The sequence below is a fragment of the Meriones unguiculatus genome, chromosome 3 (genome assembly GCF_030254825.1).
Source record: "Meriones unguiculatus strain TT.TT164.6M chromosome 3, Bangor_MerUng_6.1, whole genome shotgun sequence".
NCBI lineage: Eukaryota > Metazoa > Chordata > Mammalia > Rodentia > Muridae > Meriones > Meriones unguiculatus.
Genome location: NC_083351.1, coordinates 207,169 through 328,646, shown reverse-complemented (window position 1 = coordinate 328,646; position 121,478 = coordinate 207,169). Strand labels below are relative to the sequence as shown.

The 121,478-nt window shown below is 48.1% G+C and overlaps 7 protein-coding genes and 1 non-coding gene across 28 annotated transcripts; 5 read left to right on the top strand and 3 right to left on the bottom strand.

The window, feature by feature from the left end:
- Positions 1–19,234: 19,234 nt before the first annotated feature.
- On the top strand, positions 19,235–32,580 carry Ube2j2 (ubiquitin conjugating enzyme E2 J2). Of its 6 annotated transcripts, none has more exons than XM_021656050.2 (8): positions 19,249–19,433; positions 21,539–21,701; positions 24,323–24,453; positions 26,664–26,704; positions 29,959–30,061; positions 30,147–30,285; positions 31,133–31,213; positions 31,943–32,580. In XM_021656050.2, exons 3-8 carry the CDS (start codon positions 24,323–24,325, stop codon positions 32,225–32,227), a joined length of 780 nt encoding a protein of 259 aa, XP_021511725.1. In that variant the 5' UTR covers positions 19,249–19,433; positions 21,539–21,701; the 3' UTR covers positions 32,228–32,580. The 6 variants fall into 6 exon arrangements, with proteins under 6 accessions (XP_021511704.1, XP_021511748.1, XP_021511725.1 ...); XM_021656058.2 differs by having other exon boundaries at positions 19,249–19,592; XM_021656029.2 differs by lacking the exon at positions 21,539–21,701 and having other exon boundaries at positions 19,235–19,433.
- A 115-nt stretch (positions 32,581–32,695) lies between these two features.
- Positions 32,696–46,178, top strand: C1qtnf12 (C1q and TNF related 12). Of its 9 annotated transcripts, none has more exons than XR_009590394.1 (8): positions 32,696–36,911; positions 38,731–38,847; positions 38,962–39,082; positions 39,165–39,316; positions 39,753–39,861; positions 40,031–40,125; positions 40,257–40,335; positions 40,598–40,657. XR_009590394.1 is itself a non-coding variant. In XM_021655993.2 (8 exons), exons 1-8 carry the CDS (start codon positions 36,753–36,755, stop codon positions 40,694–40,696), a joined length of 927 nt encoding a protein of 308 aa, XP_021511668.1. In that variant the 5' UTR covers positions 32,696–36,752; the 3' UTR covers positions 40,697–40,809. The 9 variants fall into 9 exon arrangements, 7 of the variants coding, with proteins under 7 accessions (XP_021511668.1, XP_021511660.1, XP_060234871.1 ...); XR_009590393.1 differs by having other exon boundaries at positions 39,753–39,873; XM_021655993.2 differs by having other exon boundaries at positions 40,031–40,121; positions 40,598–40,809.
- Positions 46,179–57,584: 11,406 nt separating this feature from the next.
- On the bottom strand, positions 57,585–60,370 carry B3galt6 (beta-1,3-galactosyltransferase 6). Its single transcript, XM_021656083.2, has one exon. The coding sequence runs from the start codon at positions 60,225–60,227 to the stop codon at positions 59,250–59,252; it is 978 nt and encodes a 325-aa protein (XP_021511758.1). The 5' UTR covers positions 60,228–60,370; the 3' UTR covers positions 57,585–59,249.
- A 128-nt stretch (positions 60,371–60,498) lies between these two features.
- Sdf4 (stromal cell derived factor 4) lies at positions 60,499–76,230 on the top strand. Of its 3 annotated transcripts, none has more exons than XM_021656100.2 (7): positions 60,499–60,648; positions 64,559–64,888; positions 66,963–67,099; positions 68,430–68,543; positions 74,798–74,956; positions 75,157–75,332; positions 75,796–76,230. In XM_021656100.2, the coding sequence occupies exons 2-7, from the start codon at positions 64,566–64,568 to the stop codon at positions 75,970–75,972; spliced, it is 1,086 nt and encodes a 361-aa protein (XP_021511775.1). In that variant the 5' UTR covers positions 60,499–60,648; positions 64,559–64,565; the 3' UTR covers positions 75,973–76,230. The 3 variants fall into 3 exon arrangements, with proteins under 3 accessions (XP_021511775.1, XP_021511770.1, XP_060234864.1); XM_021656095.2 differs by lacking the exon at positions 60,499–60,648 and adding an exon at positions 60,699–60,902; XM_060378881.1 differs by lacking the exon at positions 60,499–60,648 and adding an exon at positions 60,775–60,909.
- Positions 76,231–76,376: 146 nt separating this feature from the next.
- Tnfrsf4 (TNF receptor superfamily member 4) lies at positions 76,377–82,569 on the top strand. 5 transcript variants are annotated; one of them, XM_021656627.2, is made up of 7 exons: positions 76,377–79,763; positions 80,005–80,127; positions 80,692–80,799; positions 81,208–81,274; positions 81,857–82,053; positions 82,134–82,253; positions 82,344–82,569. In XM_021656627.2, exons 1-7 carry the CDS (start codon positions 79,634–79,636, stop codon positions 82,412–82,414), a joined length of 816 nt encoding a protein of 271 aa, XP_021512302.1. In that variant the 5' UTR covers positions 76,377–79,633; the 3' UTR covers positions 82,415–82,569. The 5 variants fall into 5 exon arrangements, with proteins under 5 accessions (XP_021512302.1, XP_060234865.1, XP_060234867.1 ...); XM_060378882.1 differs by having other exon boundaries at positions 80,692–80,832; XM_060378884.1 differs by lacking the exon at positions 80,005–80,127.
- A 3,030-nt stretch (positions 82,570–85,599) lies between these two features.
- On the bottom strand, positions 85,600–85,703 carry LOC132653270 (U6 spliceosomal RNA). The gene has a single exon (XR_009591050.1). It is a non-coding gene; the product is annotated as a U6 spliceosomal RNA (small nuclear RNA).
- Positions 85,704–86,822: 1,119 nt separating this feature from the next.
- On the top strand, positions 86,823–89,496 carry Tnfrsf18 (TNF receptor superfamily member 18). Of its 2 annotated transcripts, none has more exons than XM_060378879.1 (5): positions 86,823–87,034; positions 87,840–87,962; positions 88,486–88,573; positions 88,746–88,952; positions 89,016–89,496. In XM_060378879.1, the coding sequence occupies exons 1-5, from the start codon at positions 86,881–86,883 to the stop codon at positions 89,053–89,055; spliced, it is 612 nt and encodes a 203-aa protein (XP_060234862.1). In that variant the 5' UTR covers positions 86,823–86,880; the 3' UTR covers positions 89,056–89,496. The 2 variants fall into 2 exon arrangements, with proteins under 2 accessions (XP_060234862.1, XP_021512287.1); XM_021656612.2 differs by having other exon boundaries at positions 86,824–87,034; positions 88,746–88,948.
- Positions 89,497–89,574: 78 nt separating this feature from the next.
- Ttll10 (tubulin tyrosine ligase like 10) lies at positions 89,575–103,294 on the bottom strand. Its single transcript, XM_021656104.2, is given in 11 exon segments — positions 89,575–94,912; positions 95,221–95,314; positions 95,623–95,739; positions 98,912–99,052; positions 99,484–99,655; positions 100,585–100,756; positions 101,249–101,334; positions 102,528–102,654; positions 102,733–102,851; positions 102,996–103,196; positions 103,198–103,294. Coding segments are annotated over 11 exon segments (1,749 nt in total). The 5' UTR covers positions 103,275–103,294; the 3' UTR covers positions 89,575–94,469.
- Between the last annotated feature and the right edge of the window lie 18,184 nt (positions 103,295–121,478).

The following is a 121,478-nucleotide window of genomic DNA, read 5'->3' as shown; positions in this document are numbered from 1 at the left end:
AGGTAGGTAAAAAGAGTCCCTGGTGTGGGGGAAATACTTGGTTTCTGAATGCTTTCTGGGCCCTCAAATTGCTCGTCTGGCCCACTCTGGGCAACTAAGGAGCCGAAAATAGGCTGAGGGGTTGGATGGCTCTGCTCCGGTTAGTTCAGTTGCCCAGCGTTTCTCTCCATCTGTCTGCTCCAAACTGCAACACCAACTCTGGTCTCTGGTCTCTCCAAGCTGCCTACACACCACACTCCCACTGAATGCCACCCTTTCTCTTTGTCAGCTCTCATATTTATATTCTCTGAGTCCTGGACCATGCCCCTCTCCATGCAGCATGTAGAAGGCCGTTACCAGCTGGCAAAGATCATGCCCTGCAGCATGTGACAATTAACAGGTGTGACAAACTATAGCCCAACTAAAATCCCACACTTGGAATTAAAACAAAAACATATTTATATAACATACAAAGAAACCAAAACTTCCATTACAAGAAGGGGATCATCCCACTGGTTCTGCCCTTTTTACACACCTTGGCAATCCGGTCATAGTGACAGGACAAAACAGAGTAGTCAGCATGACTCTGGTGACTTATCTTCCTAGCCAAAATGTTGAAGTGGTAAAAGCAATACCCTGCAGCTGGCAGGCCTGAGGAGCAGGCCCAGGAGAGGCAGTTGCCACCGATGCTATTACACATGGTTAGGTCAGCTACAGCCCATTGTCCCTGCCAGAAACGCCTTCGTAGGGGCAGCAGCACACCAGCTCCTCACCTCTCTGAGTCTCAGAACTGACCAGTCTGAAGCCCACTTTTTACTGGCTGCCCAGATGACTCAGCTGCTGCAGACAAATTCCATGGTCCAACTGGAAGTGGAGTTTATGGTTAGGGACTTCAGCAAAGAGGGTGTCCCAGCTTCCTCTAAAGTTGAATGTGTGGAGAGCATAGAAGTTCTCCCAGGCAAAGGCATCAAGTACTTCCACATGTTGGCAAATGAGGGTTGGCCTGGAGACATGGTCAATATTCCTGTGGAGAGTTTTGTGGAGTTTCCCATGGCACAGAACAGGGCAATCCAGCACTGTGTGTGTCCCTATGTGTTCAATGAGAACAGCAGCCCATCCCCCTTCTCAACTTGAGAGAGTTGTTTTGAATTAGGATCTGAGCCTATGCACTCTCATGACTTCAGAGTTGAGGTCAGGCCCCCAGCCTGGTCATTTCCAGGGCCACCTGCCCTTATGGCAGCCTCATATCCACTCCTAACCTGGAATTTTACTTGGTCCTTCCTCCTGAGGTGCTCTACTGTTGTTTTAAAGAAACGAAAATTCCAAATCATTTGATATTACCAAAGAAGACTCAGAAACCAGACGCTGAGGTGAAAACTTGCTAGCTCAGAGAGGCAGAGAAAGCACCCAGCTGACCTCAGCTCATGTTCCAAAGAAAAAACCCCAAAAGCCAAAGAGCTCCTTCTTCTTCATGCCATCGTAAATACCCTTTTCTCATGTCCCTACTTTCTGTTAATTCCTGTCAGTTGGTTACTTGCTCCATCTCTTGACCTATGGTTAGCTTTATGAAATCCTGTGTATAGAAAGTTCTTGGATTAAAGGTGTGTGTTAAGGCTGAGCCACACCATAATCACCTGTTTACAATAAAAATAAAGTTATTGGATTAAAGATATGTGCTAGGGCTAAGCCACACCAAACAAGAAACAGGTATGTTTATCTATTTGTTTTTGTTTTTGTTTTGTTTTGTTTTGAGACAGGTTTCTCTGTGTAGCATTGACTGTCCTGGACTCACTTTTTAGACCAGGCTAGCCTTGAACTCACAGAGATCCTCCTGCCTCTGCCTCTCAGAGTGCTGGGATTACAGGAGTGCACCACCGAGCCCAGGTAATAAACATGTTTTTACAGTTCACAATCTTGAGGTTCACAATGGGATCAAATATCCTGCAACACCCTACAGTTGCAACCCAGCTCAGACTGACCTATAAAGTTCCCTTTCCCTTCATAACGCTGGCCCCCCAGTATTGTCTGGTTGTTCCTTCAGGAGTGAAGCTGAGAGCTCTGAGAAGTCCTGACTAGGTAGTGGTGTTGGGAGAAATGGGATCATAAGGTATCATCTGAGGCCGCACCCAGTGAGATATTCCAGGCTGATAGAAATGTTGGGGAGCCCATACCTAAGGTTGACAACTCCCAGACTCTCACTGACCTGGGTTCATGTCACATAGAGTGACAGATGGGAAGAATTTGTACTAATGGACACTGCCATGATGACTGGGAAGCTCCAACACTGCTCTAACAAGCTGCCAGCCAAGGCCAGAGGCCCCCGAAGCAGCCTCCCACAGATGCTGCTGCCAATGGTGGCATCAACACAGAAGAAAATGAAATTTACAGATCTTGAGAGATTGTGGGGCAGACCTGAATACAGGTGTGCTGTGCTCTTTCTTGCCTGGTTCCGTGTATTTATGGTGAGGTCAATATGCATAGTTTACGCTTGGGCATCCTACACAGCATGTGTGGCACCTGGACATACAGTGGTGCTAGCCCACCACACACATTGTCTGGTGTCTTATTTTTAGTATTTTATTATTTTTTACCTGTACATGTGTGTATGTCTATATCTGTGCCTGAGGTTAGGGACATCCCTTGAAGCTGGAGTATACAAGCAGTTGTAAGCTGCCTGTTGTGGGTGCTGGGAGTTGAACCCAGGTCCTCTGCGAGAACAACACATGTTCTTAACCACTGAGCCAATGCTATAGCCCATCTGAAATGTTTTTTGAGGTTCAATCCAACATGTATTATACCCCATCAGGGGAGACATGCTAATTGCCACCTCAGACCAGCAGATCTAAAAAAACCCAGACTATCATGAAGAGATCCCCATTCAAACCCAGGAGCCAGCTCCTAAAGAAGAGCTCAAGCACGTCTTAGTACCTTGAAGGTGGGCTCTTGCTCAGATGCCTCCATTCTTCTGCTGAGAGTGTGGTGGGCAATGGAGATGGTGACAGCTCTAGCGGGTCATAAACCAGGAGGTGCCCTGAGGCTGACTGGAAAGCCTTCTCTTTATAACAGGCCACTGGGAGTCATCGGGTGAGAGGGAAGGGGCCCAGCTGGGGTGGCAGTAGCCTCACCTGCTCTGGCCATATAAGGTGAATTCTTGGGGAGGCAGAGATACAGGATCCTTCCAGTTGAGCCTTTTCACCCTGAGCCTAGCAGAAGAAACTTTCCCTAGTTTTGGTGATAAGGTAGCAGGTTTTGGAGGGGAAAGAGACCTGTTTTTGACTAGGACCCACTTGGGAGCCCCTGAAGCTCAGAGCTTCCACCAAGCTAGAACAGACTTCTGCCTTATCTCCATCTGCTTGGCTCTTGGAGCAGCACTAACCGCAGGTGTTTGTAGTTGAGAGTCACTGGGTGGGCCCGCCTCTCCCAGAACACAGGTGTTCCTTGAGATCAGCCACACAGCTGCTGGGATGGGGGCTAATTGTAGGGACAACCTGGGGCCTGGGTGTGCAGATGGTACCAGGTGCCCTGAGTGGGCGGGGAGTCACCCTCTCTAGTGCATCAGTCATACTATCCACTGGGGTACCCTAAAGCACACGTGAAAGCCACACTCACACCAAGATCCCACTCCACATTCAGAGGCCAAATCAGGTAGTTGATGTGTGAAACCAAAAACAGACTAGTCAGATGCCAGAACCCCTATTTTTGTCTCTTCTGAGGAGCCTTACATGCCTTAGAATGACCAACTATTCTTACCACACCTTCTAGCTCGGTTTGAGAGGTGAGCACAAGCCTTACCACCCCTTTCCTAGGACAGATTCTGCATTCCTGACTAATCAGTTCTAAGGACCTGGGTTAGACTGAATGAGAAAGTGCCCACTCGCATTACATCCAGCTGAACTCTGACTGCCTAAATGGATGAGGTCACCAGCCTCCTGGAAGCAGGCAGCAGCCACTGATGACAGCCCAGAAGGAAGTTAGGCTGAAGTAGAATAGCCAATCAGTTTGGGAATCACAGCTTGTCACTCACCAGCTTTGCAGTCTTCCCAAAATGATTCAACCTTTCTGAGCCCGTTTCCTTAAGTGTAAAACATGACTAAGGCACTCTTCAAGCCTGAGGTATGGCTGGTGAGGGACTCCCAGACACAGCACAGGCTCTGTGGAGTCTCTCCACTTCTGAGCACTGTTCCTTTGGAGGAATGGGAACGGGCTTGTTGCTACGTTACATCTAGCGGCAGAAGAGGAAGAGCCTGGGCTGAGTTGTCTGAACTAAAACAACTCTAATCTCCAAGTGTTGCTGGGGCTGGAAAAAGGAAGGAAAGAAGGAAAGAAGGAAGGAAAGAATATAAGAAGAAAGAAAGAAAACCACGAAGAGTTGAAAGAACAAAAGAGTGAAAGAAAAGAATGAAGGAACACTGTCCTCTCTTTAGCCCTCCTCACTTCCTCCTGGGAAACCCTCATGGGACACTGGAGTACAGAGAAGGCACAAAGAGGGTCAGCTTTATGTTTCACCCTGATCCAGGCCCCAGAGTAAGCGGTTCATCCTTCTTCCTGGCCTGTTTCACACTTGCTTCCCCAGGTGCTCCTGGTTCTGTGAAGGAGAGCTGGGGGTAGGGTAAGGGTGTCTCCAGTTACTGATACACCGGCCCTGTGGTCACTACTCACTACATGCTGAAAAATATGGAAAGGGGCTGGAGAGATGACTCGGTGGTTAAGAGCCCTGGCTAAGCTTTCAGAGGACCCAGCACCTATATAGTCGCTTACAACCAATTTTAGCTCCAGTTCTAGGGGATCCACTGTGTTTCTGGATTCCACAGGCATAAGGCATGCACATGGTGCACAGACATTCAAATATATGGTGTTTCAGGGAAAATACACATACACATACCCTGGTGGCGGTGGTGCAGGCCTTTAATCCAGCACTCAGGAAGGCAGAGGCAGGAGAATCGCTGTTAGTTTGAGGCCAGCCTGGTCTACAAAGTGAGTCCAGGACAGCCAAGGCTACACAGAAAAACCCTGTCTTGGAAAAAAAAAATGTGGTGAATGGGAGAGAGAGGGAGGGAGGGAGAAAGGACAAATACATGTTCCTGGACCCTCTTAGTACAGGCCCTCTGCCGTCTCAGAAAAGACACTCTATTTACTTCCACCCCAGGCCTTATAGGTATCCAGCCACAAAGGTAATCAGGAACTAGGAACGGGCAGTGTCCACTCAGTCCAAGGACAGGGATGCCTTGGGGCTACAGGTACCCAGCATTTCATAGGACTCCAGGCTCGGTTCTTCCCCCGGGATTCTTCAAACCTGGGTACAATCCAAGGTGCACCCTGGGAAAGTCTTAGGCAGCTTATGTAAGTTACACAAGATTCCTGGTAGGGAGAGACAGGGCTGGTTTATCTGAGGTTCCTGGGCCTAGACTGGAGTGGGATCTTCTTGGTATTTCTGCAGAGACCATGCATTGACTGCAGAGTAAGTTTTAGGACAGCCAGAACTGTTACACAGAGAAACCCTGTCTCAAACAAACAAACAAACAAACAAACAAACACAAAAGAGAGAAAAGTTTTAGGGAGTCAAATGAAAACCAAAAGATTATGAGATTAGTGGTGATAGAATAGTCCTTTACTTTTTGTTTTCCTCTATCCCATACCTCTTTTGATATGAGACAGAGATTTTGGGTTTTTCTTTAACAAGTTTAGAAAAGGAGAGCCATGTTCCAACCCTGAAACCAGTTTTAATTTTTAATTGAATTGGGACCACGAAAAAGACCTTTTGCCACTTAGGTTTGTAGAGGGCAGCAGAGACAAGCATTGGGGAATCTTATTCCCCAATCCAAGCAGGGATTGTGCAAACGGGGAAGCCAGCATGGAGCTAGAGCGAGGTGGAGACTCTCTAAACCCCAGAAATCTCAGTCTTGAGATCAGCTTGGGTAAGGCTCCCTCCCTCCCTATTCTGTGCCAGGACGCCCCAGCGCTCGTAGTCTCGATCACCTACCTCGGAAATTCTCGGAATAGACGTGAGGCACGGGGCGCCTGGAATTCCATTCCATGTAAATAAAGCACTGTCAGCATCCCAGCCCTAACCAATGATATGAGTTCACCCTAGGTTCACATAGCCCCTGATCACCCCAAAACTGACACAACTGCTTTACCAGAGTTGCTGTTTCTCTGTGAGAGCTCCGAGCTAAAAGGCTGTATGTAATACTTGAAGAGCTGCTCTGGAAAAGGCTTTCCTCTCTTTGGACTTACACTGCCAGACTGGGGACCCCAGCCTGCCCTGCTTGGCTGGACTCCTACACTTGTCTGGTGCCTACACTCTCCAGTGCCTGGACGCTCCAAGAGAAAGCTCCCCCCCCTCCCAACACACACACACACACACACACACACACACACACACACACACACTCCCTTCTGGACCAGGATCCAGTGGACTCACTCATTCTGGCTCCACTCTATCCTTCCCAGCCTGGTGTGCAGCGGTGCCCGTAAGCACAGGAATCCGTTGTGGGCCGGCCAGCTTCATGTCTAGCTGGTTGTCTAGTGTGGCGTGGGTGCTGGCACTAGTCTGGGCCTCCGAGCTGGGATTTCAGGCTAGTCACCTGGAGATAATCGATACCACTTCGCTAATTTACTCTTTTGGGAGGATATTTTCTCTTGATGCTCTATTTTTTTTTTCTTCAGATGTTTCACTGGTCCAGTGATGTCTGGGTTCCTTAATTGGATGCTTTTATTCTCCTGGAAAGATAAAAACAAAACCTTGCCCCAACCCTGACTCTGTGGGATTCCTTTTTTGGCAGGTTATATCTTCCCTTGGGCAAAATGTCTTTTGTCATCTTTCAATTGAAATTAAATATTTTTTTCGAAAATTTGAAACTAAATATATCTTAGTATGTGTGGATAAATGTACCTATAGTCTGCATTCTCCTTATTTGTAAATTCAAGGTTTAAGTGTGTTTATTTTTAGGTCACAAAGGATACTCACTTTGAATTTCAGCCTTTTGCAAGGGGCTTTTAAATTTAAAACGAATGTAATTCTTATGTGCCTGCCTCTGCCAGTTGTTAGGGTTAACTGTGTGTGCTTCCCAGGTGCCGGGATTAAAGGTGTGAACCGCTGCCCAGCTGAGGATTCCTTATAGTAGTTATTCTCATAGAGTCGTCCTGGTTTAATTTGGTTCTCCATTCCCTCCTCCCCCACCCCCTTTTTTTTAGAGTTAGGGGTAAATGTTCATGTTTTTAGAGTGTATAATCTATCATTTTTCTGATTTATTCTGAATTTGTTCCCTGGAAAAATTTAATATTCTAGTCTTAATTAAACATGATGTCAATTTGTCCATGATTTCATTATTTCAGACGCTTTGTCTGTCTTGCCTGTCTGAGCTACATAGCTTGTGTCTTTGCTAAATTTTACTAGGTGTTGCCATTTCCATTCATGCCTCCCATGGTATCTTTGCCATTTTCCTGCCAGTTGGTGGTTTTCCATTTTGATGACCATTTAGCTATACCATTGCACACGCACCATGAATTGGAGAAGAGACTTTCCTTTTGCTTTCCTAGTTGTTTGTCTCAGGGCCAACAGTGCTGTGCTGATTTTGTGGTTCCTTCCTCAGTCCTGGCCAGTCCATCCCCTGGACTATAGGCTGCTGTTTTCCGTTAGTTTTGGTTCCATCAGTAAACCACGTTAGCCAAATGTTGTGACCATTCTGTCCATCCCCACACTTCATTAGGTGCCTCTCTTAGGGGAGAGTTGAGCATTTTAGGCAACTGAGCAGGAAGGCACAAACCCCTTTGCTACCACATCCTGGTCACAAAGGAATTCAAATAGGTGCCAGATCCACTATAATACCTTTCCTTCCATGGCTAAGTTTGCAAAGGACTCTGCCTTCCAGTGGATCCAATCCACCATTGTAAGGGCACCCTTATGACCACAGGGTGGTTGACAATGACAGAGTATAAGGTTCCCCATGCCTGGTAAAATATCTAGAGTTTTTTTTTTTTTTTTTCAAAGACAGAATATTTATTCTCCACATATAGAAAGCGTTTGCAATAGAAGTCAACAGGCAAATGTTGGTGGACTCCTTTTTTGCTTTATGAAGAGTCCCCAGTTGCCAATTCAACAATAAATTCAATATCCATAATTAGGATGTGTTAGGAAACGTGCGGCTATGAGGGTTACACGACGGGTTCACAAATCACACCATGAGACCGTTCCACGTGGGAGGTTTATTAGGGGAAGGGAGAGGGGGTCACAGAGAGACGGAAGAGAAAGAGAGAGAGGGAAAGGGCTCCAGGAGTTCTTGTATGAGGTGACCAGGGCATGCGCAGGTGTTTCCAGGGGATCAGCAGGTGGTCTTTTTGGTGGCTTCACAAATGCCTGATAACCGGTTTGTCAGGTCCCTTGGAGCTGGCGGTAGAGATGCCTGCTTACTGATCCCAACATTCCTCCCTTTTTGTTTCATTAAAAAGTGAGAAGCCAGGAAGGGGTGATGGTGGGGGAAGGGCACAGGGATGACTTTTGCTCTTCAAGCTACTTCCTGCTGATTAGAGGCATTATCCTTGGGGTACAGCTGGTCCCCACCATCGGGGTCATAGTCATCTGGCTCTGTGGGCCGAGGCTGATAATCTTGTAGGAGTAACTAATTAATGGTTTGGTTAGAGATTTTTTGCATTTGTTGTTGGAAGAATGTAGAGAGGAAGTTAATTAAGAAGGGTACAAAAAGCAAAAGCAGAAAGACTACCACGAGAGATGAGACAAGGGGCAGAATCCATTTCCATATAGGATTCTGAAAGGCCCAAGAGCTAGAGGCCTCAAGCTCTTCCTTTCGTCTTTGTAAATCTGTCTGGAGTTGTTGGATTTTGTCCTTTACTATACGAGACTGGTTGACATAAAAACAGCATTCCTTCTGGAGGAAGAGGCAAAGGCCACCTTCTTTAGCTGTGAGGAGATCCAATCCGAGTCGGTTTTGAAGTACTACTGCTGCCAGGGAGTCAGTCTGTCCTTGGAGGGTTAGTATTGTCTGAGCCACTTTCTAAAGGTCCTGGATGAACTGGGAAGAAAGCTGATGATGCAAAGTTAGTGAGGTGGCTAGTCTGCTGTTCCGGTCCCTAAAGCTGCTGTGATTCCTGTGACAGGGGCAGGATTTGAATTGCTCTCTTCTCCTGCTGGGCAGCTTTTGAGGACATGACCGGGATTGGTTGGGGCTCTCTTTCGTTTATCACCTCCAGCTCAGGGAAGAGGAGTAATAGAACACAAACTCCTGACCAACGAGCAGGCAGACGATGGTAGACCTGAGTGCCACAAAGAATCGAGATATTATTAGCAGTAGGGCATTAGGGTTGAGATGAGGTATCAAGGATTATAGTTTTATTACAGTCTAAGGAACTTAGCATTCCTACAGAGTGTGTCCCAGATGCCTTGAAACAGCTTGCCACACCAAAGAGGGTGATATGAGAAAGGTAGGGGGTTGTGGCAACATCAGAGTCAGGGCAGTTAGTAAATGGTGAAGTGAGGTTATTTGAGAGTCACTGCAGAAGCTGTCAGCGGTACCTCTGACTTGGTCCCCTGTGGAACACACAGCCAGCAAGCTTTAAAATGGCCCAGTTGGGTCACATTAAGGAGCTTGTAGGCTGAGGTCAGAGTCTGAAGTAGGAGATGAAATGACAGGTTTGTGTTATTCATAAGAGGGGATGTTAGAGAGGTAATGACCTTAGAGGAGTGTTTAATTATCTTTTCTACTTCTCCCATTCCCAGATTTTGGGTAATTGGGACATATTTTCTCTGGATATGGATAGTACTTATGGGTAGATCGGGTGTGTGGTGGCGGTAGAATTTTCCAACGATGCCTGCTTTCCATCTGGCATCCCACGGGTCTTGGATGTATAAGTAGAGGATCTTTTTATACAGGTGAAGGAGCTTCTTCTGTGCTGGTGAGTGGATTTGGCAAGACCAGTATGGGCAGCCTCCATACCTGTCCGGCCATTTTTTGCAATAATCTTTTGTTTGATCAAAGAGAAAACAAACAAAAATTCTATCAAATAAGGGGGGAGGGATAGAAGTGGGGGTGATAGCTATTTCAATTGCTCCCAACAGCCTCCCATAGAACAATTTGTTGACCCTATTTGGAGAGATTGTTTATTATCAATGATGGTTTCTTGAACCTCAAATCTCCATACGTAGGGATTACCTTTAACAGAAATAGGCAAGAAGGAGAGGAGGAAAAATACATATCCAACCCAGTAGGGTCGAACACCACTCCTGTGGTGAGGCCTCATTCTTCTGGAACTGGAGACAGGGTGGTTGATCTTGGTGTCTTTTGGAGCTTGAGGGAGCAAGGTCCTGTTGGAGTTGATATGTAGGAAGGGGCATTATCTTGAGGAGAGGGGGGTGAAAGGCTTATGCTGGGATAGATGAATCCAGTGAGGGAAGCCCTCAAGTGTTGGGATCAGCAAGCAGGCACTTCTACAGGCAGCCCCTGGGGCCTGACAGACCGGGTATCTGTGGTTATTTGAGAGTCACTGCAGAAGCTGTCAGCGGTACCTCTGACTTGGTCCCCTGTGGAACACACAGCCAGGCATTTGGAAAGACACCCAGACCACCTGCTGACCACCTGGAACCACCCGCGCATGCTCTGGATCACCCTATAAGAGAACTGGGGCCCCTCCCCTTTCTCTCTCTCCTTCCTTTTCTCTTCTTCTCTTTCTCTCTGGCTCTGTCTCTCTCTCTCTGTCTGACTCTCTGTCCCTTTCTCTCTCTTTCTCTCTTCCTCTAGCTCCCTCTTCTCTGCCCCGTCTCCCTGCGATCCCTTATCCCCTTCCCTAACAAACCTCCCACGTGGAACGATCTCGTGGTGTGATCTGTGGACCCGCGTGTAACCTCCTTTTCTACATTTTCTAACATCAAGTTTAGCAGCTGTGGGGGTCACAAGAATCACCTTGAAAGGGCCCTGCCATTTAGGAGAAAGAGTTGGGGAACTTTGGTTTGGAGGGGAGAGAAGGACCTGGTCCCCAGTGTTAATAAGAGATGGATAGGGGTTAGTGTGTGGCCGTGGTAAATAGTGGTCAGTAAAGACCCATAGAAGGAAATAAAGATGGCAGAGTAAGGGAGTAAGTAGGTGGTCAGGGAGAGGACAGGATTTAGCTGAAAGACCAAGAGTTAGGACTGGTCTCCCATACATGAGCTCAAAGGGTGAAATAGACAGAGGTTTTTGGGGGAGAGCTCGCAGCCTGAAAAGAGCCAGGGGGAGGAGTTTTCCCCAATCAAGGTGAAGCTCTTGTGATAGTTTTAACAAGAATGTTTTTTAGGGATCGATTAGTTTGTTCTATCTTTCCTGAAGACTGGGGACAGTATGGGATATGAAAATACCAAGGAATGTTAAGGGCTTTAGATAAGGTTTGGGAAATCTGAGAAGTGAACTCAGGGCCATTATCTGACTGAAGGGAGGTAGGAATTCCAAAACGTGGGATAATCTCAAAGAGAAGGAGATCAGAAACTGTCTGAGCTCTTTTGTTAGTAGTAGGGAAAGTCTCCACCCATCCTGAAAATGTGTCCACCAAGACCAGGAGGTACCAGACACATTTGACTTCTGGCATGTGGATAAAATCAAGTTTCCAGTCAGTCCCAGGGAGAGAGCCTCTAGCCTGGTGGGTAGGGAAAGGGGGGCTATGATATCCTGAGTTAGGATCTGAGGTCTGGCAGATCTTACAAGAAACAATAATGCTCTTTAGGAAGTGCAAGTCCTCAGAGGTAGGCTGCAGATGAACTCTGACGAAGTTAGGCAAAGCTTGACTGAAAGAGCTGGTGTAGATAAGACAGGATCTGATGAGTGTCAGGAGAGGGCGGGGGAGATGTGGGTTGTAGTGTAAGGATATTTTGTGGTGGGAGGGAGGAATCTGGGCCTTTTAGGGCCGCAGCCTTAGCTGCCTGTCAGCCCGGCTATTTCCTTTGGAAACTATGGAATGTCCGTCTGGTGGGACCGGCAGTGGACTACTCCAATGGCTGTGGAAAGGTGGGAGGCTTCTAGCATGGCCATAATTTGGCCTGCATTGGTTACTGATCCTCCCTTTGCTGTAAGCAACCCACGCTCTCTCCAGATGGCAGCATGGGAGAGAAGAATATGAAAAGCATATTTAGAGTCTGTATAAATATTAAGGGATTGTCCTGGGCTAATTGGAAAGCTCGGGTAAGAGCTATTAGTTTGGCCTGTTGATTAGTGGTGTGGGAAGGGGGGGCTTGTGCCTCAACCACTTCAGTATCCGACATTATGGTATAACCTGCTTTTCGAGCTCTCTCATGTACAAAGGAGCTGCCATCTGTGTACCAGGTATAGGTAGCATGAGGCAATGTGCCCTCCAGTATGTGTGAGGGGTGGGGCAATAGTTCCTCTAAAGTTTCAGTGCAAGAGTGAGATGGGGAATAGTCAGAGTTAGGTGGAGGAAGAAGGCTTGAAATATTAAGAGGTGGGCACGGTTGGAAAGTGAGGGTAGAGTCTTCTATTAGCGCCACCTGGAGCTAATAGAAAGGACCCTGGAAGGAGGTAAAGTTTGTAAGCCTTCATATGTTAAAAGGTGAGACAGATTGTGAGAAGAGAAGACAGTAATAGGTGACCCGAAAGTTAGTTTTTTTTGACTCTCAAATAAGGAGCTCTGCAGCCGCTAGGGCACGAATACAGGGGCCCATCCCTGGATTGTCAGGTCTAATTTTTTTGATAGATATGCTATGGGTGCAAAGGAGGGTCCCAATTGGTGGCCTAGGGCTCCAAGGTCATATCCCTCTTTTTCTGTTACATAAAGGGAGAAGGGACAGGTTAGGTCTGGAAGATGTAAGGCTGGGGCCTCAAGAAGAGCCTGTTGGAGCCTCCGAAAGGGCTTAGTAACAGGTTTAAGAAGGGTTTCATGCAAAGGGCCTAAGGCTGCCTCATATAAGGGGTGGGCAAGAAGGAAAAAGGAGGGGACCCAGGACCGTAAGAAACTGGCTGTTCCCAGAAACAATAAGATTTCTTCTTTATTAGAGGGAACTTCCAGAGACTGTATTAGGTCTTTTCTGTCTAGGGTGATGCTCTTGTGGGTTGGGGTTATTGTTAGGCCCAGGTAAGTGACCTCAGAAGTGGATAACTGGACCTTGGAGGGTGAGACCCGATAGCCCCTGTGTTAGGCCCAGCAAGAGCCTAAATATAAGAAGAAATGAAGAGAACTCAGGAAACTAATCATCCATCGATGCAAAAAAAAAAAAAAAAAACCACAAGAGTTTACTCTTGACCATTGCTCAATGGGGTCACCCCTGCTGGTCAGCTAGGAGTAGCACTGGGAGACAAAGACCTTAGGTTTTTAAAAGACACAAGGTGGGAATCTCCTGGGGTTGCCTTCTTGGCGATTTAGGATTGGAGGAGGTGTTTAACTTTTAAAATAATTGGTTAGTTCTGGTCACCCTTAGGTCCAGTCAGCCCTGTGGTAAATATCTGATCTTCAAGTCAGTTTGGAATTTCCTGCCATCCACAGTTAAATGTGGGTGGGTGAGTAACTCATCCCATGTCTGTTCTGAGGAGTGGGGGTTACAGGCTTTGGATCAAAGGTCAGGGGGCCATTTGGTTCAGTTTCCAAACAAAGACCCTCACCGGCACCAGCCGGTGATTTTTTCTCCATTTAGTAGAGATCTCTGCTTGTTCTCTTCCTTATCTCTGCCCTCACAGATGGCTAATGTCAGGAACTTTTACATTCCTCGGCTCTCTGGAGAAGCATTAAGAGGCTTTAATTAACATGGGCCTAAAACTTGCAAATATAAGTTATAAGGCAATTAAAAGAAACATAGGTTACAAAGTTAGTCTGATTCTTTCACCTGCTGGATAGGAAATTTAGAAGAGCAGAAGTGTTAGTTTGGCTAACTTGTAGGGATGGGCTGCAGGGGAGAAGGTCATCTACATTCTGTGTAAATTTAGATTTAGGGAGAGATAAGGAGAGCCGTTCAGAGGCTAGGGCCTGGCCAAAAAGGTGTGGGCTGTCCTGGAATCCCTGGAGTAAAACAGACCATGTAAGCTGAGTAGAGACCAGGGTGTCAGGATCAGTCCAGGTGAAGGCAAAGATATTTTGTGACTGGGTGTCTAAAGGAATAGAGAAAAATGCATCCTTGAGATCCAGAACTGAGAAATGGGAAGTGCCTGAGGGGATAGTGGAGAGGAGGATATAAGGGTTAGCTACAACTGGGTGGAGAGGGATGACTGCAGAATTTAGTAGCTGGAGATCTTGAACCAGGCAATAGGTTCCATTGGGGCAAGGATGGGGGTGTTAAAAGGAGAGGAAGTGGGGCAGAGGAGTTTTTTTCTTAGAAGGTCAGAGATAATAGGCTTAAGTCCTCTAAGACTCTTAATAGGCAGAGGGTATTGAGCCTGAACAATATACCGGGTGGGGTCCTGTAGTTGAACGGCTACAGGGGAATGGTGCCTAGCCTCGGAGGGGTTTTGGATATCCCAGACTTGGGGGTCCACTTGAGAGGCTGGTAAGGGAAGTGACGTGTTAGAACTGGTAGGTAAGGTGGCTAGGAGGAGGAGGAGAGAGGATGCTGGCGAGCTTGGGGTCAAGCGGATGGGTGGAGTAAAGGAAATAGAGGCTCTTACTTTGGCTAAAAAGTCACTTCCCATTAGGGGACTGGACAGGCTGGCATTACTAAAAAGGAATGAGTCAAAGGAACTCCCCTAAAAATACAATTAAGTGGTGGAGTCCGGCAAGGCTGGCAAGGCTGTCCCCCTACCCAGACAATAGAGGAACTACAAGGAGAGGTTGGTCCCCGGTACTCTGTTAGGACTGAGTAAGTGGCTCTGGTGTCCACAAGGAAGGAGATGGCCCGCCCTGATACCATGATAATTACCCGTGGCTCCCTGTTAGTGATGACAGTGGTCTGGTCAAGGGAACAGAGGCACCCTCAGTCGTCCGTAGCCAGGCCTAGGATATTGGCCGGAGGGAGGTGATCTGGGAGTGATGCCCCCATATCATGGGAGAAAGGGTGGCAATCAACACCTCAATGTCCCTCTTGGTGGCATTTTGAACATGGCCCCGGTGGCTTTCAGGGGTTAGGGCAAGCTCTGGTCCAGTGATCCTTCTGACCACATTTGGGGGCAGGGGCGTGGTGGTCTCTGCGTGGGACAATCCCAGGCCCAATGACTCATTTGACCACATGTGAAACAGGGACCCAGTCGTCCTCGAGCCTTAGAAGGCAAGGGAGCCTGGGTAGTGGCCGAGGCTGGTTGGATGGCCTCCGCCAGCATTTGGTATTTTTGTCTGCGGGCTTTTTCATTTCTCCCGTGGAACACCTTAAAGGCCAGCACTAAGACTTCTGTCTGTGGAGTCAGAGGTCCCTTCTCCAAGGATTTAAGCTTAGCCCTGAGTTGGAGTAACTTTGGGAGAAGAAATAGGTCATCAGGAGTTGTCTGCCCTCTGTACTTTCGGGGTCTAGATTAGTGTGTTGTAAGAGAGCCTTTGTAAGGTGCTCTAGGAATTGAGAAGGGTTTTCATTTTTGTCCTGAATGACCTCCTGGAGCTTTTCATAGTTTTCATTTTTGTCCTGAATGACCTCCTGGAGCTTTTCATAATTAACTGGCTTAAGGGCAGCCTTGCAGAGACTAGCCAGAAGGCAGGTTGCGAATTGATCTCTGGCTAAAATGCCTCCTGGAGTATTGTAATTCCACTGTGGATCCTGGTCAGGTACCGCCTCAGTTCCGACAGGGTGTAAAGTACTTGTTTGGTGAACCTCATCTGCATGCATTGTAGCCTGTTTCCAAACTCGCCCGCATTCCTCGGGTAATAGGTTATTGGTAAGGAGCACATAAATATCATGGAAGGTAAGACTATAAGATTGAGTGAGATATTGAAATTCTTTAATGAAGGTAGAAGGATTAGAGGTATAGGATCCTAATCTCTTTTTTACTTGAGAAAGTTCAGCTAATGAGAAGGGAATGTGCACCCTAATTAAGCCGTCTATACCTGCTACTTCCCGCAAAGGAAGGATAGAGGCTGGCTTATGCTGAGTAGAGGGATTGATCTTTGCTATAGAATGTGAACGGGTTGTGGGCTGATAGTTGGTGGGGTGAAAGTGGGTGCTAGAGTGAGGCGACTAGAATAGTCTACTGCTGGAGAAGGGAGAGAGGGTTTTGGAGAAACTGAAGGAGAAGAGGAGGGAGTAGAAGGGGAGGGGGAAGATGCCAGAGGTTGTGAGGATTCCAGAGGAGCAGGAGGGGGAGAGGCTGGGGTAGGAGAGGAAGGAGAAGGCATCGGAAGTTGTGAGGATTCCGGAGAAACTGGAGGTTGAGGGCGGCAGGGTGGAGCTTCATAGGCTGGGTCAAAGGTAGAGAACTCCTCAGGTTGAGATTTTATGGTCAGAAGTTGAATAGGAGAACAGGAAGAGCAGGGAGGAAGTTTAGAGTGAAGAGAGAAAGCTTGAATGTAGGGTACCTACTTCCATTTACCAGATTGCTGACAGTAATTAAGAAGATCCCGTAAAATATTGGTATTTAACATGCTATTAATAGGCCAATTTGGACCCTTACCTAAAGAGTATGTAGGCCAAGTCTTATTACAGAGGCGTATGAGTTTAGAAGCTTTTAACTGTGGTTCCAAACGTAAAGTCTTAAAATTCTCCAGAAGACATCCCAGTGGGGACACTGGAGGGACAGACATTTGGGTGTTCCCCATCGGGAGGCAAGGGAGCTGGTGTGCAAGAGTTGTTACCTGATCCAATAGTTCATCAGCTTTTGGCCAGGGTCCGGCGCGCAGATGCCAGAAGGCACGGCCTAAAGCACACGGCTGCCTAGCTAGGTCTTCCCACGAGCGAGAGGGAGAAGAGACTGTGTGCGACTGGGAAAACTCCAGGGGAAACTGAGGCCCTAGTAGAGATGGAGGTCTAGCAATAGGGATCAACCATAGCCAGTAAAGACCGTGGTTGGGGGTTCCCCTGCTGCAAAGAGCAGTGAGAAGGTACTGGACTCTCAACAGTCACTCTTCTCTTGGTTTATGCTGACCAACAGGGAAATTCACCAATCCAGCTGGTGTTGCATGCCTTGGTAGCGATCTGATAGCCAGAAAGTGGAGATCTCAGGTGGATTTGGAGCAAAATAGGTCTCCAGCAGCCCCGGCGGGGTGCCGGCACTTCCCACTCGGTATGCCCGCTGGAGGGAGCCTATTCCAGGAAAGATGCACCAATGTTAGGAAACACGTGGCTGTGAAGGTTACACAACGATTCACAAATCACACCACGAGACCGGTTCCACATGGGAGGTTTATTGGGGGAAGGGAAAGAGGGTCGCAGAGAGATGAGGCGGAAGAGAAAGAAGAGAGGAGGAGCTCCAGGAGTTCTCTTATAAGGTGACCCAGGGCATTAGCAGGTGGTTCCAGGTGATCAGCGGGTGGTCTTCTTGGCGGCTTCACAAATGCCTGATAACCGGTTTGTCAGGTCCCTTGGAGCTGGCCGTAGAGATGCCTGCTTACTGATCCCAACAGGGTGTCATCTGGTTCAATACTGGTCAGGGTTGCACGCACGGGGATGAGCTTACCAGCAGTCACAAAAGCTGTTCCCTTTGGAAATTAGCTGTCTTTCTAGTAACTCTATAGAAGCTTTTTATAATAATCTGTAAATATGGTATGTGATTTCTCTAGTGTGCAGACAGTGCCCTTAACCACTAAGCCATCTCTCTAGCCCATGAATTAGCATTTCAAAGGCTAACAATTCAATTAATATTTGTCTGACTTCTGAATTTGATACTATTCTATTTACAGCTAAAGTTAGTCTTTGCAAGAACCAAACAAACCAGTGAAGGCTTCTTTTGGGCCATGTATAATTTTGTATTGGACTGTGAATAATGACGCATACCTCTTCCCTGGAGTAGCCTGGGACACTCTAAGCACCTCTTGGTTCAGTCTCCAGCTGCTTCTAAAGTGACCATAGAGGATGTGAGACTGTCTAGGTCTTCTCTTGTCCAGATCCCAGTCCTATTTGCCATGCAAGGTGGAGCCCCAACACTTGCCTGTGGCAAGTTTAGTAGAGCCATTGTATCTGGCATGAATTCCAGAGTGATGGTGCCAAGGCTTTGAAGAAGCCTATTGTAAATAGTGAATGGTTGCTATCTGAGGTTTCTGGGGTTGCTCTTCAGAAGGATTTAGCCCTGAGATTGACCTGGCAAACCAAGTAATTTCTTATGACTGAGAACTGCTTAGGTAATGGTTCCTTCAGACAACTCCTAGATCAGATAAGAGGTTTTGGTAAGTACAAATCGACTTGCCAAAAGTGCCTTTTGTGTAACAATAAACAGGCTCTGCAAAATAGATTCGGGGTTCAGTCCTGCAGAGGCTGATCCCCCTGATGCTGAGAAGCCTAAATTCATTCGCAGTGTCTCCCTTTCTTCCATCATCCAATGTAACCCAGAACACTGACACTTGCCACATGGAGCTTCCAGGAGCCTATAAACACTGGGCGCAAATGAAAAGGGAAGGCGATGGGTCAAGGGCATGGGCGCATGCGCACGCGTTTGTGTGTGTGTGTGTGTGTGTGTGTGTGTGTGTGTGTGTGTCTGACAGAGAGAGAGACAGGAGTGTGAGTATGGAATCAGCCTCCTCAGCCAGCTTCTCCAGCTGTCAGGATCCAAATTAGTACCCAGAGCATCCCCACTGGCAGTCTCCTGTCTCAGCCTCGGCCAGATGGTCTGGCCAAGTGACCAAGCGGTGATGCCTCCCCTCCCCTCCCCGGGGCCAGAAAGGAAGCCGTGCGAGAGGAAAACCCTTCTTAGAGCATAATGATGGTATTCATGAACTGGGTGGAAAACTTGGTCCGGAAACACAGAAACTACTTTTATAAAAAGAACGGCTGTCCCCAGGGTCTGGGGGCTGTCGCGGGGTTGGAGAGCGGCATATGCCCATGCGCATCACTTGTGCTATACTCGGGGTCTTCACGGCTAGAGGGGCAGCGAGGGCGGGCTTAATGACCCCCCTCCTCCAGGTCCGGAACCCTCGCGTTAAGAGCAGAGCAGACAAGAGTGGATCCTGGGCCAGAAGGTGATCGGCGATGGTCCTAAATCGTGGAGAAATCAGTCACTCGGCCTGACTATTCAGTCTCGGAGCGTCCTAGAAAGGTCAGACAGGAGGCACGACGCCCTCGGAGCTATTCTCCAGCGCGCACGCGCCAGCTACCATTTGCGCAGTAGCGGGACGCAACTACACCCACACAGACCAGACACCTTGGAACCGAAAGTAGAGACAAGCTTCCTGGAGAAGTGCTTCCACCCGCAAGCAGCGCACCGGAAGCGGAAGTGCCGCGTAGGCCAGCCCCTGAGCGGCCATCTTGGAAGCTGAACGGCGGTAGCAGTGGAGACGCTGCGGCGGGTGCGGTGGGCTCTGTCCCAGCGCGGGTGCGGCTCACGGCGCGGGCCCCACTCTTCCGCACCCTGCTCCGGCCTCGACCACGGCGAGCCTGAACGCGGCGGCGGCCTCAGGGAGAGGTGAGCGCTCGCGGGCTGCGCGGGGCCTTGGGCCGCTCGTTCGCCCCGCCGGAGCCGGCCTCAGCGGCGGGCGGGGACTCCGGGACTCCGCACGTCCGGACCCCGTTCGTTACGTCGCCGGCTGTGCCCCGACCCGGAGCGTCCCTGCGCGGACCCGAGGTCGGTTACTGCGGGCGCTTGGGGTTCCTGGCTGGGGTTGGTCCTTTGGGCAGGGTAAAGATTTGGTTTGCTAAGCGGCAGAATCTCCCGCGAGGAGGCCTGTTGGTTGGTGCGCTTGAAATACTTCCAGAAGGAGCCAGGGTTGATCTTTAAAACCGTATCGGGTGAGTTTGTGTTGTGGGGTAGCAGCCGTTGACCGCCCCCTCTCATCCTGAACAGTTAGAAACTTAGGCTACTTAATAAACCGCAACAGACACGAGCGTGTCCACAGTTATGCCCTTGGGGGTAATAGAACACTTGACAGGAAGAGTGGGCCCCGAACAAGACCCTGCCCTTTTTTGGGGAGCGCAGTGAGGACGGCACTTTATTCACCTTTGCTAACTGCAGGCTCCCAACCAATGACCTCACTTCCTTTTCAGTGTACATCGCTTAGTAGGTATATGTTTAACCCAAGTCAAGTTTCCAACATTTTGTCGGATCCAGTTAGAGGACTAGGCCATAGTCCATTGTCAGCTAACAAGTGCATAAAAATATGCCTTTTTGTAAGTAGTGGTACAAAGCTTTATTCATTCCAGCTCTGTGTAATGGTAATTTAGCTTCAGGAAAAAAAGAATTTTACGATTGTATTTAATTGGACAGTCCTGTGTATGAACTTCAGGCAGAGCTAGGTCTAAGAACATGGAATCATTAGTCTGCACATCATGGTGTTCCTGAACTCAGTGTCAGCTCCATTCTCAGGTGTGTGTGAGAAAGTCGTGTTGTGGCTGCCCTTATGAGCCTCTGGCTTCCTCCAACTGTGAAGTAATCCTGGAGAAGGTAAAACTCCTGAAAATCCTGGCCTTGGATGTGTCAAGGACTCTTATCAGTCAGGCTAAGGTCTTACCCACACTGTCACCTGACCTGTCTAAACTGGTGTGGGAGAGTGATGTCCAAAAGAAGAGGAACTACCACCTTGGCACAGTGATGAAAGATTCTGCTAGTGATGGGCTACTTCCTTTCACTTGCAATTCATGAAAAAAAATTGCTGTTCTGAGTGAGGTAAAGGAAGGGCAGTTAGAGCAACTGGGTAGTTGAATTAGAAATATGATTTTTAATATATTTAACAGCGAATTTGAGGCTGGAGATGCGGCTTAGTGATAGAACACCTACCATGTGTGAGGCGCTAGGTTTAATTTCTAGTGCTGAAAGGAAAAAAAGTTAAAGCAAAGCTTGTCATAGTGTTGGATGCCTTTAATATCAGCATTTGGGAGGCAGAGGCAGGAGAATCTGAGTTTGAGGCCAGTCTAAATTTGAATTCCAGGACAGCCAGGGCTGTGCAGTGATACCTTTTCTCAAAAAAAAAAATATTAAAAGCAACTATGAGAGGGGCTTTTGCCCTGTGACTGACTAGGCGAGATTGTTATTTTGTTTGTTTTTTGAGACAGGGTTTCTCTGTGTAGCCCTGTCTTGGACCTTAGCCTTGAAGTCACAGAGATTTGCCTCTCTCTCTCTCTCTCAAGTGCCAGGATTAAAGGCTGCCACAAAACTGGACTTTTTTTTTTTAAGACAGAAAGATGTATTCCAGGTTATCAGGCTCTTAGCTTAGGATGACTTTGAACTATGATCTTCTGTCTCTACCTACTAGAGTTACAAATATGCACCACCATGCTCTGCTTCTGTGGTACCAGGGATCAAACCCAGAGCTTCATTCATGCTAGGCAAGCACTTAACCAACTGTGTTACAGCTAACTGCTGGTTTTCTCTCTCTGTGTGTGTGTGTGTGTGTGTGTAACTTTGATTATATATCCCAGCTGGTCACTTAGCTAAACCCAAATACAGTTGTGTTGGAGTTACAATTTTTTTTTTTTGCATGTTGGAATATTTAACTTCAGGGGTGAACGTAAGAGAAAGAACAAGTTTTGTGGTTTTGCTTGTGGATCATTGGATATTGCTTTGTTTCTTACTAGGTGCTGGGCAAGTTGAGCTCTCTGGCTCACATGGCTTCTGAAGCCAAGAACTTGGGGACAATGCTTTCTGGAAGCATTTCTTGGCCATGCTGGACTGTAACCTTGTTCCTGGTGTGAGCATTCTTGGAAGCATCAGGCAAAAGCCCTTGATTCTGCCAGAAAGGTTCTTGTGCGCTCTACTCTTAGACCATGGGGTTGGGTTGGCGTGGCTGTGAAGGACAGAAAAGGAGGCGCTGGGCTAGGAAAATCAGGGAAGCCCCTGATAGATGGAGCTCAGAGTAGGAAGGGAGGGATGTCAGTGTATTCTCCACCAGTCCAAATTGGGCTAGGAAGGGATTGACAGATAAAAAAGCTGTTGTCATTTATCTGCTGTCTTTGGTGGGGAATTGTCTTTTAAACTGCATTGACTTTAGTACATAAGATGAATTGAAGTGTGAAGAGATTGGAGGTTCTTGTGTTATGGTTATTGGGATTGGAAGAAAGTGAATAAGTAATGCATGGATTGTGGCTCACTCATCCCCTCCAATTGAGAAGCCACATGGGCACGTTTTTTGAGACTGCACATGAGAGGATTGTGGTAGATACCCTGGCTGAGCCATTTCCACTGTAGGCCCTGAGAGTGCAGAGGAAGCACATACCAAGTCCTGGTTGACCTGAGGTATCAGTACTGGTAGAGGAGGCAGATAGGCAGTCTGTGGTGATGGTGTCTACCAAGAAATTACTCAGGCCAAAGGGTTAAAAGTTGTTAATTCTCAAACAGTATATATAAGCAAATATTGAAGAGAGTGAAAGAACTTGTGGCTGTCTGCTGGAAATAATTCATATAAAGGCTGGGATAGGGCAGGTTTATCTAGTCTGGAAGATTAGTGATATTTGCTGATGTCTAGAATCATGGTTAAAGGGACCAGACAGCACTGTGTGAGACAGGTTAGTAGGGATAGAATAGCTAAGTGATAGTGGGAAGAGGCTGCAGTGGGCAGATCTGGGCTTTCAGTGTCACAAGGTATGGCCGTTTGTGACTGCCCATGTCTAAACTACTCTGTCATAGATTTAAATATATATATGTGTGTGTGTGTGTGTGTGTGTGTGTGTATGTACATTTAAATTTAAATGTATTTATTTTTAGCAATGGAGAGATATGTGCCAGTGCATGGGCATAGAGGTCAGAGAACAGCTTGCGATATTCAGTTCTCTCTCCTTCTGTCATATGGATCTTGGGACTTGAATTCAGGTTACCACACTTGGTAACAAGTATCTTTACCCACTAAACCATCCCACCAGCCTGTCCTCTCCTGTCTAATTTGTATATTCCTAAATAGCCCCTCAGTCGTATTTTAGATTCACTAGTCTGGTTGTAGAATTTTTTTGTGTGTGTTTGTTTCTGTTTTAAATTATGAGAAAAAAACAGGTAGGAGCCCTTCTGGCATCAGTGGTAGTGGGAGCCCTGTTCCCTGCATCACTGCCTTTTTCTCATTTTCTAGAGTATAGCTGAGAGATCTGAGTCCCTGGTTAATCTCTCTCTCTCTTTGAGACAGTCTCGTTGTGTAGACTGGGCTGGCCTCAAACTCAGATCTGCCTGCCTTTGTCTCCCAAATGCTGTGATTAAAGATGTGCACCACCACATCCAGTTGGTCTCTTCTCTTGAAAAGTTTTAAAGTTATATTTAGTGTTTATGGATACATGTGTGTTTGTGCATGAGTGTGCATGTCTGTGGGCATGTGTGTGAAGGTCAGAGGACAACTTGCAACAATTAATTCTTTTCCTTCCTCCGTGTGGGTTGTGAGGCTCAAACTCTTCATTAGTCTTGTCTGGCAAGCACTTTAAACCTGCTTACTGAAAAAGCCCTAGTCCCTTCTCTTCAGCATTGTCATGTTTTCATTCCACGTATGTATCTTTCACAGTTACCCTGTATTGAGGCCCCACAGTGGCTGTCCTAATAGAGGTCCTGAGTACCTTAAGGCTAGGGCCTAAAACTCTTGGGAATTTGGAAGTTTGGCCTTGCCTCTCAGGCTGCTCTTCTTTCTTTCTTTCTTTCTTTCTTTCTTTCTTTCTTTCTTTCTTTCTTCCTTTCTTCCTTTCTTCCTTTCTTTCCTTTCTTTCCTTTCTTTCCTTTCTTTCCTTTCTTTCCTTTCTTTCCTTTCTTTCCTTTCTTTCTTTCTTTTCTTTCTTTCTGCTCCTGCCTGACATGGTGGCCAATGTGGCCCCCTAAACATGTTTTATCCTCTGCCTAGTACATGTATCTAGATCTCTGAAAGTTCTCATTTCTTTAACCTCACATTGTCTCCACCTCTGCTGCTATTCTTGTGACCGATGATAAATGTATAACAGGCTTCCTGGGCTGGGAGAAGTGCTGTGGTACTCACTAATTTTCTGTTGTAAAACATCCATCATTGAGGTGTTGCTGAACAGAGTTAGAAATTGTGTATAGTTGCTCTTTGGAGCTGGTACAAGCTGACTTCAGCATGCCTGCTCAGGTCCCACTTGAATGAAGTGTCCCATGTAAACTATTTGAGCACAGCAGTGGAGCTGCATGGTTCTTTTTACCTTTTGTCTGTGTTAGGCCCTTGGTGTCGTGTTGCATAAATGAAGGTGGTGGTGGTGGTGGTGGTGGTAGGGACACATAGAAGAAGAAAGCTGAGGGACTGACTTGATGGTTGGGAGGCTGCAGTAAGGAAAGCAGAGGTATTTATCTGCTGAAGTTGTTTATAGTAAGAAAAGCATGTGTCTCTTCTGTTCTCTGAAAAATAGAGATGCTTTTCTTTTTTTTTTTTTTTTTTTAAATAGATGAGCAATAACAGCAATAAGAGAGCTCCAACAACAGCAACACAAAGGTTGAAACAGGACTACCTTCGAATTAAGAAAGACCCGGTGCCTTACATCTGTGCGGAGCCCCTGCCTTCAAATATTCTTGAGTGGTAAGATTCTGCATTCCTGCTCACACTACATCATAGTCACTCTCTTGCAGATTTGGTAGTGGTCTAGCTGGTGGGGCCTGGTCATGGCAGAGGCAGTCTGGTAACTAGAGTGCTGCTTGGCTTGGTTTAGGGCTAAAAGGAGAAATCTTCTGGGGTAGCTCTCATTGTAAGCTTCTCAGGTGTTCTTGTGTGCATTAGGGTTAGACTGCAGGTTGCTTCCTAACACTGGGAGTTTAGCTGTCTAGGGAACATTGGTGGCAAAGTCTTGACATTAATTCCTGACTTTGCCCTAGGCCAGGTGCTCCTAACTTTTGAGCTGACAGTGATAGAGCCTGTGGAAAACATTTATTTCATGGAAGCTCTTTTGCTGTGTTAAGAGTGTGGAGTCGCTGAGTATGGTAGCACACATCTGTAATCCTAGCACTTGGGGAGGCAGAGGCAGGCTGATCTTTGAATCTCTTGAGTTCAAGGCCAGCCTGGTCTACAGTCCACAACAGCCAAAACTACACTGCACATAGAATAGAGAAACCCTGTCTCGAAAAACAAAACAGAAAGGGCTGGTGGGTTTCTTGTGTTCCAGGTCAGCTAGAACTGTGTTGTGAGGCTCTATTTTTTTTGTTTTGTTTTGTTTTTGTTTTTTAAGACATTTCACTTGCTCTGATGGATTTGATCTTAAAAACAAAACAAAACAAAAAAACTTCAATACTTTTAGAATTTTCCAAATACAGAGAAAATTTGTTTTCTGAGTTAAGTATTTTGCAGATTGGATATTGTTGATAAAAGAAATGTGTGAGGGTCCTCTTCGGTGGCACTAGAACCAACCCTGTTCCAGGAGTAAAAATCAGATGTGGTCCCTAGGAGAGAGTTGGCTGATAGGGGAACAGGTTTCACTGACGGCTCGCTTCTTCACTGGTCTGTGGGACTATCTTTGTTGTGTGTGGAACTCCTCTTCACGGGCTGGGTAGAGGTCTCTAAGTTTACTCTGACGTGCTTCTGTGCTAGAGGATTTGCTTGAGATTTAAATTAAAGCAGTTTGTTTTATTGCATTTATTGTGTTTGTGGTATGGGTACACATGGGCCACTCTGTATATATGTGGAGGTCAGAGGACAGTTTTGGGAGTCAGTTCTCTTCTTTTACCGTATGGAATCCTGGCACTTGAACTCAGGTCATCAGATTGGCAGTATGTTCCTTTACCCACTATTCCATCTTATCAGCTCTTACTTAAGGTTTGTTAGAGCAAAAAACTAAAAGAACAAGGAAGGGAAGAGGTATATGAGGTAAAGTCCTTCGGAATGTAGACAGAAGCATCTGGATTCCTGGCTCCGGGCATTTGCTCAAAGTACACTTAGCTCTGTAACAGTGAACTTAGACAGCACATGTGACAAGTCACTAAAGAAGCTCAACAGACACTTGGTGGCCATTAGTGCCTACTACTCACTAAAACACCAAAGTCCTAGGAAAGAAGGATTCAGCATGAACCGTGATGTGTGTTTGTCCTCTTCTTGCTTAGGGTGGTGGGTATTGCGCTCAAACAGCAGTGTCAGGCTGAGAGTATCAATGTGAGAGTTTTGATGGAGAGAATTCATGGTACACAGATCTGTGGCTAGTGTTAGCTACTTTGTGGGTTCTTCTTTCTTCCTCCCTCCACTACCCTTTTTCTTCCATTCTTTCAACCCCCTGACACTAGATAAGAGAGAAAAAATAGGAAAGAAAAGAGATCCCTGAATACAGTGAGGGATCCAAAAGGGGGCTACGTTATTGTGAGACTGCTTCTTGCTGATTAGGGGCTTTGAGTTTCTCGGGGCAAGTTTGATCTTTCCCATCAGGATATCTAAGTTCTTGTTTCTTTTTGCATGACTCCTTAAGCAAATTTCAACCAACAGCAACCAACAACCTATCTTTTGGGGACTCTAGCATTTATATATCCTCTCAAAAGTCCCCAGAATTCCAAACATCACATAATTGCAAAAACTATTGGCAGCTGGCAAAATCATGCCTCTGCTAGAACACAAGGCAAATCATAGTTGCTACAAAGCAGCCGCATAATCCCTACACTTGGGATTAAAATGAAAACATAATTATAATATCTTTGTTTTTTCTTTTTTAAAAGAAACCAAAATTCTCACTACACAGATCAAATAATCTCTCTTTTCTCCCCCTCCCTCTCTCTCTCCCCCTCCCCCTCCTCCTCTCCCTCTTTCTCTCTCAGGCATTATGTTGTCCGAGGCCCTGAGATGACTCCTTATGAAGGTTAGTAGAAAAAAAAATCTAAATCATTCCTATCAATCTAAATAATAGTCTTTCTAGTTTGATTATGTAGTAGTTAAATAATAGTTACTTGAATTTCATCCTAATATTTCTCTTAAGTCCTAGAAATGTTTACTCATTTTGGTTTTGTTGGATTGTTTGTAACCATCTGCATTTCCTCAGCCTCATGTTGGTTGCAGGTGGAAAGAGTGTGTGTGTGTGTTTAATGTGTATGGGTGTTTGCTTGTATGTATGTCTGTGTACCACCTTTGTGCCTGGTGCCCACAGAAGAGGAGGTCAGAGCCTGGAGTTCTAGATGATTGTGATCTACCCTGTAATTTCTGGGAATTAAATCTGGGTCCTCTTGGAAGATCAGGAAGTGCTTTTAACTGCTGAGCCATCTCTCCAGCCTTGGGGGAAAACTAATTGAAATGAATTGTAAAGCATTCTTTTTGTTTGTTTTTCTGTGTAGCCCTGGCTGTCCTGGAGCTCACTCTGTAGACCAGGCTGGCCTCAAACTCATAGAGATCCACCTGGCTGTGCCTCCCAAATGCTGGGATTAAAGGATAGTGCTGACACCAGAACTTGCCTGAGGCCGATAGCAGCAGGCTGTGGGTGAAATGAGGGAGGTATATAGGCCATGTGTCTTGAGGAATCCTTGAAATTTCTTTTGTTCAGTTCCTAACAGATATGACAGATAGGCTTCTGAACAGTATACACACACACACACACACACACATATATGAACACTTGATGTGTTTGACATGCTTGAAGAATATATAGAAATGAGTCATGTTATTTCTAGTGGGATACTATGGGTATCACTTTGAATTTTGAAGTTATTTTAGTTTTGCTATTTGTTTTTAATTTTTAAATATTTGTGTATATTTGTATGCACACATAGGTAAGTATATGTATGTGGCACCATGTGTATGCAGGAGCTTGTAGAGGTCAGTACAGGTGTTAGATCCCCTGTAACTAGAGTTACCAGCAGCCTTATGGGTGCTTGGAACCAAACCCCAGATCCTCTGCAAAAAGAGCAGGTACTTTTAACTGCTGAACTATCTCTCCAGCCTGCTTTTAAATTTTAAAGTAAATAGCACTTAAGCATTCTATGACAAGACCTCTCCTAGCACCAGTCCAACCAAGGTTTGTTGATGTGGGTATGGGCTGGTCACAGGGAGAAAAGAGGGTAGCCCTGAAGGATGTATGAGCAGAGTCTTGGAGATTACTGGATCTTGCCAACTCAACTCTGGCCTTGCCACTGCTTCTACCTAGGCAGTTTTCTAACCCTTAACTCTTATGTGTTAACTGTCAATGCTGGTACCCCCTATTCTTCCATCTCCTTACCCTTTTTTATGTAGTTCTCTGTGGGTACTGTCTGTTAGGCTGCCAGTTTACTGAACTCTTGTCATCTCTTTACTGCCTCTCCTCAGCAGTCCCTACTCAATGGGCTAACCTTTGGTAGCTACAGACAGCATTCTCCCAGGGTGTAAAAGGGACCCTTGTCTTGGCCAAGAGCTTTTCTCAGTCCTCAGTTTCTTGTCCTCTGGTATATGTTGCTGTTGATGACGAACTCTTTCTTCTTTGTGTTTGAGGTATTCTGGCCCTTCTTCCTCACCTTTCTGGTGGCTCCTCTGCTACTCCACATCTTTGTCCTGAGCTCTTTACTATTTGCAGTGCTCTTGGCCATATCACATCCCAAGAGTTCAAAATTGACTTCCTATGGAAAATTTGCTAAAAATTTACATTGTGAATTTAATGTGATCCTATTTGTGTTTTAGGAATGTTAAGGCTTACTCTAAAATTTACATGAAAGGAGAATTATGTGGAAGAGCCATACATTGTGTGACTGTAACAGTGAGGACCAAGCAGTGGTGCAGGAAGCTAGATTATGAAGCATAATGTGGAACAGAAACAGTGCCATGTCGCCAGGCCAGTTTATGTTCACAAAGCACAAGCCATCAGTAAGGAAGCATAACCTGACAAGATTGTCTAGAAGTGTCTGGGCATCTATGATTCTGCTGTGTTCTCTGAGTTTCTCTTCCTAGACTTTATGCTTGTGGCCCATCCCTCTGTGCTCTTAGTGGGTGGGCTTGTAGAGGAACTTTTGTTAACTGTGTCCCATGGCAAGTGCTGTACTTTGATTTCAGGGGAGTTGGGTCATCTTGCTGTGATCTTTTTGGTAAAAGTATTCCTCAGGTACATCCTCATGCTTTGAGGGTGAGACCTTTGGTTACCCATAAACATTGAGTATTTAAGTTAGGGGTGAAGCTCAGTGGTACAGTGCTTGCTTAGCATGTGCAAGGCCTTAGGTCTAATCCACAGAATAACCAATCAACAAATAGTGTCTATTTATACACAAAGAATCACATTTTAGTGTGTGTGGATATACATATGTATGCTAGTATGCACTTATGTGAGGAAGTGAGAGGAGGGTGTTGGGTCTTCTGTTCCATTGAGGCAGTGTCTCCCTGAACCTGGAGCTCTTATTTTTCTGCTAGACTAGCAGCTAGCAGGTTCTAGCGATCCATCTGTCTCCATCACCTGCAGCTGGAGCTGCAGGCATGCGTGGAACCATAGCTGTCTTGTTATGTGGGTTCTAGATTACAAACTGACTTGTGTTGCAGAGCTAGCTCTTAATTGCTGATCCATCTCCAGCCCTCATTTATGTGTTTGTTCTTTAGTGCAAGTAGTTAACTGACATCCAGTAGCTTGTTTTCTTATCTAATTTGCATGTTAGGTTTCCTATAGATTCCTCTTTAACCAAGCTCATGCCTGACATCCATTCTCTGACCCTTTTCTTTGAAATACAAGTGGATGCTTCCTATTTTTCATTCCTGCAGACAAATGCTAGTGCCAGGAATATATTTTCTAGGAACCAAATAAAGTAGTGGAAGAGGCAGGGATCATAGCAACTTGTCTTCTGACCACTCATTTCTCAGTAAGGGAGGAACAAGAATTGTTGGGAGAGAGAAGGGATGTTTTGTAGCCGTAGTGGAGCAAATGATAGTTATAGATTCCTGTGTGCATAGGTGTAATAGATGGGGAGTCAGAAACTGGTCTTGGAGTAGCGTGAGCCCTGGAGAATAACATTAGTAGTGTGTTAAGCCTGTAAGCCAGCACGGGGAGAGGGCAGTGGGACAGCACGGGTTTGGGAAGCCAGCTAAAAATTAGGCGAGTTTGGTGGGAGTTGAGAAGTTGGTAAGTTGCAATGGATGTAGACAAGGCTAATAAGACTTTTCCTTTTAATGTAGGTGGCTATTATCATGGAAAACTAATTTTTCCCAGAGAATTTCCATTTAAGCCTCCTAGTATTTACATGATAACCCCCAATGGAAGATTTAAATGCAACACAAGGTAAGCTTCCAGATGATGTAATGCTTTGAGCTATCTGTGGTCATGAGAAATGTGCATTCTTGCTCATAAAGTCACTTTCTTTCAGGCTGTGTCTCTCCATCACAGATTTCCACCCAGACACATGGAATCCAGCATGGTCTGTCTCCACCATTCTAACAGGGCTCCTCAGCTTCATGGTGGAGAAGGGTCCCACCCTGGGCAGCATAGAGACATCGGACTTCACGGTGAGGTGTGGCAGCGCCTCGCCCAGGGCCTTGTGGCGCCGTGGCCTCCAACCTTTCATCCTGGGCTGATTCTGTCCTGAGACATGAGACGGCTTTTCTGTTGAGCAGGTGGAGGCTGTGTGGGTCTCCCACCAACCAGTTCCCTGTTCCTGGCCGCATTATAGAATCTGTCTGCTTTGGCTGCCTCAGAATACTGCTCTTGACCTCACTGTCCATCCTGTCTCCAACTCTGCTTTTGTCTTTGCTAAGCATCACTGACACTCCTGTACTCCTCAGGAGACTTTGTAAGGCTTGAAGAGGGGGCACACAACATCTGTTCCCTGCATGTTTTATTTCGCTAGTGTTTATGTAGGAATCATGTTTAATATTAATTGATAACAAAAACATAAGCCCTCATAAGACTAATTTGAGAAGAGGAAGCATTTTAGGTACTTTCTATAATCATTGACTTTACAGGAGTCTGTTTTGAGATTTTTGTCTTGTTTTGCTATTAGGATTTCACTATTAGGGTGGTCTGGAATTCATTGTGTAGGGCAGGCTGGCATTGAATCTCTTACTTCAGCCTCCTGTATGCTGGGATTACAGGTGTGTACCACCATACCTACCTGTTTTGTCTTTTTAGAATTAAAAAATAAAATAAAATTAGCTGGCCAGTGGTGGCACATTCCTTTAATCTCAACACTCAGGAGGCAGAGGCAGGGGGATCTCTGAATTTGAGGACAGCCTAGTCTACAGAGTGAGTTCCAGGGCAGCCAGGACTACATAGAGAAGCCCTGTCTCAAAAAAACAAAAACAAAAAAACAAAAATTAGCTTTCTGGCTGATATTTCCCTTCTCTTTCTTCCTAGAAAAGACAGCTGGCAGCACAGAGTTTAGTGTTTAATTTAAAAGATAAAGTCTTTTGTGAATTATTTCCTGAAGTTGTGGAGGTAAGAAAGCAAAAGTTGGAACTTAGTTTTGTCTTCCCTTATGTTAAAAACACTTTGAGATTTGATTATTTCCAAGGAGAAACTGTGTTTGTGTGCCTATCCATGTGTTCCTGAAGATGCTGTAGAGGGATTGCAGGCCCTCCTGGTTGCTGCAAGACATAGAGGGCTCTGTACTGGGCATGCCTCTAGATGGACACACACTATTGGTTGACAGAGATGGCTCTTCTCCAGGACTCTACGGTGCAAGACAGAGTCCAGGGCTGGGGGAGGCTCTGAGGAACCTGTCCAGGTGTTAGGGACAGAGTCTGTCCTTGCAGAGGCATGAAGCTTGCCAATCAGTGGCCATCCCTCAAGGGTTCCACCAGCAGTGGCCAGGAGATAGGTCAGTTGCCTCCTACAGATAGGGCTGGGCATGTACTATGCCACTAGCCACAAGTGTTCCCTGCTCTGAGCTGGAGTTGAGACCATGACAGTGGACAGAAGCACCAGGCTGGAAAGTAGTGTAGTCCTTGACGGCTCATTGATGCCGCTTGGCTCGGGCACAGATTAGTAATTTTGACATCTTGCTTGGTTTCTTCACCTGTCAAGTGGGATGAAGAGCTATCCTCTCGGATTAGGATCTGATGCAGGGGAATGGAGAACTGTGTTCTGGGTGGTAGCTCTGGGCGTTCTGTTCCCAAAGGAACAGGTTTGTTAAGACAACTGAGGGTTTTTGTGTTTTTCTCTCAGGAAATTAAACAGAAACAGAAAGCACAAGATGAACTAAGTAACAGGCCCCAGAATCTTCCCTTGCCAGACGTGGTTCCTGATGGGGAGATGCACCGTGGCCAGAACGGGATCCAGCTCCTCAATGGGCATGCACCTGCTGCCGGCCCAAACCTTGCTGGGCTCCCTCAGGCCAACAGGCATCATGGACTCCTGGGCGGCGCTCTGGCGAACTTGTTTGTTATAGTTGGGTTTGCAGCCTTTGCCTACACGGTCAAGTACGTGCTGAGAAGCATAGCACAGGAATGAGGCTCGAGGGCCACAACCTACAGTTGCTGCTGAGGGACGCAGGGGCCAGAGCTTGATGCAGGCACGATGGACATGCTGCTGAGCACGGGTTGGCCTGCTGGACTCCTAGGCTTCACTTTTTAAAAACCTTAAAAAGAAAGCAAAAACCAAAATTGTGATTTGGAGGAGATTGGAGGTTCTTACCTTCCTCTTGAGGCTGACGTGGACAAGGCCACTCACGCTTTGGTTTTATTGCTTATCTCCTGTGTTGTCTTTCGGACCTGTTTAGTAAAGCTGTTTTTTTGTTTTTGTTCTTGTTTTTCATTTTATTAGATTTGGTCACTTAAAAATATAAAACTTTAATGCCTATCAAATATTCTGTGTGTGTTCTTAGTGGAGGAGCTGAAGTCCTCGTGGTGGGGCCAGTGCTGCAAACCTCCAGTGGGCCGAGTGGGCTAGCTGCTAACCCTGTAGGTGGGGTTCTAGAAGAGGACTGATCTGGCCTCACTGTAAAACTGTGCTGATGAATGAGAGAAAACACTTCTAGGAGGTGCTTATTCCAGTTTTTGTTAAGGTGGAAGAGTGAACTTGCTCTCTGGCCTCACAGTATTACACTTAGAACAGTGGGTGAAGACTTCAGTGAAAGCTTTGCGGGGGAGGGGGGGGAGATGGCCCTGGAATTGCTGTCAGCCTAATCCCTCTTCCCTTTTCCACCTCCTTTGAGTGATGGAGAAGCAGGATCCCTGGGTGCCTAGTGAAGTCCTTCCTTATGTCTAGTTGGCCAGAAACCTGCATTCCTTCTGTGTTGGTGGACAGCAGAGACCTCAAGTCCCAGTGGACTGGGTCTTTGTATTTTGAGGCTTCTCCAAGGTCTTTTATTTGTCTTAAGTTAGGCCTATACCATCCTTTCCAGGTGACCTGTGTGAGATGGTGATTGCTACCAGATATGGGAAGGGAAATTGCCCAGAACACACATGAGGTTTAATTATCTAATCTGACAAGTTCTCAAGTTTTTCGATGTTTTACTCCCTTACAGCCATCACCATTTTAGTGTTTGTGTTTAATGTATCTGCAGTAGTTGTTTGGGAAAGCTGACATCTGTAAAGCACCAGGGGGAGGCAGTGATATCGTCTGTGTTGGCAAGAGACTTCTAAAGTAGCCTTGTTTCAGAAAACAGTGTTAAGGCTGAAGTGCAGTGTGTGATCATCTTCAGTTTAGCTCTGTAATTTACAACTAGTATAAACCGTGTAGCCCTCTTCTGAAAAATCTTTAGTTATGAATACCTTTGTTTTTAAACACCATGCTGTCTATGTTAATATCCTTTCCTGGTAGGCTGTGAGCAAGGGGTCATGCCTAGGGGAGGGTATGTTGCTGCTGCCAAAAGGTGGCTTGACAACCCATGGCTGGGCCTGTTCCACTATGGACCTAGAGGTGTCTGTGCATGGCATGATCAGCACTTCACACTCATGCCTTCTGGCACCAGACATTAGTTCTTCCCTGGTCCAGGAGTGGTCTGTTGCATTTAGGTAACTGTTTAGTGTTAGTTCCAAATTCTTGTTTCCTGAAGTTCTCTTAAGACAGAATGTTACCAGGTTTAGAGTGTTCTCTGTGAAATCTCAACTCTTCCATGCTGCCCCCTTTGGGGAGGTAGGGGGTTTCAAGACAGGGTTTCCCTGTGTATCCCTGGCTGTCCTGGAACTCTTTGTAGACCAGGCTGTCCTCAACTCAGAGATCCCCCTGCCTCTGCCTCCCAAGGGCCGGGATTCAAGGTGTATGTCACCACTTCCCACCGGAAATCTCAACTCTTAAGAGCTCAGAAAGAAAGAAAATCTTACGAAGTGCTTGTTCTTAAGGTACAAGTAAAAAGCCAGCCTGCTGTCTGACCACACGGTGTCGCACTTAGTTTAGCAGCTGAGATGGCTTGCCAGGTTAGCCCCAGTACTCCTCCCCTCTTCCAGCTCCTTTGAGTGCTGCAGGACCCTGTAGAACTCACAGTACTTGTATTAACCCCAAAGAAAAGGTAACTTTGTTTTTTGACTGGATCAAGCATGCTTGACTTTGTGTGTTGCCCTTCTTGGGAGAAGTCGCTGATAGGGCAGTTGGGATGCTAGACTGCCCTTCATTAGATCTTCCTTCCCAAAGCTCATATTCTGTTGTTGTTTGTTTTTCAAGACAGGGTTTCTCTGTGTAGCCTTGGCTGTTCTGGAACTTGATCTATAGACCAGGCTGGCCTCAAACTCAGAGATACATCTGCCTCTCCTCTGGAGTGCTGGGATTAAAGACACCACCATCTCCTGGCTTTTATTGTTATTTAAAGAAAGGAACACCTTGGAAGGAAATTTCTCCATCTCTGCCACTTCTTGTTCCTCTCCTGAGACAAAACAGCTCCCAGGTAGCCTTTGCCTTTGGGATTTTTTTTTTTTTTTTTTTTTTTAACAGGGCCTCATGTGGCTCAGGCTAGCCTGAACTTACTGTTTAGCTGGGGCTGGCCTTGAATTCTCCTCTGTCTGCCTCCTAGGTGCTGGGATTTTGGCCTTGTGAATTTCATTATAGAGTAAGTGAGAGGGAGGAGTCTCCTTGCATAGTAAGCCAGTAGGGTCCTGTGAAACTGTTTTCTCCAGGGCTTAGAGAATGGACCCAGATGTTGGACCTGATTTTCCTAGGGGCTGCCTTGGTCAGCGTGGTCAGGGTTCTTGTGATACCCTTGGTTATTTTTCAAGTTGTTTGTGGCAGAGAGATGGTGAAGCTGGAAAACTGGTAACTTGAGTCCCTCCCCAGTCACAAAATTAGGTATCCCTGTGACAGGCCAAGTCTAGCCTCCTAGCCTGCCTGCTTATGAAGTGCAAGACAGAGCTGGGAAAACCCATTATCAGACACCTAAGAGGGTTAGACCACCAGGATATAGGTAGACAGAAGAACACATGCTGCATCTGTGTAAAGGTGGGCTCTGGGTTGATGCAACCCTGCGTCTTGAACTTGGGGCACAGAGGTTGTCTTTTGACACACAGTATATATAATATACATATTATATATTAGTTGAGTACAGGTCACCATCAGGGTCAAATGCTGGTGCAGAGTGTTCTCACCAGTAAACAAGGACATGAGCACTTGAGGCCTTAACAACTGTGTGAAACACTCCCAAGAGTCAGTTCTGCTGGAGATGACAGTTTGCTTGGGTGGGAGCCAGGAACAAGAGGAATGGGCACTTCCCTTACATTTTCCCCCATTCCAGCTTTGTTAGGCTTCTCTGACTGGATGTGGCCTGAAGCTGGGATGGCTTGCTTGGCCACCTTTCACTCTTCTGGTGTGGGAGTTGATGGGGCTTGATTCTAGAATATTCTGTTTTGTTTACCAAGGACCCATATCCACTGGATCCAGGGTGTGTTGGGGATGCAGCTCCTGAACATTTATAGAACAGTTGGAACCACGGGCTGGCTGTTCTTAGCCACAGCGTTTACTAGTTGGAGATCATCTGGCTATTGGGAGCCCTGGCCTAGTCTCAGAAGGGCCACTACCTCATTCATAGTCACTGAGCCCAGGGTATTCATTGGCTTGGCCTCAGCTAACCAACTTGCAGCCTGAAGGTGTTTCGGGACCTTTCTCTGGGGGAAAGGTCTTGCCACTGTATCCGGGGTACTGGATGGAGGAAGTTATATTGGTTAGCAAACTCCTCGCTGTGTAGCTCGGGCCTGTTGTAAACTCATAGGAGGCAGGCCTAGGAGACTGACAGTGGAGGAGGGTAGAATGTAGAAGTTGGCCCTGTGCCTGTTGAAGAGTAGATAGCCTCTCCATGCTCTCCTGGTTTCAAAGAGGTTAGCTTGGCAGACTTCACGTAAGCAGAGGAGGGTCGCTGGTGTGGGGGGGGGAGGGGGTTCCAGCGACCAAGTGATGGTGGAGATGTTCTACTTTCCCAGTGCCCTGTGCTGGGGGCTGAGGTTGGGACCTGCTTCGGGGCCGGAATGAGGTGTGTGGGAAGGTCTGAGAGATTTGTACACAGCTTCCTAACGGGAATGAATCACTTGGGATTCACTGCCCTGAAGGTGTAGGTATGAAAGATACCACAGAGAGTTGGTGTTAACAGCCTCCACCCCCTACTTCCAGCTTAACTAACAGGAATTCTGCTGAGACCAGGGGCTGTTGGGGCAGGGAAGATGCATCCCAGCTCCTCCCTACTCCTTAGGAAGCCGTGATGGAATCCAAGGTCATAGGGGTCCCGCCCCACCCCACCCCGCCCCGCCTTACCTTCCAGGAGGTGGAAGGGCTCCTGGTGAGACCTCCCCTTGGAGCCTGAGAGGCCTAGGAGGGAGGGAGGGCTCATTTAGTGGCGGGAGGAGGGGGTTTCCTGCAAGGGCACTGAGCAGGAGGGGAGGCCGGCGAAGACAGCAGCTCTTTGCTGCACTCTGGCTCGTCCTGTAGACTTGGCGCCAGCGGCGGCTGGGCTCATCCCTGGGCCTCGCCCCCGCGCAGGGGCTCTGAATGCCGCCGCCCCCATGAGAACACTGGCCAGAGCTCCTGTCCCTAAGCCTCTGCTTGCGGAGACTGAGCCATGTGGGTCTGGACCTGGGCCGCTGCAGCCCTTTTCTGGCTGCCGACTACTGGAGTCGGGGCACGGCAGGAACACAAGAAGCCTCGGCAGCTGGCTGCGCGTGTGGAGTCCTCCAATATTACAACATCCAACCACGAGGGATTGCTAGGCTCCTTCAAGGTAGGCGCCGGCCGGGGAGCATGTGCGAGGAAAATGTGCGAGCGCAGTGCTAGGCACAGCTTCCAAGCTCAGAGTGTCTCCCTCCCCCGATGGCTCTGTTCCCCTTTTCCCGGGTCGCACTGCCTGAGACCTTAATTACTTTTTTTTTGCGGAGTTTGCTGCCGCCAGGACAGGGCCTGACCTGTTGGGAGAGTTTCCCTCTGCCATGCCTGCTGGGTCTGAGAAGAAGCAGTACTCCTGGTAGGGCAACAGCTATCGTTTGAAGCCTCAGTGTGCTTTTCAGCAGTCTGATGCCATTGGGTATACTTGCTATTTTAGGTGGGGAAGGACTTCGGGCAGACTGGCGAATGACTGTGTCATTCCGTGTGCGACAACTCCTGAAGTAGGCAATCGTCTGACTAGCCTGACTCCTGTGCTTTCCAGGGACCTGTGGTGGTCTCATCTACTGTGGCATCCTGCATGTCGAGTACCCTGTTAGAGTCCTCCAGAGACAGAAATCTCTCCCGATCACTTGTCTTAAAGCCATTCTAGGGGTCCCCAGAACAGGAAGGGAAGCAACTGTTTTCCAAACAGCCCCCCCACCCCCCGTGGCTCTGAACCTTTGACCTTTGCATCTCTCCTTTGTAGCCTGTCACTGCATCTGCCAGCTTAGTTGCCTCTCAGCCCAAATCAATCCACCTCAAGCGGTGTGAGGTCCCATTTTCCTGATAGACAGAATGAGCGGAGCTGAGGGAATGTAAGCTGTGGGCTGGTTCCTGGGCAGGCAGAAGGGAGATCATGACCACTCATAGTGGGAGATCCTGCAAGTGTTTGATCCTGAGTAATCCTCCTTAGGTACTAGGGAAGGTCAGTGGTGCCCACCCAGCTGAATGGTGCCCTGCCTAGGTTGTCTTTTCAGACAGTTTGGGAAGACGTTAGCAGGGTAGGGCTTCTGTGAACTCACTCTCCAGGTGCTCCTGCTCTTTTTGCTGGGGTAGTCTTGCTCTACATTTCCCTGCAGCCTTTGTCCTTGGCCCAGCTGTGTCTGGTGCCCTCAGTGCTAAGGATTCAAACAGATAGATACTGGGTGGAGAATTTTGGTACATTCAGATGTACCAAAATTGTGTCTGTCTCTGGGTAGGACCCAGGCGGGAAGCAGTTTTGCCAGTTCTTCCTAGCTCAATGACCTGTCTGGAGGAGAGCATCCTTATTTCCGATTAGGAGCTCCAGTATCCATTCAGGACTGACCTTGTGCCGGGACCCTTGGCTTACTCTGGTCAGTGAAGGCAGGAGCGAGCATCTTGAAACAACCAGACGGTCATAGCTAGGCTAGTGGCTGCTATACTCCTATCCATTCCACAAACTGCCAACCTGATACCTCCCATCACCCCATCCTAATTGTCCCCAGAGACAGGCTTGGCCCTTACCAGGCATACTCTACCAGCCATTTCCATGTATCTACAGCCAACTTTGGCTCATTTAAGGCTAAATCAGGTTTGCCCCATGAGTCCATTATACTTTCATGAGGGCAGGATCAGAGGAATAAGGTCATTTTCACAAAGGTCCAAGGTACTTTAGTATCAGGTTCTTGCTTTCACAGAGGCCCCAGACCTCACCTTGCCTGTTCCCTCCCCAATCCCCAGCACATACACACATGGGGACATAATAGGTTCTGATCACCGGGGATTGTCCCTTTGGGCCATGAGCTATCCCTGTGACATTTTACTGTGTACCTGAATTTCCCACTAACCAGAAGTTCACATGTATCTGTGGGGTATATTAGGACAGAGGCCAGGGGCCTGGTGGTCAGTATATTAGCCTTGCTTCTCTGGCTTTCCAGCCAGCAGAGGCCTCTGGACCTGAGCTCTCAGATGCCCACATGACATGGCTGAACTTTGTCCGCCGGCCAGATGATGGGCCCTCAAGAAAACGGTGTCGTGGCCGAGACAAGAAGTCGGTGAGGCCCTGAGCTGTGTGGGACCAGCTCTTAGGGGTTGTTTTCAGCTTCTGAGCCCAGGGAAGAGGGTGACTAGAGTTCCTACTCAGATTCACTTTCTTTTACCTCTTCCAGCGAGGCCTCTCAGGTCTCCCAGGGCCCCCAGGCCCTCCTGGCCCTCCCGGCCCCCCTGGTTCCCCTGGTGTGGACGTCACCCCAGAGGCCTTGTTGCAGGAATTTCAGGAGATGCTGAAAGGTAAGATTGTACCCTGCACCCAGCCTCTTTCAGAAGCCCAGAAAGCTCTCAGGGGCCTAACTCCAAGTGGCTTTCCCCACAGAGGCGACAGAACTTCGATTCTCTGGGCCACCGGACATATTGTCACCCCAGGAACGCAGCCATCGGCTGGTGGTTGAGGCCTTCCACTGCCGTTTGAAAGGCCCTGTGCTAGTGGACAAGAAGACACTGGTGGAACTGAAAGGATTCCAGGCTGTGAGTGAGGACACAAGCTAAAATAATCTATCCTTTGTGCTTATATACCAAGGGGACAGCATAAAGGGGTGGTTCCTTATTGGCAAGACAGTTGCAAGACACATGCCTCCATTGGGCCCTAGAGATACTATTTGTAGAGGGTAAGGGCCAGCCTTTGTTAGGAGCTCTGGTGTGTCTCACCTTATACTAAGACAAAAATGGGGCCTAGAATTGCCATTCCCTATGGTAGCTTTTAGGGTCCTGTCCACCCATGGGAACCTGGCATCTTTGCCCTAGGTCATCCTTGGGTGCAGGTAAGCCCTGTCCTTTCCAAAAAAAAAAAAAGAGGCCCATGAAAAACCTGTTTGGGGTTGGTCTATGGATACCTCTCTTGGCTAGAGTGTACATGGTGAGGGTCCAGGCCCGAATCCAGCCAGTCACCTCCTAATCTTCACAGCCTACTGCCCAGGGTGCCTTCCTGCGGGGGTCTGGCCTGAGCCTGGCCTTGGGCCGATTCACAGCCCCAGTCTCTGCCATCTTCCAGTTTTCTGCCAGCCTGCACGTGGGTGAGCCAGCATGTATGTGCCATATGGGTGGTGGGTAGGTTCTCCCTTGAGGTTGTACCTCAGAGATGCCATCTACTCTGCTTGGGGCTAATACCCTCAGCCCTGGCAGACACTTGAGCCTGTTCTGGGCAGTGTCCTAAAGCCCACGTACCTGCTGCTTTCTCCATAGACCATAGTGAACTACAGGGCAGAGGCCGGTTGCGTACCCGGGACACAGTCCGTGTCCTCATCTGTATTGAGTCCCTGTGTCATCGCCACACGTGAGTGAGTCCTGCTGCCTGCCACAGTCCTCTGGGGTTTGTCCTTGGACTGAGATCATAAGTAGCCACCTGAGGGGTGTCTGGGCACCGTGGGCCAGCGGCCTCAACACTGTTGTCCTGTGGTGCTGTGCCCAGGTCCCTGGAGGCTGTCTCAGGCCTGGAGAGCAACAGCAGGGTCTTCACAGTGCAGGTTCAGGGGCTGCTGCAGCTACAGGTAAGGGTATTACAGGCTCAGGCAACAGGTGGGTGGGTTTCTCTAGCATGGGAGGGCCTCACAGCCTAGTGTAAGTAGTTGCTCGGGACCTCTGAACCCTTGTACCTAGGAGGGTGCTGCCTGGTCAGGATGTTTTTAGATCTGTGTGGACAGTGTATCAACTGTTGGGGCGTATTGGCTGCAAATGCTATCCCTGTGGGTGGGTAGGCTTCTACATTGGGGCCACCCACTAACGATGATGCTCACTGTGTGATGCCTTTAGTCTGGACAGTATGTCTCCGTGTTTGTGGACAACAGTTCTGGGACAGTCCTCACCATCCAGACCAGCTCCAGCTTCTCTGGACTGCTTTTGGGTACGTAGAGGAGCTGAAGAAATGATTGAGGAACCAACACCATGCTTCTTAGAGGAGCTGGGAAGGACTGCTCTCCAGTTAATAGTTTTCATGGCAATAAAGAGCTCTAGACTTCTCCATCTCTCTGGAGTGCTATGTGGTTATTGTGTTGGTAGAAGTGGCAACTGAGTGGCCAAGATTTGAACAAAGATGCACAGCAAGCAGAAGACTATCCACATGATCCCAGAGCAGAGTGAAGTCCTCTCACAAGGTCTCCAGATAGACTTCCAGCCAGTAAGGGAAGGAGCAGGGAACCAGCAAAATGGTTTCTCTACCTGCTGGGGACTGAGTCAACCCTGAGGCAGAGGCAGGCAGATCTCTGAGTTTGAGGCCAGCTTGGTCTCTACAGTGAGTTCCAGGACAGCAAACAGAAACCCTGTCTCAAAAAACAAAACAAAAATCCAAAGTCTCTTTTAAAGTTCAAAAGTTCTCTAAAATAGCCAAGACCTCATACCTGTGGGTTTCTGTAAAATAAAAAAACCAAGTTAAATAATTATTATTTCAAGAGAAAAGAACCAGGGTACAGTCACAATCAAAGCAAAACTAAAGTCCGAGAGTATAAAAAGTTGAGTGCTTTGTGTCTGGGGTCAGTTCCACATGCAGGATGGCTTCCACACGTGTTGCTGTCCTTGGTGATTATCCTATGGTACAGGCATCTCCAAAATGCTGGGCTCTCTTTGGTCCTCAACTTCTCTCCACAGCCCTATTAGTTAGTTGTGCAGCTTTTACCACACCTGAGTCTGTACCATCATCAATGGCCTTTACTGGTCTCAGAGTGTCAGATCTTGTTGCTTTCCGTGACTCTTCATGCCTCCAAAATCAGTATCACCTGGGGAAACCTCCTACATATTACCAAGTTCAGCTGCTAGGGTGAGGTTCAGCCTTGGCTGTTTTCTAGATCACAGATTCTAGGTGCTGACCCTGAGAAAATGCTTTCCAGAAGATTTTCCCTCAATAATGTTTGTCTCTTCCTCCCCTTTCTTTTTTTTCTTCCTCTTTTGTATTTATTTATTTATTTATTTGTTTGTTTGTTTTAATCGCTTTACAGCCTGATCCCAGCCCCTTCCCTCTCTTCTCCCTTCTTCTCCCAGTCTTGCCCTCCTGCCACTCTCCCCTCTTCTCAGAGAAGGGGCCACTAAGGGATACTAACCCACCCTGGCCCTTCTTGTCACAGCAGGACTAAGCACATCCTCTCCCACTGAGGCCAGAAAAGGCAGCCCAGCTGGGGGGAAGGAATCCAAAGACAGGCAACAGAGTCAGAGCTAGCCCTTAGTCCCATTGTTAAGGGACCCACATGCTGACCATGCACATCTGTTACACATGTGTAGGGGTCTAGATCTGGCCCATCCAAGCTCTTTGGTTGGCTCAGTCTTTCTAAGACCCAATGGTGTTGGTCTCATCATCACCATGATTCTTCATCTGACTCTTCATCCCCAGCCAAGATTTCAATGTAGTGGTTCTACTCTCTTGTCAGTAACAGCCAATTCTTCAGCCCTAGCTGACCAGAACCACAGATTCTTAATTCAAAATAACAAATAGCCCTGATAATAGGATTTAAGGGACACTCAAACATCCCCCTGAAACTTCACAAACAAGGCCTTCATCTTCTCTTCTGCTCTCTGCATTATTTTATAAGTTATCATGATAGCTCATTAAGTTCTGAGCACTCAATGGCTTTTCTAGCCCCACGCTCCAAAGTCCTTTCACAGTCCTCCCCAAAGCACATGGTCAGGTCTGTCACAGTAATATTCTACTCCTGGTACCAATTTCTGTCTCGGGGCTTCTATTGCTGTCATAAAACATAATCAAAAACTTGGGGAGGAAATGGTTTATTTCAGCTTACAATTCTCAGATCACATTCCATCACCAAGGGAAGTTGGGGCAGGAACTCAAGGCAGAAAGTGAAACAGGCCACGGAGAAATGCCGCTGATTGCCTTGCTCCTTGTGGCTTGCCCAGCCTGCATCTCTCTCTCTCCCTACCCTCCTTTCTTTTTTCCTTTGGGCAGGATCTTTCTATAGTCCTGACTGTCCTGTCCTAGAACTCTTTGTGCAGCCCAAGCTGGCCTTGAACTCAGTGAGATCTGACCCCTGAGTGTTGGAATTAAAAGATGTATGCCACTATGCTCAGCTCAGCCCACTTTTTTGGGGGAGGGGAAGGGGTTGCAGGTTTCAATACTGGGTTTCTCTGTGTCCTGGACCAACTTTATAGATGAGGTTGGCCCCAAACTCACAGTGATCTGCCTGCCTCTGCCTCCCAGAGTGCTGGGATCATAGGCATGCACCATCTCATCTGGCTGTCAATCCACTCTTATGCAGCCCAGAACCACTTTCCCAGGGATGACACTGCCCACAGTGAGCTGGGCCTTCTCACATCAATCATTAATCAGGAGAATATGCCACAGATTACAGGCCTTTTTGTTGGTTTGGTTTGGTTTGGTTTTGTGTTGGGTTGTTTGAAACAGTATCTCACTCTGTAGCTCTTGAGTGTCGTGGGACTCATTGTGTGGACCAAACAGGGTCTCAGACTCAGAGATCCACCTACCTCTGCCTCCTAAGTGTTGAGATTGAAGGCGTGTGCCAGCACACATGGCCGGGCCAGTCTTATGGAGGCGTTTTCTCAGTTGAGGTTCTCACCTTCCAGATAACTCTAGCTGTGTCAAGTTGACAAAACAAACAAACAAAACTGGTCAGCACAGGGCCCCTGTGGGGCCTGTCCCCTATGAGTAGGGGTCCCAGAAGGGGGCTCAAGTGTATATAAGCAATAAACAAGACTGCCCACTTCCTAGGCAGCTGTGCCAAGCTGAAGAACACCTTCAGGCCAAGGTGTGAGATAAGATTTGGGTTAGGGAAGCCTGCCCAGGCTGAGGCAGGAGTTCCCCTTCTTGCTACCTTCCTCAGTAATGGCCACCACTCCCCAAAGATCAGAGGATGGGTGGAGTATCCCTGTTGGCCCATCTGCTGCAGTCCTCAAGGTAGGAACAGTGGCTAATGTGAGACCCCTCTAACCCTACACTATTTGGCAAACTTGGATCAAAGATTGTAAATTAGCGTAAGGATGTCCTAGCCGGCTGAGCTAAGATTCCATCTCTAGATGGTACCTGGGCCATCAAAAGGTGTTGGTAAGCTTTCTCAACACCTCTGACTTCTTTCACCACAACAGGCCTTCAGAATTTTGTTTTCAAGATTGAGCAGGGGTCTCCCTTGCCCTGGAATGATCTCCCAAAGGGAAATATACAGCAGAGAGGTGAGGAGTCTGCTCATAGGCCTGTGGGCAGTGTGTAAGCTGAGGCAGTAGAAACTGGAAGAGGCCAAAGTATGTGGGCTGTTAACTCACCCAAAACCTTGACCCTCCTTGAGGTGCCATAGGAGGGCTCCTCGCTAGGGTCTTGCTGGGCAATGAGGCAGGTCAACCAAGCTAGTTGCTGAGCTAGTGTGAGTGGCGCCAGTCTATGTAGTAGTAAGCTTGGCCACTGACCCATCTCCACCTTTCTTCTGGACACCCCCGCAGCCCCCATTGTGGCGTCAGGGGCTGGGGCTGTCTGGAGAGGTCTGTATTTCACTTGGCTGCAGCTTTAATGTCAACTACTTTAAATGGGGGATGGTGAAAAGCCTACTAGGGTCCATATGGAGTATACCATGGTCCCTACTGAGTAAATAAAAGGGAGCCCAAAGAAGGAGTAACTGGCCTCCCACTTGCCAATTACTGAGGTCTTGACAGGGAGTCCAGGCCAGATTTTAAAATCCACACTTAGGGATGCCGCTTCCCTTTCTGCCCTCACACCCTTGTTGGGCAGCCTACCTACTGGACTGGGTCTGCAGCTCTCAGGTCCTTCTAGCACTCGGGCCCCTTGGGCTGTGGCATCAATGGACTCTTACCCCAGGGGGACTAGGGCCTCCACCCGCTATAGCAGGGAAAGTAGTTTACATATGGGGTAACTTTTCAGGACCTATCAGTGGAAATATTAAGGCCAAGCTTCCATGAGAAGGCAGAGCAGGGTCTAGGAAGGGGGTGGCACGGAAGTATGGCTTGAATATCTACACCTGCAGATCCATAAACAACCCTCACTAGGATTTTCGGGGCTCTCTTCACGGCCCTGTGATTCCTCTGCTCTACTAGTGACAGCATTACCCTGTGCAGATTGGGCTAAGGCTGGAAGCCAGCCACCCAGTATGGTGGGCAGTACCACCAGACTCCAGAGCCACATATAGGGCCTCCTTGCCCATTGTAAGGGTCTCTCAGCTTTGTTCTTTGGTCTCAGTCTTATTGGCTGCTGTAGGGGCTATAATCCCCAAGATGGAGACTCAGAGAATGGGACTTAGGGCCCCACAAAGAGACAGATGGAGATGAGGAGATGAGAGATGAGGAGACACCATGGTCAGGGGCAGAGCAATGCCTGGGCAGATAGCCAAGATCAGGGTGGGCCTTGTCTGGGTGCCTGACTCTACCTGCATCTGTCTGTCTGCTCTTCCTCCCCGTCCTGCCCCTAATCGGAGGTCATTAGCCACTTAGATGTAATTTCCTTGGAATGTGCTGTCTCTAGATGAGCCCTAGAGGCTGGGGGCCCAAGAGCAAGGGAGTGGGCGTCTAGGGTGGAGTGGAAGGTTCCAACTGAGGGTCCAGGTCACAGATACAGAAAAACCCATGCAACCTGCCCAAAAGAAAAGCAGCCAGGCTTTTCGCTTGTTCTCAGCTGTACCATGTGGTTTTCTCAAGTCTCACATGGTCATAGGCTCTGATGTCCCATATGTTCATGAAGGACACCTGGCATGGCTAACCTAGCCTAAGCATGGCATGCTACGGAAGGCAGACAGGCTGGAGTTGCTAGTATTCAGGTAGCAGCTAGCTTGAGGATTCCAAGAGTGGGGAGAGCTCAGGGGAAGGCGAGTTTCTTCTACACCATCCCATTTTGAAGCTGGTTTATGAAGTGGTCTAGATACTTGCTGTTCTTGGCTGGAGACAGAGAAAGCACTGGCAGTGCTGGACAGCCTTGGTTTGGCTCCTGATCCCAAGCCCTTGTTTTACGGCAGCTGAAGGTGCTGGCTGGCTTTGCTAACCCTTTTGCTAGGTTGACTTCCTAGCAGGGTCAGTCTGACCCTTCTGCCTGCCAGGCTAGGGCTTGGAAGTAGGGTATAACCATGGCCAAGACCTCCTGACTGTCCTGGAAGGCCATATCCAAGATGGAAATACTTGATCCAAAATCCTTCCTGAGTTTGGTTTTAGGCCCTCACCTGGTTAGAGCTGGTCAGCCCCTCCTAGAAGCAATGTCCCCTTTGGTGTTGGGAGTGTGCTGTAGTATTCAGTCAGAGATTGATCCATTGGAATCCTTGGCACCCTGTCCTGGGATTGAGCACTAACAAGGATGTGGTTTTCATGCCCAGAATGGCTGGAGAGACCTTTTAGGGTACATCTCAAGCTAGGAGATGGAAGGAATAGGCAGGGACAGGGGCCAAGCCTCTAAGACCTCCATTTTCGGTGCTGTGTAGCTTTGCCAGCGCTAGTCCCACATGTACCCACCCTGTGTTCCCCTTTGGGAGTTCAACATATAGAAGCTTGTTCATGCTGGCCTATACATGGGGCCTTAGACTATAGTCTTGACTTTTGGGTGGGTCTGCTCTAAGGGTTTCCTGTCCCCTTCTAGGGCCCCTGAGTTCTCAAGCAGTATATCATAAACCCAGACTACACATTTTGCAGAAAACCAGGAGTGCCTGGCTAGTGTGTAGAGGCTGTTTTTGGAGATGCTTCTCTCCATCTGAGTTTACTTGAGTTCCAGTATGGGCAACTTAATGTCTATATAGCTGACGTCAAGAGCCTGTGGGTGTGCCCTGCTATGTTCCCGCGGAGGCACCCTGAATGTGCACGTTTGTTTGTAGCGGAGGGGAAGGGTATCTGTCTCCATGGATCTCTGCATCCAGAAAGAGGCATGGGCTAAGTGTCCAGCTGACTGGAGCTCTCCATAAGTAAGTGACCAAACTCAGGAGTGGACATAGTTCTTGTACTTGGTGCTGGAAAGACCCGGTGGCATTAGTGCTGCTGCAGTGAGCAAGTAACTCCAGGGTGGGATATATGGTTTCTCATGGCCTGGCACGAGCTTACTGTGAGTACATCCCTGGCAGCTGAGGCTCCCTGGGTAGAAAAAGTGGGTAAAGAGGTCAAGGGAAAGGGGCTTCTCAGCCCCAAAGGGGTTCCTCTCTTCCTGGGAAGAGAGCCCTGTGTTGCAGTGAAGCCTAGTGTGCACTCTGTCTTGCCCCCATGGCACTGGCTTCAGACAAGCTGAAGAATCCACGGCTGTCTGTAGCTTAGAGCAGAACACAAGGGTCTGTGTCCTGGAACCACTGCTCACTGACTGGGCTTGGCCAGTGTGCCCCTAGGCAACCAAGTGAGGCCACTCTGGGCTCTAAGACCTCATGGCTCTACTCCTTCCAAGGACCTTACTGCTGGGGCCTCCTGCAGCCAGCCCAGATCTCTCATAGCCTAGTTCTGAGAACTGAGGCAGGTGGGCTGAGAAACACTCAGGTATGAAAAATAGCCTTGATTTTTACCTGTGCTGGCTGCCTCCATTGGCACGTCTCTCTGCCTATGTGTCTGGTGGTGTGCCTGGACGGGAACAAAGGGTCTTTGTTTGAAAGGATTTGGGGCACAGCCCCATGCTCTGGGGCAGTGACTCACAAGTTATTCCAGGAGATAACATCAGTTTTGCAACAGCCAGCATGCATACATGGAGCCCAGCCCTGGCAAAACTCTGGCTTCTCCTGCACCCACATCCCTACAGCAACCCTGCTGAGACTCGGTGATAGGAGGTGGCAGCCAGAACTGGAGTAAACAGGAAGCAAACTCCATTTCTGCCACTGAAGTATCCCAAACAACCATTCAATCCCAGGCAAGCCCTGGCCATCCCTTGGCCTTTCCAGATAGTCCCTAGTGGCCAAGAGGTAATGGAATTTGCTGCCATAGGCCTGTCTCTGCCACTGCCACAGGATGTACAGATGCCTGACTTTCCAAAGCATTTATAGGGCATAATTCAGGGTTCTTTCTCTAGTGCAGGGCTGACAGGGCTGGAGTACAGCCCATTCAGTATGCTGGGGGTCCAGACTGACCTGCCACCACCACAGAGACCACAAGGGTGGTCACTGACCACCATTTCCTCCCAGGATAGTAAGTGGGAGGCTGCGAATGGTCCATAGTAAAGGCTGGATCAGCCCAGTACTCCCAGACAGCACAGGAGGGGAGTAGCTGGGTCTCAGGTTTCCTTCTCTTTGGGTCACTGAGCTTGGTCACGGCCTGGCGTAGTGGAGAGGCAGAGCTTGATTCAGGCTCATATGGCCTGCTATCACACCAGGCCTGGCCTCAGAGAGGCAGTTGCTACCCATGGCATTTACAGTATGAAGCTGATGTGGCCACACACTACAACTCCCCAACCTGGAGCAGCATTGAGTGCCCAAGGCAGTGTGGCTGAGATGAGCTACAGTGTTGTTGGAGAGCCCCCAAACAGTATTCTTCCTGGGTGCTGCAGTCCATGGGAATACTGTTGAGGCACACTGCAGGGCTTGTTGGTAGTCACACATCGTGCAGGGACCTGAGTTTGGCAAGAGAGAAGCCCATTCATCCATTTCAGGATCATTCTGAAACCTTTGAGTTATTTACATCCTGAGCTTCCCAGATTGTGGGACGAAGTGTTTGCTTTCCCTTAGAACATCCCCCGTCCTCCTTTCTAAATATCCCTTGTCTTATCAGCTTCCCTACAAAGATGAATACCTTTCTCTGCTCCTGGGACTGGACCTAACTAGAAATGGAGAGGGAAGGAAGAAAAGAGATACAATACACAGACATGCTGCTGTTGGGTGAACTGGGCTCTCAGCTGGAGAAGCCACAGCACCCTGGAAGTGTAGTGTGTTTATTATATAGAATTGAACAGGAGGTGGAGTTATTACGTACACATGAACAAGGAGGCGGTGTTTAGCTACACAGCATTTAGCTAATCTCAGTAGGAGTAGTCTCCATGGTAGAGCAACCTTCGGGCCATAAGCACTCAGGGGAAATGCTGTGGTGGACATTGTCTGTACACACTATCAACATACACACATGAGTAAGTCTGCCATGCCTCTGGGCTTCACCCTTGGGATGGGAGTTCAGGGCGAGGCTTATTTTCCCATGGGTCTGGAGCCTTGGGGTTTTTGACATGTCTAAGCCATGTCAAACAGTACATAGGGACTTTCTTTACTCCTCCTGAAAAACTGCTCAATAATATCTGGGGCCACAGGCAGGCAGTTATAGCTTCAAGACACATCACCTGATGCCTTACTTCATGGGATAGCGATGGTGGCCCACTGGATAGTGTGTTAGAGGAAGTTAGGGAGATAGAGTTGAGCCCCTTCCAAACCCATTAGTTTAGCAGGAAAATTGCTTTTGCTGGACTGTGTTCGTGGGATTCCCTTTGTTCCTATGGGGAACCTGGAAAATAGAAAAATGGCAAAGCCCCTAATTCTGTGTAGCTCCACCCTGGGCACTGTTAGCAAGTTTGTACCTGAGACCTGTGGTCTGAGGTAGGATGACTAGAGCCAGAAATTTCTGCCTACATATCTCTAGCTGGGCTCAGTGGCACACGCCTGTAATCCCAGCACTCAGGGAGACAGAATCAGGCAGATCTCTGTGAGTTTGAGGCCAACCTGGTCTATAAAGTGAGTCCAGGACAGCCAGGGCTACACAGAAAAACCCTATCTCATCTCAAAAAAACAAAAACAAAAACCAAAACAACAACAAAACAAAACCCCAAAACTGTTTCTAGAGCTACTACTAAAACAACTTGCATTTACAAAATAGTTGACTAGTAGTTGTTCTGGATTGCACAAGAAGGGAGGCAGGGACCACTGACAGACATGATGAATGGTTTGTGGGATTTTTCTTCTTTCTCTTCCACTTCAGGGGCTGGCCTCTGATTTTCTGTCTCTTCATTTTCTTCAGGCAGATTTGTAGTTTGCTGTCAGCCACTTCAACCTGCTTGCCCTTTGCTCCCCTCTTCCCTTTTTTGCCTTTTTTTTTTTTTTTTTTGTCTGAAGATTACGTTTTTCCTCAGCCTTTTTTTCAGCTTTGTGTCCACCTTGGCAGAGATGGGCTTGGCTGACAGCCTCATGGGGCTGTGCCTGTGTTCCACCTTCACCAGCCCATCCGTGCTAACCTTCCTCTTGGGCACCATGATATGGCACTTGGAGTGGGAGGCACTTGGGATACTTAACCTGCCACAGAGCTGCACTGCACAGCCTACATGAACTGCTGAGACCCACTCAAGGGCTGTGGGAGAACTGGATCTTGGTGGGTTTTCAAAATCTGAAGTGAGCTTGGACTTTTTACACTAAGCACTGGCATGTCGGTAGAGTCCTGCAACATGATGGTTTGGGCCCAGTTACCACAGATGAGTGATACTAGATCTAGGAGAAAAGTGCTACCCATAGTTGGGGGCATCCATCTAGAATTTTGAAATCCAAAGGAAGTCTGTCTTAGTCACTGTTCTATTGCTCTGGAAAGACACCATGACCAAGTCAACTCTTATAAAAGAAAGCATTTAATGGGACTGGTTTACAGCATCAGAGGCTCATCCATTATCATCATGGTTGGGAGCATGGTGACATGTAGGTGAATGTGTGCTGAAGAGGTAGGTGAGAACTGCACATCCTGATCTGTAGGCTGGGGAGAGACTTTTGGCCTTGTATGAGCTTTTGAAACCTCAAAGCCCATCCTCTGGTGACTAAGCATTTAAATATGAGCATCCTTCCTTCCTTCCTTCCTTCCTTCCTTCCTTCCTTCCTTCCTTCCTCCCTCCCTCCCTCCCTTTCCTTCCTCCCTTCCTCCTTTTCTCCCTTCCTCCCTTTCCTTCCTCCCTTCCTCCTTTTCTCCCTTCCTCCCTTTCCTTCCTCCCTTCCTCCTTTTCTCCCTTCCTCCCTTTCCTTCCTCCCTTTCCTTCCTCCCTTCCCTCCCCTCCCTCCCTTCTTCCTTTCCTTCCTCCCTTCCCCCCTCCCTCCTTTCCTCCCTTCCCCCCTTCCTCCCTTCCTCCCTTCCTCCCTTCCTCCCTTCCTCCCTTCCTCCCTTCCTCCCTCCCTCCCTCCCTCCCTCCCTCCCTCCCTCCCTCCCTCCCTCCCTTCCTTCCTTCCTTCCTTCCTTCCTTCCTTCCTTCCTTCCTTCCTTCCTTCCGTGGTTTTGCTGTGTAGCCCTGGCTATCCTGGCCACTCTGTAGACCAGACTGTCCTCAAACACAGAGATCCATCTGCCTCTGCCTCCTCAGTGCTGGGATCACCACCACCTGGCCAAATACAAGGTTTTTTAGGGAGGAGCATTCAAACCACAATACCCACAATACCCACTGTTCCTGCTTTCTTGGGGGGTAGTACACAATAGGACTTTAAGCAAGACCTCCCCCAAATGCTTTTTTTGTCCTTTGCCATGGTGGGGTTTTGTTTGTTTGTTTTGTTTTGTTTTTATTGCTGTTGTTTTGTTTCTGAGACCAGGATTCTCTTTGTAGCCCTGGCTGTCCTGGACTGGCTCTGTAGACCAGGCTGGCTTCAAACTCACAGAGATTCGCCTGCCTTTGCCTCCTAAGTGCTGGGATTAAAGGCATGTGCCACCAGGCCTGGCTGGTCATGGTGTTTTGTCACACAATAGAACGCTAAGACAGACCACCTTAAATCAGCTAACCATGATCTCCTAGGTATGTAACATTTTGTCTTAAGAGATTGTAGCTAGTACTATGACAGGGACAGCAAAACGTAGTAAAAATTTTCCTGTTGACAACTCACTCTTGTGTGTACAACAAAGCTTAAGAGATAGGTCCCTTAAGGACCTCCATTTTTGCTATAGCGTGACACAATTACAAATGTGCACTACCACATCTGTCTTCCTGCTTGGGTTCTGGTGGTTGTTAGGATTATATGGCTAGCACTTTTACTGGCTGTCTCCCTGGGCTCAACTTAAATGTTATCCCTGTGTTATGTTGCAGTTTCCCCTCATTTATGTAACTGCAGCTTTTACACAGCCCCTGCTCCAGTTCCTGAAATAATGATTCTGAGGTTTTATTATTTACGAATAAATAATGCCTAGGTGATGAGCTTTGGCTCATTCCCCTACTAACTCATAACTTATATTACTTGTTTATTCTAGTCTGTGTGCCACATGGCTGGCTACCTCTCCTCAGTTTCGTGTATCCGTCTTCCTCAGAATCCAGGGCAAATCTCCCCTCTCTCCCAGAGTTCATCTCCCTCTGCTGGAACTCCCACGACCTATTTCCTACCTCAGCTAATAGGCCATCAGCTTTTTATTGATGGGTGGTGCTTCCATACTGTACACAAGAGATTCTTGTATGGAGAGCCAGTGGTGGCGCTCTTCCTTAAAACTCTACTTTATTTGGGGTGTTTAGGCCTCTACCTCCCTTCCACCAACCTCCCAACCTTAACTAGGAGAGAGAAAGGTTAGTGAGAAGAGGAGTCCCAGACCCCTTTACTTCTCCCAGCTAGTTAGGGTCACGGGGTTCTTTTAGGGCTTTATGCCAATTTCCTTCAGCTGTAGATGCAGCCAGCAGGTTCCTCCATGATGCTGCACCTGAAGCATTTCTCTCCATCTGTCTACTCCAAATGGCTGCACCATCTCTGGTCTCTGGTCTCTCCAAATTGCTCCATGCCTCACGCCATCACTGAACACCATACTGAATGCTCCACTGAACGCCACAAGGTCTCCTTCTCTGCTTCATACTTGTACTCTCAGAGTCCTAGACCACGCCCCTCTCCATGTGGCATGTGGAAGTCCATTACTAGCAGGCAAAGATCATACCCCAAACGTGACAATTAACAGGTGTGAACAAACTATAGCCCAACTAAAATCCCACACTTTTGATTAAAACAAAAGCATATTTACATAGCACACAAAGAAACCAAAACTTCCATTATAGATTCTCTCTGTACATTTAAAGCAGTCCATCTTGGAAGGAAGCTCTTTAAAATGCAGGATATTCTGGAGAGAAATAAAACATGGCAACCTGCAAGGAACCTGGTTAACAACCCCTGGAAGTTAACAACTCCAAAGCTTTAGGAAGTCCCTCTGACCAGATTTCCTTCCCCAAACATATGTAAGGTATAAGGACTGCTGAAAACCATTCTCAGACGAGCTGAGCCACCTAGAAGAGATAAAGAGGCAGGGACCAACTGAGCTGGGGGCTGGGGGAGTGGCCCTCAGATCAACTATGCCTGGAAGACACTGTCCAACCTGTTAAACCACCTCTAAGTTCTGCAGTGTGCTTCAGATTTTCAGCTTTCATAAGCTGTTCCCCATGCTGAGGTGAGCTGTTGGTGAGGCAGCTGCTTTGGAGTGATTTCTGACTCTGTAAATAACCCCTCACCCATATTCCTTGCAACCAACCCCAGTAACTCACTGGTTCACCAAATTAGATTTTGGGGGTGTATTTCACTTTGGTCTGTCACCAGTTCTGGTTGTTTTTCTGGGGTGAATAGCTATCTCCCTAGGAATAGTATCACACAACATCCTAAATAGCTAGCAACAGTGTTTGTTCTGTTGTTGTTGGTGTGTGTGTGTGTGTGCACACATGTGTGGAGGCTAAATAAACATCAACTTTGAGTATTCCTCTGGAGCTGACCACCTTGCCTGGTTTTTGACACAGGGTCTTGTACTAGGACCTGGGTATCACTGATAGACTGGCTGGCCAGTAAATCTCAGGGACATTCTTATTTCTGCCTCCCCTGGTGTGACCATCCCCAGCAAAGAGCCATTAGGGCTCACAGCCTGGGGTAGCTTCCACTGACCTGACTATGGAAGTAGTCGGGTCAAGAGTACATGACCTGACACTGGAAAGTTTGTCAAGAGACGAACAACCAATGGCAGGCCCAGAGATGGTGTGGAGGAACCTGATTGATCATCCCAAACTATAGAACCTGGTCTCTCTTCCAGAATAAATGAGTCTGCATACACTCACCGTCAAAATGTGTTCATCCAACTCCTGGTGTCTCTGTAGTGGCTCCAGCACCTCTCATCCCCTCAGCTTAGACCCCCTGTCCTCACCCAGGCTGAACCCTTGGGAAGAGGAGCAACATCTGGCACCCACCTCAGCCTAGGCCTCTGAGCATTGGCGAGATGCCACCTGATTCCATGAGTAGGCCCTTTTTCCTGGCTAGGCCAAGGTGGCCTTGGCCCCATCCATGTGTTTCTCAGCTGCTCATGGGTGAGCATGCAGCCCCCTCCTCTGTGTGTTTTTGGCTGCTTGTGGGTGTGCAGCCCCCTCCTCTGATCTTTTCCCCCCCATTTCTCATTCTTCCTCCACCTACCCACTATGGGTAATATTCCAATACCTCCTCCCGCCTTTCCTCCCAATTCTCTGACAAGGAGGTAGATTTTTCCCCCACACGACTGGAATCACCTCAGATTCTTTCCACCCAAACCCAACTGGAGCCTGCCCCCACTTCCCCATGGGCCGAACTCCACCCTTATCGCTTCTCCATAACACAACACTCGCTCTTCCTCCTACAGCCCCACCTCTCATACCTTGTCCTCCCACTCTTGCTTACCAACCACAGACACCCCCCCACACACACCTAATACTCATGGGGTGGAACTTCCAGTACGCCACCCTCTGGCTGCTGCCTACCCTGTTAATGCTGGACATGATGAGGCAGCCCAGTCCTGGTATCCCGCCCCACCTGCTGATTTGGCTGTCATTTGGAAGGTGGCCCTAGAGTCCAGTGTGGACTCCCCCTATTTTGAGCAGGCTCTTCTACAGTGGGCTATTCACTTGCAAACCCATTGTGACTGGAATTCCCTCTTAAAGGGGGTACTTGCTCCTAGTGTGTTCCTTCAATGGAAAGTGTCCTATAACGACCTGGCCAAATCCCAGGCCTGCTACAACCTCAAACTTGGTGTTCCTATTTCCTGGGACAGGCTTATGGGTATGGGTCCCTATAGGGACCTTGTCACCGAGGCCACCATTGGCCTTCATGGGTACTTTGACCAAGTCAAATCCATTGCTTTACAGGCCCTAAAGGCATGCCTTCCTAACAAGCCACAGACTTGTTCTGCAGCCTTGTACAAGGACCCTCAGAGGGTTTACTGACTTCCTTACTTTTGTGATGGAGTCAGTGGACTGATGTAACCCCTCCTTGTCCAGCTAGAGAGGCTCTGGTTAAACAACTTGCTTGAGAAGGAGTCTCCACTGCAGCCCACAATGCCATCACGGCCATCCGAAATGAAGAAACCCATAAGTGGATCACTGCCGCCTAAGATACTAAGCCCATGATAGCACCCTTCGAGGTTCTTATGGCCTCTTTGCAGATCCTGGCTATTGACAGACAACCTTCTCAAAACCATGCTGAGGGTGTGGCCAGCCAGGCTATTACCACTGCTCCTGCCCAAGGGGAGCCTCATGCCCCCATTCCCACACTCCATGCTCTCAATGCTGCAAAGGTTATCATTGGGCTAAAGACTGCAGATCTGCCCTTCTTTAAACTTTCCCCTGGGGCAACCCTCAGCATTGCCAGTGAGAGACCCACCCACACATTCAATGGCCCCTTCCTATCTTTGAGTATTCCCCTTGAATGACTGTGTTCCTAGATGGGGGTCATCCCTGATACTGAAAACTTCTCACTGCCATGGATGTTGTCCTGACCACAGACAATTGTTCCTTTTATGATGACATCTCTGGCCCCTGACACCTCTGGCCTCTCCCCACATCTCTACTCCACACCCTCTTCCCCAACCCAAGGCTTCACACCCCCAATCCTAAGGGCCTCTGTTCTTCCACATCCCAACCTATGCCTCTCCAATGGGACACTTCGGACTCCATCTGAGTTGAACAGTGGTCTATACTGGAACCAAACTTTCCATTCTCAAATCCCTCATGTAGGAACAACTTTTACTTAGCCGTGCTGAACCATCTTATAGTCCACACAATTCCCCTATTTTTGTTATTAAGAATTCTGGTAAATATAGACTCCTTCAGTCTTAGACAAATTAACAAACATATGCTTAAGATGGGCTCCTCCCAAACTGGCCTCCCACATCCAGGCCCATCCCTGTTCACCGCTACTTAGCTATCATGGACATTAGGATTGCTTCTCTTCCACCCCCCTGGCTACTATGGACCAGCCCTACTTCACATTCATGGTGTGGGAACCCAATCATAATGTGCCCACCCAGAGATATCAATGGACGGTTCTACCCCAGAACATGAAAAACAGCCCCTCCATCTGCGCATGATTTGTTTCCTTGGCCAGAGCAAGAGTATAGCCTCATTGCCTGGTTGTCCATTATTGCCTGGTTGTCCATTATACGAATGACTTGCTACTTGCACATCCCCCCAAGGATCCCCTTTTGAACCTACTAAAAATATTAGTCTTGGATCTTGAGAGCCTTGGCCTTACAGTTGCTAATGAGATTCAGACCCTGCCCCCTTTAGCTTCCTGGGATATAAGACTGCCACTGAGATCAAACCTCTCACCCCTTGGATGGGAAGAGAGGAAGGACACCACTATGGATTAGTGTGGGGGAAAAACAAACAAACAAAGAAACCACGTGGACTGAGAGGAAAGACTCCAATAACGGCACAAAAAGGCCCAGACGAAGAATACAAGCAAGTACCATGGGATTATGGATGGAAGGTGGACCAGATGAGGAGGATTAAGGTGGATGGCATTGGATGGAGCTGGGACATGGGGAGGCTATTGAGCCAGTGTAAGTGAAATACCTACCTGTTCCAAGGTAAATAAGGCAATTACAAAATCTAGCAGGTGTCTGTGTCTTATTATTTGTGATATCGGGTTAAATAATACTGCTGTGATAATCTTAGGGTTAATAATAAACATGATATAGGCCAATACACACACACACACACACACACTCTCTCTCTCTTTTTTTTTTTTTTAATTTACAACAACAGATTTCCTACCAGAGGTATTTTGACACCTGTGCTGTTTTCTGTGCAGTTATCTGGAGTCCTTGGCTTGAGTCCTGGCTGTCTATAGCCACATGGTCCATGTTGTTCAGTCTATTCAAGCTCATTCTGAAGGGCAGAGACCATACATTCCTCATGCAATTCCAAGGTTTAGGTGAAACATCCCAGGTGAAAATGATTGGTATGAATCCTGGTCTTGCTATCAATAACGTCCCTAGAAAGCCAGCAGTCCTGTGAGGGCAGTCCCTTTCAGCCCCACTGGATCTCACAAACTCCTAGCTAGGAACCACATACACACAGGGCAGTTCATCTTCAGGAGCCCAGAAGACAGAATCTGGTATTAAGACAGGAGATTCGCAGTCATTGACACACCCTTCTCTCAGATGCAGGACTTTACATTCCAGGCCTGAATCTTCTACTTTAAAGAAAATAACCCAATGACATGGCTTAACAAAAGGGGTGGGGGAAACAGAAGAAAGGAAAAGGAAGAATCCAAACATGCTCATGTACAGACTGAAAACTTAAAGGTGAGTTGATGCATCTCTCCCCATCCACAGTACCACAAATGGGACCAGCAAGGCTAACTCAGACACTTATCCTGGAGCAACATTATTCTATTTTTCTAAATATACCCTTACTACATATATATATTTACATTAAAAGGGGGTATGTAATATTGTTACAGTTTTTGTGGTTGGAGTGCTAGGTAGCAAATACTATTTCCTTAAGAGAGAATTTGGGAAGTCTCAACTCAGGTTTGGATTCCTAGAAGTTTACTGAAAAACAGGTAATCTTTTTTTTTTTTAAGATTTATTTATTTATCATGTATACAGTGTTCTGCCCGCATGTACACCTGCCCAACAGAAAAGAGACCCAGATCTCATTATAGACGGTTGTGAGCCACCATGTGGTTGCTGGGAATTGAACTCATGACCTTTAGAAGAGCAGCCAGTGCTCTTAACATTTGAGCCATCTCTCCAGCACCAAGGGAATCTTTCTGGAAACTTATATTGAACATAGCTTAAAAACTATGTTGTGTAACTCAGGCTTGAGTTTGCTACTAGACTCAGAAGCTTCCCATTGGCAGCTCAAATATGAGCCTAGCTCAGGACAGGCCTCGATATGCTAATGAACTAACCCCAAGGTGGCACTGATATGGCAGTCCATATACAAAAGTGAAAACTTTGAGGGTGGTCTCTAGGATTGTACTGCCAATGCTCTGTGCCAGGTTTCTATAGCCTCTGTGTTAGTATCAAGGACTTTAGACTCTTTGTAGACCTAGCCTCAGAGACCTCTGAACTCCTGGCACTGTTGATTGGCCCACTTAAGCACCCGTCAGTGCTAGCCATTACCTTACACTCTCAAGGACTTCCTGGACCTCTTCCCAGTCTACCACAACTGAAGGATTTCCCAGTGGGCAGCGGTCAAACCTGCACCCTTCTGAAATCTCCAGTGGAACCCTGTAGCAGCACTTCTGCCCAGCTATTCCCAGCTTTGTGAAACATCTGTTTAACTTTTTTATATATTAGCATGATATTGTAAGTAATGTTTGTGTGAATAAACCATTTTGAAAGACAAACTTTGTGTGGACATTCTAACTGCCAAGTGCCTTATAGTCCATAGGTTCATGCTCTCTGAAAAGCTTTAACTGAAAAGCTTTGAAAGTCAAGTCTAAAACAAAACAAAGGGACTGGCTTATGTGTAAACCTGAAAGAGAAATGGACAGTGACACATTCTTCTAAGTTTTAAAGACACCCAGCAGTGGGGTTGGTCACTCAGGTTGTTGACAGATTAATCCACAGATATAAGTTCTGATACAAGTATTTTTCATAAATAGTTTAAAAAATAATTAAGACTTGCACTCTCACCTTTTTTTTTTTTTTTTTGAGACAGGGTTTCTCTGTGTAGTCCTGGCTGTCTTGGATTCACTCTGTAGACCAGGCAGGCCCTGAACCCAGAGATTTTCCTGCCTCTGTCAATTCTTATCTACACAAGCTTACAATTTTTATAAATAGGTTCCAAGAAAACTGAATTACATTTACCAAACTCTAGCCACAGAGACAAAAAATATTATCTAAGCTAGCTGACTTGGAAATCAAGTCAAATCTCAGACTTGTACACAACAGAAAACAGGAGACACAACAGAATGGAACTTTGTCCAAACAATACAATGACAATTTTGGCAAATAACATTTTGATAGTAATATACAAATTAATTCAACATGCTCTGCAGGTGCGTCTATGCAGAACATTCAACAGTGAGCAACAGAATCCAAGTAGGGGCAGAATGAGAGCACTATAAGCTCAGCAAGTGAGGTGGGCTCTGCCCTCCCGCCCAGACGGCTCATAGGTGGCACTACAGCGGGCCAGGGAATGTGTGTGTGTGTGTGGGGGGGTGTAGATGCAGCTTCCAAACTCATAACCAGATGCCCTTACGCAGGCCTTACACAAGACCACTAACAACGAGCACACGCGGCGCAACGGGCCTCAACAGTAATGGATAGCCCAGGCTTAGATCAGAAAACTGGTCAGATTGTTCAAGCGGCCTGGCCTGTTTTTGGAGAGGCCACAGCGGCTGGAATGACATCAGGGAATACCCTCCTTACGCTGGCAACACTGGGAGGGTGGCGCTGACCAGTCATAAACATAGGAGAGGCGCAACTGCACCTCGTGCTTGCACAACTGGCCCCCATGCAGCAGCGTCTGCTGCTTCTCCAGCATGTCCTCCGGGCTCTGTTTGTGTGTTACCAAGTACTGATTGCTGCAGCCTCGAGATTTGTACTCCGTGTCAAAGCGTGGGTCGTGCTCCCGCTGCACATCCACTGGTGCTAGCCAGGTGCCCAGCGACACGTCTTCACTGTGCCACAAGCGCAGGTATTCCCGGCTGAGGCGCAGGTAATGCACCAGGTCCGCGGAGAGGACATACCCACCGCCCAGAGCGTAGGGCAGGTAGTAGTCACAGAGTTGCCAGGCGGCTTCTCGCCAGCGACCTCCGGGCTTGACGCGCCCACGCCCAGAAAAGAAGCCCCAGTAGAGGCGTCGGCGGCGTGCAGGCTCACGTGCACGTAGCTCCGCCATCAGAGCGTCCAGGCGCGCAAAAGAGTCGTCATCTGCCTTGAGCACGAATTCAAAGTCCACGCGCTCATCCAGCCAGGTCAGCATGGCCAGGACCTTGGCCGTGAGGTTCTCGTAGGCATCGCGCAAGGCGGGCAGCAGCAGCAGGTCCCCGTGCTGTGCCTGCTCAAGCTCGAGAGCGCGCCGCTCCTCTGAGTTTAGGCCGCTTGTGCCCACAGCGAAGCGCGCCCACACGTCCGTGGGGCCGCCGCGACTCCCCTGTGCCAGCCACGTGTTGCGCACCGCGGTGCGGCGCTCGATCGCGCGGGGCGCACTGGCCACTAGTACTGCCAGAAAGGCCTTAGCGCGGGGTCGAGCGGCTCCGCCGGCGGCGTGCGTCTCGCCCTCAGAAGCGCAGTGCGCCAAGTACAAGAGCGTGGTGCTGCAAAACGCCAAGCCGCCGAGGCCCAGTGCCACCCGGCGCCGCCAAGCGCGCCGAAGCACCTTCATGGTGCGGGCGGGAGGTCGCCGAGTACGCAGGCGCGAAGGCCTGAAGGCGCCTGCGCGACTGGCCGACCCGCGTAGCGGAATAGGCCTGGTAGTCGTGGGAGGACACCCTGGGGCTGGGCGTTTAGACTCTCTCGGGAATCTGACGTCCAAGGCGCCTTTGAAGGCGAGGGCTAGGACAAGAACAAGAGACACGTGAGCTTACGTGCCATTTTTATTGGTGATTTCTCGGAGGTTGCTTCCGCCCATAAGAAAGATGGCGCCACCGACGTTCATGCCTGAGTCCCTGCCAGTTCTCACGGTTCTCAGCTGACATACTCTCCCTTTCCCTGAAGAAAGATGGCGGCCGCCTGAGCCGAGGTCCGCGTACGACTTCGTGGGTGCCCAGCTGCGCTCCTCAGACCCGGCGCATCAGAAAGCCGGGGTGAGTGAGGGAGTCCCTGAAGTCGCTTTGCGAGGGGCAGGCTCGGGAAGCCACTCGCTCACCGTTTGCGACGCACTGGGTCAGAGCCCGAGTGACCCCGCGGACCGCCCTTTTAAGAGTGCGCCCGCCCTATTGCTCGGCTGCCGCTTCCGGAACTTACTCTGCCGCGGGGGACTGAGGCTCGGGGCTCTACTACCGGCTGGCGTTGTGACCTCAGCTTGTGGCCTAGCATCTCTGCCTCTGTTTCCTCTTCGGTAAAATGTGCGCCATGAGTTCTAGTAATACGAGTTGGAAATTGAAGGCCTGTGTAAAACCTTCATACTTGCCCGGCTTTGAGACAGTTTTCTTTGGCTGTACTTCCTAAAATGACAAAATGACAGATCTTGTTTATTTTTATTTACTTTTTTTTCTTTTTTTCTTTTTTTTGAGACGGGGTTTTCCTGTGTAGCCCTGGCTGTCCTAGACTAAGCTGGCCTCGAACTCACAAAGAACCGCTTGCCCATTCTCTCAAGTGCTAGGATCCAAGGTGTCCACCACCACTGCCCGGTATTTACGTTCTCATTTTTGTGTTGCCGGAGGAGAGCGAATCCAGCACCTTACAAATGCTGGGCAAATGCTCTACTACTAGGCGAGTCACCAGCCCCCTAACCACTTTTGAACTGTCTTAGACTACGTTGTTTTTTATATTGTGATGGTCTTTTTTTTTTTTTTTTTCTTTATCTTTTCCTTTTGTTGTTATTGCTAGTTTTGAGGCAGGGTTTCATGTAGCCCAGATTGGCCTGAACTTCCTATTTAGATGAAGCTGGCCTTGAACTAGTCTGTAATTGACATACTTTCAAGGCCAGCCTGGTCTACTTGGCAAGCTCTTGGCCAAGTAAGGCTACATAGTGAGATCCAGCCTCAAAACAAAAACAAAACAAAAAAGCAAGTAAGCAAACAAACAAACAAAAAAAAAATAGTGTGATTTCATCAGAATTGTAAGGATGGCAGAGAAGTACAAGTATTCCCCAGCCACCCCGTGGGTGCCTGAAACCTGAAACCTCAGGTGAACTAATTCCTGGGTGGACTGTTTATTCCTATAGGTAGGTACAGCAAAGTTCAATTTATAGATTATGCTTAACAACTAATCAAAATAGAGCAGCTGTCACTTAGTTTGACAAATTTAATGTCATTTGACTGCTGTTGATGGCAGATCAAGGGGTCATTGTCACCTCCACTGGAAATGTTACCGGCTTTCCTGCTGACTACCTGTTGGGAACTGATTTGTGTGTAGGAGCTATGACAAGATGAAACTCCTTGAAGTCCTGATCTAGGGGCACAGGCAGGTGGGGAGGAAGAGAGCAGCTGCCCAACCTGCAAACTTTTGCATTACGATACATTTTAGTCATGCAGCAAACTTTTGCATTATGATAACTGTTGTGGCCTAGTAGTGGGCTATGTAGCTCTGTGGCAGAATACTTGTTTACCAAGGACAAGGGAAAAAACTGAACCAATAAGAGGAAGTCCGTTGATGGACTCCTGGTTGTTTGGGGCTGCTTTTACATAAGATGAGTGATTGGTCCCTGTAGTTTATAAAGAATAGAATTGAGAACTTTGTTCTTTCAAGGAGCAAAGTATACTTAATACCAGGAGGAAGTTGTCTTGGTTTTCATGACTAAGAGTAGAGACATCAGGAACAGAGTCATATTTCAGGGCTCCTTGCCCTGAGTTTCATCTTGTCATAGCTCCTACACACAAATCAGTTCTCAACAGGCAGTCAGCAGGAAAGCCGGTAACATTTCCAGTGGAGGTGACAATGACCCCTTGATCTGCCATCAACAGCAGTCAAATGACATTAAATTTGTCAAACTAAGTGACAGTTGCTCTATTTTATGATTAGTTGTTAAGCATAATCTATAAATTGAACTTTGCTGTACCTACCTATAGGAATAAACAGTCCACCCAGGAGTTAGTTCACCTGAGGTTTCGGGTTTCAGGCACCCACAGGGTGGCTGGGGAATACTTGTACTTCTCTGCCATCCTTACAATTCTGATGAAATCACACTATTTCTTTTTGTGTTGTCTGAGTGACAACAGACTCCTTTAGCTCCGGGCTCTTGGTAGGATATACTTCCTAGGGCACACTTTGAGTACTGTTCTAATGGCTTTACACTATGCTTTTGAGTAGTACTTTGTCACAGGATATTTGATCCAATTGTGAACCCCAAAATTGTAACTATAAACCCTGTTTCTTGTTTGGTGTGGTTGAGCGATATCACACAGCTCTAACCCAAGAACTCTGTTTATTGTAAACAGGTGATTATGGTATAGTTCAGCCCTAGCACACACCTTTAATTCAAGAACTTTCTATATGAAAGATTTAATAAATTAACCCTAGGTCAAGAGGCAGAGCAAGAAACCATCTGACAAGGGATTAAAGAGTAGAGGGACTTTGAGTTGAAGGGTATTTGAGACAGGTGTAGAAGTAGAAGTGTTTAAACTCTGGCTTTAGTTCTCTAGCTCTCAATTTTGGGGTTCACAATGGGATCAAAATCCTGCCACAGAACTTCCAGTATTTAGTGTCTCTGGAGACAGCATTGGTTGGGTGTCTTAGATTCTAATAGCTCGGCAATATTGGGATAAAGAAGCTAAGTCAGACAGGGTCCATTCGAGGGGAGACAGCTGCCACACAAAGGTGGGACAAGACTGCTCCTGGAAGTCCAGCAAATTGGCAGGAAGATGGATTTGGGGAAGAAGTAATTGTGTTTTCCATGTTCTGTGCACAAGTAGACTTCCTGGGCACTTAAAGTTTCCTAGTGTTCTTGGTGAGCTTGAGTGCAGACATGTTAGTGCAGGCACAAGTGTAGATGTATATGGTTGGTGCAAGTGCTGGCTGGTGACTGCAGTTTTCACTTATTCAACACACAGTGTACATAGATCCCCACACAAAATTCTGAGGTGGGAAGTAGGGGCCACTTAGTGAGAAACACATCACAAAGGTCAGATGACTTAACCAAGGTCACAGAGCTCAGTGTTAAAGTTGGGATCTGGATTGTGAGTGACCACAACCATATGGTAAACCCTGTAATACTGATCAGGGAGGGACGGGGTCAGATTTGCTTCGTTGTGTTGCTGGCAGGCTATACTGTTGGTCTGTGGGGTTAGGGTGCTGGATAAATGAGCACCTATAACTGGTGACAGCTTTGAGCTGGGACTTCAGTCTGGCCAAATGTGTTCCTTCAGTTTCTTTTTAAAAAGTAAAACATTATTTGTTGTCTTCCCCCCTTTGTCTTTTTCCTGTGGTGCTGGGAATCAACCCTCCAGGAGTTGAGCATGCCAGACAAATGTTTTACTGAGTCATAGCCAGCCCTGTATATGTGAATTTTGTTTGTGTTTTGAGGCAGGATCTTACTGTTTAGTCATGGCTGGCCTGGAGCTCAAAAACTCATAGAGATCCATCTATGTTTGGAGGAACTCATAGAGATCCTTCTGTGTGGTGGGATTAAAGCTGAACGCTACCATACCCTGATTGATTATTAAATCATGTTATAAAATAAATGTTTTTAGTGAAGCATTTGCTGGATTCCACTTACCTGTGGTGGTCTGTCTTTTTTTTTTTTTTCCTCCTGAGACATTATTTCTCTGTGTAGCCATGGCTGTCCTTAAACTCTGTCTGTAAACCAGGCTATCCTGGAACTCAGACATTTACCCACCCTGAGTGCTGGGATTAAAGGCAAGTGCCACCACCACCTGGCCTGGTCTGTCTTCTTTGTAGACTGTCAAGTTCTAGAGGCTGCCATCAGCCTTCATCTTTCTTGGCAGTGCTAGTAACCCAGAACCTCTGTAGTATTCAGGGCTCTACTTTGAGCTGTGATTTCCCTTTCTTCCTTACTGCCGCCTCTGACTCCAGCTCCTGGTTCACACCTTGCAGGAGTTCCATGGTCTGGCTGGTGGCAATGACGTCCAGGCAGACTTCCCTCTGTGGTCTGGCTGCTTATGGGCTCTGGTTCTTGGGCCTTGTCCTTCTGATGGATGCATCTGCTAGACCTGCCAACCACTCATCCACTCGGGAAAGAGCAACCAACAGGGAGGAAAATGAAATTATACCACCAGACCACTTGAATGGGGTGAAGCTGGAAATGGATGGGCACCTCAACAAAGACTTCCACCAGGAGGTTTTCCTGGGAAAGGACATGGATGGGTTTGAGGAGGACTCAGAGCCACAGAGAAGCCGGAGGAAGCTGATGGTCATCTTTTCCAAGTAGGTGTCTTGTGTGTTTCCTGCAAATGCATGCCAAGGGATATAGCATTTGAGGTGATAATCCAGTTGCCATAAACTATTCTTCTAGCACAGCAATTCTCAACCTAGGGGGCATGAACTCTGGGGATTAATGATTCTTTCACAGAGATGGCTTAAGACCATTGGAAAACATAGATGTTTGTTTACATTATGATTCAGACCAGTAACAAGATTACAGTTATAAAGTAGAAACGAAAATAATTTTATGGTTTTACCCTTTAATACAGTTCCACAACATAAGGAACTGTATTAAAGGGTATCAGCATTAAGGTTGAGAGCCACTGCTATAGTACCTTATACTTTGATAGGACTTGGAGGGCCGAAGCTGGGCTGCTCAGCTATATATAGGCCCTCATGGCCAGGCAGACCTCAGGATAGACTTCTGCCTCCACCCTCACCTCTCAAGGACTTTGGGCATCACTGTTCCAACTATAGGCTTTATCGGTTGAAAAGCATAAAGTCAGGCCAAAGTGGAAAGTGGAGTGGCCACAGCAGGTTATAATTCTACCCTTCCTCTCTTCCTCCCTTCTTTCCTCCCTCCTTCCCTCTCTCCCTTCCTTTTTTTCTAAGGTAAGATCTCACTTTGTAGCCCTGGCTTGCCGTGGACTCGCAGTGATCCTTCTGCTTGTCTGCTTGCTTGATTTGTGTTTTTTTGAAACAGGATCTCTCTATTATATAGCTCTGGCTATCCTGGAACTCACTATGTAGATCAGGCTGGTCAAATCCTGGGATTAAAATTGTGCACCATCACACCTGGCTCTCTGTTGTTGTTGTTTGTTTTGTTTTGTTTTTTGAGACAGGGTTTTTCTGTGTGGCCTTTGCTGTCCTGGACTCACCTTGTAGACCAGGCTGGCCTCCAACTCACAGAGATCCACCTGCCTCTGCCTCCTAGAACGCTGAGATTACAGGTGTGCACCACCAAGCCTGGTCACACCTGGCTCCTTCTCTGCTTTCTCAGTGCTAGGATAAAAGTTTTTGCAACCATATCTGCCTTCCCCCCCCCCATTAAGTTTTATATTTACTCAAGGGCAATTTTATTAGAGTTTAAAAGGAAAATAACTCAGGAAAGGCAAGCTGTAAATCTCGGCAGTTGCCTTACCTTAACCCTGAAGAGGAACATTCTAGAGAGAAAGAAAAAAAAAAGATGCTATTTGAGTTACTGGCATGGAAGTTCACCACATTGGCAGCAGATGGCCAGCCACGTAACGGAGAGGTAAGAGGCTTTAGAGAAATAGTAAGGAAGCTCAGGGGAAAAAAAAAAAGCATACGTTTAGTTCTCTTCTTCTACCATGTCAGTTCTTGGCATAAAACTTAGATTGTCAGGCTTGGTGGCAAGGGCCTTTCCTCACTGGGCCATTTACTAGTCCTGATGCATATTCTTTCTTCTGACATTCTACTGTGTTTAGGGGTTCCTGTTATCTATCCCCAAGTCCCAGGATCTTTGTCACTAAGACCTTGGTTCTATTCTTGGACAAAATGTTAGGTTTCGAAAGGGACTTTGCTATTCCTTTGTTGCATGTGAAAGTTTTTGTGTGGTATAGCTGACGTATGTAAACTGCTGTGATCAGAAGGGTTATGAGCTAGGTATGCCTTTAATGCTAGCACTCAGGAGGCAGAGGCAGGTGAGTCTTTGAGGTCAAGGCCAACTTACTCTACAGCATGAGTTCCAGGACAGCCAGGGCTACATGGAGAAACCCTGTCTTGAAAAACCAAATAGACAAGTAGATAAATAAATGAAGGGTTATGATTTTGCCCATTGTACCTCAAGTGGGAGAGAGTCTATGATCTATTCTGTCTTCAGATGGCAGCTTCTGACTTAACTGCTCCCATACAATCTTCCTTATAGCCTCTGGTCCTCCCTGGTGGCCCCTAGTGTGCCCCCAGTCACTGGGTTTTCTGTAACAATTCCAAATGGAGTGTGTTGCTATTTGTGGTAGATTCACGGCTACCTGTGTAATTCCTGAAACTAGAAACATTTGCCTTTCTATTGAGGGTTCTAGAGCCTGTCTGATGCTTGTGGTTTGCCTGCTTGTAGGGTAGATGTGAACATGGACCGGAGGATCAGCGCCAAGGAGATGCAGCACTGGATCATGGAGAAAACAGCAGAGCACTTCCAGGAGGCTGTCAAGGAAAACAAACTACACTTCAGGGCTGTGGACCCTGATGGTGATGGTACAGTGGGCCCAATTGGCAGAGCTAGGTGAAATGGTTGAAGTCAGGCAGGATACTCCAGGTAGGACCTGACCAATGTCCTCAGGCTAAGGGACAGAAGAGTGGAAGAGGACACCATAGGGGTAGGGGTTCTTAAGGCATGTGTTAGTTTCTGATGCTGGCTGTGCATTTGTTGAAACTAAAGGACACAGCAAGTACCACACTGACATAAGTGATTAAAAAAAAAAATCCATGTGTGTGGGTGGGCACACGTGTACACATACTTGTGGAGGCTAGGATTAACATTTGGCATTTTGAGTCCAAAGCTCCCTTGATTTCATTAGTCTAACTAGCTTGTGCCAGAGATTCTGCTTTCAGTCTCTGTTTTCAGTCTGGGATTATAGATGGACCTCCACATCTACCAGCTTTTACACAGATGTTGGGGATTCAAATTCTGGCCTGTATGCTTGCACGGTAAATGCTTTACCTGGAAACCATCTCCCCAGCTGTGACCCAGGTATTTTAGTTGAAAAGTAGTACTAGGCTGGGCAGTGGAGGCCCATGCCTTTATCCCAGCATTTGAGGGGAGGCAGAGGCAGGTGGATCTCTGAATTCCAGGCCATCTTGGTCTGCAAAGTACGTTTCTGGACAGCCAAGAAACCCTGTTTCAAAAAACCAAAAAAAAAAAAAAAAAAAGAGAAGAGAAAAGAAAGTAATACTAGATCCACGTTGGCAATCTCAGTGCTCAAGAGACTGAACAAGAATCTAAGCAGTCAGGGCCAGCCTGGGCTACATACTGAGATCATTTCTTAACACACCAAAAAAACCCAGTAGCTCTTAAATGTTTGGGGTTCCAGCCGGACGCAGAGGCTCACTCCTGTAATCCCAGCACTTGGGAGGCAGGGGCAGGTGAATCTTTTTGAGTTAAGGCAAGCCTGGTCTACAAAGTGAGTCCAGGATAGCCAACACAGAGAAACCTTGTCTTCAAAAGCCAAAAAAAAAAAAAAAATTAGGTTTCCCTTGGTGTTCTCCCATTATGCCGCCAGTCAGTATCTCTCAGCCCCAAGGGATAAAAGTCCCAGCTGACTCTACTGTTGAGGAAATTGGTACAGGGTACTGGTCAAAGCTGTGGGCTGGGTACTAGTTGCTCTGCCTCTGGATTCGACTGTGGTAAATCTGGAGCTGCAGATATCCTCAGCCTCCCCTAGTACTAGGCAGCCAGCACAGAGTTTATACCCTCTGCCCTGTGGCCGTCTGTGGCCCAAGGATTTCTAGCAGATATCCTAAAATAACTGTCTTTTTCATGATCTTCCCTGCTAAGTGTTGTGACAGGATCGTGATCTCTTTTCAGGCCGTGTGTCCTGGGATGAATATAAAATGAAGTTTTTGGCAAGCAAAGGCCACAGTGAGAAAGAGATTGCTGACGCCATCAGAAACCATGAGGAGCTCAAAGTGGATGAGGAGAGTGAGTGCTGGGTACCAGCAGCTGGATATCAGGTTGCTGTGCTTCCATAGGGTGGGCTGGCTAAGAGTGGAGGGCTAGCTCTGTCTTGGCTTGAGACTTGGGATCTGGTGCTTTAAAGTATGGGCAGGGAGGACCTGGGTCCAGCAAGAGAGCTCTTTACTAGCTCCTCTACTAGGGAGCAGCACCCTTTGTCAAGATCTTGAGTCACTTGAGCTGAATAGTGACATCCACAACATTCAGCAGTGCCCTGGGACCTCAAGAGTGATGTCACTTCCAGGTGGAGCTATGGACAGTCTGGTTTGGAGGTAACGTTGACATGCTGGTCTTTGAGATATGGAGCAGGACTCAGAACTGGGAGGAATAGAAAGCCCTGAGGGGCAGTTGTTAAGAAGGGAAGTCTGGAGCTGGTTTGTAAAGCTTAACTAAAGGACCTTCATGGTCCCTGGTCCTAGACCCTTCTCCCCTCATTCCTTGGCTGTAGCTGGTGACTCATTCACAGCCCTTGTCTGGCTCTGTGGAGGGTTAGGACTGTGGTGTCCTGTTATTACCCATAAGTGACTCATCGGCTGGTCACATTATGTGCAGTTCTTGGCAGATGTCCACATAGTGCTCTGCCATCTCAGTCTATCTGTGCAGCTTACCTCAGGAGAGGCCACTGTCTATAGAGTAGCACTTCACACCTTTCGAGACACATTTTGCTTTGATGTCTATCCTGTGTGAGACATGTCACTCCTGTGTCTTGAGCCTGGGGTGTCTTTGTGAAGCTCATTCTGCTATCAGGACTTAGTAAGAGGTGTTTAGAACTTACACTGTTGTTCTGGCTGACTTTTGTGTCAATTTGACTCATGCTAGAGTCATCAGAGAGGAAGGAGCCTCAGTTGAGGAAATGCCTCCATGAGATCCAGCTGCAAGGCATTTTCTTAATTAGTGATTAACGGAGGAGGAGCCAGCCCATTGTGGGTGGTGCCATCCCTGGGCCGGGGTTGTTTTTTTTTTTTTTTAAGAAGGCAGGCTGAGCAACTCAGTAAGCTTCCCGATCAGCTTCTGCCTCCAGGTTCCTGCTCTGCTTGAGTTCTGTGAACAGTGATGTAGGAATAAATCCTTTCATCCCCAACTTCCTTTTTGGTCATGGTGTTTCATTGCAGCAATAGAAACCCAAAGACAACTATCAAAGGTCTTCATGCCTGAGCCTCATCCATATCGGATCTTCTTGAGCCTGTGTATTAGTTACTTTTCTATTGTGATAAAACATTACCAAAGGCAACTTAAAAAGATTTTATTTAGGTTATGGTTCCAGAGGGTTAGCATTCATAATGGCAGCATTCAGTAAGCATGGTGGCAGGAACAGGAAGCTGAGAACTCACATCTTGAACTGCAAACATAAAGCAAAGAGTGAACTGCAATTAGGCAAGACTGTAAATACTCAAAAGCCCAATCCCAGTGATTTACCTCCAGCAAGGCGTTACCTCCTAAACTTCTCCCAAACAGTGCCATCAACTGTGTTTAAATGCCTATACTGGGGTAGGGGTAGGGGGGGCATTTCTCATCAAAGCCACTACATTCCACTTCCTGGCCCCCATAGTCTCATGACCATATCATAGAGAGAGAGAGAGAGAGAGAGAGAACACCAAGGCCTTTTCAGAAAAACAGCTTTAATGTGCATGTATAGGTTCAAACAAACCATGCTCATTAAAAAAGAACAAATAAACAAACAAAAAAAAAAACAACCCAGTTCTCAGGAACAGTGAAATAGCTTTTGTTGTGATTTTTGTTTCTTTCTCTCTCATGTATGCTAACTTACAATTTCATTGGTTATTTGAAAACCTTAAGGTGATAAAGACTGGTGGAAAGACGTTAAGAGGATTGTTGCTTTTGCAGAGTATCTTGGTTCAGTTCCAACACCCACGTGGTGACTCACAACCATCTGTAACTTCAGTAGCAGGAAAATCTGATACCTGGAGTACCAGGTGCATAAGTGTCACACACATTCATACATATAACATAATAAAAATAAATTTGAAACAATTTTTTAAAACTTAGGGTGGTATTCTAAAGATGTCCTGGATGTGGAGGAGAGGAGGGGTACTTGGGATGTAGCAAGGTTTCACATAAGCATTTTGACAAAGACTAAGCCACATGGCAGCCTTTCTGTGTATCTTCCAAGGTCTCTAGGAAGGCTTGCTAAGCAAGGAGGAGTTTGCAGGAAAGCTGTGTTTAAGTTTATGTATATTCAAGGACATTGTTTGACCCATGTGACTTTTGTTTTTAGTTGCCCTGGCTCTCAGGGACCCCTTGTGACAATAGTACAAAATGTTTGTAGTCCAAATTCAAAAGTCCCTGTAGTCTTTATTTGTTTGTTTGAGGCAAGGCCTCCCATACCCTAGGTAGCTCAGCTCACAGAGAACACCTTCTGCTTCCCTAGTACTGAGATTAAAGGCATGTACCACTATATCCAGCTCCCCATTGTTAGATTTGTTTTGTTTTTCAAGACAGGGTTTCTCTGTGTACCTGGCTGTCCTGGAACTCACTCTGTAGACCAGGCTGGCCTTGAACTCAGAAATATGCCTGTCTCTGCCTGGGATTAAAGGTGTTCACTACCACTGCGGGCTCCATTGTTAGATTTTTGAAGCAGAGTAAAGAGACAGAAGGCAGAAGAAGATGAGGGTCTGAATTTCAACAGATGATACTGTGTTTATTAACACACACAATGAGAGGCAGTCTCTCTCCTGTGGGAAACTGAGGGGTCTGCCAAGGGGAAAAGCTATTACCCTTTATAGGGTGGGATGAGAGGCTTGAAAGTAGAGAAATTATTGAAGAACCCAAGGTGAGACAATCTGTCCCCACATTCCTTTCTGGGCTGAACAAGGTCAGTGTAATCTCCCAGGAATCCTGTTTTTATAGGCAAGGTGCTCTGTCTCCCATAATCTGTACACAGGCACTGTGTAAAAGTCCAAAGTCTCATCTGAAATACAAGGCAATCTATCTGTAATGTCTTGTAAAATAAAAATGCAAATTATATATAATGGCACAGGATATACATTACTATTCCAAAAGGGAGGAAGCGGGTCACAGTGAGGAAATACTGGACCAGTACTGGACAGAAATCCAGCAAGGCAAACACCAAATCCCTCCATGTCTAATACCAAAGGGCTTAGATGGCACTGTCCCTCCTGCTTTCCTGCCTGTAGCATACATGTCTTGGGCAGGTTCAGCTGTTGGCAGGTAACCCACAAGTCTGGCATTTCTAACACCTTGGGGTCTCTACCACAACCCAGGATTCACTCTTACGCTGTCATTCAGTGGACCTCCCTACCACAAGCTGCCTAGCCTCAGCAGCTTTCTGAGAGACTGGAGAGGAGGAACCCATCACCTTGTCACTCTTGGATCTCTTTTGCGTCTCAAGCCAGTACCACATGATTGACACTACAAAGTTCAGCTGCCAGCTTGGGATGGTTCCCCCTTGAACCACATTAGTAACAGTTTTTGTTTTCTCTTTCTAGGAGCAGAAAATTCCTTAGGCCTTTTTCTTTTATAAGTTGCAAGCTTAGCTGAGTGGCTTCTTACCCTAAGGGCACTTTCCCTTTGTTTCAGTGCAGATTAGGGCTCTCCTTAATGACACTAACAAATTACAAGCTTTTCCACTACATGTCTTGGTTATAACATAAGCTGCTTAGTATGCTTTTTTTTCTGTACATTTTATATTTTTTCTTCCCAACTTGTTCTTTATTATAGACCTATGTAAACATTAATAACCACACCACAGATTAAATATTATATAGTCTTAACATCTCCACCAAAGAAATTAGTCCATTTCCGTTTCCATGTGTAAACATATATGTACTTATTTTGTCTACATATATGTACCACATGCATTCCTGGTGCCCAAGGAAACTAAAAGAAGATATCAGATCCTTGAAGTGGTGTTACAGATGTTGTGCGTTGCCCTGTGGATACTGGGAATTGAACCTGGTTCTCTGCAGTAGTCAGTGTTCTTAATCACTGAGCCATCTCTCCAGCTTCTAGTCCATTATTTTTCAATTTAGCTTTGTTCAAGTTCTAAGGACAGTGGCAAAGACAGCCAGATTATTTGCCAAAATATCATTAGAAAGCCCTCTAGTCCAGTTGTTAATATTGTTTCCCTCTGAAGCCTTTTTGAGCTGGGCCTCTACAGTCAGTATTGTTCCTAGCACTACTGTCTTCCAAGCTCCTACTCTAATGACCCTTAAAGCTCTACATGTTTTTTGAGTCCGGAGTTCCAAGATCTTCCACATTCTTACCCAAAACCAGCAGGCCAGGTTCTTCATAGCAACACCCACCGTCTGATAATGACTTCTCTGTTAGTTTCTTTTCTGTTGCTATGATAAAGCACCATGACCAAGGCAGCGTATAGAAAGGACTTTATCTGGGCTTGAGGTTCCAGAGGGTTACAGTCCATAATGGCAGTGACAGAATGGTGGCAGGAACAGGAAGAGGAGCACTTTCATCTTGAACTATAAGCATGAAGCTGAGAACATGAACTGAAAGTGAGTGTGACTATTAAACACTCAAAGCCTGACCCTGGTAATGTACTTTCCCCAACAAGGCCTCACCTAGCCCTCTTCAAACAGCATTACTGTTTAAATGCGCTAGACTATGAGGGACAATTATCATTAAAACATCCTTGACATCAGCACACTGAAGGGCCTTTGCTGGTCTTTAGTGATCTGAGCAGTTGGTAGGCTCCTGGGGGTAGGGGATATGCCTTTTAATACCCTTGTGTAATACTGGTGGGTCTCCCTCAGCATTTGGTGGAAGTCTTGGAAGAGAAGTCTGCCTCATATCACTTTTTATTTATTCTGAGACAGGGTTTCTCTGTGTAGCCCTGGCTGTCCTGGACTCAGTTTATAGACCAGGCTGGTCTTGAACTCAGAGGTCCACTTACTCCTGTTGGGTGTCAATTATCTCTGGACTGATCTGCCAGCCACCCAAGTAATGCCACGGAGACTTTTTATTAATGTGAAAGCTTGTCCTTAGCTTAGGCTTGTTCCCAGCCAGCTAGTTTAACTTAAGTTAACCCAATGCCAATCCACACTCTACCACCTAGCTCATCACCGCTCCTAGTACCAGTGTCTGTCTCTCCTCTGTGTCTGGCTGGTGAATCCCCCTGATTTTCCAGAGTTCCCATCTCTGCCCGAAAACCCCACCTATCCTCTCCTGCCTGGTATAGACTGTTTAGCTCTTTATTAAACCAATCAGAGAAGGTGATGGAAAAGATATTTACAATACACTTAGACTGGTGTTGCTTTATTAACAGTTAACAATACCAAAATCCAGCCTGTTTTGTCTCAACTCTCTGCCCCTACAGAAATCAGTATTTGAATAATACAAAGACAATTTTTACACAGTGCACAAAAGATTATCCCAACATCCACCTGCTTTTGGCATTAAAGGCATGTTTTTTTGTTTTCTTTTTTTGTTTTTTACTTTTTGAGACTCATTCAAATGATCTGCCTGCTTTAGCCTCCCAAGCAGCTGGGACTACATAGGCTGGTGCCAGCATATCCTAGTCCCATCACCTTTAATTGAGTCCTGTTATTCAGGTCAGATTAACCCAGGAAGTAATATGCATGAAGGCCTCTTGGTCTGGTCTGTGGTGAGCAGGTATCTGAGGGAGAGTCAGGATGTAGCCATGGGCAGACTAAGGACAATATGGTAAGGCCATGAAGGCAGGCAGAGATTCTTAAGGTTCCTGGAGTTGAGCAATCTGAAAGCCTGGACACTGGGATTTAGTCACTGACTACGTTGAGTCCCAGATAGAGAAAGATTCATTTCTGCCTGAGCAGTATGGAAGACATCAGAAGATACATAGGCAACAGTTGTTCAGAAGAACAAGTGGAGTCCTTTGGAAGCTTTGCTCACTACCTCAGTCATTTCTAGAAACTTTTTTTCTGCATTCTATGCTCTCTGAGTGATAATATACATGAAAATGTAGAGAGGAACAAAAGTGACACCTTTGTTCCTACAGACGTCAATAAGGGTGAGTCAACCTCAGTCTCAGAGAAATTTCCATTTCTGCTGAGGAATAAACAGCTTGGAGTGTGCAAGAAAGGTGGGTTGGGCAGTATTTAGGGTTCTATGTGTCCCTTCCCAGGACCAGGCTCTTCTGGGTGTACTAGCACCCTTAGTCTTGAGTTCAAGCAAAACCTCATGGAATCTTATGGGTGCTTGCCTTAGTGTCTGGCACGTCCAGGTATTCACAGTTGTGCCTCCTGCAGCACAGGAAGTCCTTGGGAACCTGCGAGATCGATGGTATCAGGCAGACAATCCTCCTGCAGACCTGTTGCTGACTGAGGACGAGTTCCTTTCATTCCTTCACCCTGAGCACAGCCGTGGCATGCTTAAGTTCATGGTTAAGGAGATCGTTCGGGACTTGGGTAAGGCTTGTCCTCACCATTGACACTATTCTAGGCCTGAGGGTGGCCAGTGAGCTTGGAGCATACACTGCTGAAGAGGGTTCCAAGCCCCAGGGTAGGTGGGCCTGTCCTGTTTGGTTTTTGAGGAGGTTCTTGAGTGGTGCTCAGTTTTAGGTAGAGCTCCAGCTAAACAGTACCTCCCTCCAACTGTTTATCTGTAGATCAGGATGGTGACAAGCAGTTGTCTCTGTCTGAGTTCATCTCCCTGCCTGTGGGGACTGTTGAAAACCAGCAAGGACAAGACATTGATGACAACTGGGTGAAAGACAGGAGAAAAGAGTTTGAGGAACTGATTGACTCCAACCATGACGGGATTGTGACCATGGAGGAGCTGGAGGTGAGCAACGGTGCTTATGAATGCTGGTGTGTCCCAGGAGTGGCCCTGGGTTTGGAGGGTGTGGGCAATCCTACAGTAAGATCCCAAAAGAAAGGAACTCGCCTACAGGATGACCTAAGACAGTGGGCATTGCCATTAGTACCCTCTTGACTGTGGACCATTGGCCTGTAGAAAGCAACTCCTTAGGCTGTGGAAGGCAACTGGGAATTTGTTTGTTTCGGTACTTAGGATGAACCCAGGGCCTTTATCCTAAACAACTGTTCTGTCACAAAGCTACATTCCCAGTCCTTTGTTGAGGGATTCTTAAGGTCCCTTTCGTATGGGACCAGAAGAGAGCACATACTAGCCCCACTTCTGAACTGATCTTTGGGCTGGCATGTAGGTGTGGGGACTGTGGGCACAGAGCTACCCTACTGACATGTTGTCAGGTATTGGGTCATTGACTTATGCCTGGATCTCACAGAACTACATGGACCCCATGAACGAATACAATGCCCTCAATGAAGCCAAACAGATGATCGCCATTGCTGATGAGAACCAGAACCATCATTTGGAGCCTGAGGAGATCCTCAAGTACAGCGAGTTCTTCACTGGCAGCAAGCTAATGGACTATGCCCGCAATGTGCATGAGGAATTCTGAGCATGCCCCTCCACTGGGGCTAGATCGCCAGTATACGGTCTGACCCTTCCCACACCTCAAGGAGGCTGTGGTCCAGTGAGACCTGTGGTTGACTTGGTCTGGATTGGGTCTGAAATGCTACCTACCCTGTGTCTGTGGGCTACCATAGGCCCCTAAAAGTGCTGCCCCAGAATCTTTCTTTTTCTGCTGTGTCCATATGCTCTGGCTCAGCTCCTGCCACAGCATGGCCCAGGCTTATTAAAGATATGCTTAATAGGCTATGTGTCTTCTCCAGCATGTGTCTGAGGCAGCAGCCTTTCTGTACCAGTCATGAGCTGAGCTGCATTTGCTTGACCAGATCTCTCTCAGTTGCTGTACTCTGCTTCTGAGAACTGCTTCAAGGTGAGGGTGCTGCACATATCAGGACCAGGCGCTCTGGTCCCGCCATGGGCTTACTGCACTGTGGGAAATCATGCAACTCTTGCGATTTCCTTGAAAAAGGAAAGATTAAGATAAAATTAGATCATGTTTCTCTGGAAATGATCAACCCCACAGTTCTGGTAAGGGGTGGCAGGCCATTGGGGTAGGATCTTCCTCAGACACCTCAGAACCATGCAGGATCCCTGACTGCCTTGTGAGAAAGTGCAGATGTTTGTTGTCACAAGCATCATTACTTTAAAACAGAATTGCGTTTTTCTCACTTTTTCTTTTTTTTTTTCCAGACAGGGTTTCTCTGTGTAGTCCTAGCTGTCCTGGAACTTAGCGGTCTACCTACCTATGCTTCCAAAGTGCTGGGATTAAAGGCATGCATTGCCACTGCCCGGCAACACATTGCCTTTTTTAGGTGGAAAAAAGAAAACATCGTGGCTAGGTAGCTTACATTAGAAGCTTTTGAGGTGGACACTGGTTAAAGGGGTTTGTAGCTTTCAATAAATATTGATTCTCCTCATAGAAGTGAAAATAGGACCTGAAGGCAAGACATGGAAGAGAGTGGTGGGATTTCATGCATTAGGAAGCTTATGTGGGATCAAGTTGGGCTATGAGGTTAAGATCAGCATCAGAGCCTGAGCTGGTCAAGGTCCCAGGATTAGTGTTCCTGAAGGTTTGTTTTAGTATTCGGGACCACCACCTAGGTTTGTTAGGACAGCTGATTCCTCATCAGTTCTAGGCCTGCTCTAGATACATGACCCAGTTTCTTCCACAGGACCCTACTTCTGTGTGTTGTATTGAGGGTGTGGGATATGAAGCATGGATCCTCATAGTTGTTAGAGTGTGGTGGCACCTGAGCTGGTTCCTAGGCAAAGATGAGACTTCAGGACCCAGAATGATAATGTGGACAGGAAGGTCTTAGCCAGTCCCAGCCTCTGGGTATCCCAGAGTGATAGAACACACTACTCTGAAATATGGACCTCTCAGCAGACTATCACCCTTGACCACCATCCCCATCCTGCTCTTGCTCATGCCTTGGCCTGGAGTGTCGTGGCTGAGATGGCCTCCAGGACCCTATCTCCAGATGAAGGTGCAGCGCAGCCCTGGAAGCCAGCAGGTACCTGGCAGGTAGCTATTGCACAGTAGCACCGCTCTTTCAAAGGTTCTGATGACTTCCAGCCTGGTACTCAAAGGGCAGCAGCCTGTGGGAGCTGCTGAGGTGCCTTATTTTGTGGAACTGAAGTGGTGAGTGGGGCTCAGAGCTGTTGTCTCCCCTGAAATTTTTAGGGGTCACCAGCTCAGTGGATACAGTAAGGCCAGCTACTGCCAGTGATCTTTCTAGTACCATGAAAGCTATTCAGTTCAGTGTGGTCCTGGATGGAAGCAGCTTCAAACAGAACGGTCCTGCTGTCCTGCTGAGATCCTCTGCAGGGAGTCTCTAGGAACAGGAACAGAGGACACATCCAGGCTTCTCTGTACCTCTGTTGACCTGTGTGCAGAGGCTAAGCTGCTTGGCCAGATGTGACAGCCAAGAATAGCAGAGTTCTGAGGGGAGGAACCATCAGTACCTCCAAGCTGCCTGACCTCAGGAGAGACCATGAGTTGAATGTGAGTTTTACCTTCCTTCCTGCTCACTTGGACTGGAGAATGCTCTACAGGATGCCCTGAGGATTCTTCTCCAGGACCTTCAGTGTACTTCAGAAGCATGGGGAGGCCACGCTTTGTAACCCCTTGGCCCACTCTGGGTTTTCCACCTACTTCCTAGCTCACCCTGACCTTCCAGGCTAGGAGTTTCCATACGAGGACCGGGGACTTCTGCTTTCACCTGTGATCTTGGGTGGGGGATTTCCAGCTCCAGTCCTGTGCCTCATTCTGCAGCTTGACTATTCCTGTACTTTATTTTTATTTTTATTTTTTATTTTTAAAACAGATTATCCATCTATAACCTAGGCTAGCCTGGAATTTGCAGTCATCATGTGTTTGTCTCCTGAAAACTGGGATTACAGGTGTGCACCATTGTGCATAACTATAGCATGTAAATTTCCAATCAATTTGGGAATTGATAATTGTGCCATGTCACAGTTTAAATGTGTGATAAGGACACTGAATCCCTGCTAATTCACTTCCTTCTTCAGTACAGTGGTTTCTATGTAAGAAAAGGTAGCCTGGGTTGAGCCCAGTGACACACATCTGTCATGTATTTGGGAGATAGGTCATCACGATGGTTCACCGGTTAAAAACATTTGCCAGAACCCAAATTTGGTTCTCAGTATTCATATCAGGCAGCTTACAACTACCTATAACTCCTGCTCCAGGGGAATCAGACACTTCTGGCCTCCTAGGGCACCGATGCCACATGCGTATATTTTCCCTAACACACACACACAGTTAAAAATAAACTAAATGTTTTAAAAAAGAAAAAAGATGGAAGCATAGGCTATAGAATAATTTCAAATGTCAGCTTGGGCAATTTAGTGAAACTGTTCAAAATAAAACTTGAAGAGTGCTGTGGATATAGCTCAGTGGTAGAACACTTGTCCAACATGTAAAAGAACTTAGGTTTTTAGTACTACCAAAAATTTTTTAAATATTTTTTTTGAAAAAAGAAGGAAAAAAGTGCATTGACACTGGAGAGCTGGCTTAGTAGTTAAACTTGTACTGTTCTTTTTGGATGTTTTTCTTTTTGAGACAAGGTGTCTCTGTTATGTAATCCTGGTTGTCCTGAAATTTACTATGTAGATTATTAGGCAGAGCTGCCTACTTGTGTCTCCTACATACTGGGATTAAAAGGGTGCAATGCCCTGGCCAGTGGTAAGAGCATGTATTCTAGAGGACCTAAGCTTAGTTCCTAGCACTCAGCACAGTGGCTCACAGCTGCCTTTAACCCCAGCTCTTCTGACTTCTGTGGGCATTATACTTATATTGCACATACCTGCCTCCTCAAAGAAGAAACAATTAAAAATAAACATTTTTTCTTAAAAAAATTGCTTCTGTGCGCATTTGTGTTTCTGTATGTTTCATATACATATGTTGGGTACCTCCCTTCACATGCCTCAATGGCCCGAAGCACTTTCCAGCTTGTTATGGCACTTTGCACACGCCCGTGTCATATACACAGTAACACAGGTATAAAATATGTTCACATACCTTCCTGCCTCTCCGCCTACTCTTCTCGCCCCTCCTCCATAGCTCTTATAGCCACATCCTGCAAGGAAAAACCCCAGACTCCTGTGAAGGCAGAGCCCATACAAGGATGTGTGTGTGGGCTCAGCAGCCCACAGCACTTCTGCTCCTGGGACTCATACTTGGAGTTACAGCCAGGCTCAACTGTGTTGAAGATACCTACCCTCATGGTCACAAGTGCTGCAATGAGTGCCAGCCAGGTGAGTGGCCTGGCTTTGGGATGCAGTGGCAGGGTTGGGGAGGAGCAATTCTTAGGGGATAATGATGGAGACACAAGTACAAAGGTATCCTGGAGGTAAATGTCAGAAACCATTGTCACAGATGTGACAATGTCACAGTCACAGGGCCAACCAAGAGGCTAGTCCAGGAAGAGCCAGGATGCGGTGTCTTCACAGTCCTGGGCTGTAGCTGACTTGTTTAACTTTCTGGGCTTTCCTACAGGCAACGGTATGGTGAGCCGCTGTGATCACACCAGAGACACTGTGTGCCACCCTTGTGAACCTGGCTTCTACAATGAGGCGGTCAATTATGATAGCTGCAAGCGGTGCACACAGTGCAACCAGCGTGAGCTCCTCCTACCCTGACTCTCACTGTGCAGCCCAGCAAGGGAGTAGTTACAACAGTGGGTGCCCATATTTCCCATATGATTGCAAAACTTAACTCCAAGCCATGATGAATCCTGTTCACTAAGGGGTCCTTAGTAACTAGGGCATTTCTCAGGGGCACTTATGTCCTCTGGGGTGAAGGCTTAGCCTGGGCCATATGGAACTGGGGTGGAGCACATGTTGGCCATGTGGTCTTGCCCAAGCTGTCCTAGTGGGAAAGGGTGAGGCCCTGGTGTGGAGGTGGCAGCGTATCTGAGGATTCTGAGTCAGATGCTATGGTCTGGAGATGGGTTGTCAGGAGTATGGAAAAGGGAGCCACAGCCACCCAGTGTCAGCTCAGTAGCTTTCTCCAGGGCTACATGACTAGGAGGAACAGAATAGCCAGGGAGAGGGTCTTAAGAGAGGAGAGGCCTGAAGCCAGGCTACCATAGTTCTCTCAGCTTCAGCTTTGCTCCTGCGCCATTGTCCATAGGTCAGGGCTATGGGAAGGCCTCAGTCACAGTCTCTATCTGATCTTCCCTAGGAAGCGGGAGTGAACTCAAGCAGAATTGCACACCTACTCAGGATACTGTCTGCCAATGCAAGCCAGGCACCCAACCCCGGCAAGACAGCAGCCACAAGCCTGGAGTTGGTAAGCTTCCAGGTGGCCCCCTATACCAGGAAGGTAAGTGTCTGTCCATGGCCAGTATGAGGTGGTCAGGATCCATGGATGCTGGCCCCGTGAATCAAGGACCACAATAATGGTATAAATGAGCCAAGCTCTCACTTCAGACACTGTCACTTCCCTAGCATCTCTCTAATCTTGGCTGAGAACCCCTCTTTCAATGGGTCATGCCAAGTCTTGGACTTAGGGTCAACCCTATGGTCAGTGCTAGTGGGAGGCATATGGGAAGGAAGGAGTTTGCAGAGGCCAAACTCCTCGTATCCACTTACAATGGGGAGTGATCACTAACCATCCTGTCAGCCCCCACCTCCAACAGCTCAGTATCCAAGGCCTACCTAGTCATATCAGAAAACTGACTTAATGTCTTTGCTACAGACTGTGTTCCCTGCCCTTCTGGCCACTTTTCTCCAGGCAACAACCAGGCCTGCAAGCCCTGGACCAAGTGAGTATTGTGGCTGGCCAGGACATTCAAGACTGGTGGTATAGAACCAGAAAGGTTTGAGCATTTAAGAGATGGTGTCTCGGGGGCTGGAGAGATGGCTCAGAGGTTAGGAGCACTGACTGTTCTTCCAAAGGTCCTGAGTTCAATTCTTAGATGCAGACAGAAGAATGTATATATAATGAATAAATAAATAAATAAATAAATAAATAAATAAAAGAGATGGTGTTTCAATGAGTATGTGATGGACCAGTTCAGGGAACAGAAATCCAGGGCCAGGGGTCTTCTGACATCTGACATCAACACAGCCTTGCTGTGCAAGTAGAGCAGGGGTGTGAGATCCTAGCCCAGGCCCCAGGAACATGTTTGCCCTCAAGTTGTGCTTCTTCTCCAGAGGGCTGGAGAAGTATAGGGTACAGGTTGAAAGCACAGAACTCCAGCTAGGAGCAGGACAGGAATGAAAACAGGGTGAAGACAGAAACAGAGACAGGTATGTGCCTTGGTGGGAGGAGGTCTTGGCAGAGTTGAGGATGGTCCAGTGCAACTTCCTCCAGTCTCTAGCTAATGGACACCCTTATCCCACAGCTGTACTTTATTTGGGAAGCAGACACGGCATCCAGCCAGTACCAGCTTGGACACAGTCTGTGAAGACAAAAGCCTCCTGGCCACACTGCCCTGGGAGACCCAGAGCCCTACATTCAGGCCAGCCACTGTCCCGTCCACTACAGTCTGGCCCAGGACTTCTCTGTTGCCCTCTACACCCACCTTGGTGGCTCCTAGGGGTAAGAGACACTGGCCTAGTAGAGGATAGGGAAGAGAAGGCAAGGGTGAATGAGTTCACTCAGTTGGCCTCTCCTTATAGGTCCTGCATTTGCTGTTATCCTAGGCCTAGGCCTGGGTCTGCTGGCTCCCTTGACTGTTCTGCTGGCCTTGTACTTGCTCCGAAAGGCTGGGAGGTTGCCTAACACTCCCAAACCATACTGTGAGTACCTACTTTGGGCCCAATAAAGCTTACTTCCTTGAGGGATGAGACCTAACTCTTCACTGGTTTTTCCTTCTTTGCTTTTCCTAGGGGGAAACAGCTTCAGGATCCCTATCCAGGAGGAACAGGCTGACACACACTTTACTATGGCCAAGATCTGAACAGTACCTCAGGAGTGGATTTTATGGGGCATAGGCAATCCATATCCTGAAGCCTGCCAGTGCCCTCCACACCGTTCTAGGTGCTGGGCTGGCTCTGTATGCTGTGCATACTGTCTACCTGCTGGTACTCCCAATAAACATGCTGGCAACTGTGAGTGTGTGACTGGCACTGGGCTAAGGTTGTATCCTCTTCTGGTGGTTGTGGGGGTTTAGACCAAAGTGAAGGTCCACTCAGAAACCATACTTAGTCATATGTACTCCAGTTTGAATAGGGATATGGAGTCCAGGAGGCCTGAAAGGTCAAGGAGATAGTACTTAGGGAGCCAACTGGCTGGAGTCTTGCTCTAAAGTAGTGGTTCTCGGCCTTCCTAATGCTGCAACCCTTTAATACAGTTTCTCATGTTATGGTGACCTCCCACCATAAAATTATTTTCTTTGCCTCTTCATAACTGCAATTTTGCTACTGTTATGAATCATAATACAATTGTTATTGGAGATAGAGAGTTGCCAAAGGGTTTGCAGCCCACAGGTTGAGAACCACTGCTCTAAGGGGACCTAACAGTCTTAGCCAAATGGGAAGGGCCCTGGTCACCAGAGAGGCTCATGAAGCGTGGAGCTTCTTTTGACCCCCGTGGCTCAGGCAGCTAACAGAGAGGTATCTGTTCTCTCCAACTACCTAAATGGGGAGAAGGTGTTTGATGGGCCTTGGGCACTGAAGGTCCTACCTTCTCTGTAGCAGGCAGTCAGCCAGCTGTGCTGGGAAACTGAAGCTGCTACTTGAGCCAATTTTCACACAAACACAGACACAAAAATACACCTGAGGACCCAAGGTCCTCTGCTGCCCTCTACTGAAAATGGTTCTAGGAGCAGCATCTGGGAATGGCAGTGTTGTTCAGGAAGCACAAGTACCCAGAAGTTCAGTGAATTGAAGACAGTGCCAAGCTGCTTGTGGAAATAGCCAAGTGGTTCTGCCTAATCATGTAAGTGAAACCAGAAGCCAAGAGAGCCAATACTGGTGTCATGGGTTGCATGTTAAGAGTCACTAAATGAGCCAGGCGTGGTGGCGCACACCTGTAGTCCCAGCACTCAGGGAGGCAGAGGCAGGCAGGTCACTGTGAGTTGGAGGCCAGCCTGGTCTACAAAGAAAGTCCAGGGGGCTGGAGAGATGGCTCAGAGGTTAAGAGCACTGCCTGCTCTTCCAGAGGTCCTGAGTTCAATTCCCAGCAACCACATGGTGGCTCCTAACCATCTGTAATAAGATCTGGTGTCTTCTGGCATGCAGGCGTACATGCGATAGAACATTGTATGCATAATAAAATAAAATATTTAAGAAAAAAAAAAGTCCAGGACAGCCAAGATTAAACAGAGAAACTCTATCTCAAAACAACAACAACAAAAGAAAAAAAAAAAAGAAAAGTCACTAGATGGCCAAGTGTGGTTGCACATACCTTTATTCTCAACATTGGGAAGACAGAGGCAGTTGGATCTCTGAGTTCAAGACCAGCCTGATTCAGCTTGGCCAGGGCTACTAGTTGAGATCCTATCTCAAAACAAACAAACAAAACAAAAACCCCAAAACAAACAAAAAATAAGATAAAAACAACAACAAAACCAAACCAACCCAAACAAAAACAACAAAAGAGTCACTAGATATGCTCCAGGGGGTGCCGGGCTGTGTCAGCTGTGCTCTGAGGAGGCATAGGAAATATAAGGAACTGTAAAAATGGCTGTTTCCTGCCGCTCGCCACCCTGAGGCCACTGGCCTGACAGTACAGCAGCATCTTTTACTTGGTCTGTTGTAGCCATATATGATGACCATAAGCCATTACTTCTGCATGCTGGGGCATCCTATTACTTCCAACTCAAATCACTGTGACCCACATGGGGTGGCTGGACAAAACTGAGATCCTAGTTCCCCTCCTACCTTTTTCTTCTCTTTCTCTAACAACATTCAGCTGCTTCCAACTAAAGAAAACACCCACCAAACCACTGAATGCCCTTCATTGGGTGCCCATGTGCAACCACACCTTAAGCTCACCCCCATCACAGACAAGTCAATGCCTAGAGAGGCCAGCAGGAAGCTGGGGAGGGTTGGAGGAAGATTGCTGTGGGGTTTAGGAGGTTAGAGATTGTGGGAAAGACGTTTCATCCCCTCAATAGGCAGGTCATAGCTATGCCTCCTCTTTGCTGGGCACAGGTCTCCAGTCTTCCGGCTGTATTCTGCTCATTTTTGGGCTGCTGGGCCTCTTCCCAGATTGAATATCCATGACCCTACCTGCACAGAAAATGGGTTTACTTTCTTTTCATTCTGGTGCTGTCCCAAAGTACATTCTCTATACCCTATCATCTCAAAAACTCCCTAACTGCCTCTACTGAGGCCCCATGTCAGTTTGGGAATTCCCCACAGGGTCAAACTGCCAGGACCCTGTGCTGCCTGGAATATACTCACTGAATCCTGTGAGACAAACTTCATGGAAACACAAGGAGTTGCTCATAAAGGAGATAGCAGAGCGCAGATAAAAGTCACTCTGCCCACCACCCAGTTTTGTGTTCTTGGGAGTCCCTTGCAGTAGATACCTAGAAGTGGGTGGGACAGGAAGTCTGACATAGGTGCTGACATTTACCAATGTCATCTGCTTGAAAAGATCTCCCCAGGTATACGGCTTGTGTCTTTTGATCTTTGTGGTCTGTGTGTGGTTGACACAGGAGCACTGTGTCTCTTGGAAAGAACCTCTCTCTGTGGGACTCACTAACAGCCTGTACCTACCTTGCAAGTCTATATCAAGCAGACCTTGCCCTTGGTTGAGCGAGGACACAACACCAAGGCTAAAAATCCAATGGGACACCCCAAGGTACACTGCATGGCAGTGTTTTGGGGGTAAATCAATTCTTTGTTATCTCTACCCTGTGGAAGAGGCTCTTGGCTAGAGAACAGGGATCCCCATTGTGAGGGTTTCATGGTTGGCAGGAGATACCATGTGTGTATGCATTTACCACAGTGGGGGTGATATTATTACTGCTTAGATTTTTGTTTGTTTGTTTGTTTGTTTGAGACAGGGTCTCTTTCCATAACCCTGGTTATCCTGGAACTTACTATATAGAGCAGGCTGTCCTCGAACTTAGAAATCCACTTGCCTCTTCCTCCCCAGTGCTGTGATTAAAGGTGTGCACCACTATGTTCATCCCCAAATATGGAGTGCTTCATGAATTTTTTTGTCATCCTTACACAGGGGCCATACTAATCTTTGTAATCTTCCAATTTTTGTATATGTGCTACCAATATGAGCATTTCCTTAGATTTTTTAAATGGTTAGAAACACAGCCAATACTGCCCTCAACACTTTTATTGGTGTCAGGGAGTGTGGCTTCCCTTCTGCCCTTCTCAGACTCACCTCTCAAAGAAGAGGTTCTGCTGAGGTTGGCCTAGAGTGGAGTACCCCGAACTCCCTCTCTACCCCGCAGTGACTAGGGCTGTCTCTCAGGAGGCTTACACACCTGACACCAGAGAGCAAAAGATGTTCCACAGATGCTGGCAACTTCTGACATTTCCTAATTCCTCAACCTCCTCCAGCTTCAGCTTAAAGGGTGTCAGGCCAGGTTTCCTGGGCCTTCCACAGTCACAATGGTCTCCAGGACTCCCATGCCTAGGTACAAGCATAGTTATATCCTGAGATATCCAAGTCCATGCCCACCCCCTGTATTCCCAAAAGTCATCACCATGTTTCCTTCAGCTGGAAGATGTGGGAAGTAAGGCTGAATAATACAGAAGGGCTTCCTGGTAGATGCAGAGTTCCAATACCTGTCAATGGCCACAGGAAGAAACTGAGGTTCAGAAAGACAGGATAGTCTCACCATCAGGGAGAGGCCTAAAGGGACTCCTTTCCTGTTGTCTAGAATTGTGTGAGGAGGTGAACAAAGTGGCTCCAGAGAGAGTCAAAAGATCCAAGCTGGGACTGCCAGGGCTGGATCTGGGCAGGCCATACTACCTTTGGCTTCATGTGCTTGCTAGGAAGGCCCAGGGTATGAGGACCTTGTCTGAAAGGCATGATACATGCTCTGGACTCCCCTCTGTGGCTCTTCTAGTTTCCCAACCCTAGAGGAGCTCCCTGGGGTAGAAGAGAAAAGGGGGAGTTTTGCACAACAATGGAGAGTGCCCACAGGCAGCAGCAGCAGCATGTGTAAATGGACATTTTTTTTTTCCTCTGCAGTCTAGCCAGGGAGGGTATGCTGAAGTTGGAAAAAGCTTTTTGGGGTTCAGGAGATGTTAAGAAAGATGGTGGCATTGTTTCACACTTTATGGAAGGCCTTTACAAGAACTACAGATGCCTACCGGAAGCTGGGGGTGGAGCTGGCCTGGAGCCCAATCTGAGGGGTGGGGACAGAGGCAGAGGCGGAGACAAGGCATGTTGTAGCAGACCGGGGACTCCTATAATCAGCTCCCAGAAAGAAGACTGAAGAGAAGCACTATGGGAGCATGGGCCGTGCTGTGTGGAGTCTCACTGATTTGTGTGCTGGACCTAGGTCAGGAGTGTGTGGTTGAGCCTAGCTGTGGCCGTGACAGCTGCCAGCATGGGACTGGCACCAACAAACGCTGCTGCACATCCATTCCGTGTGCTCCAGGTAAGGCAAGGAAGGGAGCAGGAGCCAGAATATGCAGCAGCACCCTTCTCTGCACTCACACAAGGACGGTGGGCACAGTGCACACATGAGCGGTAGGCAAACTTTCTGGGTCTATAGCCTTGAGTCTGGAGCTCTGAGAAAGAGGTAGAAGGTCTATCCTAGCTAGTTGTCCAAGATCAGCAATGTGGGAGCAGAGGCAACAGGGGCTGGAAACTTCTCCCTCAAGAGGGATCTGGGGTCCATGGTTAAAGAGGACCATCCCAGGGCTGTTAGGTAGGTCAAACCTTAGCCACGAAGCTACTCTCTGTCTGGGTTGGTGTCCCAACATTCTCCTCTGCCCTGTCCACTGTCTGTGACAGAGTTGTGGCTGTAGGGCAGTCTGGGGACCCATCAAAGAAAAATATCTCAGCACCTAACCTGCCACACCTCTGGTACAGAAAGGGGCAGCTCTGAGGGCCCATGTTTCTGTGATAGAAATGTGGACAGCAGTGAAGGCAGCTTCTGAGGTGTTCCTAGTGCCTTGAAGGACAACATAGGGTGGGAATGGAGCAGCATTGGCCCAAGAACCTTAGGAACCAGGTGACTCCCACATGTAATGGGACTTATGAAGCCACAACTTCGGAACAGTGGAAGGTAGATATAATAGCAGTCATCCATGTGAGATGAACACTGAGCTGGACAAAGCCTAGGGTCTTACATTGGTGTTAAGAATGGAGGCATAGCACCCTTGCCACCTGACATACCAGTAGTAGCTCTGGAGACAGAGGGGCTCTGCCTAGTAGCTAAGGCTCTCATTCTTGCCCAGGCATGGAAGTCTGTCCTAAAGAAAAGTGTGTATGTGTTGTGCCGGAGTACCATTGTGAAGACCCTCAGTGTAAGACCTGCAAGCATCACCCCTGCCAACCAGGCCAGAAGGTGCAGTCTCATGGTATGTCTGAGGGAGACTACTAAAGGTCACAGATGTCCCTAAGCTGACCATGAGTTTGTTCGAGGGCCATATAGATGCTCAGTAAGCATGTATAGGTGTGTAAGAAAGCTTGCACATACAGGGCTCATGGGTATATCTTCTGGGTAGACAAGGACCTGAATCCTAGATTCTAGAAGGGATAGGTGGGCCTAAATGGTCTCAGTACCTGAGTCCTTCCTGTTAGCCTGAGATTCCCCATCATAATGAAGGTGCTGAAGTCTCTTTAGGGCTTGCTGTGAGAGGCTGTGGGGACTGCCCCCATGCTGGTCTGCTCTCGACTGTTATTCTGGCTATGGCCATATCTTACCACCAGTTCTGTCCATCTGCATAGGGACCAATGTATCATGCCAGTTCTGGAATAGGTATACTGCCTATCAAGGCCCTGGTCCTGTGGAAATTAGACCTGGTGAATAGATAGTCTGACTCCTAGTCTGACTCCTTCATTAATCTCAGTGGCCCCTACAGTCTATCTGTCTATCTACAGGAACTATTAAGTTTGGTTTCGAGTGTGTTGACTGTGCCAATGGCACCTTCTCCGCGGGTCGTGAGGGCCACTGCAGACCTTGGGCCAAGTAAGTCCTGGATGAGTAGCCTAGGCCTGTTCTGAGGGAGCCTTTCCTATCCCTCCCTTGTAGTTACCCCCAAGAGATTCCATTCATCTACCAAATGGCTCAGAGAACAGCAGTCCTCCTAGTGTGGCTGCTTGTGTAACCGAGCCTGACAGTGTCTGTGTCTGTGTCCCAGTTGTGCCCAGTTTGGATTTCTCACCATGTTCCCTGGGAACAAGACCCACAATGCTGTGTGCATCCCGGAGCCACTGCCCACTGAGCAATATAGTCATTTGACTGTCATCTTCCTGGCCATGGGAGCGTGCATTCTTTTTGTAACCACAGTTCAGCTTGGCCTGCATGTATGGCAGCTGAGGAGACAGCACATATGTCCCCGAGGTCAGTTGTGTCCCAGGGAAGGGGAAAATGTGCCTCAGGCCACTTGCTGACCATTGTTTCACCACAGAGACCCAGCCAGCCCTGGAGGTGCAGTTACCACCAGCTGAGGATGCTTGCAGCTTCCAGTTCCCTGAGGAGGAGCGTGGAGAGCAGATGGAAGAAAAGTGTCGTCTGGGGGACCGGTGGCCATGAGGCCTGTTTCTCCTCTACCCCATGCCAGGCCCTCTAAAACTTGTCCAGACCTACCCTTAGTGAGAGCAAGGGCTATGCTGTGCCTCCTTCCCTGAGCCTGGCCCTGCTCCACTCGACAATGGCGGGAGTAAGATGTTGATAGTGGTGAGTTACAGTTGATTGTGAAAAAGAGAGGTAACTACAACCAGGTCCTATAGTTGCCTTCTTTTGCCAGCTCTGTTGGAGTAGGGATTTTGGGCCCTCCAAGAGCACCGAGAGTTTAGACTTTGTACTGGTGGTCTTCAATAAAGACTTGTCTAGTAACCTGAGGAAAGCAAGGGCTTTCCTAGGGCTGCATTTAAAGACACCGATTGTCATCCTATGCCTACGGTCATTTCCAAGGTATAAAATGGGGAGGGCTCAATGTGGTGAAATACCTCACGCGCACACACACATGTACACAAATAACTTTTAATGGGCAATGTGGTGAAATACCTCACGCGCACACACACATGTACACAAATAACTTTTAATGGGAGTGGGCATCTGAGGCCTGTCCTCAGAGCTTCCTCTTGGTGGTAGTGGTAGGGGTACAAGTCAAGGTTAACCTTGGCCACAAAACCTCAGTAGTGACTATCAAGCTAAGGAGGCTTCTAGGAAGTGATAATCTATACTGAGTACGTGCCTTCTTTGCTTCTTTGTGTGTGTACATACCTTGTAAGTTTCTGTGCATCATGTGTAACTCTCTTGGAGCAAGAGTCATAGATGGTTATGAGCCGCTATGTAAGTGCTGGAAACTGAACCTAGGTCCTCTGGGACAGTAGCCTATGCTCTTAACTGCTGAGCTAGCTTCCTAGTCCTGCTCTTGGCTTCTTGTCCAAATCACTTCCCCCCACCATATTAGGTAACCATGTAGTGAGTGGGTAGTTCTTGGGCTACTGCCCTTTTGGATGCCTGTGGTTTTGATAGCACTTTAAGACATTTGCCCTAGCCTAACTGCTTCATACTTAGGCTTTTGCCAGTTTCCATTTTGGGCAATTTCTGGCATGAGACATTCTCTGAAGTGAATGGTTTTGGCTCTGAGGCACTCTCAGTGAAGCACCCTTTGTTTTGTGGCAGTTGGAGGGGTTGCTCATATGCAGAGCCACGTCATAGTAGTACACCTTTCATCCCAGCATTTGAGAGGCAAAGGCAGGCAGATCTCAGGAGTTTGAGGTCACCTTGGTTTACATAGTGAATTCCAGGACAGAGAGAGCTACATAGTGAGACTATTTCAAAAGAAGAGAGAGAAATCTAATGTCATCTTGGCATGGATGCCCAGGGAGTGTCAGGCCAGAGGGGAGGTACCTGCATACCTGGCACTTCCTCAGCCCATCTTTCTGTTCAGGGCCTCCTGTCTTATCAGGTAAGTAAGGATTGAGGGTTGGATCTGCAACTTATGCTAACAGCCCCATCTACACACAGCTCCTGGGAGAGACTGAAGGACATGGAAAAATTACCATGAAGAACTACATTAGGATCAGAATATGAAGAGCTCAGGGCCACATGAAGTCCCTTGGTGGTGTACCAGCACCTTCATTGCCTGGAACTGCCTCTTCTGTCCCCTGCTGGGTGAGTGAGGAGTCAGCCACAAGCTACAAAGACTAGAGTCAGCCTGGAAAGGGAGGTGGGGTCCGGGGGCATCTCCCAGCTTGCCCATCACACCACACCTCTAGGTTCTGAGCCATAGGCAGTTGTACTGGAGCCGCACAGGTGGGGCATCCCCAAGTAGCATGACGTGCAGATACCCACAGGCTATATCTGTTGGAAACTACTCCTGTGGGTGGCTGATGGGTGTGGTTTAGAGATGAGGGAGATTCTGCAGGGTGGGGTGAGGACTGCTGTAGTCTCTGCTCTACCCTTTAAGCCAGCCGCCTCCCCTTTCCCCATTCCACTCATGGCTACCTCAGGGGCATGAGATGAGCTGTGTCAGCCTGTGAGTTAGATCTGGGGATTTCCACTGAGAACTGTGGTCTGTGCGGGGTCTGTCAGGTCCCAAGGGCTGAGGCTGAGGCTAAGGGCATGTCATCAAGGAGGGACTGCAAGCAGGCGACTGCAAGCAGGTGGGTGTGAAATCCAGAGGTGCTAGAATGTGGGAAAGAGGAGCTCCTGAAAATGTCCTTCTGCTGAGGTCTCCTACCACCCTAGCAGAGCCCACACCAGACCTGCCTTCTGAAGTAGGGCTGGCATTTGCCCACCTGAAAAGTCTGGCAGCCACAACAGTTAGGTGTGGCTCTGCCTGGCCTAGACTAGCAGGAGGGAGGCGTCACTGCAATTCCCAGAAACCCCTACCCCTCAGCAGCTGCTCTCCAGTTCTTCTGGAAAACCACATCACACACACACACAGACACACACATTTTATCAGTCTCAGATAAAGGCCAGATAAAGGCCAGAGGCTATGTCAGTTCCCAGAAATGCTTCCGGCCACAGCTAGTGGCTCCTGCCCCAACCTCCACCCTCTTATCTTGCTCAGAGAGAACCTATCATTTACTCAGTGTGAGACATACCTCAGCTTGACAAAGTAATCTGTATTATGGGAAGTGAAATGCCTTTTCCTTTTTACAGCTGGATAACCCTTCCCTCAACTCTAGGCTCTAGATGGGCAATGACGATCCATAGCTTCTGAGGTATGCTCTCACTGACCATGCAGTACCTCAGCCTGTAGGTCTTCCCTCTACTGGGCTGGGGTCATATCCCAGGGACTGTCCCTTAGGCAGCCTCTAGCCTCTGTGTAAAGAAGCGCATCTTCCCAAGAAAATCCATGAATTGGAATGCTTTTCCGAAGACCAGGCACTGACTGTTCTGTCCCTTCTTAGATGGAAGGGACTGGAGTGGGCAAGGTATTTAGGATGTCCCACTCTTCTTTGGCTGAAACTAAGATGCCCAGAAAACTCTAGACCCTGGCTGAGGGAAGCTTTAGTATGTGTGGGGTAAAGGTCTATACTGGCTGCAGGGACAATAGGAGGTAGAGGGTGCTGGGGTCACAGTTGTGAGCAGCTCAATTCCCCATATCTTCTGATGGTAGAAGAAACTTTTTAACTCCCTGACAGCAGGGCCTCAGGATTCCCTCCTAGGAGAAGAGGGAAGGAGTTGAGACAGAAGGGTGGATAAGAACATTAAGCTATCAGAAGCTCTATTCTGGGGTCACTAACCCCAGTGGCAATCAGTTGGTCTGTAAGACCAGACCAGTCTTGATGACATCATCCAGCTTCCCAAACCCTGATCCTGTCATATTATTTGATTAGAAAATACCTTGAATCAGTCAGGTGGCTAGATGACCTTCAGCCCCTCTCCTGCCAAGGCTTTATGTGTCCTAAGCTCAGGGCTCTGGAGGACTTACATGTGGATTGTAAGGGGCTGAGGAAGATCTAGAGGTGGGTAGATGGGGCCGTCACTCCTGTGGGCTGGGTGACCATCAGGAGGTCTCTGAAACATTTATTCACTGCCATGCTCTGCAGCCTCCAGGAAGGAAAGGGAGCAGACAACCCAAGCCCTTTGGGAGCCTGTGGTTGGCAGAAGCTCTGCTTGGATAGCACAGGCTACAGCCAGCATTTATCACATCAGGGTCCTGGGAGAGGTTCCATGTCCCCAGCAGTGGAAGCAGTTTCCTCATAAGAACTTTATCACCTCTGCTGCCATCTTGAGATGACTCCCTGCAGGGGTGGGGGTAGGGCTGCAGGTCTATGTGGCAGCTGAGAGCAGAAATATTTATGACACTGGTGATGCCATCAAAGGACACAGCTCTGACTTGATCGGGGAGGGAACTGTGAGGAAGGGGAGAGGTTATGGGAAACAAATTGGAGGTGGCGCAAGTTGATAATGTCAACAGATGGTCCCAAGGGATGTGGCTATTTAGCCAGCAGAAATGTGGCCGTGACTACAATAATAGGTGTGGATTCACCAAGACCTAGGTACTTAGGGCCTGGGGAGACTGGTCTTCATTTTCCTAGCTTTAGCGAGCTTCAAATATCCAGAGACCCACGGGCCAGGAGCAGGCTCTTTCCAAGAGGAACCACAGACTGCTATAGGAGACACCTGACTTGGTCACATAAGGACAAGAATGTGCTTACACTGCACCTTGTACCTTATGCTCTGGGCCACAGCAGGAAGTCGGAAGGCTAGAACATCAGGGGCTGAATAGGGAGTCTGAATGGAGAAGGGTCGTGGAGGGGTGGAGAGCTGTGGGCGTTTGTGAGCTAAAGCAGGGTCTCCATGATCGGTCCTCTGGGACCTGAGCACCTTGGGTTACCTCTTTGAGTCTTGTTAAAGGGTTCCTGCACAGAACGGTCCTGTATGCTGGTCAGCGGAACAGTGGTAGACAGAGCCCTCTAGCGGTGGGCCAGCCATTGCATCCTAGAAACCATGCCACAGTTGGAGACTGTTGTGCCAGGAAGGTTTTCTTAGCAGCTGAGGGGACTAGTCTGACACTCCTTCCACATGTGGTAGAGCTAGGCTTGATGTTTGGTACCAATAAAAGGTAAGAAGGGAGGGCGACAAAGAGGACTCTGCCACCTTGGATATGCAAGAGAGGATTCAAGTTGGGCAGGGCCTTCTGGAAGTCTGTGGGAGGTTGTATTTGGAGTTTTGTAAGGGTGGGATTGAGAGGGTCCTGGCCACTTTGTTGTAAGATGTGGACAACTCAGAGGTTTAAGGTGGTCCGTGTTCTTTCAAACCCCAGTGCATTAGGGAGAGCAACCACCATCAATGCCAGCTTAGCATCATCCTTCCTGGGAACTGCCCTGTCATGGCCAACTTCTCCGTGCGTGCCTCGAATCCCTGATAAATTCCAGGGCAGTTTGTAGGGAAGTAGGGGCTATAGGCTACAGACCCTCCACAAAGTGTCTGAAAGGCCAGAAGAAAGCTGTTGGGCAGGATGATGAACCCCAGCTCTGCATCAGAACAGTAATAGGACAGGGTAAGTCTTCCGGAGTTCCATGTGTAGCCAAGGCCTTTCTTGGGAACTCCTCTGAACAGTGGGTGGGCCCCACTGCCAGGCCTATGGAGGCCATGGAGTTTCAGGAGGATCCTACAGGATGACTACCAGAGGCCAGAAGTGGGGGACCCAGGATTTGGTGGGCTGCCCCAGAGAAGGAAAAAGGGGCCAGTGGAGATTTCCCCTTCCTGAAGGACTCACTCCCATTCTGCATGCAGTTCCCTCTTCTTCCCCTAAGGGCAACCAAGGAGCAAGGAGAGGAAAAGGGACAGAAAGGCTTAGGGCGCCCGTGTGGGACCCGCTTCTGGAGGCCGCATTTGTCACAAAGTAGCTTTTATAGGTCCCGAAGAGGGCACGGGCCGTGGATACTTGCGGCGGCTAGGAGCCCCGATGGCTCGTGCTCCTCTGTTCCTCCTCGCGCTCTTCATCGGGCGGCCCCAGGGAAGGTTCCCCGGCTGCGTTCCTGCTGCCTTCCGTGGGCCTAGAACATAGAGAGGGCTCGGACTCTGCTACAGAACCACTGCCTGAGTCAGGCTGCCGTGATTTGCGGGAGGTGCATGTGAGAGCGCCTCTGGAAGGCATCGACTTGCGTGCTCCAGGCCGGTCTGCGGCGGCACGTGCTGTGGACAGCACAGAGGGTGCGACCTCACAGGAGGGCCGGGGAGGAAGTGGAGGCAGGCGGGCAAGGGGGCGCGAGCCCCCCAAGCGTGGCCACAAGTCTGTAGTCTCGCCATTGTAAAGGAGCACAAAGCGACGCTGTGACAGCAGAGGCAGCATCTTCTGACTATGCAAGCTCTTTTGGCAGGTCTCAAGAGCCAGGTCTGTGGGGAGGCAGGAGAATGAGAAGGTGAGAGGGCAATTTGGAGCGGGAGGGCCTCAGGGGCCAGGGGAGGGAGGAGGGGGATCAGCATGTCTGGAAACAAGGGAGGAGGAGAGGGGTCTGTAAGGGATTGGATGTAGGCGGGTAAGGTGACAGAAAACTTAGAACAGAGGGCTTGGCTGACATGCAGATTGTGGAGCCTTGGAAAGCCAGGCTTGTGGAGTCTGAACTTGGGGGCAAGTAGGATGAGGTCCCCAGAAACGGAAAAGAATATGGAAAAGTTGTGATATGGGACTGCCTAGAGCTCACCCAAGGTTTCCATAACCACTCCAGGGATCACCTCCTTCAGGACTTCACAATTGGTATGTAGGGCAGGGTTGGAGTTCATCTCCAGCAGCCACACCTGAGGCAGACAATAGTCAGCATCTCTCTCTACTCACCTACAGCCAGTTGGCCAGTCAGAAGCTAGACTCTGATCCCTATTAAGCCATGTGATTCTGGGCAGATTGTATCTTTCCATGGCTTTGTTCCCCATTTGCTCAAGGTGAAGACTGATCTTGAGAGCTGCTCAGTTCCAGTAGGAGATGAGCTTTATGGACAAATCCAAACCTATGGCTGAGTCCACCCATTGGGTCCGCTTATGTGGTCAACATACAAATGGGCCCTCCCTCCTGCACCTGCCTACCAGACCTCATCTTCCCAAGACAGCACCTTGAAGTTCTCATCAATCAGGAAATCACAGCCAATGAGGTCAAAGTAACCCAGCTTGCACTCCAGCTTGGACTTGACAGCCAGGAAGCAGTGGGCCATGATCTGCTGCATCCGCTTCTGTGGGTGAAGCAGGGAGGAATCCTGGCTGTCACCTGTTGGCCGTGATGAAATCTCCTAGGCTTGAACAACCACTCACACCTCATCTGCACTCTCACCCTCATCTGCAGTTTTAACTGCCCACACTTCCACACGCTCAGTCACAGTCAGAAGTCCATTCAGCAAAACCATGGAGCTTCTACTGTGACACCGGCACTAAGAGATACAGAAATGAAGACAATTAGAACTCACAGCAGGAGACACAGAAAACTAGAACATAGAAAATGCTGGTAAGAATAGAGAGCATGGTGGCTCATGCCTGTAATCCCAGCAGTGAGGGAGGCAGAAGCAGGTGGATCTCTGTGAGTTTGAGGCCAGCCTGGTCTACAAATTGAGTCCATAACAGCCAAAGCTACAGAAAGACCCAGTCTCAAAAAATAATAATAAAAAAAGCATTTCAAGTTGCCCAGTTAGTTTCATTCCATTATTTTTCACCTCAGTAAAAATCTTGAAAAATATATCTCAGTATCAGAAATAGCAGAACACGACTAATTTACAAATAATTGTATTAGTTTTCATAAGTTTGGAAGTTTGATGAAATGCTACTTTAGAAAACACCAACGGAAAGCTGAGGATGATATCTCAATCAAACAAAATATCAATGAAGAGATACGAATTACAGAGGCCATTAAGAGGGCCATTGGTTAAAGTCCCTGATGCTAAGCCTAACCCTGGGACCTACGTAATAGAAAAAGAAATGGCTCCCATATGTTGTTCTCTGACCTCTGCAAATATGCATGGCATGTGCCCATGGCACATGCACCCTCTAAGAAAAAAATTTTTTTTTAATTTATACAGTATTCTGCCTGCATTGTGCCTGCATGCCAGAAGAGGGCACCAGATCTCATTATAGATGGTTCTGAGCCACTATGTGGTTGCTGGGAATTGAACTCAGAACCGTTGGAAGTACAGCCAGTGCTCTTAACCTCTGAGCCATCTCTCCAGCCCCCTCTAATAAAAGTTTTAAAATGTGATTAAAAATTTAAAGCAATACAAGGTATAAAAGGAAATTGACTAGAATTTCTGGAGTAGAAAAATACAGTAATTACAATTCTTAAAGAAAAAGAAAAGAAAAAAAGAAAAAGCACAGATCTTGGGGCTTAAGAGGTGGCTCTGTGGTTAAGAGTGAGTGTTTCTCCAGAGGAGATTTGAACTTACCCTTAGAGACAGAGAAAGTGCTCTTAACCACTATCTCCTCAGCTCCCCAAGAACATTTTTAAGATACAGTACATCCCGGGATGAAGAGTTTTCATTCATTGTTACTTTTTCTGTTTAGTAGGCTGAAACCTAAGAGACTTATGCATGCTACTGAGCATCACCCTAGCCTCTGCACTTGTTTATTCTGAGTGGATCTTACGTAGACCAGGCTATCTCTGAATTCTTTGTTAAGATGACCTTGAGGTTTTTTGTTTGGTTGTGTTTTTTTTTTTTTTTTTTTCAAGAGACAGAGTTTCTCTGTGTAGTCTTGGCTGTCCTGGACTCTCTTTGTAGACAGGCTGGCTTCTGCTTCCCAGAGCACTAGGATTACAGGCGTGTGTCACTGTGCCCAGCTTGACCTTGAGTTCTTAATGCTCTGCCTCCCAAATGGTAGGATTATAGGCTTTGTGCTACCCCACCTGGCTCCTGGCTTTCTCTTTCCTCCTCTTGTTGCTCTTTTTCTCTCTCCCCCACCACCCATATCGTCTGGTGGGCCTCACCATGTAACTTCTTTTGTTTTTTAAGATAGGGTTTCTCTTTTTGTTTGGTTGGGTTTTTGTTTGTTTGTCTGTTGTTGTTGTTGTTGTTTTTTGTTTGTTTTTTAAGATCTGGCTGGCTTGGAACTCATTCTGTAGACCAGGCTGGTCTCAAACTCACAGAGATCTGCCTGCTTCTGCCTCCTGAGCACTGGGATTAAAGGTATGTGCCACCAATACCCAGTTCCCCATGTGATTTTTATTGGCCTGGAACTATATAGACAAGACTGGCTTCAAACTCAGAGCTCCACCTGCCTCTGCCTCCCTGAGTGCTGGGATCAGGGGTGTGCACAACCTTGCCCAGCTAAGAATAGAAAGTCTTAACAGGCACCAATCAAATGAGGTTAAGGAGAGTAGTAAGGCAGTGTTAGTGACAAACCTTCCCACAAAGGGAAGTCCAGGCTGCTTCACAGAGTGTGTCCGTTTTTGTTTTTCTCACTGTAACAAACAGCTGAGAGAATTACTTTCATAGAGGAAAGATTTTTGCTTTATAGTTTCAGAGGTTTCCATCTAAAGTCTCTCAAATCCGAGCAGGGCAGACCATCATAGGAGTGAGATGATGTGGCCTGCTCATCTCATGTATCAACTTAATCAAACCTCTTCAGATAAGCATCAAGCCTCTAAAATTGTGAACCAGAATAAACCTTTTCTACAAATAAGTTGATTATTTTAGATATATTATGTAGTAAAAGGGAAATAATACATTTTGGTATCAAAATCAGATAAAATACTAAAGAAAGGCCATAGGCCAGTATTACTTATGAGCATAGACACAAAAATACTTAATTAAATATAATAAAATAAAACTCAGAAGTATATTTGAATTATACTGCCACCACTTAGGATTTATCCCATGAATGTAAGAGTAGTGAAAGCTAATCAATGCAAAGCACATGAATAGAATAAAGGAAAAAAGAACATGCAATCATCTTAATTTGTACAGGAATAGCATTTTACATTACTCAGCATCCCACCCTTAAAAATTCTTTTTTTCTTTAAAAATGAATTTTATTTATTTATTTATTTATTTTTATTTATTTTTTATTTTTTATCAATTACATTTTATTAACTCTGTATCCCAGCCGTGTCCCGATCCCTCATTCCCTCCCAGTCCCTCCCTCCCTCCCTCATCTCCACCATGCCCCTTTCCAAGTCCACTGATAGGGGGGACCTCCTAAAAATTCTTAACACACTAGGGAGAGAAGGGAATTTGTGAGCCTTTCTTTTTTTAATCAGAAGAAATACTACTTTTGCCTTATCAACTTGATATTAAAAAATTACACCTGGAAGCAATTAGTCATGGCTTCAGTACAACTACATGCTTTCATGAATCATGAAAGCCACGTGCCTAGCCCATGTGGGCAATATGCACACAGAACCCAACTCAAAGCCAGACTGACCGTGAAGGTGGTGAAGACCCAATCTCTGGGGAGGCCCTTGGTCTTCCTAAACTTGTCATTGATGTATCGGTTGAGGTGCTCCATGCTCCACACAGTGCCTTCTTTCAGCAACATGTACAGGGGACTCTTCTTCTGCATGAACTACAGCAAAAGCAGAACCTACAGGTCACCTCTGAAGGGACGTATGAAGGCTTTACCCTAACCTCTGACCCTCAGAGGTTACCATCTCCCATGAGAACTGCTATGAAACCCTTGTGCATACACCTTTAGGCCTTGAGATGTTCCAGTCAGCAAATTCCCACAGATCCTGAACAAGGAATCCCTTGTTCCAGACACTCCCTTGGGCATTTGATCAACACACCAATAGCAGCTGAGTCAAGGATTTAGGCTCTAAGGTACTTCTTTCTGTAGGACACCCGAGTCTCTAGGGCACAAGGAAGTAGCTGCTACTTCAAAGCCTGGGCAGGCAAGTCTATAACTAGACCTTTTCTCTGTGTTCCCACACAGTGAGTCTTTTTAGTTTTAGCTCATTCATACCTGTATGAAAAGAGTGTCTATAAGGGGTTTCTTACCTGGTTGGTCAAGTGACCACTGAGGTCACTGGAATGAGGATCATACAGGCTGAGGGTGAGACGGGCATAGCCATGGCCAAAAAAGACCATGTAGGGCATGGCACAGGCGATGAGCAGGTAGGAGCGCACGTCAAACTTCTTTCCGTCTAGCAGCAGCGGGTTCTGGACATATCTAGGGGGTACCACAGGGTACCTGATGCTGAGTGGCTTAGCCCAGTTGGCCTAGATCTGTCATCCCACAAAGACCATTTCCTCATTACCTCCCACCTATCTCAGGCATTTCCACTGCCTGAATATTGTCAACCATTAGAGGCCTCTGAACTGGTCAGAGGAATTAGGAAGAGGGTCTCATAACCAAATCTTTATCCATTTTCAAGTGTCTGGGCCACCTTAAGGTGCAGCTCTTACTAGGAAGCTTATGGGAGCAGATTGGGCCCCTGTGGTAGGGAGGATTGTCTGGAGGAGAAAGGTTGACATTGGACTGTGAATGATGAATGGCTTTCATCTCGGGAAAGGGCATTCCAAGTAGGACAGTTCAGGTCTTCAAGACTTAAGGTAGGGAGAGCATGACTGGGAAGGCCACATGGAAGAGGACAGGCAGCAGACAGCAGCTGTGGCCAGAGAAAAGGTCCTTATTGGCAGAGGGTAAGGCTCTCCTGGGATCTTTCTAAGGATGAACTGAATTTTTCCTCCTAGTCCCAGGTGAAACTGAGGTTCTGGACCTCACTGTAGGCAGATGAGCCATTGGTCAGCTCTGTGTTGCAGATAGGCTTTAACCGGCTGGCTGGGCTGGAGAGTAGAGGACAGCTGCAGGACAGAGGACAAAGGGACCAAGCCCTCCTTGACTACCCCTCCCTAGAGCCTGTGCTTATGAGCACTCTTGTCTGCTACTCTAGCAAAGCATGACACCTCCCCTGAACAGGCTATGGGGCTAGATATAAGCTGCTCGAGGCAGGTTGGTTGGGTGTTGGCGGTGCTGAAGCCGGCTATGGCCAAGGGCTTCTCTGCAGCACTGCTGACTATCTCCAGTGTTCACAGGCACCAGCCAGTCTGCTTTGTCCCTGCTGAGACCCAGGCCCTTCCTGGCATCCATGCCCACACCTCTGCACCACCCGCGCCTGAGGTGCACGGAAGGGCATCTTGCGGTAGATGGGGTCGTCCTCAATGCTCTGGGTCTTGGCCTGCAGGGCAGCAACCTCCTCCTGGTTCCTGATCAGAAAGATGCCCTTTCCCTGGTTGGAGGCCGTGGGCTTGCAGATCCATATCTGGGTTTCTGCAGGGAGTGACCCCTAAGCCTCTGGCCCTGAGTCCTCCTTGCCCCTCCCACCCCTCACCCCGCCCTGGTCCTAACCATACCCCACCCTTGACCTTCCCTTTCACTAACCTTTCCTGAAAAACCTAAGCCTACATTTCCCCTCAGCCCTGACCACTCCAACCAGCCTTAGCTGGTTCCAACCCTGATCCTACCCTGATTTCACTGCCTTGCTCCAGGTTAGAGGGCTATTCCTTTGTCTCACCTTGATCATACCCATGATCCAGCTAAGGTCCTTGCTCTGCCACACCCATTACCTCTAACTAAGGCCACCGCCTTCCTTTCCCCCACCCCTCAACATCAGAAACCACCAGGCCCCAAGCCCTGGCTTCACTTTTTCTCTTAAGAACTATTTCACCATTTCCAGGTCTGGCCCTGCCCCACCCTGCTAGAGTCCAAACTTGATCTTGTCTACCCTTCTAGCATGCCTGGTCCTACTCAGGGGCCTCTCACCATCAAATAGAGTGAAGAATGTCTGTCTCTCATCCCTGATGTCCAGTCGATAAGTCTCTGGAAAAAACTCTTCCATTTTCAGGACCCTTGGGAGAGCAAGGAGGTAAAGACATGGGGAGTTCTCTGCCTCAGACCTGACCAGCAATCTGGTAGTCTGACCTGTAGACTAGCTGAAAGGGGCGTTTACTGTTTTAAGGCCTCAGCCTTCTCGGCTAGTTCCTTTGCAAGGCCTTTGCTCACACTGTGCCCTCATAAAACATTCTTTTATCATCTCATACTTTCAGCTTCACTGCAGCAGCCAGCCTTCTGGCTGCCAACCCCACTGTGGTTTCTTTGTCTCATCTCGCTGCTTTCTCTCTTCCAATTGCTCTCTTCTATGTGGATTGGTTTCCAGTGCCAAGATAGTACCTGGCATAGAACCATAGTCAGTATATATCTGAGCTTCCAAACTGCCTTTCACCGATCACCAGGTCATAGTTCCGCTCTCTCCCCGCTGTCTACCTCTGTGCCCAAGGCATCGGGGGCTGGTCTATGTAAGTTCCTCAAGGGCTGGTATATCCTTTCCAAATATGCAGCCCAAAGGGATATAAACCCTGTGTGAGTAGCTATCTCCAGCATGTTTGGAGTTGTGGGTGGGATATGCAGAGTGGGAGTACAGATGGGCAATAGAGGGAGGTGGATGGATGCCTTAGGAGAATGGCTCTGAGTTGCTGATAGAAGTAGGCAGTGGACAGCTGGACACACAGCTGTCCAGAGGGTGTCATGGACGGCTATGATCTAAATGCTGCCTTGAGGGGCAGATGGTGAGCAGTTGGTTGGATCAGTAGATAGATCTCTAAATAAATGTTTGGGTGAGAGAATGGCTGGGCAAGTAACCAGTGAACCAGGAGTAATCCAGCTTGGCTGTGTGGTGGGGGTAGAGGAAATCGGATGGACATGGCTGGATGGATAAGGACTAGTAGGAGTGAAGTGTTGGCAGAGTGGATGGGAGCAATGGATGGCCGTTGCTGGGGGCCATCTATTGTGGGCATAGAGTAAACATCTAGGGAATGGTGGATATGCCCTGGAGTGGAGGCAGACGGGAAGCTCAGTGGGGAGACAAATGGAACATGTGAAGGAGAGTGGTTAGGTCTGGTAACCGGCTGACCTCTTGGGTAGGATGGTGAATGCTGAGGAGCTGCAGATGAAGTGGTGAGTTTATGGAATGGGGAAAATGGTTCTAGAAGACAGATTGAGGCAGAAGTGAGTGTGCCTCTGGGACTGGGCAAGGTGGGCTCACTTGGCTTGGGTACTGGGCAGCAGCCTGGCTTTGCTCAAAGTGCGTGCATGCTCCCTCAGAGCACTGAGCAACCCGATCTTGGTAGTAAGCAGCTTGTTGTTAGGCAGCTGGAACAGCAACTGCTGGCCTGGTGAGACAAAAAGGGTTCCGTGGGTGGCGCCTTGAGGCTGTGCCGCAGCCCCTCGCTTCAGGGAATCTGCCCTACCTTCTCGGAAGCTGCAGTAGTTGTCCCTGCACTTGATCTCGCACCACTTTAGCTTGTAGTCCTCACAGCGGCTGTCCTGAGTGCGTTGCCAGCCCTTGCTCTCACAGTAGTGGCTGATTCTGTGGGGTAGAAGGCAATAGTAACACTGGGGGACTTGGGATTCCCTGAGGAAGGCAGGGCAGGAGTGGCTGCTTAGAGCAGCATCTTGGGCTAGAACCAGGATGGGGTGGGAATGCAGACCAGGCTGCCCAGACCCCACTCACATTGATGCTCCATTAGTGCCTCCGATGTAGAAGAAAGGACCTTGACCAGGAGTAGGTTGCTTGTCCCCTTCCATCAGGGCCCCCTCCAGCGAGGTCACTGGGAGTCCGACAGCTTCTTCCTCCAGGAGGTCTGTGGGCAGGTAGGTGGTCAGAGGCCCAGGCTTCTGGCTCACTAGGGTTTTTTTTTTTCTGCCCCTCCCAGCTGCCAGCAGCCCCACCTGCATCTTGGTCCAGCTGACTCAGCTCAGGCCGGAGCCCCTCCTCGACACTGCTCCCCATCCGTTTTTCATGGGACCAGCCTGGAGACCAGTGGTATCAGGGGGGGGAATAGGGAGGTACCCATCCTATCTGCCTGAGCCCAGCCAATGCCAGCAGCTGCTGGGAACTAATTCAGCCACTCTGGACCTCTCTTTACCCCAACATGGACCTGAGCAGGAGGTCTGAGGGTCATTACACCCAAAAAAGGAGGCAGTTACCACCAGCTTTAAGTCAGGCAGAGTCCAGGTAGTATGGAGACTACAGTGGGGATGAAGAGGGTTACCCTACCTCCGCCCTCCTTACCAGCAGGAAAAGCTCCATGCAGGGAGTGGGCTGGAGTGTGAGACAGGAGCCCATACAAACATGATGTGGGGATGTCTCCAGAGGGCAGGGGTCACAATGTCTATGATGACATCATGGGTGACCCAAGAGTCTATAGGCAGCCAGGAGAGATGAGAGGTTGCGCTAAGTAGGGTTGGGGTAGGGAGAACCCACTGCTGTGGCATGGACAGGCAGGACCTGCATCTTCTCAAGCACAGTGTCCCTCGAGTGTAGGCTTCTGCTGGCTTCTCTCAGGGCCTGGCTGTCTGGGCCTGGCCTAGTGTGAGCCTAGTCCCTCCCCATGAGATGCTATCCCTGAAGGCCCTGACTTGAGGTTATGTGAAACCAGTTCCAGGGCCCCTTTGCATTCACCTGGTACCCGCGTGTGGCATCGACGGATCCTGGACCGTTTGGGTCTTTTGGAGCCAACATGGGTTCGAGGGGGCGTACCCCGGCAGTGGATAAATCTTGTTCGGCCACGTGTTGCAGGCACAAGAGCACCAGGGCGAGGAACCTTTGAGGCAGATGTAGTCCCTACACCCCTTCGGGGTCTTCGAGCAGCCCGAGAGCCCGGCTCTTGGATGGGGCAGACACCTGGTCCCACCCTGCCTGGGGAAGGGTGCCTCCCTGTGTCCTGGGCTGCAGCTTCAGCTTGTGGCTCACTTCCAACTTTGTGATGGCCATGAGGCCTTCCAGCCTGTAGGTGAAAGGCAATCTTTGCATCCTGTCTCTGCTGGGTGAGCCTTCTTTGGCCAAGACCGTCCTGGCCTCGACGAGTGTGGCCTCTGTGTCTGCTGCAAAGAGGGTGCCCATCAGGCTTACTGTTGGTAGGATGCCCACCTTGCAAGCTTGAAGGGCAAAGAGGCTCCTGACCCCAACAAAGGTCTTACCAGTTTATGGCTACCCAGGTGCTCAGCCCAGATCCTACTAACACAAGCTGTCTATAGCTACCACCACTGTTCTTCCCCCAGGACTCCTGTCTTAGATGCTGTCCTTTTTCTCTGTTTGCCATCTTTGGAATATCTTAGAGCATTTTAAATTAATTCCTAGACAAATCTTTGTGTCTCACATAAAGGAAATAAGCCCAGTTTGTTGGCGCACAGAGACCTGAAAAGGGAAGGACAAGTTGAGGCCTCTGGACAGGAGCAGGTCAGCTTTAAAGAGGAAAACAGTTCTATGGATAGATTGATTGACAGCAAAGAAAGAACAAGTACAGTAAGCCATTCAGGCACTATGTATATCTACCAGTTCCACCCCCACTGATTTGACAGGAGAGGGGAAAAAAAATTCAAAAAGTTCTGGAGGATGGAAAGAATGTTCGTAATGAGAAACTCATACTTCTGTAGAGGGTAAGCTGCCCTGGAGATCCCTTCCCATTGAGGAAAGAAAGGATCCCAGGAAGAGGCTGAGGGAGCAGCTTTAAAATTGGGCAGGGGTGGGCTGGAGAGACGGCTTAGAGGTTGGGAGCACCGGCTCTTCCAAAGGTCTGGAGTTCAGTTCCCAGCACCCACATGGTGGCTCACAACCATCTGGTGCAGTCTTCTGGTGTGTGGCCATCCATGCAGGCAGAATGCTGTATAAGTAATAAAGAAATAAATTTTTTAAAAAAATTGGGCAGGGGTGTAGGTGTGGGTGACTCTGCAATCACTAGGAGGTCCCTATGCACTGGGTTTCCAGAACCCAGCAGCAGGTCAGAGGGACTTGTTATGGAAATGGGGCCTGAAAGGGACTGGTATTGTCCACAGCCTGAGGCTTCAGGGCCCTCAGGGATATCTTAGAAGACCTCCTAGAACAAGAGGAAGTTAGGCACACAGAGGAAGAGCAGAGTGGAATAGAGATGATGTAGAAACTGAAGGAACTGAACTACTAGAGAGATGGCTCAGCACTTAAAGTACCGGCTGTTCTTCCAGGTGGACCGGGGTTCAATTCCCAGCATTCACCACTGTAACTCCAGTTCCAAGGGATCGAAATTGAAGGAACCTAGCTCACTTCTAGAATGTGTTTGGCTGTGAGAAAGATACCATATCCTGAAAGGGCATTGGGTTCTATTAGAATAGGAAAGAGCCTTGGGAATTAATCATGTAATACAAAGGTCAGAATTAAGCGGGTGCAGTGCCTTATGCTGTAATCCCAGCACTTGAGAAGGCAGAGTCAGGAGGATCTCTGTGAGTTCGAGGCCAGCCTGTTCTACAAAGTGAGTTGAGGACCACCAAGGCTACAAAGAAAAACTCTGTCTTGAAAAAACAAACAAACAAACAAACAAACAAACAAAAACAACCAACCAACCAAACAGAAAACAAAGGTCAGAATTAAGTCCAGGAAATTGTTCAGAAAGCACTGAGAACAGGGCTGAATGGATCAAATCGAGCACAAATCCACAGAGACCCAACAGTATAGCTTAGTGAGAGATGAGGAAAGAAAAGAAGTTGGATATACGATTGGGAATGGGGGTGGAGGGTTGCCTTGTGGTCAGCCAGAGCCCTCTACCCTTTGAGGAGGGCACATATTGGGGCGCCAACTCTGGGAACCTGGGGAAGTGAGAAAAGAGTGGTCAGAGAAAGATGCTAGGAAAAAAAAGATGGATCCACTGTTACCTAATTTGTCCCTACTTCAGTTTTATTACCTGCAAAATGGACTTGGAATAAGAGCCTGAAAGGATGCTATGCAGATAGTTTCTGCCCAGAACATGTTAGGATGGGGCAGGTTGCCCGGGAAGTACACAGTGGAGTATGAGGACAGCCACACAGTCCCAGGAGGATCAAAGCTTGGGAACAACTAAGCAAAAACAAGTGAATACATGAGGCCATGAGTGTCTTAAAGAAAACCTTGCTATATAGCAGCTCACTTGGACTCTGGGTACTGTATGCACAGGGACAGCACAAATAAAATAAGAAATCAAGTTCCAGTAATATCTGCAAGCAACAGCAATGTCAGGGGCTGTTTGGAAATAACTGGTTAAACCAGGTAGTTGCTCACACCTTTAATCTCATCACCTGGGAAGCAGAGGCAGGAAGATCTTTGGATCTTTTTGAGTTTGAAGTCAGCCTAATCTACAAAGCAAGTTCCAGGTCAGGGCTGTTAACACAGAAAAAACCTGCCTCCAAGCAGACAAATAACCCCTCCCCCCAAAACCCCTATTTGAAATCTCAAAAACAGCAGATTTATCTACTCCCTTCATGGATAACCTCCCAACTCTACTTTCTCTTGAATAAACCGTATATATTCTCCTGACTTTTCTAACTTCATATTCTTATTTTTACAATGAAATCAGCTATGAATTATAATTCCTTGTCATTCATATTTACTAAAACTAAGCTAGGAGTGGTGACAGAAAACAGGATTGCCAGAAGCTTGCAGCCAGCATAGGCTACATAGTGAGACCCTGTTTCTGGAAAACAAAAAGTATCAAGGGCTCAGCTGACAGAGTGCTGCATGCATAAGCCTAGGTCTGACTCCCAGCAACATGAGACAGGGATGACAATGTACACTCATAGTCTCAGTACTTAGAGAGCATCAGAAGTTCGAGGTAATCTTTGATTACATAAGTTGGAAACTAGCTTGAGCTAGAAGGAACCCTCTCTCAAAAATTAAAAAACAAATAAAGCCCCCATAAAATAACAAAAACTTCATAGAAAACCTAAGTAGGAATATATCTACCTAAGAGAAGAAGGCCTGCGATGCAGCATCCAGCCTGGGAAGCTGCCAGCTGCTGCACTTATCTAGTGAACATGTTGTAGGGTCTCTCTGAGGATGAGACCCAGGACCCAGAAAGGAAGTTTCACAGAAAAAGTTTCAGTTACTATTTCAGGAAGCAAGTTGTCCAATATTGAAGCAAACCATGTGGTCATGAGTCTCAGCATATTACATAAAAGCTGAGGAAAAGCTCTAGGCGAGGAGCCAGACACAAGCCTAAAGTCTTTATAATAAGTTTAAAATAAGCTTTTTACCTGGTCAGACAAAAAGAAATCACACCCCCGTACAAAGGGCAGGAGATGCGGTTTTTAAACCTGAAGAAGATGGTCAAGAAAATGACCATTGTCAGTGCTCTGCTGAAGTTTTCCCCAGACACGCATTTGGCATTGGGCTCTGAGAAGGTGCTGACATTTTTTGAAGGGCTGGTGCCTCCCAAGCAGCGCTCACTGGGGATGCGTTCTCTGTGGATTTCAGGAGGTTGCCCTTCTGAGGGGTCAGTTCTGGGGGGAGACAAACATGGCTCTAGGCAAAGAGCTCCTTCTAAGGGATTCCAGCCCTCCCCAGAGTTTGAGTTACCCACATGGGCCAGCCCCACCCCACAAGAAATGCCTTTCTTGGCTGAGACACCAGGGTTTGGAAAGAGAGTGGCCTTGGCAAAGGGCTGAGCTCAGCTAAGCTGCCCAGTCTCTGTCTACTTCTGGAAAAGGGCAAAAATGGGGCACAGGAGGGCAATGACTCAGCCTAAGCCCTAGTCAGGACCCTCAGCTAGTGACCAGCTAGTCTGTCTTACCTGCTCTGCAAGGTCTTAGGAACCCTCTGTGGGGATACAACAGTGGTGACCTGGCAACTGTTTCCAGGCAACTATTACTAGGGAACTATGATTCAGCAGCTGCCCAAAGGTAAACAAGAGTTTTAGGTGGATGGTGAAAGGGGCCACTGTAGAGCTGATGGGCAACCTCACAGAAGCTGGACAGAACAAGAGGTGGAGAATGAGGTCAAGTAGGTTGGGGGGTGCTGAGGCTGAGTAGGGGTCTTGTATAGATAACCCCTCCCCATGTCCCCATGTCTCCCATAAATTCTTCCAGGATCATCCTGAGCATTTACAGGGACTCCTTAATTCAGACCTTGTGATATAAGATCTGACACTAAGCCGACCTTACAGTGGCTTTTTTGGTGCCGATTTATAGTTTCCTCCTGAGGTCCTTAGGGCCTGGTGTGACTTCTGCTTCTGAACCCAAGTTTTCATCCATATGGTCCTCACATGTCATCTTTCAGAGCCTTGTAAGAGTTACAAGGGTTTGACAGGGACTATACGGTGCTTCCAAAAAACAAGACCATATCTTGAGTCCTGGAGACCATGAACATGACTTTATTTTTAAAAGAAAAGTCTGTACAGATGTGATGTATTTACCAGGTGAACTTTAAACCCAATGACTGATGACAACCTCAGAGAGAATCACAGACAATGGTATGTTTTCGAAAGCCATGGGGCCTGTGAACTAAGGGGAGGAAGAAGCATGAGGACTCCCTCTACGGCCTTGAAAATTCTGGAAGACAACTGTTGTTTTAGGCTGCTCTCTAACCCTCTTCTCCAGGTTTTTCTGTGGTTCTGCCCATGCTAATTAGGTGCTCCATCATCTTTTCTGAGGCTGAGCCCCTCTAGTCACCTATGTGACTCCTCACTTGAGGTCTCTTCTCCCGTTGCAGGGTGGGTGGTTGTGTTAGGCTGAAAGAGCACCATCCACACCCGTGCCTGTGGGGACAGGAGTGCTGATAGGCTGTTATTCTCCATTTGTGGGACTTAATGTCACCAATCCTGCCCTTCCTATGCTGTGCTGGGGGCAGGGGTCTTTGTGGTTAGTCCAGTGTTGGCTTAGGAGACCTCTCTGCTCCAGATTAGGAGGGTGGGACAGCAAGTGAGCTGGGACACAGAGCACTTCTGCTAAGCCCTGGACTGAGTTATTGGGGCTTATGGTCTCCAAGCCTAGGCAGGTAGCAAGCTCAATCCTGGAGAGAAGCCAGCAGTCCTGATCCTGGGGTATGAAGGACATTTTCAATTCTCACCCCCGGGGCTGGGGATGTAGCTCAGTGGTAGAGTGACTGTTTACATTCATGAGACCCTGGGCTTGGTTTCTGCCTAAAACAAACACCCAATTCTCACTCCAATGCTGACTCTTGGCTGGGATACAGGCCCCATTTTTGTGGATTAGCTTGTGTGGTGACTGGCTGGGTACAATGAGCCCCGTGTCTCGCCCCGTGTCTCTCTTCTGTAGGTCTTCTCTCCTCTCTGCTGGGAGCACAGATCATTGGAATCCCTGTGTCCTCAACCTGGTCCTTCACAAAGCTGCTTGTTAGTGTTCGGTATGGTTAAAATGAGGCGATCAAAGCATGACTTCACAAATCACACAATTTATTGCCTTACAGAGATTTTCCCCCCTGCCTTTTTTATTTTATTTATTATTATTATTATTTTTTTGCAATGCTTTAAGAGAGGACAATAAGGAGACTACCCATCACAGAGTGCACAATGGGCAAACAAGTCCCCCAGCCACACAGAAAGAACCTTAGATGGAGGGTCCAGTTATTCACTTGGGGCACAGCAGACCTCTGTGGGAGGCCAATCTCCATATAATGGGCCTGGCTCTGCTGGACTCAGACTGTATTGGCCAACTTCAGGTTTGCAGGAGTCAAGGTGCTGAGGTACATATAGGGTCTTAGAAAAGAGGTTCACTTTAAAACTCACGCTGTTCATACAACAAATGTTGTAAGGGTTGGCAATCATTCTGGAGGGACAGTTTTAGAAACAGCCTTTAGAAAATTCTCAGGGATAGGGGGGTGGTAGGTTTTAAGACTGGGGTATTCAGCATCCAGAGTTACTGAAGGATGGCTCCTCTGGTCCTAAGAGCTGGAGGTGGGCTGCTCATGAGCAGGCAGACAACACATGGCTATGCAGCCAGCATATTCCCTGGGTATGGGTCACTATCACTTGGTCTGGCATCTGGGCAGTAGCCCTGCCTCTGAAACCCATATGCCCTATTTTCCATTCTGGGTTTGGGCACAGTAGTTAGCCCTGTTTTTTATCTACTTGTGCCCATGATCTGAGAATTTTGGAGAGGGGACTAAGGACTAAGGCTCTGGGTCTCCTCTGGTTCCATACCAGTGTAAACACGGGCTGAAGAACCCACAGGTGCCAGCCAACCAGAGCTGGAGGTCTCTCAGGGTGAAGCCCAGTGGGCTATGGGGGTCAGTGGCACCGTGACAGCTCCACTGACTGCTCCTGAAAGGGACAGATGTGGAGATGGAGGGAGGCCAGGATCTGCTATGGCTATGATGGAAAGCTACCACAATGTCAGAGGGAGACAGTTAGGGCTGGACTCAAACTCTGGTCTGTTTGGATAGAGGGCATGAAGGCCCCAGCCCTGGACAGTTGTCTCTACTCAGTGTCCATAAGGTGGTGAGGATGTTGTCTCCAGCGGTGATTGAGCCGTGGATGGACGGCATTACCAGACAGTATTAGACAGAGGCATCCAGATCTAACCATGTCTGGTAAGACAGCCATCAGCAGGCAGCGCATTGTGCGAAGGCCTCCCCATCTCGGCAATTATTCCTGATTTGACACCTGTGGATGGAAGATGGGGGATGTTCCTGCCTGCTCTGGTCCAAGGACCATTCTTGGGGTTCACCCTTCTAGGACCTACTCTAAGGATTTGTTATCAGGCCCCAGCCTAGTGCCTGGTCCCCAAGGGTGGAAGTCCATAGGTGCGACAGGGGAGTCATCTGCTCATTCTTAACTGGCAAATGCTCATCACAGCACCTCTTTGGGTTTCTGAATGGCTGACAGGTTAATGAGTAACACTGAGGCCAGGAACAGACCCCCTCCCCAGGGAGAGGCTTCTAGGTTCATGCTGGGTTGGGCTCCTTGGCCCTGTACTCTGGCTTTAAATAAGAAAGATAAGAAGTAATCCTGGATGCTGGTTTGGGGCAAAGTTCCTATTCTGGACAGCCATTGGGAAGGAATGGAGGTTCCTTGTACTTAATTAGGAAACAGCTGGTGACATCACAATTCTGTGTTCAGGCTCAGCTCCCTGATCCCACCCCTCCCATTGGTCCCATAGGCACCTGGTAGTAAGAGTCCTTATGCTAACAGTGCTGTCCACTATGTCTCCTTACCTAGCCCAGCATCCTGACAGAACCCCAAAATCTAGCCAGCAGGGAAGTTGGCAAAGGTAGGACATTGTTGCTCTGGAAATGAGTGACAAAGTGCCTCTATCCCAGGACCCCTGGCATGGTAAAACCAGCAAAAAGTAATAGACAAGGGTTCCCACCTTGGGTAATGTCTAGCCCCCATTGACCGCCGATCTGTAGAACTGAGATAGGCCCTCTGCAAGCCCAGCACATCCTCAGTCTTGGCCTATCTGGAGTCTAGGAGCTAGGACAAGTGTATCATCAACCTGTCTTCGGCGAGTGGTGGGTCACCTTTGAACATCGTTACCAGACAGTGTTAGAGTCAAGCCAAGAAATCCAGCACTGTCCGGTAAGATGCCCACAGAAGCCCAGGTATGCTTTGGCAGGAAGATACAGAGTAGGTTATGCAGTTTCCACCCTCAGGGAGGCCCAGTCGGGACCTGGTGCCATGAACAGCCAAGGATTATATGCACATTGGAATAGGCCAGCAGAGAGGAGTTGACCTTGACTTACACTGCCTGCTTGGTCCAAAGCAAGGGGACTGCTGGGTGCTGCTGGTCTGTAGTTTAATACCTACTTGATACAGGAAGGCAAGGCATCCCAGGCTTGAGTAACCCCACTAGGGGTCAGTACACAGCTCCCAGATCTGGGTGAGGCAGCTTTTGGCATGAGGCCCTCTGAGCCCAGGCTGAGACTTAGCCCTTTAGAGCCTTTGCTGCAGTTCCACCCAGCCCACACCTGCTAGGTGTGGTGGCAACACCTGCCTGGGTGTTGTAGGCAGGACCCAGGGACACGAGTGTCCTAATCCCCAGAGCACTGGTAGGGGGGTACCCCCAGGGCAACGGTAGGAAGCCCCTAATCCCAGGACACAGAGAGGCTCTCAGAGGTACCTGGTTAGAGGAAGCTCTCCTAAAAGCCCCTACCCCCAAGGTTAACTTTCTGCCCCATAGCCCAACCTTGGATAGAGTAGGCGATGTGTGGAACTAGAGCTGCTGGGGACTGGGATCAGGAGGCGGCTCCATTGTTGAATGCAGGGCTCCGCCGTCATCATTACCAGGCAGTATTAGAGATCAGACACTATCCAATGCTGCCCAGTAAGATGGCCACGACTGCCCAAGTTGGGTATGGAGGCCGCCCAGCAGGGAGTTGAAGAGGACTAGATTCCATGGTCCTAACCTCCAGAGTACTGCAGAATGAGGGTACCCCCAGGACAACAGTAGAGAGCCCTTCATTCTGAAGGGCAAAGAAGGGGAGACCTTATAGTACCTCCCATCTCCAAAGATAGGAAGTGGGGAGCTCAACAGCTTGAATTAGAATCAAGTTCTCTTTTGGAAATAATATGGAAAAAATTTAAGATGGCAGGCTCATGGACCCTGAGGCCTTTGTCTACCTCTCCATGAGGCTCAGAGGAAGGGTTTGGCATCAGTGGCCATAGATAAGCTCCCGTGCCCAGCCAGACCTGGCCTGCAGTGGATTAGCTTGGGGCCCAGGTGAGAACTTGGGAGCTCTTTGACAGCCCTGAAGAGTTCCATATTACCAATGGCAAAGTCATGATCAGGCCATAGATAGGCCCTCCATCTAAGGATACCTACTACAGAATATCCTGGACATCAGGCCCAGTCCCATTAGGCCACAGTCTATTTAAGGTTGGTAAGGTTCAGCCAGTGGACAATGGGCCTCTGTCTCTGGGTGTCTACTTTCCTGCCCAGCCCCCACTTGCCTTTCTCAGGGCCAAAGAAGGGGTACTGGAATGAGAGACCAGGTGGTGGGGTTTGCTGTCTGATGGTCTGAGGTCCGACATTTTAAGTATATGGGAACAGCAGCCCCCCAAAGAAGTACAATGATCACATCCCCACAGCCTGCAGTGCCAAGCCACATCTGCGTAGGTATGTTTTGAATAGGAGTGTTCTTTGACCCTTTTGTTACTAAGGGAATGGCCTATAGTCTCCACACAGAGCCAGAAACCTGAGCACCTGCCCCCAAGGATACTTGGGACTGAAAGAGACCAAGTCTGTGCCTCCCCTCATCCCATCTCTGTCTTTACACGAGTATTTCCTGAGTTTGGAGAGACTGCCAAAGCAGTTTATCATGTTTTTCTGGCATCTTCTGTCACAGAGGCCACACGGGTGGTTCAGGCCCTGTCCTGATTTCCTTGGACCACAACAAAGGTCTCACTGCCTCTGAGCAGCTGCTGGTTAGAACTCTCCAGCCCCTCTCCCCATGACCAACAATTCTCAGAGGACCTGACTTGGAGCAAAGGCCTAGCAGATGGGGGTGCACAGACTGTGTGTCTGGGGCTCTCAAATATACTTTCCTTTCCCTGAGGGTTTTTTTTTTTTTTAGCTCTACCTATGAGACCCATAAAAATCAGTGCTTGAAGACTTTTTTTTTTTTTAAACTAAGTGGAATTTCAGTTGTTCTGTGGGAGCTGGATGAGGGTAGCACCAAGGATGTTGCCTTTCCCCTTCTGGTCGTGTCAAAGATACAGGGAAGACAGATGGGTATCTGATGAGCCTGGTGAGCCTGTGTTGCTGACTACTCAGGCAGAGCATTTCTTAGGGAACATGGAAGGGTAGGGTACAAAGCTGGTCAGGCCACAAGCCAAAGGGTCAGACCACCCTCTCTGTACTGAATCCTGTTCTTGCCTAGCAGGCTGAGATGTACAGGGACAGGTGCCCAGACAGCAGAGAGAGAGAGAGAAATTTGTGTGTAGGACAAATTCTCTGATATGCAGAGCCTGCAGGTCCTCAGCAAAACTTAAAAGCTAAACAGATGCTAGAAGTCATTAGTTGGGAATGGGTGCCTTGGTGTCAAAGCACTGCTGAGTTTGGGAGAGGTCCTGCTTTATCCAGCACAGGGAGGGGTTAGGAAGAGTCAAGAAACATGACAGAAATGGGTCAAGAAATGAAGAGCAAAAATAGAGGTTATAATTGGAGCCCTGTGTGGTGCCCATCTGGTCAACTGTGTCTGGGAAGTGAGGTTTGGATCATGGTTCCCACAGCATCTACCAGGCTTAGTTTAGGAAAATTGAGGGATAGATTCAGAAGTGCAGGGCCCCCAAGACTCCTGTGCAGTAAGCACCCCCTTTTTCCAGAGTGCCTTAATCCCCACCTGCAAGTACAGCGCAGGTAGGGATTTATGGCAGAGGAATGCAATCCCAGTGTGAAAAAGTGAGTCGCTGGTTAACTTGCCCAACAGGCCTTAATCAATGGTGAGGCCAGAGAACAAAGCTCTGAAATTCAACCTCTCCCGCAGCAGATCAGCCAAACTTAGATGCCAGCGGCTGTGGGGGGTGGGGGCAGGAAAGGCTTGTCTTGTCTACACTCAGGCTACTTAGCGTCTGTTAGAACTACGTGTCTTCAAGGCAAAGCCGCCATTTCATCCACACAGCGGTCAGCATTGCCCCTCAGCCCTTCAGCTGTATAGCACACCCCCCACATCCACTGCACCTGAGTACTAGGCTCCTTTTTAGGCCATTTTACGTAATCCTAACAACACACTAAGAACATCCTGACCAATTGATTTTGCAAATAAGGTATTTGCAAATTACGAAGATGTCTGAGAATTAACAATGGACCGCATCCATATTTTATGGCTCAGTTGCATTTTCATAAATGCAAAACATTTTGCTTAATTCAACAATCTGCCAATTGGTCTAACATTTTATCTGGGTTACTAGAAAAACAAAACAAAACTGAACTACTTTTCCAATGCTCAAAAAAGGCTTAAAATGTTCACCATATATTAATCAAAACCCTGCATTCTTGCATCCTACGGCTTGTGTTCAAGAACAATTAAACAATATGCTCTATATTATGCCTTAAGAAAGCTAACCTTACTTCCTTTCAATGTTATCACCTCCTAAGTTTAAACTCCGAGTTGGCCATCTGGATACAAACTCAAGGCTGAGCATGCGTGGACACCAAACACAGGCTAACAGTTCCCCCAACCAGGCATTTATACGGTTGTTCATGAGTGCTGTGTTATTTAGCATAGAAGAAAAAAAAATCTTTAAAATAGACTTTGACCTTGATCCTAAGTAATGGTTGGAGGAATTTGTTCTGTCGCCTTCAGTATGGTCCTGGCTTTGTTGGCACCTCAGAAGTTAACAAGTGAGAAAAAGCCGGACAAATGAGGGCAAGACAGACCAATTCTGATCTCTCATTGTCACCAATCTACAACCTCTGACCATAGGTCACTCTGGGTCACGGCTGCTGGCAAAAGCAAGCCCTTCCCAACACAGAAACCCACCAGAGGGATGAGGTCCACAGGCCTGCCAGCCGCACCCGTCCCTGCACCCACCTCTGAGGCGGCAGTCTACTGTGCCGGAAAAAGTATCTCAGGAACAACAGTGGCTGCTTTAAGAAAGAACTTTCCAGAAGGATATATTTCCAGGAATGGCAGGAGTCTGTTTTCTGCTCTCCAAGTGCTTGAACCCACCTGGTCTAAAGATGCAGTCTGTGGAGCCCTGGAGACTCCCAAGCCTAGTCCAAGATGGCTCCACATCTGAATCCCGGCTGTGGCACGGTTGAAGGAGCCACTTTCTTCTTTGGAAAGAAAGCCTGTTCTGTTCTGCACCCACCAATATACAGTTCATAGACAGAGGCTGATCTACGAGGCATAGGTTTGTCACCACCATTCGTCCTACTCCATGTCAGACACATAGGGGCCGTCCAGCCTCTCCCTACAGTGGTATTCTCAGGCCTGTGTGGCCTCCCTCCTGCCCGTCGCTACCTGCCCCAACAGGTTCCTGACAGGATCCTCCACTGCTGAGCAGAGCTACAAGCCGCTCCACCCCCAGTATTGAGGCAGCACTGTGCCTGTGCCTAGGACCCGCCAGGTGGGGTGTAAACCAAGGTTTATAAAGGATATGAAGAGGCTTGGGCATCCATCACCCCCATATATACCTGTCGGCCGTGGTGGATAGGGCTGGGAGCCCAGCTTTGGCATCAACCCAAACTTTCCCTCAGCCGGATTCAGCCTCAGGCGTTGTAGCTGGGGAGTCACAGGAAACTATGACTGTCTTCCCTTCAGGTGAGTCTCAAACACAAAGGAAACTAGGGTGCACGGTGGACTGGCACAGGTCGACTACTCAGGGACAATGGGGAGGAAAGAAACAGCTCGCAGCCAGGAAGGGGAAGGACAGTGTGGCCTGGGCTCGCCTTACATGTAGCTACTCACTCCGCCCCATGCAGGTGTCTGTTGCCTGCCAGCCAATCTCTGCTCCTGGCCCCCAACAGGTGTGTCTCCCGGGCTCTGATAGGCTAAGAGGCAGGCAGCTCTGATGACGCAGGCAAGGGGGCGGTAGGCTCACACATTCCTGCCCCCATCTTGCCCGCCAAGCCCAGGTTGAACAAAAACCAGGGTAGGGAGGCCCCTGTGAGGCATGGTGCTTGGGCGGCTAGGCCCAGACCATAGGAACTGCTGTAGGCAGCAGCTCCTTTCCAGATCTGTGGGTACTGCAGGCTGCCTTAGGAGGGAGAAAGGTGCATATTGTACGAATGCACGGGACGTGACCCCCTCACCTCTCAGACACCAGCCCTCAACTGCGGCTATTTCCGCTGGCTGGAATCTATTTCTCTGCATCTATTCCTGACCAGAGCTTAAAGAAACTGCATTCTCCTAGCCCCTCTCTATAAGCAGGTTGCCTTAGAACTCCACAGACACAAATACTGGGGTCATAGGCGTTACTGGGGGGCCTTCTCTGAAGTAGGACTAGCCTGGCACAAAGGCTACTGCAGTCCCAAGCACCCTAATGAGCAGGGCATGGTGGCTCATGCCTTTAATCTCAGCACTCCAGAGGCAGAGGTAGGTGGATTTCTGGGTTCAAGGCCAGCCTGATCTGAAAAGCAAGTTTCAGAAGCTAGGGCTACACAGAGAAATCCTGTCTCAAAAAACAAAAACAAAAAGGATCAGACTAGTGGTGCAAGGTTTCTTGTTAGGACTTGGAAAAGCATATGGTCTCTGGTTCTGGGGATGGGAGGGTATGGCCCCAGGGTAGTCTGGGAATGAAACCATTAAGTCCCATTCTAAGAGTTCCCCGTGATTCTACCAGACATGTTTGTTTCTTGGGCTCCCAGGGGAAGGGCCTATAATGAAACGACAAACGACTCCAGCAATTAGCCAAACCAGCAGAGAGATCCCAGGAGGCCCAACTATTTTCCATAACGAACTCAGCAGCTCTGTTGGAAACTCCTAATTATGAAGGACCTGTCTCCTGGGCTCCAACACTCGGTGTCCCTCTCTGCCTAGGAGTAGAGAAAGCTTTGCAAGGTCTGCTGGCTGTCCTGTGTACAACCTTCAGGTGCAAACTTTCCTCCAGGGAGGCTGGCCTAAATCAGGTTGTAGTTTCCAGCAACAAATGGAGTTAAGGCATTGCCCTTCAGTTGTCTAGACTAGCCACTTAACACTGAGGGGTCTCAGTGCTTGCCCTAGACACCCTAATTCACATCTCACTTGCCTGAACCAAAGGGTTATACTGGAGGTAGGGGTGTCACAGCTTGACCTACATTCCTCTCCCTCTCTCTTCTTTCTTCTCTCCTTCTCCTTCTCTTCCTCTCCTTCTCCTCCCTCTCCCTCTCCTCCCCTCTTTTCCCCTCCCCTCCTCTCCTTTCCTTAGAAAAGCTGTCCATGCAGCATGAGGGACCTCTGATTTCCTGATTCCCACTTCTTCAGCCTGTCCCTTCTCAGTCATCAGGACCCTTGCTCAGCCTGATGTTCACACAGAGTATCTGTGTTTGGAGGAGAAGAATGAGGCCAAGATACTCCTGGATACTGGGCACCTGTGTTCTGGGAAGACTGAAGCGTTTCCTTCTGACCCCAAACCTAAGGATGTTTGCCAGTAGGCACAGAACAAGAGAGGTGTTTCTAACTAACTTCCTGGCTCAGGTTTACCTGTCCTTGTCTAGTGGGACTCTCAGTCATCTAAGCCTGGCCTGGGGAGGTGGGCTGAGGTTGTAGATACTCCCAGGGGTGATAAGAGCAGCCACTACCCAAGGAGCCCTAGAATATGGTGGGGGCCAGACAGGACCCTGAGGTAGAGACCCTTGGGGCTATGTCTACATAGCTTAGTTTTGGTGTCTTGGAAGGACCAAAGAGCTGGAACTAGAGAAGAGGTGTAGCACATTAGCCTAAAGGATAGTTGAGATACAGGTCAAGTCTAGGGGCATAGCATGACTGAGACTAACTCTATGATAGGAAGAATAGGTCTTCAGATACTTTCTGCTCTGACTGGCTTTCTCCTGGGTGAATTTGCTTGAAGGCAGAGGCACTCCTTGCCAAGGTGGAAAAGACTCGGGGGCTTCTGGTAGAAACATAGCAGCCCATGGAGGGACCTGTCTGTTGTCTCCATCTGTGATGCACTTGTGTCCACCTGTTCTTTTGTCTGCACAGAGGGTGCTACCCTGCCCAGACTCAGGGAAAGAGTACAAGTACAAGCTGGGCCTTACTTTATAATGGACCCAGCTCTAAAAGCTCTGATCTCTGCTCAGATGCTCCAATTAAAGTCTGATGAGGACATTTCCAGGGCATGTCCTGGGAGAGCCCAACAGCTCTGAGCTGAAATGTCACATGAACATGTAGATATCTTCCGATGAGATTGAAAGGCCTGGGCCTGGATGAGGAGGTAAGCTGAGAGGCTCACCCGGTTCCTGCTTACATACACAGGCATCTGAACCTGTCTCTGGGTGGGATCCTACATAAATGTTCTTTCCATGGTCATCAATGGCTGGGTGCTACCAAGATGAACAGACACATGCCATCAGTCCTAGGTCACAATGCTGAAGAGCTAGTGTAAGTCCTCCTTCTTCCCTTTCCTGTATGGCTGAGCATCAGGAAGAAACTCAATTATAAGCTCAGGACTCTTCCTTTCTTGTAAATGCAGCAGTGAAACCTCCTGTCCTCACAGATCACACTCACATCTATTGCCAGGATGTCAGCACCTTCTACACAGACCCAGAAAGCTCTCAATTGGAGTTTGTTCTGTTAGCCTCAAAGTACAGAGACAACCAGTTCTTCACAGGAGACTCAATGACATGGCTCTACCAGGGAGCTGCCATAGGAGTGGGATGGAGCCCTATACAGAAGTGTCTACTGATATTCCTCTAATTTTCTTGGTCCCAGATGGAAATGGTCTGAATGAAGCTGAATTCTGGTCTATTCTGTCATAGGCCATTCACAGAAGTTATGCTGAATGGCCAGTGACATTCTAGAATGTTGTTGGGGAATAAAGTTGTTTTTAAATATTTTCTTTGGCTGTCTTGAGGAGTCTGGACTGGCTGACCACTGGCTTCTTATTCCTGCAGTTATCACCCACCGTTTTCTTGTCCTTCTTGACTCCTAAATAGAATAAAATGACCAGAGCTATCTGTGTCTATAGTAGCCAACTGGTCTAGAGAAGACAAGGTTTCTACATATTATCACAGGATTTTGAGCAAAATAATCAATTACCTCAGGATATCCCACTGCAGAGCTTCCTGCTTGAAGAGTTGGAGCCTAGGCTGATCATCCAAGTCCAGATCCAGCGTCATGGTGGGGTTCAACCTAAGGCTGTCCATCCTTTTCCCATCTAAAACAAGGTAAAACTTGCTGATGCCTGGGTGCTGATGGCCAGCCTGAGCACCCAAATGGTCAGTCTGAGTTGTAGCAGGGTCCACTACCTGCCATGTGAAAAAGCATAAGGAGGAAGGTTTGGGACTCATGTCTATCATAGAGCTTTCAGGGCAGGTCCCAGGAGAGTTCTCTTTCTGTAAATTCCACCTGTCAAGGAGGTCAGTGATATGGGTACAATGAGGGAGCTATTGTGGCCTTGCTTCACACAACACACCAGCTGTGCTGGTGTCAGAATCACTGTGAAACCAGACAAAGGTTCTGCCTGGCCCACCTGCTGGGCAGGGCAGTGTTACCATGACAGCAAGGGAGGAATAGTGGGTGGGAATCTATAAGGAAGGGACCTGGGAGGCCTGACAGCTCCTCTCTGTGGCCTCCTCAGAGAAGGGGCTGGTCTGAGATGTGTGGCAGAAACCCCCACATTAGTCTGGTGGTAGAGCTGGCCTGAGGGAACCCAGCTTCCAGTCCTTCGGCCCTGGTCAGGCTGAGGCCTCCTTGGGTGCAGCAGACACAACAAAGGCCTATTGTGCTGGCAGCCAGGCTATTTCCTGCATGGCTGCCAGTCTTGTGAGCACCCAGAACAAGCTGAGGAGGGAGTCCTACTTGCTGCCAGGGGCTCATCTTCTCTCTGGGACAAACTGGGCGAAAAAAAGGAGGGCTCTGGAGTCTCCATTTATGCTATGATTCTCTCTCAAGCACCGCAGGCTTCAAGGTTCCCTAACTCAGCGACAGTCCATTTCTGGCTTTTCTTCCATGTGAGCCAGAAACCTTCCCACTGGCTTTGATTCTTCTAATTTGGACACTAACCCCTGGGACAGATATGAGTGGATGCTAAGAACTACCTGACCTACATAGGGCCTATCTTAAAGCCAGCATCCCCTTCCAGGTAGTTTAACCCAGGTGGATCTAACTCTGTTACCTCAGTTGAGGGCCTTTTGCCACATTGGAGAGGGAGCGCTAAGCTCTCCTATTGCTCTAGGGAAGGGTTGGTATCTCCTTCACTTATGATGAACAGTCTGTGGGTTGTTTCTGTCCCTCCCTGCTCTAGCCAGTACTGTCCTAGAACACAGACCATTTCTGTTTAAGAAACCTAAAAGGAAAACTTAGCTCATACAGTAGTTCTAGAGCCTCAGTCCCCCCCCCCAGGGCCAATAAAGTCCCATCCTAGTATTTGGGATTCAAGCAAATTAGGGGTTCTCCCCAAGAACAAGGGCCACCAGTTCTAGCTCTTTATGCCTCCAAGCCTACACTATGCCTTCTCTTCCTATACTAATCTGCCTCATCTTCTCAAGAAGGCCCATAGGATTGGTAGTACTGGAGTATTTATAGAGCCCTGAGTCTATAAATTTGTTTCCTGCCCTAGGTCCATGGGGCAGGTGCTTCTCAGCATGTTGCTCCTTCTTAAGGGTAGGAATTAAC

Bases quoted from the DNA above. Each gene is read 5' to 3' on its own strand.
- Ube2j2 (XM_021656029.2), top strand. From the start codon at position 24,323: ATGAGCAATAACAGCAATAAGAGAGCTCCAACAACAGCAACACAAAGG. The intron at 24,454-26,663 runs GTAAGATTCTGC...TTTCTCTCTCAG, and splicing joins CCTTCAAATATTCTTGAGTG to GCATTATGTTGTCCGAGGCC. The intron at 30,062-30,146 runs GTAAGCTTCCAG...ACTTTCTTTCAG, and splicing joins AGATTTAAATGCAACACAAG to GCTGTGTCTCTCCATCACAG.
- Tnfrsf4 (XM_060378882.1), top strand. From the start codon at position 79,634: ATGTGTGTGTGGGCTCAGCAGCCCACAGCACTTCTGCTCCTGGGACTC. The intron at 79,764-80,004 runs GTGAGTGGCCTG...GCTTTCCTACAG, and splicing joins CTGCAATGAGTGCCAGCCAG to GCAACGGTATGGTGAGCCGC. The intron at 80,128-80,691 runs GTGAGCTCCTCC...GATCTTCCCTAG, and splicing joins GTGCACACAGTGCAACCAGC to GAAGCGGGAGTGAACTCAAG.
- C1qtnf12 (XM_060378886.1), top strand. From the start codon at position 36,753: ATGTGGGTCTGGACCTGGGCCGCTGCAGCCCTTTTCTGGCTGCCGACT. The intron at 36,912-38,730 runs GTAGGCGCCGGC...CTGGCTTTCCAG, and splicing joins GATTGCTAGGCTCCTTCAAG to CCAGCAGAGGCCTCTGGACC. The intron at 38,848-38,961 runs GTGAGGCCCTGA...TACCTCTTCCAG, and splicing joins GTGGCCGAGACAAGAAGTCG to CGAGGCCTCTCAGGTCTCCC.
- Sdf4 (XM_060378881.1), top strand. The intron at 64,889-66,962 runs GTAGGTGTCTTG...GCCTGCTTGTAG, and splicing joins CTGATGGTCATCTTTTCCAA to GGTAGATGTGAACATGGACC. The intron at 67,100-68,429 runs GTACAGTGGGCC...ATCTCTTTTCAG, and splicing joins TGTGGACCCTGATGGTGATG to GCCGTGTGTCCTGGGATGAA.
- Tnfrsf18 (XM_021656612.2), top strand. From the start codon at position 86,881: ATGGGAGCATGGGCCGTGCTGTGTGGAGTCTCACTGATTTGTGTGCTG. The intron at 87,035-87,839 runs GTAAGGCAAGGA...ATTCTTGCCCAG, and splicing joins ATCCATTCCGTGTGCTCCAG to GCATGGAAGTCTGTCCTAAA. The intron at 87,963-88,485 runs GTATGTCTGAGG...GTCTATCTACAG, and splicing joins CCAGAAGGTGCAGTCTCATG to GAACTATTAAGTTTGGTTTC.
- B3galt6 (XM_021656083.2), bottom strand. From the start codon at position 60,227: ATGAAGGTGCTTCGGCGCGCTTGGCGGCGCCGGGTGGCACTGGGCCTC.